Source organism: Chenopodium album, chromosome 26 (assembly GCF_948465745.1).
Source record: "Chenopodium album chromosome 26, dcCheAlbu1.1, whole genome shotgun sequence".
Classification (NCBI taxonomy): domain Eukaryota; kingdom Viridiplantae; phylum Streptophyta; class Magnoliopsida; order Caryophyllales; family Amaranthaceae; genus Chenopodium; species Chenopodium album.
In genome coordinates, this window is record NC_137859.1 from 32,491,008 (window position 1) to 32,635,186 (window position 144,179).

The window sequence follows — 144,179 nt, forward strand, 5'->3', positions numbered from 1 at the left end:
TATCATACAAGTGATTTAACCAATCATTTTCTGAACACTTGTATTTTGTCATCATTCTATTAAAAACAAAAAACAAGATACCAATAAACAAAATAATAATATACAAGTTCAAAAAAAAAACAGCAAAGTTCAAAATATATTACATACAGTTCATATATACTTGTTAAACAAAAAGAGTAAACAGATTGAAATTAAATAATTATTAATTCATATATAAACAAAGGTTCAAATCCTAAATAAATAAATTCAAATAATTAACAGTAATGTTCAAAACGAAATAAGTCATGTTAAATTCAATAAAATTAAGTCCACAAATACGTAAATATCTGAGTTCAAATTAAGACATAAGAAGTTCAAAATATAAAATAAATAGTTCAAAGAAAATTAAAGAAAGCTTACCTTGGCCAGTAATGTTCAAATTCAGCAGGACTTTCACAGTACTTGAGCAAATAATCAAATACTTCTGGAAACCCTTTCAATATTCTGAGCCCTCCTATATTGGTCTTTGAATTCTCACCGAGGTGCCAAGTGCACAAACGGTGCCGAGTACTTGAAAAAATTTCTCGTATTGCTGCAGCAATTGAAGGGGCTTGATCAGTCATTAAGGTTATGGGGTGTCGACATTCTCCCATAGATCTCATAAAAGCCTCAAACAACCATACAAAACTGCTGGTCTTTTCATCAAGAACAAAACCCATTCCAAACATCACATTATTACAATGATGATTCATACCAACAAAAGGGGCACAAATCATGCCATATTTGTTGGTTCTATAGGTAGTATCGAAAACCATCAAATCACCAAAAGCTTCATAATCCCTTCGCATTCTTCCATCCCTCCAAAATACACTACAAAGCGCATGATTTCCATCAACCTCAAACTCATAATAAAAGTCACTCTCTTTGGCTTGTCTTGCAGCAAATGACTTGATCAAAGCATTACAATCACCACCTTCTAATCTGCCAGCTTTTTCAGTAGCTAAAGCATTGTAAACATCAGTAACAGTGTAGCATAGATTAGGAGATCCACCAACTTCTTTCCTCAAAGCATGAAGAGAATCCGTAACCCTAACACCACTAGCCTTCATAGTACTTATGAACTTCAAATGCTCACCTTGCATTTTCCTTTGAGACCTAAGGAGATGTCTTTTCTCAACAGGTATCATAGCATGATTGTGATCCATATTGTGTTTAACAGCAGTCCAAACACCTTTCTCATCAATAACAAAATCAATATAAGCTTCACAACAAGTACGATAATCCAACTTAGAATACTTCTTAGGCACCTTAGAAGAAGTATCCTTCAAACCAGCATTTGAACACACATAATTTCTGCCTCTCCAAACACTTGAAGTACCAACATATCGAACTTTCCCTTTCCTAATACTAAATCCATGCCGAAATGCATAATCATTGTACATTTCATATGCCTCCGCATCACTTTTGACTTGTTTCCACTGCAATTCAGACTTTTCACTTTCCTTATAAACAACTTCATACTTATAAACTGCAATAAACAAACAAAATGCATAACCAACATTATTATAGTTCAAATATAAAAGAACATAGTTCAAATAACAGAATTAGATTGTTCAAATAAAAGAATAGCATGTTCATAATTACTTGTACAATTCTATATTAAAAAATATAGAGAATCAAAGGTTCAATAAAATGAAATAAAGGTTCAAAAATAACATGACAGTGTTCATAATATAGTTAAACTACGAAAAAAACGACTAATACAAATTATAAACAAATAATATTCATAAAATTCATCAAAATATGATAAAATTAATCACAAATTAATAAATTCCAGAAGATAATTTAATTAGTCGATCAATAATGCAATGTACAAAAGCACATTAAAATTCATAAATCAGCAATCAAATTCAAAACACTTTGAACAACACATACGTATATCTAACAAATTCTGGACATAAATTGTTCAGCAAGAAATTAAAAGAGGCGAAAGTTCAAAATCAAGAATTAATGAATAAATTAATCAACAAATGATCAAAATCATCACAAATTACTAAAATACTATTGCAGAATCATATTAATCACAATCTAATAAAAAATTACAGAAGATTAAAAATAATCTCATCTCCATTATAAGTAACTTTAAAAAACCTAATTATACAATGAATTGTTCAAAAATCAAATTGAAAAAACCTAATTAACAAAAATAATCGAATTCAGAAATCTTACCTCCACTCTCAAGAATTTCAGGAACAGAAATCAAATCCATGGCAAAAACAAGATTGAAGAACAGAGCAATCAACAATGGTGAGAAAAGCACTGAATAAATCGAATCGAGAAAGTAATTTGAGAAAAAAAATTGATGAGAGAAAACTAGAGGAGAGAGAAAATCAACGAAAGAATATTTTCGAATGATATTTGAAAAGGAAAAATGGAGAAATAAGGAAGGAATTGAAAATGGAAAGAACGCTCGAAAGACGTTGCAAAATAAGGAAAGAACAGCTAGGTAAGCAGAAGCTACGTGGCAGAAGCTAATTGGTGGTGCACGTAGTTCTGTGTGCACAAGGGTGCATATTATAATTTGTGTGTAAGGAGTAGGGTTAGTGTAGTTTGAATTGGGTTAAGTGTTTGGACTTCACATGGACTCTAATATATATGTGATATATAAATAGAGGTCATGTCTATGGTTGACATAAGTCATAATTTACCCATATAGTAAATTTTGAAGCAAGCAACCAAACACCCCAACCCCTCTCTCTCACACGCCTCTCTCTCTTCCTCCCCCTTTGTCTCGCACGGTGGTGGTGGTTCGTGGCTCGTTTGTCTCCTCTTTACTCCGTTGAAGGTTGATTGAAGCGTTCAATCACGACTAACTAGCATTAGTGGGGGTTTAACTTGTGCCCGTGGACCAAGTAGAGGAATCACGCTTGGGGTTCTTTATCTCCCATTGTTCTTGCTCGATCGCACATGGAATCACGCTTCAAAGGTACAATTATATGTTCTTTATGTGTTATGCATTAGATCTTGGGATTAGGTAGTATGAATATGATTCATGTTTTTTTTTTCCGCAATTAGTATTTCTAAACACCTACACGAAATTGAACTTATATTGTTTGAATTTATTTCTAATCTAATTTTTTTTATAATCTATTTGTTCATATTTTTGTAATTAGTTTCGTCCATTAAGAAACTACATATCTGGGGCTAGACTTTGGCTTAGCTTCAATGATTTTGGCTATGGAGGCTATCTACAAGTATTTTTGTGAGTTATAGGTAACTTTTGTCGTCGCTTTGCTCGGTGAGATGGTCGGAAATGGTGGAATCGGCGATGATATGGTTTCAGCGCCATCGGCATCGCTAGCGGTGGTTCTGGCGGTGACTTTTGATTTGTTTGAGTGATTGTACAGTTTTTCATGACTATTGATAATTTTGTGTTTATTTTTGTTGATTTTGATACTCTACTTTGCATATGTAGCTTAATTACTTTTGTGAAAAAAGGGGGTCACTTTTGTGAAAATAATGGTCACTTTTGTGAAAAAGGGGTCATTTTTGTGAAAAAGGGGTCACTTTTGTGGAAAAAAAGGTCACTTTTGTGAAAATATGGGTCACTTTTGTGAAAATATGGGTCACTTTTGTAAAAAAAAAGGGTCACTTTTTTAGCAAAATGTTCGATTTACAATAAAATTATTGTAAATCGGAGGCATGCAAAAGTTTTTGATTTTTGTTTGAGGAGTGTAAGGGTAATTTTTACCTTAGGTTTTAGAGAGGCAACAAATGGGTGGAAGCCACTACCCTTGAGTAATGGTAATTGTTACCCAAACCTTTCAACTAAACACTTGGTAACGGTAATGGTTTATTTGAATTAGTTTCCAATCGAAAAACACTCCAACCAAACATGCTCTAAGGCCCTTCACTTCACCTTAAAAATATAATATTAAGTAAAAATAAGTTCAGTAAAATAAGTTCAATTCAGTAAAATTAATTTCAGTTCAGTAAAAATAAGTTCAGTTCAATAAAATTCAGTTTTTTAAAAGAAGAATTATAATAGAAAATTAGTAAAAATAATTTTATTTCAGTAAAAATAATTTCAATTCAGTAAAATAAAATTAATTTAATTAAGTTCAGTAAATATAATTTTGTTTCAGTAAAAATAAATTCAGTACAGCAAAAATAAGTCAAAGTGGACGGGGCCTTAGTGTATATTCATGAATAGTAAGGGTCAAATTAACCGGATAAGATACTAGTTTTCAAAAATAATTCTGCTAATTCGATCATAAATAATTATAGTAATTAGCATCATACATTACGCAGTGAGGTGAAATATATTTTTTTTAAAAAAAATGGAAAAAAGGCATCAATTCTCCCCAATCGACCCCACTGACCTAACGCCGACCCACAAGTAAAGTTTCATTTTTCAAAAAAAATAAATAAATAAATAAATAAAATAAAAAGGGTAAAGTTTCATTGGATAGAAGATCAGGTGACATTGGCAATAACACTTCAAATATCCTCTACTTCAAGATAACCTAAATTACTATACTTCCTCCTCTTCTTTTTTTTTTTTAATCTACATCACTTTCCTTTTATGGTTTTTTTTTTTTTTGTAAAAATTCTTAAATAAATTTGGTCTACAATAAACTTATTGTGGACCAAATTTGCTAGCACGTGTGAGTGTGTGAGGACTGAAGAAAGTAACCTTTTTCCAGATGCTATTTCACGATACTTTCCCTCTCTCTTCTTTCTATTCTCTCTCCTCTTTCCTCTCTTCTATCTCCTCAAAGTTCTGCAAAGAACTTCTCTCTCTCCTCAAAGCACGCACGGCAAAGCTAGTTATCTCCCTCTGCACTCTCCAAATTGCTTAATATCTTCTTCAATGTCATTAATAAGAGACGGTGGGTGAAACAATGTACAATGGATTATTATATTTAAAAATAGGAGTCACTATGTGTAAAAATACAATAAGTACAAAAAATGACTATATTTAACTATGGGTTTTATACTTACAATAAGAGTCACTATGTGTAAAAATACAATAACTACAAAAAATTGACTATATCATCGAAAAAGGGTAAAATAAAACTTGTTTATGTAATTTTCCACCATGCATTGAAGCTATGAAAAATCAACACAACTATCATATCATCGTTTCAATCAATAAATATAAACCCATAATTATACACTAATGAAACAGAAATTGATTAAGATTTTCAAATCGATGAAAAAAGTTAAAGCAGAATTAAATGCTCTAATTAGAGGAAAACCTAATGTTCTTACCAAAATTGATGATCCGAAACAATGGTGCTCCAATAAACACCTATCGCTAAAATTCCTTTGACAATAATTATGAGAGAGAAACCAAGGAGCAAGAATTTTGCATCGTAATTTCGTCCATCATCTTCTTTGCAGAGGAATTAGATCGAGTACAACTGGTTTTTATTATTTTTTTTATTACTGTTGTTTATGAAAGTAGAGTGAGTCTAGGCGCATAGCGCCTATGGGCGAGCTATGTAAATAGGAGGGTAAGAGAGTAATTTCCGCTGATTCAATTTTTACAGCTAAAAAAAACTGACTCTCTAGTGGTACATTATAATGTACCATTATGCATGTATAATGTACCACTAAAGTATAATTTGTCTAAATAGTATTTTTTATAGACTACTACGAGTGTAGTGGTACTTTTTACCATCTATAAGTTTCAAATTCTGGAAAAAGCTGACTCTCTAATGGTACATTATAATGTACCATTATGCATGTATAATGTACCACTAAATTATAAGTTATCTGAATAGTACTTTTTAATTGCAAAATTGTCATCCTATATACGCTGAAATCAATAGGCGCTATGCGCCAAGACTTAACCGACTATTTTGTGGGTGGACTGTTGTTGGAATGGATTGCAGCACGTGACACCATAAGGTCCAGGTTCACCCAAGATCTTTTGGTTTTTTTTGAAATTCATCACTTCTATATTTGGTAACTTTTTACTATATTTTATCATTTCTCTTTCTTATTTTAAACCCCACTCAAATTATTTTATCATTTACCTCTCTTCCATAGTTCCCACTTAAATAATAAAATTATCTTTCTTCTCTCACATACCTTCTCTTCCATGATCACTATCTTACTTAACTATAATAATTTATTCACCACTCACAATATTTTATTACTCTTCTAAAACTTTGTGCATTCTTAAATGATGCAAATAAAAAAACGAAGGAAGTATTACACTTGTACTGTATATGAGAACATTTAACATTGCATTTCAATTATGATAAACTCAAAAAAAAAAAAAAAAAAAAAAACTATCAACATTTGCGGTTTTAATGTATAAAATTGCTATCACCTTCAGCGGTTTTTTCACGAAATTTACTTAAGCTTACAAAAAAAAAGTATTATTATTATTTTGGGAAGTGAAGCCCAAAAGTCCCTTATACATATAACTAGCTTTCGCCCCTTCCGAATTTTAGAATGCATTTAATCTAATACAAATAAATTTATGATTAATGTCACAGAATGTAGATTTCAGATACTATAGATTTAGGTTCCGTTTACTTCACCTTATTTTTGCTAAACTGAAATTATTTTCACTTAAACAAAATTATATTTGCTGAACTTAATTTTTTTTTATTGAACATAAATTTATTTTATTGAACTTAAATTATTTTTGCTGAACTGAAATTATTTTTATAGATTTCTATTATAATTCTTTTTGTAAGAAAACCGAGGGCCTGTTTATACTTAAATTAGTATTTACTTAACTGAGCTGAACTGAACAGAACTGAACTGATTGGAGCTGAACTGAACTGATTGGAATTGAACTGAGCTAAAATGAATATTTTATGAGAGAGAGAAATTAGGAGCTGAACTGAACTAAATTGATTGGAGCTGAACAGAACTAAACTAAACTGATTAGAGCTGAACTGAACTGAAATTAAGTAAATGTGAACAGGCCCAGAATTTTACTGTACTGAACTTGTTTTAATAAACTGAAATTAATTTAATTTAATTGAGCTGAACTTATTTTACTTAATATTATTTTTATAAGGTGGAGTGAACAGAGCCTTAATTAAAATATGGTTTTCCTATCAGCCCCGTCTTTTTCCTTAAAAATAATCTAAATTGATAAAAATGGTCTAATAAATTTAATGACTTGAGATTTTAAAATAATAACCTAATTGACAAAAGACTTAAGCATATGACCAACAACAAGTTTTGTGTGTGGTCGGCCACACGGTGTGGCCAGCTAACACATAAGTAACCCTTGACCAAATAAACCATCATTGACCTAGTATCCTGATTCTCTTAATTAATAACCCCTGACCTAGTAACCCTTTAAGTAACCCCTAAGTAACCCCTCTGACCTAGTAACCCCTGGCCGGACTAGTAACCCCTTAAGTAACCCATGACCAAGTAACCCTTTAAGTAATCCCTGACAAAATAACCCCTCTAACCTAGTAACCCCCGACTAAGTAACCTCTCTGACCTAGTGATCCCTGACCGAACTAGTAACCCTTGGCCAAGTCATATGACTTTTAATTTATGATATATTTTGATATTAAAAAAAAAAAGATTAGATCAACGATAAACCCTAGCTAGAATATGAAATTGATATGATGATTACATAAGAAACAACTTACCTCGGAAGCTACTGAAATCGGATAGAAGTATCAGAAGGCGCTTCAATGGAGAATGTGAAGAGCGCTTCTAGAATAAATTATATTCAACACCATAAAATCAATGATAATTTAACACCAATCTTGTGATAATTTGATAGTCATTAAGTTAAACAAACCAAATTGTATACAAGTAGTTTTTTTTTTTTTTTGTATACAAGTAGTCTATTAACTATTACTAAAACAGAAGTTGCTGACATCATCATTTTTCATGCCTCGTTTTCTTAATAAAAATTTTCCGCCTAAATGCAATGATGATGTCATCTTTCTTCTTTTTTTATTCCAACTTTTTTGAAATTTAAATATTGGAAGCTTCTACATTACAACTAAAATCTATCAATTTATCGTAGGAAATTGAAACAATTTTAAATAGCACACTAATAAATGACCTCCTACATTGAACTATGAATTAAACAATGTTGAACCGATACTATATCATAATTTTGATTAAAATAAAAAATTTTAAAATTACAAAATATACGTAATTCTTATTTATATTAATGTATAATAGCGATTTATTTTTAAAATGTAAAAATTAAAATAAGGTTTTATATATACCGTGCATCGCACGGGTTCTAACCTAATTGATATACTATATATAAGCAACAATACAAAAATTACTTATCTCTTGATGCGTGAACCAAATTAACAGTAGCCGTGTCGTGGCGAACCACTGACCTAAAAGACGATTCCGCGCTACCTCCCAGTGCAGTAGACTAGCGATGAATATGTGCACTCACAAACCCGACAGGAATTTAGAACACTTGCCCAGAAGACAGAAAGAATAAGAACTCGTGTCTAGTATTTTTTTAGAGAAGAGAAAGGTAAGAATGTTTTGTATTTTTTGCTGAAGATGAACCGAGTATTTATAGAGTGGAGGAGAGAAACGACCAGCTGAAGAGAAGGAAACGACCAGCATGAATCAAGGAAAACGGCTAGCATGAATCAAGGAAAACGGCTAGCAAAAATAAGGGAAACGGCTGTAACAATTAGTCCGGGCCCACAGCCCACCCACGCCTACGCATCACATTCCCCATGTCCCGAGCCCGACCCGGCTCGCGCGCGCGTGCGTGTGTGGTATAACACCCCACCTCCCGCTCACTCCACTAAGTAGTGCTAAATCACTACAATATTAAAGCAAGACAAGACACTCTTCCCCAACCAATGTGGGACTTTTCCCTTTCATTTGTGTTTCTTTTTCTCTTGTTTTCTTCGAACACTCTTGTTTTATATCAAGAACTTCCAACAGTTTTTAACACTAAGTGCAAAATTGCAATCCTTTTCAAGTTTTATTCATCTACTCAATTATAACTAGACTAATTTACACAAATTCAACCAACAAGTTAATTAATTAAAAAAATTGCAGTTTAAAAGCTTACTTCAGATTAAATTGCAGGACATGGGTTGAACTGTGGTCGGACCTTCAGCTGTAGGGTGGCTGAAAAGACTTCAGAGAACAGTTGTTGTTCGCTTGTTATTTGCTTTTTTCTTTATATTTTTAAGAGAAGTAGTAAACATGGGTTAAATATAATACAATGTACTAAGGCTTTGTTTTTTTTTTTTTTTTGAAAAATACTAAGGCTTTGTTTAATTCACCTTATTTTTACTTATTTCAGAAAAAATAAGTTCAGATGAGATCATCGTTTTATGTGCAGTTTTTTATCCCAAATATCTTTAATTTCGTAACGAAAAAAATTATGAAAACATCATATTAATAAAATACACATTATTACGAATCTAACCAGACCCCACTTGATATATTTTTTTCGTATAGAAAGATTTAAGTAGAACAGATCAGACCAGACCAAACCAAACCAAATCAGATCAGATAAGTTCAGATAAGCAAAAATAAAGTGAACCAAACACTCCCTAAGTATCAGTATTGTAGACACCCAAATGTGTCTCCCCAAAACCAAACCTAGCGATGAATACCTTTCACGTCATTTGATTATCGAACGAAGTGAAAGTGTGAAAAGTCTAGTGATGCGGTTATTTTTATTTAAATATCTCTTTCTTTCTGTTTATTGAATTTTTTTCCGTACTCTATTTATGGAAATAGCCAGCCCAATTTAGTTTGGTCCATGATAAGGGTCCAATAATGGTGTAGTTCGATTGGGCACGCAAAAGAGTTTTCCAACGATATATTATAAGCCAAATTCCGATGAATAATGAGAAAGTTATGATCAAAATACTAAATTGGGCCTGAAATGAATTTTATATGCGGCCCAGTGATCTAGAGGAGGGTTTATTAATTATTATTCCTAAAGTTTTTAGGATTGACTTTAGTCTTTTAGAATAATCTAGAAGGTTCTTTTAAATTCTACAGGAATTAGGATTGATAAGTATATTTTAAAGAGTTTTATTTGGAATAGAATAAGTGTTTTATGTAATCTGATCTTAAAATTGTTTAACGTGAAGTCTAATTACTTAATTATATTAGGAAAAAGATTCCGTACAAACCGCGTTTATCTTTTAATTAGCGCCAAATGACAGAGTCTGTCGCCTGGCGCTGGACGCTGGTCCCCGTCGCCCGGCGCTAGTCCATGTCGTCTGGTGACAGGAGGTATTTTATTCCGAATGGAACTTGATGTCTTTTCTATCGGTTTCCATACTGTTTTCCTATAAATAGGGTCCTAGACCTCCGTTTTCAAATCACTCAGAATTCTCTAATTCTTTCTCTTCTCTCTTTAAGCAATATAACTTTTCCTTCCTCCCTCTAGCTTTTCTAAACCATCTTTTACAAAACACCATACCGCATACATTAGTTCTAGACACACCTAGCCAAGTTTGAAGTTGTCTTCGCCCTACACGTGAAAGGTTGATACTTTCTGAGGCTTTGGACCCTAAATCCAATTTCTAAACTCTTTTCAATTCTTTAATATAATTTTTCGATTTTTATATTTTATTGAAATTTACTAATGCGTGTATTTTGTTATTAGTGACGTGGGGTGAACTAGGTCGTTGGACTAATCCTCCCTAAGCCAAACAAAATTTATAAACACTCAACAAACCTAAATACAAGTATAGAGGTAAGTCAAGGGTCGAACCCAAAGGAACGGTAATGTGTAAGTGCTTTCAATTATGTGCCTAAGCTAGGTCGAAGTCTAAGGATAAAAGGAGATACTAACAACTACTAAGAAAAAGAAACCAAACAAATAAAGTGCTAGGGATTAGGATTCACATATAATAGCAATGAACATAGCAAATTGGGATAGGAAGTTGACTAAGTCAAGCAATGTGAGGGAAGATCAACCATGCAACCAATAGAGCATATCAAGCTATTATGCTAGAGGTCTAACTAGCGTCAACTACGATAAACTCTAGCTAGGAAACATCACAAGACACCTCAATCGTGTAAATGCAAGCCACAAATTAATTGTTCGTATCAATGTGAACTTACAATGCAATCTAGTGCGAATAACTAGGGTGATCAAGCCTAAATCAAACACACACATGCACATAATCAATTAATCAATTTAATCACATCATCAACTCCATCAATTTCCCCCAATCTACATCAATCCATCACATCATCATAAGCTTCATCCTATCCCTAGCCAAACAACTACTCTAACAACATCATCAAATCAACAAATAATTAAAGAAATCAAGAATCAACAATCTAAGAAGAACAATCACACTAATCAAAGATCAATCATCAAAATCCAATCAAAATCAAACAAACCAAACATCAATATTAAACAAAACAATAAATGAGATAGAGTTTAGAAATGTTCATTGATAATAGAGAAGATCTCCATTACAATTGTCACCATTGAATCTTCAATCTCTCAATCACCATTGAAATTCCTCACTTTCTGTCTCTAAAATCTACTCCTAAAAACTAGAGAGAGAAGCTCTCAACTAAGCTAAGAATATGATCAAAATCTTCTATGAAAAGTTGCTACAAAAATCGGGTTTAAAAAGATATATATAGAGGCGCAAAATCACCAAAAACCGAGCATAAGGGCCGCGCCACCCCTAGGTGTGCCCGCACCACCCCTAGGTGCGGCCGCGCCTCCCTGGGTTCCTTCGAGAATCTCGCGGCTTCGTGCGTTCGCTATTGTCGCATGACTTATGATGGTGATGAACACTAGGAGTGGCAGTAGCTAAGGCTTTAGAGTGGTGGATACACCACTTCTTAATGGTAGCACGACATGCGAGCGCAAGAGCCAAGACTTGGAATTTCCACTTCCTTGCATCCTGAGCTTTCCAAATGCCATGAGCTTGCTCCAAAAGCTTCCTCCACCTTAGTGGATCACCAAAATCAAGACCCGAACCTCGTACAATACCTACAACCACGAAAATAGAGCAAATAAAGGAGAAAAGGCTAGGAAACCAACGAAATACACAAAAGCTACAAAATAAGAGAGGAAAGGTAAAACTAAGCAACAAAGCATAAAACTAAGAATTTATGAAGCATGAAAGCCAAAGAAAGAGGATAAAAACAACCTAAATGCTCATCAAATGGGTGCCATTTATGACACCCATCAATTAGAAAGAGGTACGAGACATCAAAGTAAGTAATTTCATTACTTATCTATTATTTCAATGTAGAAAGCATGTTAAGATTATTTTAATTCCTAGTATCATGTCAAGATGTTGTTATTGCTTTCTACTTTTCTAGTATCATGTTTCGGGTGTTTTCTATTCTTTCTAATATCATGTTAGTACCATGTTAGGGTTAAAACTTTGATCTTTAATGTTTAGTGACAAGCTAGGATTTGTTATAAATCTTGTTAGTATCATGCCTAGAATCTTGCTATTATTATTAAGCTTTATTAATATGATGATTATGATGATTGTTATAGTTATATATAATTTATTGATATTATGTTGCTTGATATTATTATTGTTATTGCTTGATCACGCCTTTTATGCAAGTTTAAAGGGAATTTGTACTTGAAATCACGCTTAATAAGATAATTAATAATTTGGTTTAAGCTAATATGCTTTTAATTCTAGTGATTGCCAATAATAGTTTTGTTTGTGCATTAATATTCAACCAGCATAGATTAAATAGGTTTAGGGCTAATCTAATGATTGCATGTTAGTTAGAAAGCGCACATGAATATGAGAAGAATAAAGTAGAGGCCTATTTTTAGGGCGGGTTCAATTTCTTTCAGGTTGGATTCGTACATTCATCCCCGAATATCCAGTCATGGTTCCAGACCACTATAGAGTTAGCGATCTCATGGATTGTGAAGGGGTGTAACATTCACCCTGTGAACGGTTTTAAAGTTTCTAAAACTTGTTGGCGACTCTTTTGCTCTAGCTTTCTTCCCTTTGGACGCCACTATGCATGCTTTATTGTATGATCACAGTGGGGTTCAAGTTTGGGATGCTTGAAATTATTCCCTACAAATATATGTTCAGCAGTCTAGTGGTTGAGGTCTTAATTAACTTTTTACACAAAGGTCAATATTTGCCCCGCCCTGCCCCATTGATATCCATAGGTTTGTGACACATTTAATTACACGAGTTTATTTGATACAACACGACACATGTAATTAAAGAAATCGGGTTAGCGTTATCTTGGGGTAATAACTTTATTTTCATAGAAAGTAATGAGCTAGCTGCTCGTATGAAATCTAACTATTTTTTTTGTCATTTAAGTAAGGGAATATAATAACTAACCGATTTTTTTTGTCATATAGATCTCTAGGATCTTTCTCTAAGTGTATATTCACGAGTAGTAATAGGTAAATTAACATTAACATGATAAGATACTAGTTTTCAATAAGGCTAAGCAAAATTATCCGAAAAACCGAAAACTCGAACATGGAAGGTTGTTGAGCACCTAGAATATTATGTTTCTTCATGGTTCAATAAAGAAATATACTTAAAGGCATATGAATATTTTCTTGAGCCATTAAATGGTCCCCAAGAGTGGCCATAATCTCCTTATGCCCAAATATAGGCACCAGTGGTGAAAAAACTACAGAACGAACCAACTACAAAGAAATAGCCTTCTTTTGGTGAGATTTTAGGGTGCAAGTTGTCTAAGAAGGGTGAAGTGCATAAATGCACAAATTGTGGACACCCTAGTCACAACAAAAGGATGTGCCCTTTGCCACTACAAGACACTTTCACTACTGCACGAAAGGCCACATAAGTCCACACAAATTGGAGAGTCAAGTGAGCCAACAACACACGAATCTTCTAAGAAACAACAAAAAACAATGACTACAAACATATCCAAAGGAAAAAGTGGCAGATAACAGCAGTCAGGTGAATCTACCAATGCATAACAGGGAATGAGAGTTTACACATACGCAAATGGCTACAACAGTCAAGCAATAGTAAGTCACTTATTCATAAAATTAAGTTATAAACCATAATTATATTCATAAATTATTGTTCATACATCTTTTTCATTGCTTGCATTTCATCGATCAAAGTTAGACTGATTCCTATCATCGGTCAAATATCACAAACTGAGCAACTACATTAAGGTAATACAATTTTTACAAGCAAAATATATATAACCAATCTGTAAAATGTTGTCATCTTCTTGTTCTACACCTCTGCCTCCTCAAGGAATTCATTTCTCTTTAGATCATCTCATGTTTCAGTTCCCATTAATGATCTTGATCAATTCATTCCTAGAAGTGGAAGCCATTAGATTGTTTATAATTCCTACATGTGATGAACCTTTTAAAAGAATTTTTAATAGTTTTGGAAATCCTTTTTACCACTATATGGTTGCACCTAGGGGTGGCAATATTAATTCGAGTCAGTAGGTCAAGTTCGGGTCAAATTTTGGGTTGAGATTGTGCTTAATGTAGGAGTTTATTAGGTACTTTAATGCGGAATTTCACGAATCATATTCATTCGCACCTAAACAGGATCTACAAGCATAACACATAACAAAATACATACCTTTGACGCATGATTTCCACAAGCGATTGACTGTTGATTAGGGAGATAATAGAGCCCCAAGTGTTGCTCCTCTACTTTGTCCACGGGATAGGATTGAACCTCCACTACTACTAGGTAGTTGGACACGAACACTTCGAACCACCTTCTACGGAGAGGGGAGGAGAAAACCGAGCCACGAACAACCACGACCACCACCGTGCACCACATGCACCACCTGCGTGTGCGGACGTGAGGGAAGAGGGGAGAGTATGTGCGTGAGTCTAGGGTTTGGTTGCTAGCAAATCTATTCTCAATTGACAGCTAATTATGTTGTTTATCAAACCCTAGGCAAGGCCTCTATTTATACATCATATGTATAATTAGAGTCCAAACCAAGCCCACAATACTCTTCCTTTCATCCCACATGGTCGGTCACTCCATGAGGCCCAATAATGGGCTTCTTTCTATTGTTCAATCCAGCACCCTTTTGTGTGACCTTATAGGATCCATTCTATTTGGCTTTGGACTATTTGACTAGCCTAAAAATCATTGATTACGTCTAGCAACAGATAATGACGACCCAAAAGAACAAACTTAATTATCTCCATAACTTGATCTAATAATATATATCTAGTAATTGCACTTGACGAAGACATAAATCCTTCACTTAGAAACTAACAAAAATAGTTTAAAACTTCAAATCGGGTCGAATTCGGGTTCGGGTTTCTCTCGATAACTTTGGGTCGGGTTCGGGTCGGGTCAGGGTTTGCCCGCCCTAGTTGCGCCCTCACATAATATAATTAACTAATACATTTGTTGTGCAATTTTTTTTTCCAGATCTCAAGTGCAGATGAAAGAATTGGAGAATGAGATGGCTCTGCTTAAGAATTTTTGTTGTAAAGAAAAATTATGCAACAACTATTTTTTGGAATGGTTGAAAACGAATTCCTTTTAGCAGTTAAACACCAAGGACCTAATTAAGTTTTGATTGTGTTTAATGCACGGAAGGATTCACTTTTTTTAGAAGGACCTTTTGGGCTAATTCAGATGAGTTAAATGACCTAAGTTTTAACTTTAGGATGTTAAAGGGAAAAAAAATGTGCAAGGTGATGAAAAATTGGGCTTCCTCCGTCCCTCAATTACATTCCTAGTTTTAGCATTTATTCTTCACATAATTGAGAGAAGTAGGAATGTAATCTAGGAACGGAGGGCGTAAATGTTAAGCCCCGTATTTATGCTATACTCCACAATTATTTATAACCTGAGAGTGAGGGATAATTCAAGTGGTTAGAGCATCCCTTCCAATGTTAGGAGATTTTAGGATCGATTCTCACTTCGCCTTTATGGCTCTCTAAACACCAACAAAGAAAAAAAAGTCAATTGTTTAAAATCTAAGGTGTTTGGTTGACAACAAAAAACATGGGAAGTAGAAATTTCTAGGAATTAATATTCTCTTGTGTTGTTTGGTTGACAAATTCATGGAAAGTAGAAATTCCTAGGAAGTTCCACTTCCCACAAAATGGAGGAAGTTAATTGCCTAGGAGGACCTAGGTAAGTGGACCTTCCCTTCCCATGTTTAACCAAACACAATTGGGCATTTCTTAGGAACCAGGGCGTACCCGTGCTAAAGCACGGGATATATTAATGGTATGTTTTATTATTTTTTATTACTCCCTCCGTCCCCAAATGATAGTCCCTTATGGCCTATTTTTAGTCCCAAATTGATAGTCCCATTTGCTTTTTTCAAGTACCATTAATATCAATTTTTTATCAAAATTTCCTCCAATTACAACAATATTTGTGCAAATTTAACTTTCCCACGTAAATTTTGTTTTTCAATGTACTTTTATTACTTTCTCTCTCTACTATTTTACATACCCAATGTAAATTTATCTTTTCAATATAATTTTACTACTTTTATTTAAGTTTCTTAATTCCCGTGATTTTTGTCCATAAGGGACTATCATTTGGGGACGGAGGGAGTACTATAATGTTATTTATTTATATCTGTAAATATAATAGTGGAAGTTATTGAATTTGCTTAGTGGAAGTTATGATGCAATTTTTTTTAAGTAAAGTTAAAAGAATTTGAGGATTAATAGTTTGGAGGGATGTGGTTAAAAATTGGAAAAATGACTCTTAAATTATAATATAGATAGATTTTAATTACATGGGAATATAAACTTCCAAAGGAATTTGCATTAACAAGCCTTAAAATCACTCATAAGATTAAGACGAGAACCGAAGTAATTTCCTTAAAAAAATGTATAAAAAAATAAAATAAAAACCGAGCTTCCTCGTTCTTCATTTCTGCCCCTTTCTCTCTCCTCTTTGCCCCCCCAATTTCTCTCTCTCTTCCTCACTCTCACTTCAATCTCTCCACCTTTTCTCTCCAATTCATGTTTCTTCGTCTTTGATGGATCTCCAATTTCATCCTTGAAGCTCGATTTTTGGGTTAGATTTTGAATTTTAGATTTTAGGGTTAGGGTTAGGGTTCATTTCTCTGTAATAACCATTTCTGTTCTTTATCGTTTTTTCTTTTTGTTTTGTTAGATTGGAATTCGATCTAATTGTAATTTTTGATTTTTGTATTGTTTAATTTTGATAATAATTCGGTATTGTACTTTGTAATAAAGAGGATTTGATTATACATAGTTTAGGGTTAGGGTTTTGATTTCAATTCGTGATTTTATTGTCTTTGTATCATATACTGTAAATGGAGATGGAGAGTTCTCGAAGACCTCCGTTTGATAGATCGAATTTGATTTCGAAAAAGCCAAGATTAGCTGAAGACCCAACTCTCAGCGGCCGGCAATTTCAACAACCGTTGCAAAGATCGGCGATTGGTTCGGGTTCAGGTGCGACTCGATTTAGAGCGAATTCGGGCGATAGAGAATCCGATGATTCGGGTCGTGGGTCTTTACAGCAATTACAGCAGCATCAGGAGCTGGTTAATCAGTACAAGACAGCTTTAGCTGAGCTAACCTTTAATTCGAAGCCGATTATTACGAACTTGACGATTATTGCAGGGGAGAATTTGCAGGTTGCCAAAGCCATTGCGGCCACCATTTGTTCTAACATTCTTGAGGTGAATTTGAAATTCGGCTTAATATGAATGGTTTAGTTGCTTTAGTTACTTTGTATTTGTAATAGTGTTAATTTGCAGCATTGATAGGTAGGTTAATTCAGTTGTACAGCGCAGGCAATCATGATGAGCCATACGTTTTCTTTATCCATTCCTTGCCGATTTAATTTGATTGAATCATTGTAAAAAGAAAAGATCAGATTAATGAATTGGAAGTGTTTCTGGATCATATAGGTGCCATTCAACCTTAGTACAATGTAGTTACAAGTTGCTGTTTTAGATTTCTGAAAATTATTTATGCCTCTGTCGTACTTTTGACTGCATAAAGATGGTTTCGAGGCTTCAAAGAATGTTCTTCATGCGCGAATTTGGATGTTAGAACAATGTTGGGATTGTGAGTGTGAAACTAGCTAACAAATAAATATATATGTTAATGTCATAGATTGAATCTACGAGGAGACACCTTGTCTATGTTCCCAATAGTGATATTTACCCTGCAACTAACAGGCAACATCAAGTTTCTGTCTTTCAAGCTATGTAACAAGCTGAACGCAAAACTGAACTTTGTTTTATAGCAAATTTGACTTTGTTGCCTACACCATGAAATGTGTTCAACATGAGTTCAAGACAGTTATATTATTTGTCTATGTTAGGCAAGAGACTGAAAGTCAGTAACTCCAACAAAGTAATCTTGGGTTGTACACTGTATAGATGTCCTTGTTTGACAAGATTACAAGGATTCTACTCTTACTGATGATGTTGATGGTGTTGTTGAGGATGATACCTCTGTCTGATTTAAAAACTGCTGTATAAGTTTACAAAGCTACAAGACTTGTCATTTCTATCCCACCGCATTGGGTGTTTGTATTTGATTTATGTTCACAGGCATTTCTTTCATCTTTTCAGGACTGACAGTGCTTAATGAATGTCTGCATGAATTTTTAGCAAAATTTATTTATTGTCGTGCTGCTTCCCTTGAAAACTGTGGTATCTGCATATTGAATTTCTGAATACCTTGAAGTGTATTATAGTTAGTCTTGGTTATGTAGAATGTAATTATGATTACTCTTGATGATGCATTATGATAGTAGCATAAATGATCTGGACATCAAGGTATATGAAGTTTTAGCTCGATATCAAGGATGTCTAGATAGTTTGGATGTATTTGGAAGGACCAGTGCTGTTGTTTTATTTTGTAAGATGCTCTTATATATACATGTGTAAGACATATTGGAATATTGTAGAGTTAGGAGGTAGTTGAACTGTAGTGAGTTTTATGATGCTCTATCATTGGTAAAGAAGTTGCTTAGGAGTGGTAACACATGCGTTTTTGGATTCTTAAGACATGAACTGTCTCATTGAGTAATGGGGTTACAGGTACTTTGGGAATTTGTGAGCATTTATTTTTTTTTTAAAACTTGTGGACTGTTGTAAATTGGTACTCAAGTAGTCAAGTGCTTACTGTCTTTCAAGATGACTTTATAGCCTGCTCTTTAATTGTCATCTTTTAAAATTTTTTTAGGATTTTCATCTTCATGAGATTTGATTTTTTTAATGTAATGTTTGAATCTGCAGGTTCCTACAGAACAGAAGTTGCCCTCACTTTATCTACTGGACAGTATTGTGAAGAACATTGGTAGAGATTACATCAAGTATTTTGCAGTAAAGTTACCTGAGGTTAGAATATGAATAATTTCTCTGATGGTCATTGCTTCAAGCTTTATAAACCCCCCCCCCCCCCCCCGGTGCCTGACCCAAATTGTTGCGGAAATTCTGGGTTCGATTAGTTGCATGTGTTAATTATGTCTTTTCTTTTGCATCTGGTAAAAGGGCGTGACAACGGAAATTGTGAATCTTTTGTGATTTGAGATGTAGTGATGTGCACCCACCTGACTACCCTGTTGTGCAAGTTTAGAGAACAAAAAAAACCCTGTTGTGCACCCACCTGACTACCCCAAGCCTCGTACTTGTCTTATGTATGCTAGATTGCTAGGCAATGTGACAAGGCACTTGATTGTGTCGACTGTTAGTTATGCTTTGGCTCAAGCAACAAGTTAATAAGAGTGATATTCAGGTTCACTGGGATAGTTATGGACTGAGAAAGTGATGTAAGCAGGATAGTTTTGGCTCTAGCAACAAGTTAATAGGAGTGATAAGGGAAAGGATGTGAGAGAATATTCATTCAGAAAATGCTTGTAATTTCCTTTCTACTTTTATGGTTGTACTGGTGATGTAATTGCACCATTAGTACAATTCTTCCTCTGCTTCTTCTATATATTTTTTTTCTTGTTCTTAATTTCCCGCACTAAAACTCATAAATCACAACATTCAATAACATCCGCTTGTCTCGCCCTTCTTCAATCTTATAAAACACTTGTTTTTGGAGTGATAAGAATGTTGTGTGCTCTTAAGAATGTGTTTTTAAGAATTCTCCCCCTCCTCCCCTTGGGCTATCAGCAGGCCAGCTGCCTTTCTCATAGTGTAGTAGTATCACCAGATAAATTGCCTTCCTCCTAAAGAAATTACTGAATGTCCCTTATATTATGTTTATTTTTTTCTTGCTATTTATATTTCTCCCCCTGGATTATCTAGGTGTTTTGCAAGGCATACAGGCATGTGGATCCTTCAATACATGCTGGTATGAGGCATCTTTTTGGGACTTGGAAAGGTGTTTTCCCTCCCCAGCCACTGCAGATTATTGAAAAAGAACTCGGATTCTCTACTGCTGTCAATGGTGCATCATCTGGAACTACCACATCCAAGTCCGATTCACAGTCTCAGCGTCAGCCACATAGTATTCATGTGAATCCAAAGTATTTGGAAGCGAGACAGCGTCTTCAACAGTCTAGTAAGGTAAGATCTGTGGCTGGTTCTGACCTTAACATTCTCGTATTGTGGTATGTGCCTTATTCTGAAGGAAAAAATATATCTTGGTTTCAGTTGAATGTGGTATATAGGCTTTAAATAGCTGCGTGCAAATTGAATTTTGATGGTTCTTTCTCTCTGAGATATGTTTAGATCTCATTCTGTGAATTGGAGGGTATAGTTTGTTCTAATTGCTGAAACTATTGCCAATAAGTACTTGCATGATCATCATTAAGCCTGTTAAACATGACTCTGGAAGTTAAACGATATAATAGATGAGCTACAAAATGCTACTTTTGGTCTCAACCGCAGATTCTATGTTAATAATGTACAAATTATGCCATTATTTCATACTTTGTATAGGATAATTATCTACCTTAAATTTAGGCTATATTGCTCATGCGGGCTTATACTTGTGCATGAAATTGAACATGTTATTGATGTCTATTAATTGCAGTGTTTCGAATATTTGGAAGAATTGATTTGGAAACTCTTTAAAAGGGCGGAGACTGGAAAGTGTAGTGATTTTATAATAACTTGAATTTCCTAGCCATTTAAAATTGGATTATGTTAATATTTAATTACATGGACTAAACCCAATTCCAATTCCAAAAGTGATTGCTAGTTGTATCTTTACTAGGAGTTGTGCCATATTTGGATGTTACAATCAAGTCCATGTTTCAGAAATACTCATTTGCTTTTGGTTTCTTTCTTCCACTTGTCATGTGGGATATTGACATCATTATTATATTTAAAATGCCTTCATGACAAAAGTAGGTAGCTTTGGGCATTAATCACAATTAAAAGGTTAACGCTTGAATCATGGTCTTTTTAACACAGTATACAGAGGGAAAAACTGCATGGTATGATCATCTTTGTTGAGTATTAGTTTCATATCTTACTCTTGCTGTGTCATTTGTATGGCTGTCGTTCAAGCTCTTGATCTGATAGGGAGATGCTACCGCTTAAATGGCTGGCAACTTTAGAAACGTTTTTTGTTTTATTAAAAAATTATAATTATAATGTGGTTATGATTTTAAAAGTATAAAAATCTGGTGCTGACTTCTTATCAACTTTTCAACTTGGGTAGATGAAAGGAACAGATATTGGTCTCACAGAGGTTGGATCTTCTGAGGATGCAGAGAGACCAGAGAAAACTGCTGCTGGAGGAACTGAAAGGCCGTGGATGGATCCTGTAATGAAAATGCATGTATGGTTACTGCTTATTGTCTCATTTCTATTAGACATCCAACTGTAATTACTATTCTCAATTTTAAATGTTTACCTAATATTTTTTCCTCTCTTTTGAATTGTTTCATTCTCCTTAGAATGTGCGTCCTCAAAGAGAATCGTTGAGAGAACCAAGTCTTCCAAAGCAGGGAGGTGCAGTATATGGAGATTATGATATTACATCTGATCTTTCAAGACCTTTGAGCACATCTGGTGGTAAACCTAGTGAGAGGATTGTCGGACAGAGATGGACTGGTGCCGGCAGAGAGGGGGAAGAATCTATTTCTGGTGAAAGGAATGGGTATGATATTAAGCATGGGATTCCAAAGTATGCAGCTGGCAGACCAGCAAGTAGTGGTATACCTTCAGTGCTGAAACAGCCAAGAATAGCGGCTGAGATGTCTGGGAGCTGGAAAAACTCTGAAGAAGAGGAGTTCATGTGGGATGATTTGGGCACCAAGGTGGATCCTGGTGCTGCAAGCATCACAAAGAAAGAAATTTGGTCTGACGATCCTGAGAAAGTGGTAAGATGCACAATAATTTATAATCACAGTATCTGCGATATCATTTTTCCTTGCAGAAAGAGATTTATGTTTGACTATGGAAATTGACTAGAGGCCAGAATAAACGCATGGATGTTAAGATTCTGTAATGTTTCTTTGATGAATAAACATATTTCTTGTTAATGTAGTATTTCAGGTTATTTTATGCTTTTTGATGTGTTAACGCTGCATGTGGGTGATGAATACTGTTGCTGGATGCAATGATCCTATGTCTCCCCAAGCAGTGGGTCTGCTAAAAGACCTCAAGTTTTTCCAAAAAAACAAAACCTTCTGAGTTCTATCTTTTATTTTGCCTGTAAAGTCCTAGATTATAGTTTGACCTTGTGATTTCGTAGATCTTTTTTGCAAATTTGTGTTGTATCTTTCCATTCCAACAAGCATGCCCATCTGATGTTATTGATAATTTAGCTGTATTTCTTAGTTGTTTCTTGTGTTACATGTTATATCTTATTTTGTAAGACTGTATGCATTGATTTGATTGACTAAATGTGGATCACAATCTTCAGGAATTGAATAGGCACCTTCCTAAATGGAAGAGCCCGGTTGAAGTCGGATCCAACTTTGAGAGAGAACTTTCTTCTGATAGTCTTTCCTCTGAACAGAAAGATCAAGTGCCTCTTGGACATCCAAGGTTATCCCACTGGAAGATGCAGGAACCTCACCAGGCTGATAGTTCAAGTCCTTTGTTGCAGCAAATGAGCTCTCACTCTGTAAATGGTCCTAACTCTGCTGGAGTCTCTAGTTTGGGTTTCTCTTCAGCTTCTGCAGGATCTATGGGGCGTCAACCATCTCCAGGCCAATCTATGATAAGCCAGCGTCCACCTTCTCCTTCATTATCTAAAAGGGATCCTCGTCAAAGTCTCATTGATAAAGATCATATGAGATCTTCCTTAGTTCGATCTGATCCTAGAGTAGCAGGGAAGTTAAATGCAGGGGTTCGTGATAAAACTTTTCAGGGCTCTATGCTTAATCGGCAAAAGTTGCAAGCTGCTCTGCAGAAACCACCTTCTCCTACACCTTCTTTTCAACAAAGGCATGTCTCATCTTCTGAGCAGCAGCCCAATTCAAAGTCCGAGCTTTCTGATATTGTCCAGAAAGCTCAGCAGCTGCTTAGTTCATCCTCAGTGAAGAAAGGTACCTCATCAGATAGTTTGAATCCTATTGCTGGTAATATGCAAGGGCAGTCGAACGTGAGTAGTTTATTGGCTGCTGTGATGAATAGTGGTTTACTTTCTGGACAGATGGGGGTTCAACCTCCTTCAACTACTGCTCTCACCTCACAATCAGCTTTCATTTGTACAAAGGATGATACGTCTTCAAGTCTTCATGATTCAACCGCTATTGTCTCCCGAAGTAAAATAGAAATGCCTCCGCTGGTGGCTGCTGTTCCTCCATCTCTTATGAGCAGTTCATTGGCACAAACATCAAATGCAGCAGCTGTCAAGTCAAACCCACTTTCAATATTGAGCACATTGATATCGAAGGGGTTGATATCTGCACCAAAAACTGATGCAGCTGCTGCCGCAGTTTCCGTGAAATCTGATTCCCAGATTCAAGCACAAAGCCCAATTATTGCTTCTGTAACTACTGTTACAGCGCCATCCATTTCCAAAGTTTCTGATACTCTACCTAAACCATCTAATGAAAAGGCTCCTTTGCTGCCCGATGAAAAGGCATCTGATGCAGTTCAAAGCAATAAAGAAGAAAAAGATCTTATAGGATTTGAATTCAAACCTCGTGTGCTTCGGGATTTGCATCCTGCTGTAATTGACAGACTTTGTGATGACCTCCCACACAAGTGCACTGCATGTGGTCTTCGATTTAAACTGCAAGAAAGGCTTGCTAGACATTCAGAGTGGCACGCTTTTAAAAATTCGATACCAAATTCCATGAATAAGCCATCCAGGAGATGGTATTCAAAGCCTGCGGACTGGATTGCCGGGAAGGCTGGATTTCCATTTGGTTATAATTCCACTTGTATCATGGAGGGGTCCAGCAGGATGAGAGAGGAGACCGAGAAAATGGTTCCTGCAGATGAAAGTCAATGTGTGTGTCTTTTATGTGGTGAACTGTTTGAAGATTACTACAGTCAAGAGAGGGATGAATGGATGTTCAAGGGAGCAGTTTACTTGTCTACCCCATCTGGAAGCACTGAGGAAGGAGGATCTTGTAGTGAGAGCGATTTGCAAAATTTGATTGTTCATGCCAACTGTATGTCAGGTGATTTAGGTCGTGACTTGGGATCTATCAGGGGTATTAAAGTGGTAAATTCTCGACCTTAAAATTTAATTTGGCTGACTTTTACTTATTTAAATTTGACATCTAATTTATAGTCTATTAAGATTAGTTCTTAGCATTCTTCCCTGACAAGGCTTACTTATCCTTTATTTTTATTTGGTTGATCTTGGATCATTTGTATTTTGTTGTCTTGCATTGATCTTGCTTCTCAGCTACTCCCTCTGCCTCCCTTTTGTTTGTCTCATATTTCTCTTTGGGGCGTCTCTTTGGGATTGCTCCATTGCCTTTTTCTGGAAAGTTGGGGATGGAGGATTGGAGGGAGGATATTGTTTGGATACTTCATTGGCATAATTGTGCCGAGCATTTTAAGTTTAGTGGCAAGCATCTATTTGTTTGTTTTCAAGAGTCTGAGTTATTTGTAAACATATCATCCAATAAGGGAGCCTTGCCTGCAAGGGGGGGGGGGGGGGGAAATATTATAAGGCTGTACCTTTATTGTACATTTGTACTACTTCGTATTAAACTCTCTTTTGATCTAATTGGATATACATAATCTGCAGGAAAAGGGTACATAGTTAGCTGAGGCATTCATCCATACAGTAACCACAGTATGTCCCTCTCAGCTGAGGAAGAGGGTGGCCGTAATTTTTTCAGGAAGCTGGTGCCAAAGGCACAGGTAAAGCTTTGCACAATGCATCTTCTTTCTCCATTATTGCAGCTGAATCAATGTGATGGGCTATTGGGCTGTGAGAGCTTCTACTGGATAAATCTGATTTTGGTTTTGATAGTTATTATAGTTCCATGAAAGTAAATATGGAACTGATGGGGACGTATCTCGTCCATTTGGATCAAACTTCTCACCTTGGATATTTTGGCATGGTTGAAGTGATATTGCTACCTTTATCACACTCAGTGGCCACTGTCCATTATGTCCAGTACTAGCAAAATTATTAGAAGGCAGCCCATTTCAACCTGTCACCGGAGTTCATACCTGATAGACTGATACATTGTCTTGGTCTTACATGAGCTAAATTTGCCCGCAAACGTTTCCAGCTTAACCCCTTTACATCCTTAGTTTTATTTTTTCTTTGTGGCTTAATTTGAAATTTTGGTTTTTTAGTAACAGGACGAATTTTTTTTCCCTTTTTTTTTTTGGAGGGGCGAGTGATGGAAGGGGGGGTTGTTTTGGCGTATACATGGAAGCATAAAATGTGTGCTTTTTGCTGAGGAGATTCTCTAAAATAATGTTTTTTTTTTTTTTTTTTTTTTTTTTTTTTTTTTTTTTTTTTTTTTTTGTAAAGCCTGTACTCCGAGTCATTTTTGCAGAACTATGTAACGTTCACAAGAATTGCCCACTCCCCTCCAAAGAGGGGGAAAAAAGAGAGAAAACAGCGAAGAAGAAAAAAGCAGAGGGTTAGCTAATATCCTTTAATTGATGCATGTTTTTTTTTTTTGAGGAAATGTCAGGTTTATTTTATTGCTTTAGTTTTGAACACTATTTCTTGTGTTGCTTGTGTTTTATCAGTGGTGTGCCTGCTAATAGAGCGGGTTTAAAAAAGCACCTTATTAACCACCCCCTCCTTCCCCAAATCAATCTCTTTAATCAATCTTGTTAGTATAACTGTATAAGGTTTATTTGTGCACAGTACTATAAATTGATTTGTAACCTATTAAGTTTTGCTATTTTATTTATTTATTTATTTTTAATTTTCATTTTTAATCAACTAAATTCACATTTTTTATTTTTTATGTTTACCTTTTATTAAACAATTGAACTATACTATTGTATTAGTTACCAACGTAAAATTGTATGCAAAAGATAAATGAAACTTTTATTTGAAAATGGAGAGCTTGTAACGCGGTGCCTCTACAAAGGGGTCATTTGTCATATGGGCACCGACATTCCAAGATAACCCATACTGCATAATTTATTTATTAATAGCTATTTAGATGCCATTGCAACTTCTAGCTTGCCAAGAATTGACAAAGCTATGTATGATATTAAATTTTATTTATTTTTTGGTTATGGAAAATAGCCATGAAGTTAAAATTGCCACTAAATAGAGTCTATTACAACTCCAACAACGCTCACTACATGGCAGGATCACAATATTACGATAATTTCTTCCTACTATGAAATCTTGTGGTCAATTATAATATCCTCCCAAAATAGAAACGGTTCATTTGAAGGGTATTGCAGTGATATATCCGCTAAACAGAAGGGATTTCAAATCGATGATGTGGGCATATAATCTTTATACCAATGGTGAATTGAGCATCTTTTAGTGTTTGATATAATTTTTGAGGATGTCCCTAACACTAGGTTGGTGGGTTGGTCTTCTCGATATAAAAACCGAGATAGGGCTATTTCTTTCAAGCTATGGCTTTGCAACTATATCCATCTTTTCATAGATTGTATGACCTTACAAGCTTGAGGTTAGCTTAATTTGTTACTTATGAGGTTGCATTATTATCTGTTCTACGCGCTGAAGCTTAAGCTTGATTTTCATATTCTCTTGTATCCTCTTTGCAAGTCTGTTTACCTTCTCATTACACCTTCGTGATTTAGTATCCTCAAAGAACAACATTGCTTTGGAACATTCATATCTAAAGATGACTCTTGAAACATAAATTTCGGGGTTCATTATGCGCTCGCAGTCAAGGAGAGGCAGAGGTTACCCTTTGTTGAGGATATTAAGTCACATGTCTTGTTATGCTAATTGGTATTGTTAACTCCATTATCATACACTCCGCCTTTAGAAGGCAAGACATTTTAGTTTCAAACAATGAGCAAGATCAAATGAAATGATTGTCGTGTTCATTGTAATGTAAGAGCCAGTAAGATTGGTTTAAGTTTTAAACAACCAAGATCAAATCATAAAACAGTCAAGATTGCAAATGGTAATATTATTGGTAATATAGGAATATTATGATTAATGAACTGTCATATGATATATTGATGCCTTCCACTTATTGGTATATGATACTTCTTCCATATTGCATGAACTATGTATAATATACTGGTAATACTGCCTTTTCATACTAGCTAATTTGCATGAAGACATTCATTCAGTTACTATTTCATGACTATTGTATATATAAATTCCTTAATAATTAGTACTAATACATTGTTTTTTAAGGGGTGTTAAGTTTTTGGGTGTAAATGTAGTCCAAATGAGCCTCCGCAAGCAGTTTCCTTTCAGCAGTGCAATCTTCTCCTTTATTCCTGCATACTTCGATCTCATCTAACCCCATCAGCTGCACCACAATTTTAAATTAGCGACTGTCAAAGTGTCAAAATAGCTAATCACGATTACTATTTTTCACGACTGTCAAATTTTTTGACAGTCGTGAAAAATTATTATATTGACAATTGCCAAAGTAATTGAAAATAAACAAGGTTTTGAAATTCATTTTCATTAGATCAACTATGAACCTAATTAAAAAGAAAGAGGAAATGAGGGAAAGGGCTCACATTGGATGCATCCTCAATTTTTGTAGCATTATCCTTAACCTCCAATTCTTGTTTGCCTGTATGATTATTACATTTAAATATCAAAACTTGAAAATAGAATTAAAAATTTATAAGCAAAATTAAATAAATAAGCTCGCCACCAGGAATAACGTGTTAATGATGTCACTAGTTCACTACGTTACACACGTGTGTACGTACATACTAGTGTAAGTTTAACTAGGTAGAATGAGTAACTGACTATTAATCTATTATATTTAGGACGGAAAGAAAACATCTTAATAAACGAAATGAAATGGAACAGAAAAATAATAGGGGAGAAAACTCAATTTGGGAATTAATAAAGGAAATTAAAATACCTTGTTCAAGTTTAGGATATAGGACACGAGCAGATGTTACGTAGGATAGAGCAAGAAAAACAACCAAAACAAAGAAAACAAAACGTTGTGAAAAGTTCTTCATGTTTGTTTAGAGAGGAGAAATTTGAAAGAGAAAAGTTGTTTGTGTTGTGATTGAATTTGAGTTTGAGAAATTTGTTTTGCTGAGGGAGTTGTATAAATAGTGCTCTTATGAGATGACAGATGGTTGGTTCGGTTGTCACACTTGGGTCATCCAAACGATGAAAGTTGCAACGTCTATTTTTATTATTTCTGTTACATATTGGTAGTGGTACTACATTTAATAGTTTCGGCAATACTTGTACTACCTCCCATTCACGATAGATATAATGTGTTGACTTTGAGCAATATTTATCTATTAGATTTGACTATACTTTTTTATATACAAGTATTTCGTACATATATAAAAATTAATTAATGAGTGGTTTAGGCATTGTATCGAGTTGCTACTTTAATTTAATTTCGTGATTTATGTATTCAATATTTATGCTACATTTCAATAACAAACTAGTGAGTAGCCCGGCGTTGCCCCGGGTTACTACTTTTATAGTTGTGCAACTGTTAATTTTAAGAGCATCTAATAGTGTATATGTGTATGTGTCTTCAATACTTTATAGTACAATATTATCTATTGTCCAAGGTTAAAACATAATTGACAATTAGTATAGTTGGTTGAACAATAACCTATTGAGTGGATGACGTGTTATACTAAGAAATTGAGTAAGTGACGTGGCGAAATAAGGGAGTCTACGTGGCGCATAGACGTTTTTAGTAACGCCTTTTAATATATTAGTATAGATGGTGTTTGAAATGATCCTTGTAATTTGCATATTATATATACTCAGTTATTTTCATGTTTATAACATGATTGCTTATTGGCTTAGATGGTTAAATAACCATCTTTTTTAAGAGGTTGGGTATTCAAATCTCCTAATGTTTGGATATTTCTTATTTCAATAAAATAAAATAAATTTATATATAAATTTTTTTTAGATTGGCTCAATGTATATTCAAATAAATTTTTGGAGCGTGAAAAGCACTTTTTTTCTTCGTTATTACAATAAATAAAAACTTTTGACCATAATAATTACTCCATTGCATTAGAAAAAAAAATGCCCTCAAAACTTTGAATAATTTGTAAGAAATATATTGATGGTGTCGGTAATTGCATTATTTCAAAGTTTATTTTATTTAACATATATAAAATTCGAAAATATATTGATGGTGTTGGTAATTGCATTATTTCAAAGTTTACTTTATGTTACATATACAAAATTCGAAAAATTTGTACTCTATATTTTACTACATAAATTAAATATCCTGATAATCAATAAAACAATTTGTAACAGAATGTATTTAATAGGATTACTCCTCTTGAAGTTATGGTGGCTAATGCGGACCATGCAAACCTTGTTTTAATATGAACAGAAAAGTGAGACACATGACATAATTCATATTTCCTCCGTTTTCTTTTACTTGCAACACTTCCCTAAAAAGGAAATGTCACAATGCTTGCAACACACTATTAAAGGAAAGTTACTTTAGGGAAAAACAATACTATGTCCCTTATTTAAAGCACATGACCCACTAAATTACACTCCTAACAACCACTCATCCTATTTTAAAGTTTATTCTATCATGTAAACCCCACCTTTCTTAATTACCGTGCTAAAGGGTGTGTTGCATCTAAAAGAAAACGGAGGATCTATTATTGGTATTTTTCTGAGGTGTGAGGTGTCAATTCAAGTGATTGAATTAAATTTAATGATGTCGAGTTAAATTAATATACTTTTAAATCATATTAAATTATTGTGTTTATACAAGTCATATTTAAATTAAGTTTGTTTAAATTAGTTTCAAATCGAATTACTTCCTCCGTTAATGGTTATTTGCAACAAAGGGGTATTATTTGTGAGATATATAATATTCCTTTGTTGCAAATAACCATTAACGGATGAAGTAATTAGATCAGATTTTTAACATCTCTAATTTTGATGGTATTATTAGAGAAAATTGGATTTCTAGAAGGTGGTGGGGACAGAAAGTTGATAAAAGTACTTAAAAGAAGGGGCAGCAGAATTGGAGTCAAATACGGGTCCAAGCAGTCAACCGTACAACAATTTTATAGATGAACTCTGCTGACATTGATACGCCTTACCACATTCTACACGTGCTTCTTCTTCTGTCCTCTCTTCTACTTGTATACTCATCTTATTTTCTTCGTTTATACTTTATACGTAGTATGTTGATCAAGCACACATATCAAACTATCAATGCATAACTTAGGCCATGTTGTTTTGAGCTTCTGACAGAGTAGAGCAGATTTTATTATTAGTAATATTATTTTTAATCAGAGCAGAGCAGAGCAGGGCAGGGCAAAGCAGAACAGAGCAGCTTTAAAGAATGGGGCCTTACCATACTGTATTTAAATTTGATGTACTAATATTAAAATATAAATAAGATCCCGTTCTCTTCACCTTATTTTTGCTGAACTGAAATTATTTCTACTGAAATAAAATTATATTTAGTGAACTTAAATTATTTTTACTGAACTTAAATTAATTATACTAAACTGAAATTATTTTCGTTGAACTGAAATTATTTTTACTAATTTTCTATTATAATTCTTCTTTAATAAAACAGAATTTTACTGAACTGAACTTATTTTTACTGAACTGGAATTATTTTTACTGAACCGAATTTAATTTTACTGAACTGAACTTATTTTGCTGAACTGAAATTATTTTTACTTAATATTATTTTATTTAAGGTGAAGAAAACCGGGCCAAAAGTAAAAATAATAAAAAAAAGGAAATTATTAGCAATAATACATCATTTCACCAGTCTTCTAAAAATAAAACGACATTTTTTTCCAAAATAAACCTTTAACACACATTTTCAATTATAATAAAAAACCGCTAACCTGTTTTATAGGTTACATCGGACACGTGTCGCGTTATAATTAGTTACTTTTTTGAAAAAATAATTAACTTAAAAATGATTTTATTTTTAATAAAAAAGCGTACTCCCTCATCGGTTGTATCTTTTTTATTTTATTTATTTTTATTTTAATGCGTACTTTTATAATTTAACTTTATTATACTCCCTCCGTTTTTTTTATATGCATCACTTTGACAATTGCACTATTCACATACCATGGTTGACTTAATTTTTTCACCTCTCAAAAATGAATAAATATTATTATATTATATATCATTAGATTCGTGACCATTCGTCATAATGTCTAGTTTCATAATTTAATTTATTCACAATTTTTACTAATACACAATTAAAGATATTTATTGTCAAAGTAGCGTCTCGACAAATGTGCTGGTTAAATTGATGCATATAAAAAAAACAAAGGGAGTAACTTTTACTTAATCACCGGTGCCACCCAGACCCCCTGAACACCTTGTTCCCTATCCTGATTCGAGATGGGATGAGAGGTGGTTGGGTGTTGCTGCGCGATGTTCATTAGAGAGAAGTTATAAGGGGTTTTTCAAGTGAGGGGAGAGGTTACGGAGAAGGTTACAGTAGTGGTTAGGGGGAGGGCAAAGGGGGGTCTGCAGGGCGACATCGGCGCCAGGGGAGGGGGAGTGGGGGGTATGGGCGCCAGTGTCGGGGGGTAGGGGAATCAAGTTGGGCGTGGGTGGCTGGTGTAGGGGAAGGGTGGTTGTCTTTTTTTTTAAAAAAAAAAATTAAAATTTTTTTTGGACAATGTTGACACGTGTCTTGGTAACCTGTAATAATAGGGTGTTGACAAGTTACGACTGCTAGAGGCAAAGTGATATTAAAGGTGAGATTTTTTGATAATAATCCAAAGTTTGTATTACTAAAAGTAAATCGCCCAAAGATAGAATGATTAAAATGATTTATTATTATTATTATTATTATTATTATTATTATTATTATTTTTTAAGGTATTAGTGGTAGAAATTATACATCAACATAAGTAAAAGTCAAAGCATTAATTAAAATAAAATGGAGGAAGTATATATCAAGATTATTCCAACAAAATTTTACCTCGAAAGTTTTTACTAAGCTACCTTCGATCTGTGACATATTAGTTACAATTTCGGGTATTACTTATAAGATATAAATATTCCAAAGTTGCAACTAATATGTAACGAAGGTAATATACATCTATATTCTATCCAACGATAGACTTAGAAAGGTATTCAATGGCGGAAAGGGAAAACTGCACGCCACACCAATACACCATCATCATTTTAGTGGGTGGTTTATGCCTTTGTGGCCTGCTGGCCTCTTTAAAAAGTGAAAGTTTAATATAGTAAACAAAATTCCCACTCAAAGAAATGCATTATAATTTTCTTAATTAGTTTAGTCTAGCTATTAAAATCACCTCCTAAACATAAAATGCTTAAATTACACAGTGAAGTATCTTATGAGAGTTAAGATTCCCACTTTTGGCTAAAAAAAGTAATTCAAAATCTAGTAGACGTGATTTACTAGTTATCTTACCATTAAATTAAATTATTACCTTAAACTTATCATAATTAACTTTTTAAATTTGGTAGCTTGAATGCTATTTGTTAATTAGCTTGCCACTAAGTATAGCTTTACTCTTTTAGCTATGACACAGCTAAAAAGTTAATTTTGTTACTTGTATATAGTGAAATAAAGCAAATTTGGTTCCACCAAGGATTTCACTTGCTAGTTGTACAACACGTAAATATTGTGTAAACTGTATACCATTAATTATAATTTATAAATAGATAATGACCTTAAACTGAACGTCTACTGTGATGATTGTTACATTATCTTATTAAAAGATTGTTTAATGTTTCTTTTCCCGTTTTGTCAAATGGTGACTTTGTTTTGATCTTAGACTGTAGCGCTTTTTAAGAACAACACTAGTTTGTATGACTTAGAAAACACTATTGATACTCTATCTTTGTAAGGTCTTTTATCTTCGTGATCCATTCAATTAAATTAGCAAAGAGTGTGTTTTAGACTTTTAGGGCATGTTCTGATTGACTGAAGTGAACTGAACTGAATTGAAAATACGAAAATTTGCAAATTGCAGCCATTTAAAGTTCGTATTTTACAAATTGTAGCCATTTAAAAACAAAATTGCAAATTGCAGCCCAAAAGTTCGTGTAAATTATAAATTGCAGTCTGATTTAACTTTTTCATCGGTTTACATGGCAAAAAATCTTCGATTAAGGTTTTAGGGTTTATTTTAGCCCTTAGGGGTCCGAATTAAGCTCAAAATAGGCCCTTAGTGAAACATAAATTCAAATGAGTCAACTTAACCTAACTCAACTTGAGTTCAAAAATGGACATTTCAGTATGGTGTCTCATTTTGGAATTGCGAGCGGTTGTTGAGTCCTTTTTGGTATGTCAAATTCGTAAGGTTCCTCGGTCATGGGTTTCTCCGGCTCATTGGTTAGCTGGTTGTGCTCGGCGACGGCAGTTGTTGTTTTTTCAGTTTTAGTTTGTTTCTTTTTGTTGCAGTTTGTTTTTTCGTTGCTAGTTCTTTTGTCAAAAGAAAAAAAAAAAAAAAAAAAAAAAAAAAAAAAAAAAAAAAAAAAAAAACCTAACTCAACTTGTTAAGTACATTAGGGTCATTGGTGAGATTTAATTTGATTGCTTAAATTTGAGGTAGAATGGTAGACTTCTTTGGAGTATAGGGAAAGGATGACGAATTGATAAGGGCAACCCCCACTCCCAATATTCCATATTGGATCCCGAGTTTCATGCCTTTTATTATAGCTTTTAAATTATCCATAATATCGATAAAGGTAAAAGTTTCCTCTTGAAGATTTTCATACCTATTTTAATTTTTAAATTTTAAGGTGAATTTTGTCAAATTTTATAACATGGCAAATCAAATTTTCTACGAGAAACTTATATGAAGTATTATCTAATGACCCATTAGAGGGAGGTGGTGGTGTCCACCTACAAAACCTAAGTTATCTTTAGTTTTGGAAAAAAAAAACATTAGTATAAAAACCTGGCGTCTTGGCATATATGAATTCAATTAAGAGACTAAATAATCAACCGCTCGTAATAAGTTGAAGTAGAGAATATTTTTTGTGGATTGCTAAACACTGCCACAAAAAATGATCACCATTGCCAACATTTGGTGTGAATGTACAACCATGCCCTTACTACTTCACCACCCCTTATCCTCCCCGACGACCCACCACCCTGCCGACCGGCAACGACCACCACCACTCCGACCGGCAACCCACCACATCCCTCTCAATGATGACCCAGTACCCTCCCTTGGCGGCGGAAAGGAGGTGATTTTTTTTTAATTAATTTTCGGCAACCGCGAACCGGTTATCGTGCACGGTTGTCGAAAATAAAAAAACCACCACCTTCCCATCAGCGAGGGAAAGAGGTGGGGTCGTCGACTCGTCATGTCAGGGTTGTGGTGGTGGTGTGGTTGTCACCAGTCAGTGTGGTGGTGCTGGTTGTCGTCGATCAGGGTGGTGGTGGTCGTCAGTGGTCAGGTTGGTGATGGTCATCACCTGTCAGGGTGGTGGTGTCAAGGTGTTAGTGATAGATGGCAGGACGGAAGATAATGGTGAAGTACAAAGGGCATGATTGTCCATGCACGCTAAATGTTGGCGATTTTGATCATTATTGATGGCGGTATTTAACACCCCTTTTTAAACTAACTCCCAGAATGCGTGCACATAGAGCTAGTGTTGGACTATTTTAGCATATTTTTCAGGCCTAAGATGCAGTTTAACTGTTTGAGACTATTGTTACGTAAGACCCGTTTGTCAAGGTGTCCGTTGCCAAGAATATTGTTGGCCCTAAATTTGGCCCAGCTCAATCACTAAATCTAAATCCAAAACAGATCAATTTTGTTTAGCTGGGCTATATGCTGTAGGAAAAAAAAAAAAAAAAAAACCACTACTCCATTTCTTATGAAGTACCTTTTCCATTCTTATTTTATCGCAATGTTTTGCACTATTTACCCATATTTCTTCGATTAGGATCTTGTTAATTATCCCAATTTACACTTTCAACATATTTAGTTTTTTTAATTTTTATTAACGTGTAATGTAACATATTAATGATAGATATGTATATTGACAAATGTAGGTAACTCAAACGTTGTAATTAAAGAACGATGGAAGTATTTACTAGTGAGAACAAGTGGATAAGCATGACATTTATTCAATTTGCTATTAAAGATAATATTAGACAACGTGAGAGAATTTAAAAATAGTATTGGGAGCTCGTGACCATTATTGAGCACTCCCTCCTTATTTATTACTTGCTCAATTTTTTCATGTGTGGAGTTTTAGAAGAAATAGTATAAAGTAATAAAATATGAAGGAATGGGGTTGGTGGAAAAATAAATAGTTGGGATTGTAAACCATAAAAATTCAAACCTGCAATACATAATAAAAGAGGCAGAAAAATATACGGGAACAATTATTTCATTGATAATTTGTGGGTTACAACTTTCGTAGATCTCTTGATTCCTCTCTACAAAGGGCTAGGGTTTGATATTTGTTTATAGTACAGGGCCTTGTCGGTTTAATTCATACTATGTAGCCTATAATGTTTGGTAGTAGGAAGGAGATGGGGTCTTTGTTACTTGTTCCATCTGAGTCTCCTCTAAACCCTATAAACGACCTTCTTTATATAGAGTGTCGTAGAGTAAAAGATAATAATCTATGAGATTCTGAAGATAAATATCTTATATTTTTTGATATATCTTATATTTTTTGATATTATCTCCTTATTTACATATATCTGACACTTAATAATTAACAAACTTTCGGTGTCAACAGGGATGAAAGAGAACACAAAGTTTCATATTTGGCTAGCCGCACCGTACGACCAGCTACAATATAATTTTTTATTTTTTAAATTCTTCTTCTCTCTCCTCTATTAATTTTTTCTTCTCCAGTTAGCCCTTCACCAAGCTATCTCCTCTTTCTCTCTTCTCCTTTCTCAAAAAAGGGCAGCATACTTACAAAACAAACCACCTGCCATTACAAAGGAAGAATGCATATCCTCCACCAACTCCGTCGTCGTACTCTCTTCTCCTTTTTAGCCATATTTGAAGTGAAATTCGAAGCCATTGTTAATTTAATTTTAAAGGTATTTGTTCGATTTATTTTTATTTTTTAAACGATTTGGTTGTGGGTTCGGTTGGATCTATGTTTGTTTGTGGGCTTGGTGTATGGTGGTGGTGGTGGCATGGCGTATTGGGGGTGGGGCTAGCAGGGAAAGACTTATTAAGGGTCCTAGGTGGCACTGACCCCCCCAATTTTTTTTTTATTTTTTTATTTAGGTAAAGGTGTAAATTTATAGGTTAAATACAATTTTAATGTAAAAATATCATTAACTTAGCTTTGTCATAGTGGTAATGTATTAAACTATTGATTTATGCAAAAAGTCTTAGGTTCAAGCCTTTAAACAAGCATTTTTTTTTTTTTTATATATATATTTAGTGCCCCTCCACACTAAATATTCTACATCCGCCCTAGTGGCGTTTTGGGGGTGGTGATGGGTTAAGAGATACTAGGTCGGGGGTTACTTAAGGGGTTACCAGATGGGTAGGTCGGGGGTTACTTAAGGGGTTAATAGATAGGTTACTTAAGTGGGTTACTTGGGAGGTTATTTATTTAAGTGAGGTTACAGGAGGGGTTACTGGAGGGGTTACTAGGTCGGAGGGGTTACTAAGTCGGAGAGGTTACTTGAGGGGTTACTTGAGGTGTTACTAAGTCGGAAGGGGTACTTAAGGGGTTACTAAAGGGGTTACTAGATGGGTTACTTGATCCGATTAGGGGTTACTAGGTCCGGTCCGGGGTTACTAGGTTGATAGGGTTACTTTGTCATTTGCTGATTTGACACCCTACCGCATGGTGCGGCCAGCCGCACCAGAAACACACTGGAAAGAGAATATGGAAATATTAAACTATGAAAATTGGGGGCAGGTCCACTAGGAGTGAATAAATTAGTAAAATATTATAAAAGGTTTCCAAAAAAGGAAATGAAGCAAGTAATGAAATTCAGAGGGAGTAATATATAAAATAAAACAAAGTTGGGGATTTGGAAAATTCCCTTCTATCTAATGTAGGAAAAACCTTAATTTTAAATAATAAGATTTACTAACAATTGTGTGACCTTAATTATTATTGTGAATTTGAAGTTCGGCATTATATTGAACATTGTCACCCTAATTTTAATTTATTGACACTTATTACTCCATATTCATATTGACTAGTATATTAAAAATTTCATTATAAAAAAAAAATTAATTCTCTTATGACCTTTATGACTTCCCTTCAAAATAATAATAATAATAATAATAATAATAATAATAATAATAATAATAATAACATCGTGACTTTATTTTTAATGTAATAAATTTTATTTTAATTTATTAATGTCTTCTATTTTTTTTTTATTAATAAAATAACCATAGTGTCTCTTAGATTAGTGATCTATAATAAACTAATGTGAAGCATTTCTATTTAAGAGTTAGAGCCTGTTCACATTTACTTAGGGCCTATTCACATTTACTTAATTTCAGTTCAGTTCAGTTCAGCTCCAATCAGTTCAGTTCCAATTAGTTCAGTTCAGTTCAATTCAGCTCCTAATTTCCCTCTCTAATAAAATATTCATGTTAGCTCAATTCAGTTTAGTTCAGTTCAGCTCCAATCAGTTCATTTTAATTCGGTTCAACTCCAATCAGTTCAGTTCAGCTCAGTTCAGTAAATGTGAACATGCCCTTAATTTCAGTTCAATTCAATTTAGTTCAGCTCTAATCAGTTCAGTTCAGTTCAGTTCAGCTCAGCTCCAATCAGATTAGTTCAGCTCAGCTCCTAATTTCCCTTTCTCATAAAATATTCATTTCAGCTCAGTTGAGTTTAGTTCTGCTCCAATTAGTTCAGTTCAGTTCAATTCAGCTCTAATCAGTTCAGTTCAGCTCAGTTGAACAGGCCCTTACTAACCAAATAATCCCTTACTTATTGTCAAAATTTTCCCAAAGATGTGTAATTTGGTGTATTTTAATTTGTAAAAAGTTTTATTTCGTATCATGAACAATGAAATTATTCTTACATAATTTGAGAAGTGGAATTATTTATATCTAAAAACGTTGATTTTAAGAACTACATCGTAGTAGTTTTGATTTGTAAGTCAATCAACAACATGACGTCTACATTAGTATTAATAACAAGTACACAATAACAACGAGAAGTCAAAAACTGACCATCTGTGCTCGTGGGTTAAGTTTAATTTGGTATGATTCTTTGGATTTATAATATTAATGTCAACAAACTTTACTCCCACCTAAGAAAAATGTTTGTCAACCAGCATGACATACATAAAAGTACAATGTGAATCCGAGTTGAACGAAGGGGTTTTTTTTCTCCTATCCTTCACCTTGAATAAATCCTCTATCCTCGTCAAAAAAGAAAAAAAAATTAAAAGGAAAAAAAAAACTATCTTGTTTCACGAAGATAAGGGTTAAAAAAAAAAATAATAATAAATAAAATAAATAAATAAATAAATAAATAAGGGTAGCAGTAGCTCATTTGGGTAGCTTAACTAAGGTTTATTAGTTTGGAAAATTGGCTTAAAATAATACCAACTATGAATAGTGTGTGCAAAATAATACGAACTCAACTATTTGCTATTAACGGTACCACCTTTTGTACTATATGTGCAAAATAGTTTGCCATTTACCGAAAGAGTACTTCGAGGAATATTCTGTCTATTTTTATTATTATTTAATTTTATTTTAATTAATTTTTTGTTTTCTTTTCAAAATACATTATGTTAACAATTTTCTTTACAATCTAAATTTTTGTTTGGCTTTATTTTATTTTTTTAATTGTCAATATGTTTTTAAATATTTTTTTTTTCGAAATAACTTTGGTAATTTCTACTATCACACAATAGTTAGACTATTTATATGCATTATTATGCTGATATAATTGAAGGAATTATGTCTTCGATAAGTGCAATTACTAGATATATCAAGGATCACTATTATGGAGATAATAAGTTCATTCTATAGGGTCGTCAATATCTGGTGCTAGATATGATAATTGATCTTTGGGTTAGTTAAATAGCCCAAAGCCTTATAGAATGGATCCTATGAGGTCACACAACAAGGGTATTGGGTTAAACAAGTAAGAGGCCCATTAATGGGCCTCATGAGATTATGACATACCATGTAGAGTGTTGGGCTAGAGTAGTGTGTTTTGGATAAGGGTTTTGGGCTTTTGACATGGGCTCTTATTTAGAGATGAGATCAATAAATAAGATCCATGCCTAGGGTTTGTAAGTAGCAGTCATAATTCACACACAGTGAATTTTGACATCAAGGCAACCAATCCCAAAACCCTAAAAACACTCTCCTCTCTCACGGCCCTCCCCTCTCCCTTTCACGTCCGTACGTGCGGCGCCCCTCATGGTGGCTCGTGGTGTTCGTCGTGGTGGTTCATGGTTAGCTCGTGTCTCTCTTCTCCATTGAAGGTTGATTGAAGCGTTCAGTCACGACTAACTAGCATTAGTGGAGGTTTAACTTGTGCCCGTGAACCAAGTAGAGGAATCACGCTTGGGGTTCTTTATCTCCCTTTGTTCTTGCTCGATCGCACGTGGAATCACGCTTCAAAGGTACGATTATTTGTGCTTTATGTGTTATGCATTAGATCCTTGGATTAGGTACTGTATGAATATGATTCATGTTATTTCCGCTGCGTAGTACCTATAGATCCCTACAGTGGTATCAGTTAGCCTATTGCATTTACGCATATTGCCAATTTTAATTCAATTAGGAGGGAGAATAATTAATTATGGTTCAATCTTTATATTAAATGGATATTTAATTTTTGGAATATGATTAAATATGATTTAATTGCTCAATTGTTCTAGCAAAATTCGAATTAAGCCCTAGTATTTTCGAAAATTTTAATTGGAATAAAGCTCTAAAATTTTGATTTTGTGTGCTTAATTTTGATGTTTTTCGAAAATTTATGCTTCATAAATTTAATTAGTTTGATTTGATACTAAAAATATGATTTTTTGTATAATCCATAATTTGATTTAAAAGTTAAATTAAATTTGAATTAATTTTGTGAAGAACCCTAGATTTGAAATTGAATTGTGAATTTAATTTCAAAATTGAATTGGGCATAAATGTTATGTTTTAATTCAAAAGACCTAATTAAATTAATTTTGCAAAAGTTTTTTAATTAAATTAAAACTCTCAAAAAAAAAAAAAAAAAAAAAAAAAAAGGGATTCAAACTTGGGAGGGGGCAGCCGTGGCTGGGTGGTCGAACCACCGTCAGGTGGGCCACGGCGGCTGCCAGTAGGTCGGAAAGGGTGCGTGATGGTGGGCGGAGGACAGGCGGCAGCAGCGAAAGTGCAACTGTTGCACTGCCGCTTGCTGCTGCTAGTACAGCTCTGCTGGTGGCTGGGCTTCGGCCTAGCTGCCACGGCAGCCCTCGAGCGACGGCGATAAATTCAGGCGCAGAAGGTGGCTCCGGCAGGTGGTGGACTGGAAATGTTCCGGTCAGAGCCGCTGCTTGCGCCGTGGCTGGGCTTTGCTCCTGGCTGCGGTTGCGGGTTGCTGATTCCAGCTGCTGCGTTGGCTGGGCTTCCCCTGGCTGACGTGGCAGCAGATTCAATTTAAAAAAAAAATTGTTTTATTAAATTAATCTATTTTTAAATATATTTCAAAATAAAATCTGATTTTATTTTGGGATAAAATCAAATTTCAAAAATTGGTTTTTGATAATTATCCTTAATTAAGGTTGTTAATTTTGGATAGGATTTGTTAGAATATTCTGAGCATATTCCAAAAGGATAAAGATTGATTTAAATAATGTGATTATCCCATAATTATTTTTGGATATAATTGATTTAAAATTTTGTGATTGGCTAGTAATTAGGATAGAATTTCCTAACTTTGTTAGGATAATCTTTGAGGATAAATATGATTTATCTTTTAAGATTAAAATAAGATTTAATTCTATCTCATGACAAATTTAGAATATATGATATTTTATTGATGATCATGAATAATATATGATATTATCTAATTACATTAATTAAAATATGAGATATTTAGATGCCATGTTTCCTTAATTGTGAACATTCGATGTTGTAGTTTAGGAAAGCATGATGAGTGATTTATTATGTGGCAATTTTATAATATATGATGTTGTTTATTGCTATATAATGACTAGTATGGCCCAGTAGATTGCTAAATACGATCTGCGCATCGTGATGTATTTTTGTAATCTTAGTACGGTCTACGTACCGATAAAGTATTTTGTAATTTTATTTCATTTTATTTAAGTAGTAGATAGAATAGAGTAGAATTACAGGTTGCAGTTAATCCAAGAAGCCCATGAAGTATAGGCCCAAAGGAGCAAGGTGGATGCGATCCATGATGATTCAAGTGGGAGCATTTACTTTATTAGTTTTCTTAGGATTAGGGGCCATGCTATGTCTTATTAATGCATTCAGTATTTTATGCATGTTAGATTTTATTGATGTTTTGTGATGATGCGCTAGAGTTCACTATTTAATCACAACATAATAAATCTAGATCCCAGTAATATTGATGCAGCTTTTCCAATTAAAAACCCGACGAAAACCTTGATCGTTTGTGATGGGTCGGCCTCAGCAGAGCATCATAATATATCTTGGGGAAGTGGGGGTAGATCACGTTCTACACTTTTAATTGGTTATATTCAACAAGGTTACCTAAAGATCAGTTTAGAACCTTGAAGCTAAGGGTAATAATTAAACATGTGATGGTTAATTATTCAACCAAGAATTACAAGAGTTGTAATCAGTAAAGAGTTTACTCACCTTGAAAATGTAATGGTTGATGGCAGGGCCTCAGTCCGGTTAATTATTGCACGAATAAAGGATCTTGGAATCACTTAATTCAAGTTGGGATCACTTAAATTGAATAGAGTGCTTTAAAGTTACCAATTTAATTCGCTTATGGTACTTTAAATTTAATAAACATAATTGAATTTTGCGTTTACTTATAAGTAACATGTCGTTCTAATTTTATTATTATATATAATCTCCTCGATTGAAAATGAAGTTGAGAAACGTTCTCAAAAGTTTAAAAGATAATCCATAAACCTATATCCCAATTTTGCTAAGATTGTTCTAAAAGGCAAGTTTTAGAAATTCATGTCACATGTCTAAGGTTGGTTTTATTCAAAATGTTTGAGTAAAATACCAACACATCTTCATTTTGAAAAATGTTTCAAGGGATATAATGAGATGGGAGGTACAAATCCTCCAAAAGACAAGTATAGAAATCCAATAAAATCTCTTATTTTCAATATGATTGAATATGAGAAAGTGATTGGAAATCTCTATGATCAAAAGTTGATCAAATGATGGTATTCTTCATCTACTTTATATAGAGTTTAATACTTGATTAAACTCAAATATAAATAATGATACAATAGACTTAGCAGAATCATGAAAAGTGCTTAAACAAGTTAAGCAAAGTATCATTTTGAACCTAAGAGAAATGTTCTAAGTGGCTCAAACGGGAAAGGTTTAGGAATATATGAGGATTGCATTAAGAAGTTATAGGCCAAGAAATGCAAACAAGTTGCTACTTCTCAAACCTAGAACTACTTACATGCTAAAAGTTGTTATGAACAACAAGTGTTTCAAATTAAATGGACCAATTCCAATTGATTAGAAACTACCTCATATAGTTGGAAGGTAAAAGAATGGAAATGTTCCAATTCAAGAATTATATTATAGAAATTGATTTAGCATATTGCTACTTCTTGGACATATGATGTCTTGTTTAGATCACTCATTGCACAATTTGGTTGAACTAAAGGAAGAAATTAGCTAAAGGAGGAATAAATCTACAAGTTTAGAAGCAAATGTTGCTACTTCACAAGTAGAATCTACAAGTTTGGAAGCAAAAGTTGCAACTTTACAAGTAGAACCAGTATTTCACCACTAATAATTGGTTAGAATTAAATAAATGTTATTCATTCTTGTCAATATCAAAACACCATTCACTGTTAGTAATGACTAAACATCGAAGATTCAAAACGTGGAATAAATGTTATTCTATGCTTCTTTGAGTCATAATGTGTTTTGAATTGCTAAATAGGTTTAAAGTTCTATATGATAGAAATAGTTAAACCATTTCTATATATATAAGTTGTCTCTAATATGTCAATTTATTCGAATGAAAATGAAAATTGCATGCGGAAGATCCAAAGGGATGGACTTTCAATATAATTGAATTATGAATCCATTGATATATGTAATTATCATTCTAATTTGAAACTTTGACAAAGTCACCATTTAGAGAAATGATGATGAGAACTCAAGGTCGAATACATATCAATGTAAGAAACCAAAGGTTCAAAGGCTAGAGACAGACAATGAAACTTCATTTGTGATATGATCACTACTTGTGCTCAGTTGAAGCATAAAAATGAATATTTTGAAAAGTTCAAAATTTTCAATATGAAGTTCAGTATCAACTTGACAAGATAATGATTACACTACAATATGATTGTAATTGTGAAAATTTAAGTCGAGACATGTATTGGCAACACATTCAAAGTATTGAGATATGATCGTAATAATGAGAATTTAAGCCAAGACATTGATAAACATCCAAGAGTTGTGAAATCGTTTTACAACAAACTCTGAAGAAAACCTTGTGAAGTGTTTACGAAGGAAGTTATCAATCTATATAAGATATATTTTGATAATGGATGTAAATTACCTATCTTCCAACCATTGTTCAAGGGATATACTTTTAAAATAGGCTACAAAACTAAACAAACTACATACGTCAAATCAAATGTAGCAAAGGCTTCATATGTGATATGGATAAGAAAAGTTCTTATATAGTCTTTCTACAAAGTAAGGAATAAAAGTTGTATTAAAACGTTTAATGCACACTCGATTCCTATATAGAGCACGGGGTACTACTACACAACCATACTTAGCACAAAATGTTTGTTGCTCAAGTAGGTGCCCTTATGGAAATTGTTCCAAAAGGTCAAGTGGGAGTAGTATAAATCTCGAAAGAGTTCGAGAAAAGCAACAAACAAACGTGGTTCAAACCATGGTTGGTTCACCCTATGCTAAATATGCCTCCTCAAAAGGCAAGTGGGAGTATAAGAATCTTGAAAAGTTCGAGAGCCTTGAAAGAGTTCAAGAAAAGTGATTTCGAAAATCTTGAAGAAATTTGAGAAGTTATCGAATAACAGCAACAATATGAGCATGATTCACCTCATGATACAAATGACAACGCGTGGTCTCATTAAGTGTAATGGGATTAATAACCGTGTGTCGAAGGTAGTACATTCCAAGTGCACATCCTCTATTGTCGTTTCTCATTGAAAACTAAACAAAGTTGTTGTATGAGTTTCAATTGTTGCATAAAAACCCACAATGATGACTAGCATATGTAAAACTTAGCCAAAGAAATATGATTTCATATTGACTAAGAGTTCTAAAATACTCATTTTGGAACATGATGATTATGCAAGGAATAAGGATGATTTGACAAGTTATGACTCCAAGTGGTTTAAAAACCATGAATTCTTAAATAGACTCTAAGTCTGTAAGCAAGCGTATGACACTTGAATAATTTGCCTAAGTTGGGTGAAACCCATATAAGCAGAGCACACAAGAAAGAAAAATGTTTTCTAACTAAAGCAAAGACTTGTTAAGGATTCAACAAATTCTTAGTATGACTATGACTATGATGAAACCTTTACATTAGTCATGTTGCAAAAATCTATTAAAGATACTTTAGTGATTTCTACCTTATGAAATTTGGTAGATGGATTTCAAAACACTTTCTTGAAATTGTTCATGAAATAAGATTTGTATATGATACAATCAAAAGTTTGGAGATCCAATAATCCTAGGGATGCCTAAAAGATCCATAATGGATTGAAGTTAGCATCATGGAGTTAATGTTCTTAATTTTGTGAGTCAATCAAATCGTTTGATGTTCTTGTAAAATGAAGAAAAGATCTTGTATGTACAAGGTGTTTAGTGGGAGCTATGAAATCTTCTTGGTTTAGTATAAAGAGCAATTATTCATTGCTTGAAGAGTCAAGTAGTGGGTAATGCATTTTGTATGAAAATCTTGAAGAAGAAGATGAGTAGATTTGGGATTCAAGATCTATATAGATAGGTCTCGAAGGATGTTTGGTTTTTGGTTAAGAAGCTTATATTGATAAGATTCTTATAAGGTTCAACATTATATTGAAAAGAGTTTCAATCCCATGTGACATGACACGTTGATTAATGATTCAATACCTTGAGAAAGGTTGATGAAATTTTGACTTTGAGTGATGATCCTTATGCTATTCGCAAAGGATTCATCATGCATGCCATGGACTATACTCGTCTATTTGATTCACGTGTTTTAAAGAACAAGTGATGATAGATTTCAATCGAAATCCAATGTAACGTTGGAATACAAATTAGAAATTCCTAAGTTCTTTGCGAAAGGGCGAAGGAAAATTCTTAGTGTATGGAGATGAAAATGATTATAAGATTTAGAAATTGCAAAGTTCATGTTTATGAGAATGTCTCATGAACTCTACTTACTGAACCCCTTCCATGACCAAGGTATGAGAGTCATACTAAGGTTTTTGGATTGAAGCAAGTTATGTAATTTTAGTTGTGTATGTTTTGAGAAAGCATATTACAAAAGTAAATACATTAGCTTGCAGAATTATATTTATCAATTGAAACAAAGTTTCAATCTTATTTAATCGTGGTTTCAAGATTAAATAAAATGTCCAAAATAATTATGAATTGATGGGCTCACTAGGTTGATGACCTTTTGAATGAAACCCCACAGGTGAACTAAATTCATATATTATTTAAGTTCCTAGTTCGGAATCATTAAAGTGGACATAAATGATTTCTATTTGGACTAGCATGTTAAGATTGATTGGATAGCGCAGTTTCATGGGCTATAGGAGCGTAGTGATGCTCGGTCAATCACATGGATATGCATGAATGATGCATGATCGAACTATAGACCTACTTTGAAGTTCAAGTATAGAGCTTCCGGATATATTAGTGGATTCCTTTGACATGAGTGGAACACTGATTCCATTCAATGATTGTTTTAACTGTGGTACATTCAAACGTCTGGCCGTAACTGGAGATTATAAAGGATGTTTCCCGGTTACTTCATGAGTTGAGTGGGAGTTTTGGTTGCCATAAGATTGGATTGAGTCTACCTATTTAATTAGGAATGTGTCTTGGCCCCTTGAAGAGGGAGAATTCAGAAAATGCATGGCCGTGCTCAAATGAATTACATAGTAATCATTTGTTTTGTAATTCTAACTCAGATTTCAAGAAAAGATTTGTAGATTAATATGACCACGACATAAGATGCAATCATATTATCAAATCGACACACATTGACTTAAGGAATTTGAATATTGCGCACTTGTCTCAGACAAGTGGGAGATTGAAGGAATTATGTCTTCGATAAGTGCAATTACTAGATATATCAAGGATCACTATTATGGAGATAATAAGTTCATTCTATAGGGTCGTCAATATCTGGTGCTAGATATGATAATTGATCTTTGGGTTAGTTAAATAGCCCAAAGCCTTATAGAATGGATCCTATGAGGTCACACAACAAGGGTATTGGGTTAAACAAGTAAGAGGCCCATTAATGGGCCTCATGAGATTATGACATACCATGTAGAGTGTTGGGCTAGAGTAGTGTGTTTTGGATAAGGGTTTTGGGCTTTTGACATGGGCTCTTATTTAGAGATGAGATCTATAAATAAGATCCATGCCTAGGGTTTGTAAGTAGCAGTCATAATTCACACACAGTGAATTTTGACATCAAGGCAACCAATCCCAAAACCCTAAAAACACTCTCCTCTCTCACGGCCCTCCCCTCTCCCTTTCACGTCCGTACGTGCGGCGCCCCTCATGGTGGCTCGTGGTGTTCGTCGTGGTGGTTCATGGTTAGCTCGTGTCTCTCTTCTCCATTGAAGGTTGATTGAAGCGTTCAGTCACGACTAACTAGCATTAGTGGAGGTTTAACTTGTGCCCGTGAACCAAGTAGAGGAATCACGCTTGGGGTTCTTTATCTCCCTTTGTTCTTGCTCGATCGCACGTGGAATCACGCTTCAAAGGTACGATTATTTGTGCTTTATGTGTTATGCATTAGATCCTTGGATTAGGTACTGTATGAATATGATTCATGTTATTTCCGCTGCGTAGTACCTATAGATCCCTACAATAATTAGTTTCAAAAATCCAAAATTCCCCACATTCACCAACCACAATAATGTTGGGAAATTTTTGGTATTTTAAACTAATTAAATCAGAATTATAATGTATTTAAATACCCTACTTACTATTGTGTGGTATTAGAAATTACTACAGATATTTTGAAAAGAAATTAAATACATTGAGAATTCAAAAAAAAAAAAAAACCTAACAAAGAAGTATGTATTTTGACTAGAAAAACAGAAAATTAATAACAAAAGATAAGAATAATAAATATAGATTCCTCGCGATGCATTTTCGGTGACCGATGTACTATTTTCCACATGTATTATAAAGGTGGTACTGCTAGTAGCAAATAGTTGAGTTCATATTATTTTGCACACACTGTTGATAGTTGGTATTATTTTAAGCCAATTTTCCTATTAGTTTTTGATTTTCTAAAAAAGAAGATGAGAGTAAAAGATGCAATTGTTTTGGACACCCTCCTTCGACTACCATAAAACTGTAGAGAGTATTTCAACACTCAACTTTAAGCCCCACAGTGATCATGCATTTAGGCATGATGGCGTCCAAAGGGAAGAAGATAGAGATAAAAGAGTCGTCAACAAGATGTTTTGTCAGGGTGAGTTTGACTTCTGGATCGATGATATTCATGAACTCCATGACACTAGCATAGCATTGATTGTATTTCAGTCTGATTGAGAACACGGTGGAGTATGTAATTGTTCCATCTAAGAATTCAAATTTACGACGTGCTTCCAATGCCATATGAATATCGACCGCCTAATCATTGTAATTATCTCCTTTAAGGCGAGTCGAGGTGATAAAGTCTCCTGGTCTATCCTGTGAACCTAGGTAGAACGGTGAATTAGGCTCAAGTTTTGGTGGTGGTGGTGGTGGTGGTGGTGTATCTCCGACCATTGTTAAGATGTTTTATCTAGGTTAAAAAATCTAGCTCTGATACCATGACAAATAATTATGCGAAAATAATTGTTTGATTGTATTCATGCTCTTGGCCAATATATATAATGTACATAAGATAATTATGCAAAGAATATATATCTAAAATCACAACTTAACATAAATGTATCTATGCCAACTAATCAAATCTCATCATATCTTAACAAATTATTTGGTGCAGATTGAACAAAATTAAACATTTTTTTTTTTTTTAGTGAGCCACAAGGATGAAGTGAGAATCGATCCCAAGATCTTCTTGGAATAGGGAGGGAAGCTATAACCACTTGTGCTATTTCCATTCTCCTTAAACATGAGATTATTAGTTTAAGTTTTTTTTTTTGTCTTCTTTTTAAACTAAATTAAGCATTTCTAGATCTTCAAAATATTTATATGGGCACACAAGTTTCTCATCCGTTCTACATTTGCTTGGATGATGATCGTGGCAATAAAAATTTTGTAATACATTTTCTTTTTTATGTTGACATTTTTTCGGGCTTGGATTTTTTAATTGTGGTTCGCAATTCCTAACATTGACCTCAGTACATCGCCAAAGCTTTGACATATAGCCATGCAGGTCAAACCAACTATAGCCAAATTGAAATCGAAATTCCTTTTTTCCTTAATTCATACTCTATAATTTATTAATAACCACTAATTTTGAATGAAGGTTACGTTTGCCCGCCGTTTGGTGGTTTTACACAGTTAATAAGGAAAATAAAATAGAGGAAAGCAATGATTAGAATCACAAATTTTCATATGTGACCAGCCACACGGTATGGCCCAGTTGGTTATGGATAATTCGGTCGGTCAGGAGTTACTCGGTTAGGGGTTGTGTGGAACGGGGTTTCTCGGTCGGTCAGGGGTTACTCGGTAGGGGTTGTGTCATTGGGGTTACTCGGTTGGTCAAGTATTATCCGGTCAGTGTTTTGATGTGAGTCATCTTGACACACGGTGTGACAAGCGGTGATGTCACATTAGTCAAGAATTAAGATAATAAATTAATTTTGAAAGTAAGAATTTTTGAGTTGTGAGTAAGTAAATACTTTTGTAAATAAGAATAGTTATATTGGGAGTCTATTTTAATTGATAAATGGTAATTGCATGGATATTATGTATGTAAAGAGGGAAAACTACCTCCGATCCGGATCGTAATATATGCAACTTTGGGGTATCATTTGTGAGATCTAAAAAATTCCAAAGTTGTATATAATACGATCAAGAGGTAGTATGTAAAATAATAATTATTTTGATCTAGAAAATTATTGAACCGTAATCATTAATAGGTAATGCCTAAAATGACGAACGTAACCCTCCGTCAGAAACGGAGGTCGTAAATATCTATTCTTAAAGATCATTTTCAAATTATAGGTATAAATTCCCATTTATTACCATTTGTTTTATTTGGGTTTGAATTGTAAATAATTATACATTCTCCATAGTTTATCAACAATTTAAGAGTGTTGTTTTAACATCAATAACTATAACTATATATATACTAAAAGACACACCAGCAATGACACTTTTTTTTTTTTTTTTTTTTTTTTTTTTTAGGAAGAAATCTTTCTACATATAAGTAATAATAACATATGAAATATAATAGAAATTTGATTTAGCTTTCCAAAATAAAACTTATTGACAACTATTAAGTTAAGCAAAAAAAAATATATATTCTTAACATAATTTGTGACAGTAAGACATATTATGTACTACATATATATTAATTAAAAAAAGATTATATATTATTTTCTTGATTTTTTTTAATCATGTAATAGAAGCTACATGCTTAAATAATGAAATGTGAATATTAGATCAACAATTAATATTTTTGTCATTTCTTGATTTTGTCATTTTTTAAAATCAATAATTGAAAATTACCGTGCATGGCACGGGACCTAATCTAGTGTGCTTAGCACTGTCTAAACGGTTTGACAGTTCGGTTTGAAATCGGTTCGGTATTTAATCGGGTCGGTTTGGAATCGGTTTAATTGTCTCACGGGTCGGTTTTGGTTCGGTTTAAATAGTTATCGGTTCGATTCGGTTTCGTTTTATTCTTAAGCGGTTTTAATTCGGTTCGGTTTGTAAACAGTCCGGGTAGCAAACGGTTCGGTGCAGACGGGTTGCGGTTTGTTAACGGTGCGGTGTAAACCGTTTTTATCCCGGTTCAAACAGTTTCGGGTTAGAAACAGTTCGGTTCTTTTTTGGTTCAGTTTATAACTGGTTCGGTTCTTTTTCGGTTCAGTTTTTAACTGGTTCGGTTCTTTTTCGGTTCAGTTTATAACTGGTTCGGTTCTTCGATGGTTTAATTACTTTAACGTCATTCATATCGGTTCCATTTCAAGTTTACTAAATTACGGTTCGGGTCGGATTTCGGTTTCAAAAAATAAATTGTTTATCGAGTTGTTTGGATTCGGGCAGTTAAATGGTTTTGGTTTGAAATTTGATAGTACTTGCTAACCTTTTGCGTTCACAAGTTTTATATAAAGTCGCGAATCATTTCATATTTAGGCATCATATTATAAACAAATCCTCATTGATTTTATAAATACATATTATGTTCTGTTTCAAGTTTAGTCATACTGATCTTACTAGTTATATTCCCGTAAAAAAAAGTTTGTAAACGGTTCGATTTAATTATATTCCCGTCAAAAAAAAAAAAAATCCATTTAATTATATAAAAAAGTTTGTAAACGGTTCGATTTAGAAGAGGTTTGGTTCATAAACGGTTCGGTTTATAACCAGTTTGGTTTACAATCAGTTCGGTTTTTAAATGGTTCATTGCAAACGGGTAGCAGTTTGCTAACAGTTCGGTGTAAGCAGTTTTTTTCCAGTTTAAACGGTTTCGGGTTGGAACCGGTTTCGGGTTAGATACGGTTCGGTTCTTTTTCGGTTCGGTTTTCTTTCAGTTCGGTTTATATTTGGTTCGGTTTGTTAACGGGTTCGGTTCTTATACGGTTTAACATTATTTGGGTCGATTCGGTTTCGGGTTTACTAAAATACGGTTCGGGTCGGTTTTCGGTTTTAAAAAAAAATCGGTTTTTAATCGGTTCGGTTCTCATTTGGATCGGTCGGTTTCGGGCAGTTAAACGGTTTCGGTTTGAAATTTGACAGCACTAAGTGTGCTATATACTTGTGTCAATTTTCTTCTACGATTTTCTAAGTAACAAGTCTTTTTACCATATTGTTATTTCATTATATAGTTTTGCTTAGCTTGAGGAAAGTTTTATACGATTCTTCTACTAGTAATATAACCATGCTTTGGTTGTAATTTGGAATTACATTAATTTCATTACATTATGAAAAGGTAAAATACATCAATAAGTTTTATAAGAAAATGCATCTATCAGATCATTATCAACCAGCATTAATGTTTACAATCCAACAATTCATCTCAAAATCAAAATAACAATTCTTATATACAAGGAAATTTTACATTAAACCACCTTTTATAACACTTTAATTGCAAGAAACCACCTTATAAATTTTTTTTCGCAAAAACACACCTTAATCATAAAATTTTTTACAATCACACACCTTTTCCCGGAAAATACCCATTGACTTGGTTTTCAGGGGTTGACTCGACCATGAGACGCCCTAAAACCGCTAACCCTCCCTTTTCCCCAGCCACCCACTTCCAGTGGGTGGCGACCACCTCCCTCCTTCGTCGCCGACGACGCTTTAGGAGGAAGAGGAGGAGAGAGAATTTGTGGGCGGCGCTTTAGGAAAGTGGGTAGTGGTGGTGGTGGATCTTGGGTTCGGGTGGTGAGAGTGAAGGAAGTGATGGCGGTTAGGTGGAAGAGGAGGAGAGAGAATTCGTGGGTTGGGAAAAAGGGAAGGGAGCAAGAACGCCGGCGCTAGGGTAGGGAGGTGGTTGCCTTCGCCGGCAGTGGGGTGGGGAATTTGGTTGGCCGCCGGAAAAGGGAGGGTTAGTGGTTTTAGGGTGTCACGTGCGAGGCACGTGGTCGAGTCAACCCCGCAATACAAGGTCAATGGGTATTTTCCGGGAAAAGGTGTGTGATTGCAAAAAATTTTACGATTAAGGTGTGTTTTTGCGAAAAATTTTTTATAAGGTGGTTTCCTGCAATTAAAGGGTTATAAAAGGTGGTTTAATGCAAAATTTCCTATATACAACACAATCTAAAAGTATTGATATTTTATATGACCCACCAAAAATACAACTAGTAGAATAAATTAAAGTCAAAGATCTCAAACCTTACATATACTTTGTACATGTTAGTGATCAAAGATACGGCCATTCAATTACTATAGTCCTCCACTCCTCCTACCTGCCTAACACTACACTACAAAACACTAACAAAATATATATAGCAACCAAACACTAACATTCATCAATTTAAATCCTTTTAATCTATGCATCTTTTCTCAAATAAATGGCTTGTTTTTCTTCTCAATCTTCAACTTCATTTTCTCTCTTTTCATTTTAAGCACTAATTCACCAACAAAATGATGAAATTTACTCCTATAATTTACCCTTTTCTTGTTGTAATATTCACCCTTTTAGCTGAAGAATCAAAGGCAACAACTCCTCAAGAGCTACTTAAAGGGTTCACAGTAACTCCAAATCCAACAGTAAAAAATTTCCAGCCACTTTTGAGTGATTCAAGTGGTAATTTCTCACTCAGTTTTCTCCGAGTTAACCAAGATCAACTAGCTCTTGCCATAGTCCATGTCCCGTCTGGTGTGTCCTTCTGGCAGGCGAACTCGGCCGGGTTAGCTCGATGGGGGAAACCGACTCGGCTTATTTTCAATGGTAGCCTTGTAATTAGTGATCATGATTCAGGGGTATTTTGGTCCACGAGCACTGATGGTGATAGTGTTGTTCTAAGTAGTGCACCTAACTTGAGAATTTTAAAGGGCAAGTCTTCTTTTGTTTTATGGCAAAGTTTTGACTTTCCCTTTGATACCCTTGTGGAAAATCAGAATTTCACTTCTGCCATGTCATTAGTTTCCTCAAATGGGCTCTATACTATGCGTCTAGGTTCGAACTTTGTTGGTTTGTATGCCAAGTTCAAACCTACGGGTTCGGACCCGAATCAAATGTACTACCGGCGGCGTGCTTTGCAAGCTAGGGCTAGTATTGTTGAAGGGTCGGGGCCCATTTTGGTTCGGATAAGTTCAGATGGTTTTATGGGAATTTACCAAAATGGGTCCACCCCTGTTGATGTAGAAACCTTTAATAGTTATGAAAGGTCTGTCTCTGGACCTAGGCGAGTTAGGATAGAAAATGATGGGAATTTAAAAGGTTACTATTGGTCTGGGTCGAGTTGGGTTTTAGACTATCAAGCCATACCCGAGACATGTGATTTACCAAGTCCGTGTGGATTGTACGGGCTTTGTAAGCCTGGGGTTGGTTGTTCGTGCTTAGACAACCAAACCCAGGCCCAGACTGGGGAGTGTTACCCAAAGCAAGAGGTTGGGGACTTATGTGAAAGTAAAGTGATAAAGTTTCGCGAGCTAAGGAGGACAGGTGTCGAGCCCCCATACAAAGAGCTCATGGAGTATACCAAAACGACGTCGTATGAGGAGTGTGAGAAGTCATGCATGGTGAATTGCACTTGTTGGGGAGTGTTGTACAACAATGCTTCTGGTTTTTGTTACAATATGGACTACCCTATACAAACTATTTTAGAGGTAGGGCATGACAATAAGATAGGGTATTTTAAGGTGTTGGAAGGTGCTAGGAAGAAAAAGGACCAAAGATTGGGAATTGGTATTGGACTTTTATGTGGAGCTATAATTGTGCTTGGATTAGTTGTTGGGTTTGGGGGTTACAAGATATCAAAGAGGAAAAAAAGAGTAAAAAATCGAATCTTGGAGGATGAAAATGTTATTAATGCTTCCGGATCATATAAAGATTTAGGGTCCTCTAGTTTCGGATCGGTTGAATTAAGTAATAGATAATACAATTAATTGACTTTAGAATTATTGTTTTTCTTTAGTTATTTCTATTTGTAGGATAAATATTTTGCAATTTTATTTGTCAATTTGGCTTAAAAGGTTACATTTTATAGGAATTGTTTCCCTTCATTTAGGAGAAGACTTTTAGATTGGAGTACAAATTGCAATTATTCTATTTACAAATGAATCATTGAGCATTTGCACCGTTTAGGGACCTCGGAAAATATGCATTACATTTGACTTTGTAGCATGTTGAGACAATTATATACTGATTTGATTTTTCAGTCTCTTTGTGTATTATGTTTGACTTTATTTCCAATCTTTCAAACATTTCAGCCGTATCTTTAATTCCATATAATAATACAAATACCATGTGTAAATAAATATTCAATATAGGCCTGACTACTAATACTGATGGGGTTGAAATAAATTAATTAGTTGATTTTTTTAGTTCAGTTCAGTTCAATTTCTAATTTTCTTCTTCCATAAATATTTCATTTCAGCTTTATTCAGTTCAATTCACTTCAGTTCAGCTCTATTCAGTTCAGTTAAGTTATTTTTAGTAAATTGGAACAAACCCTTCTTCTACATGTGCTAGACTGCTAGAGATTACATGCATGTTTATTTGATCCATCGTGCTTATATTACATACTTCTAAGGAAATGATTTATAACTCCGAGATATATATGAATCCATGATGATAAACACAACATATACCATAAACTTGTTTATCACTTCATCCAAATAATATACGAAGTAATAGATCAAAAGATCTTGTTTATTGGAAAACGAATAAATGTACATATTGCAACATTTGGGAAAACAATGAAAGAGAGAATATCTTGACTAATTGTTTATTTATGTACAATTGGTTATACTTTTTACATGACATATAGTTTATTGCTTATATAGTTTCCTATTTAGGCTTTGTATGTTCTGGTATATCAAAAAACATTTCAACACAACAAAATAGATTTTAGCAAAGTATAACAAATGTCGGTAAAGTAGAGCTGATCACATATTAAGTAAACAAAGTAAAGTAGGATTCAGCAAAGCAGAGTAGAGCAGAATAACAGGTTGAAAGAATAGGCCTTACGTGATACAACTAGTTATAGGTGAAGATCATCGAAATCTCTTAGCACAAGAATTTTGGATCGTGACTCGTGAGGGAGCTGAAGTGGAAGTCATGTAGTAGTGGATCTTGTCGTTTTAAGAGGATCACACCAATCAATTGATATACTTGGTAATAATCATTGGTAGAGGCACTTAAAAAAGTAAAGTTAATCACCCATGCGGGTTATGACGCATGTAATGACGATATTATTTTCGTAGTCTAGCAAAGTTGGGTTGAGATCGATTATATTAAAGTAAAGTAAAGATAAATGGGTCAACCTAAAAAATGGATAGTCGTTGCCCAACTGCTCTCTTCACGTTGGTTTCAAGTAGATATTCAATTTCCACGCAACTTGTTTCAACATTTGGCCTAAAATTCTAGAAGAGAATTGAAGTTAACCTTTCATAAATTAATGTTTTGGGGTTGTATTAATGGCTAACCCACTTATATTTGGTGGCTGCTTGGTGAAAGGGATAACTCATGAATGCTAGTGTGTGAGTGTGTGGATGTTTGGAGTGTAATGAATTTGTTTTATAAGTGTTTATGAGTGATGAGTGATGAGTTTAGACCTATGAAGCAATTGTATGAAGCATATAGCTATGTTACTTCATTTGTAGATGTGACGTGTTGTGTCTGTATTCTCGAGAACAAAATAAAAAATTATTATTTTTTAGAATGGAAATTTTATTTTGACTTTTAGGAGACCAAGTAAATCTTTAATTTGTTTTCAAAAAACATCTTTACCTTAATATTTTTTAAATTTGAAAATTGGGGCTCCTACTAGTCCACCCTATGTTTCACTCATGTGTATTCCGTTTACACAACCAGGGTTAAGAAATCTATTTAAAAATAGACCTGATGGGGCTAGGTTTTTTTTAAATTATATTTGTTTTTTTTCTATTATTTGTAATTAGAATAAAACTATTAAAATTCTACATGTGGCAAAAAACCTAAGAAAACCGGTTACCAAAATAATCCAACCGCCTATGAATTGTTAGAAGAAAGATTAGAGTGGAAGGTGGGATTGTTTTGGAATAATCAAAAGGTGTGAGATTGTTTTTAGGAGATGGAAAGAATGTGGAATTATTAGTTTCCATTATTTTTAGAAGAAATTGACCTTGATTCAGTTTCTGATAATGATAAAATTTCAATTATTCTTTGAAGTTGATGTTGGTTTTCATAAGAGATACACGGATGTTTATTTTTTTTTGGGTATCTTGTGGCTAATGGGAGTTGAAAATACTGTTTGGATAAAAAAATATTCTAGATTTAGGTGGAGAACAACATGAATATAATGGTTATTGATGTTTATATTATATTGGTGAAAATATTGAGGTTAATTTTTTTTTATTTATAAGCCAAAATTGTATTTGCTTGTTGTATGCATAGAAAACAAAGGGTGGTATATTGAAGATTTTACTATTCATACTATTTTGAAATTTTCCAATGTGAAATTAATTAAGTATGATCGATAGTCGGTATAGAAGTTCTATTAGAGTTCAGTTTAGAGATTCTAAAAAGTTGTATAATAGACTTTGTAAATAATCAAAAGTTTATACACTACAAGAAAACTAGTTTTTGACAACGGCAAAAGTCGTTGCTAACTAAAGATCGTCGTTGCAAAACATATATTTTGCAACGACAATTGTCGTTGCAAGGTCGTTGCGGTTATGGGCGTCACATAAAATCGGAACGACGACTTTTTGTCGTTGTTAAAGATTTGTTTTTCACAACGACAACTTCAAAATATCATGAGACAAAGTAAAACTGAGACAAATTAAAATATCATTCAAAACCATATGTGTTTATGAATACAATGTAAGAAAAGTTTTAAAAGAATATAAATTTGTAAATGAGAGGATAAAAGAACTAAAAAAAATCCAAATAACAAAATTCTATTGTGGGCAAAATTAATTAATAAAATACAAAACGTTGCGTGAAACAAATTACATTAAAATAATTTATAATTATAAAACTATATATATATCTATGGTATATTATATTGTATATATATTTATATATAGTGATGTGTATTGATAGATTACTAAAAATTTACATATTATTTTAAAAATTTGGGAAATTATCAATAATACCCTCGTCATTTTGACTTTTAACAATGATACCCTTCATTAAACTTTCATTATCAGCGGTACCCCTATAATTTTACCTTAATTGCTACAGTAAGCATGCTGTTAAACAAACGTTAAATTTTGTCATTTGACAGGGTTAATGGGCTGATTTGATTGACAAAAATGCCCCCACTCATTAGTACCCTCCAAGCCCAACCAACACCATTTAATACTTCAAATTTGATCGTTCATCTTCTTTGAAATTGCTCCCATGTTCTTCTTTTGAGTAACCCTAAGTAATGCTAGAGTCAAGCGGGATCCTTGAAGATTTAGCTCTTGGTGGTTCACAATTGCAATTCATGCCTCTAAACCAAGTAGCTCCCCCATTCATGACGCTTGAAGATGATGAACCCCTTCCAGAAGAAGCCATTGTTGTGTAACCCTTGAAAGAACCGTAGAGGAGAAAGAAATAGAAATAAAAAATCAGAAAAGGATGAAAACAAAAAAAGGGGTAAAGGTTATATAGGAAAGATGGAGATAAAGAAGAAAAAAAAAAGGAGGGAAAACTCTTGGGATTTTTGGAGGGAGATTAAATGACAGGGGCATTTAAGTATTTTTACATTTTCCACCCCATTAAACCTGCCAAATGATTATACTTAACGTTTGTTTAACGGCATGGTTACTGTAGCAATTTAGGTAAAATTATAGGGGTGCCGCTGATAATGAAAGTTTAATGAAGGGTATCATTGATAAAAGTCAAAACGACGAGGGTATCATTGATAATTTCCCTAAAAATTTTGATTTTTAACACTACAAAATACCGAAAATGTCTTTTTACACTAGGCCTTACCATAGCACTTAGCTCAAGCCAGTTTAAGTGATTGGTTGAATACCGAGAATAGAGTTTCCTCTTGGGATTTCTCCCGGATAGGGTATTTAAAAAAAATATTCAATAATCAAACATGTAATAATTCTCCTTATAAAAGTATTGCTCAAAACATTTTGGTTGAGTAAAAATATTCAATAAATTAAACATTGACATTTATAAAATTAAACATTGACATTTTATAAAAGTATTTAATTTCTCAAACATTTACAAAAGTATTTCCCCTATAAAACATTGACATTTTCATTTATAAAAAGTATTTCTCAACCGAAAATGTTTTTTTACACTACATTGACATGTTTAAATTATAAACAAGTTTCCGTAAATTTTGGTTGTTAAGCTTTTGAGCTTGTTAAAATTGAAGACATACAATTATTGTGTAGTTATTGAGGATATATTTTGGTAGAATATATTTGTTTCTATCTTTTATATTGTTTCCTTATCTCTAGTAACCTAATTATGGTAACACTAGGAATAAGAGTTGTATATATGTTTTTGCCCCGATTAATGAAAGTCAAGCCGTGAGTTTACATAATTCTACATGGTATCGGAGCAAGGTTAAATTTTTTTTCTCTGTTTTCAGCCTTGAATTTTTCTGTGAAATTCGACGATGGGGGACACTCCTCCTCCACCGCCACCGCCACCTACAAAAATTGAAACAAACTCTCCTTTCTACCTTGGACCGCAAGATCGGCCCGGGGATTTCATTACCTCTCAACGTCTCAAATTAAATAATTTTCATGATTGGTCTCATGTCGTGCGTATAGCGTTATGTTCTCGCCGGAAGTTTGGTTTTCTTGATGGTAGTATCACCTCCTTTGAACCGCCGTGTACGAAGGATGATTGGATTACAATTCATTGTATGTTAGTTTTCTTGGCTCATGAACACAATCGATCCCGAGGTAAAATCTATGCTTTCACATTATGATGATGCTAAGAAATTGTGGGATGATTTACACGAGCGTTTTTGTCTTGTTAATGGCCCTAGAATTCAACAGTTAAAATCTGACATTAATCGTTGTGAACAAACCAAGACTATGACTGTAGCCGTGTATTATAGCAAATTGGTTGTTTTGTGGGATGAACTTGAAAAACTCGAACCCTTAATTGCTTGTAAATGTGGAAAGTGCTCGTGTAATGTGGGTAGACAACACGCTGATCGGCATGATAGTGACAGACTCCAGCAATTTTTGCTCGGGTTATACTCTGAATTTTATGCTCCCTTAAGGTCTACTCTGCTCTCGCAAGACCCGTTGCCCTCGCTGAACAGGGCGTACCAGCAGGTCTCACAAGACGAGAAAGTTCGGGGAATTTCTCGCCAACATGAAGACCCTGCCCCTGCTCTTGGTTTCGCTGTCCGTACAGGTGCAGGGAGGGGCCGTGGTGGTGTTTCTGATCGGAAGCCGCCGGTTTGTGGCAAGTGTGCAAAGGTCGGACATGAAACATCAAAGTGTTGGTCCGATAAGATATGTGGCTACTGTAAAAAGCGAGGTCATGATGAAATTAGGTGCTATGATAAACATGGGTGGCCGGAAGGTACAGCCGGCAGCCAGAGGGGGCAGCCCTCGGCTGGCCGTGGCCGTGGTGGTACAGTGAAGGCCAATGCAGTCACGGGAGGTGGCTCGGGCTCGGATGACACAAGTTCCTTTGCTTCGGGTCGTTTATTTTCTAGTGAACAATGGAAGGCGATTACGGGATTGATGGGTAACGCTACTCTTTCCGATAATCGTTTGAGTGGTAAGTTTGATGATACCTCTTGGATTATTGACACAGGAGCTACTCATCATGTCACCGGAGAAAAACATTGGCTTTTTGATACAAAAAGCTTTAAATGTCCGGTTGGTTTGCCCAATGGAGACACGGTTTCGGCTTCTCTTATTGGCTCTGTTTGTTTATCGGACAAGATTACTCTCACCGGAGTACTCTATGTTCCTAATCTGAGTTGTAATTTGATTTCTGTTTCGCAACTCAATGATGATCTTAATTGTACTGTCCAATTTAACTCTTATATTTGTGCTATACAGGACCAAACGAAGGAGCTGATTGGAACGGGAACTAGGAGGGACGGATTGTATTATTTTAGCAAAACGGACTTGGTGCATCATGTGAGTGCTCTTGCTGCAAATTCAGAGTTGGATTTGTGGCATCGTCGTATGGGTCATCCTTCCGAGAAAGTAGTTAAGTTGCTTCCTACAGTTAGTAATAAAGCCTGTTTAGATAAAGGATGTGAAGTATGTATGCGTGCTAAGCATCCTAGAGATAGTTTTCCTTTGAGTGATAATAAAGCATCTAGAATTTTTGAAAAAATTCATTGTGATTTGTGGGGTCCGTATAGACATGTTTCGTCATGCGGTGCTCGTTATTTTTTGACAATAGTTGATGATTATTCTAGAGATGTTTGGATTTATTTAATGAATGATAAAACGGAGGTTTTTCGTATGTTTTTTATGTTTGTTGCTATGGTGGAACGACAATTTTCTCAATCTATAAAAATTGTGCAAAGTGATAATGGTACGGAGTTTAATTGTTTGCGTGAATTTTTTGATGCTACGGGTATTATTTTCCAAACCTCTTGTGTGGGTACACCGCAACAAAACGGGAGGGTTGAGAGAAAACATAAACACATTTTGTCTGTTGGGAGAGCCTTGAGATTCCAGGCTAAATTACCTATTTATTTTTGGGGAGAGTGTGTTCTTGCCGCGGCTCATCTAATAAATCGTACCCCTACTCCATTGCTACAAAATAAAACTCCCTTTGAGATACTTTTTGACAAACCTCCCATGTTTGATGCCATTCGTACCTTTGGATGCTTATGTTTTGCTCATAATCAGAAAACAAATGGAGATAAGTTTGCTAGTAGAAGTCGGAAGTGTATTTTTGTGGGCTATCCTTTTGGGAAGAAAGGGTGGCGTTTGTATGATCTTGAATCTAAAGTTTTTTTTGTGTCACGAGATGTTAAATTTATTGAGGATGTTTTTCCATTTGTTACTCCGAAGGATGTTAACATTGAGCCTCATGAATTTGCGTCTCAATATGAAGTTCATGATGATTTTGTTGAATTTGAGCAATGTGATGGTAATGGGGCTAGTGTGGTGCAACATGAGGCTCGGGTGTTGGGTGATCAAGACCCTGCGGGCAGCCATGCTACGGCTGACCCACAGGGGGGGCTACGGGTGCAGCACCCTCGGCACAGCAGCCCAGCCAGCAGCTTGCGGCAGACTCCACCGCAGCCAGGCCGCGGCCAGAGGTCTGTGACCACAACCTGGCTGCGGACCAAGCTGCTGGCAGCTCTGCTGGCGTGGTTCAGCAGCCCCAAAGCCGTGTTGAACATGGCAGTGATGCAAGGGAAACAGAGCAGCCCTTGGGGCGTGGGTTTCGAGAAAAATTCCCCAATGTTCGCCATCGAGATTTTGTGACTCACTCCGTTTTTACTAACAATCCGGGTCCCTCTACTCCGTCTTCCAATACTCCTTCAGGTACTCCTTATCCTCTAGCACATTATATAAATTGTGACAAATTTTCTGTGAATTATTGTAAGTTTCTGGCAGCTATTGTTGATGGTCATGATCCGAAATCTTTTAAAGAGGCCATGAAACATGACGGTTGGAGAAAATCTATGCAAGAGGAAATACGGGCTTTGGAAAATAATGGTACATGGACCTTAGTGCACCTTCCCCCCGGTAAACGTGCACTAGGGAGTCAATGGGTGTTTAAGACAAAATATTTGTCTAATGGTGATATTGAACGACTTAAATCTCGTTTGGTTGTTTTTGGTAATCATCAGCAGGAAGGCATAGATTATGGTGAAACGTTTGCTCCAGTTGCGAAGATGACAACAGTTCGGGCTTTTCTTGCAATTGCAGCATCAAAGAATTGAGAACTTCATCAAATGGATGTGCATAATGCTTTCTTGCATGGTGATCTTGATGAGGAGGTATACATGAAACTGCCTCCTGGGTTTGAAAGTGCGGATCCTACATTAGTATGTCGCTTGGACAAGTCCTTGTACGGGTTGAAGCAGGCACCGAGGTGTTGGTTTGCAAAACTAACTACGGCTTTGAAAGGGTATGGTTTCATTCAATCTTACTCTGATTATTCCCTTTTTACGTACACTAGAGGCACCGTTCAGATTAATGTCTTAGTGTATGTAGATGATCTTATTATTTCTGGTAATCATTCCGCTGCATTAGTTGGTTTCAAGGCTTATCTCAGTGATTGTTTCAAGATGAAGGATCTAGGTCCTTTGAAATATTTTTTGGGCATCGAAGTTGCTCGTAGTGCTTCAGGTTTATTTTTGTGTCAAAGAAAATATACGTTGGACATTATTTCTGAAGCAGGTTTGTTAGGGGCAAAGCCGAGTGGTTTTCCCATGGAGCAAAATCTCAAGCTCGGTCGTGCCACAGGTGCTTTTCTTGAGGATCCGGAGGCGTATCGTAGGTTGGTTGGTCGTTTGATTTATCTAGGGGTAACTAGACCTGATCTAGCATACTCCGTTCATATTTTGTCTCAGTTTATGAAAGAGCCGCGCATTGAGCATTGGGAAGCAGCTCTTCGAGTTGTTCGTTATTTGAAAGGTACCCCGGGTCAGGGTATTTTGTTGAGTGCTACTAGTGACCTTACCTTGGAGGGTTGGTGTGATTCGGATTGGGCGGCTTGTCCTCTAACTCGTCGTTCTATCACAGGTTGGTTGGTGTTTTTAGGTCATTCTCCTATTTCTTGGAAGACTAAAAAGCAACCAACTGTTGCGACATCCTCTTGTGATGCCGAGTATAGATCTATGTTGGCGGTTACTTGTGAGCTAAAGTGGCTTAAGGGTTTGTTGCTAAGCTTGGGTGTGCATCATCCTAAGGCTATCAAGTTATTCTGCGATAGTCAATCTGCTTTGCACATTGCAAAGAATCCGGTCTTTCATGAAAGGACCAAACATATTGAAGTTGATTGTCATTTTGTGCGAGATGCAATTACAGACGGGTTGATTTCTCCTTCCTACGTTCCTACGACTACTCAGTTGGCCGACATTTTCACAAAGGCTCTTGGGAAGACACAGTTTGATAATATTTTGTCCAAGTTGGGCATTTATGATCCTAGTGCTCCAACTTGAGGGGGGGTATTGAGGATATATTTTGGTAGAATATATTTGTTTCTATCTTTTATATTGTTTCCTTATCTCTAGTAACCTAATTATGGTAACACTAGGAATAAGAGTTGTATATATGTTTTTGCCCCGATTAATGAAAGTCAAGCCATGAGTTTACATAATTCTACAGTAGTTGTATGATTTTAGATAACTATTATGTGTCCCAAGCGATATTCTAAGGTGTTACTTTTCAAAACTTTTGTATAGTGGCGAAAATTTGATGTTATGGCGTGCTAAGCTAGGTAATTGTTTGACGTTTGAAAGTTGAAACTAGAACCTTAAAAAATTTAGAAATGAAATCAATAGCTTAGGGCTTGTTTGGCATCATTTTTGGTTTTCAGTTTCCTGTTTTTTTGAAAACTAAAAACCAAAAACAGGAAACAAGAAAAAGGTGTTTCCACTTTTTTGTTGTCAGTTTTCAAAATTATCATGATTTTAATAAGTCTAAATATTTTTTGATCCATTATGTGACATATGTAACATACTTTTAAAAAACAAAAAACCAAAAAACAGAAAACCACAACGATGCCAAACGAACCCTTACCAACCAAGAATGAGTTGGGTTAAGATAAAATGTCGTCTATAATACACGGTCTTTTTTGTTTTTTTTGAAAACTTACACGGTCATTATTATTGTAAAATTGTTAGAGGTCTAACAACTTGTCTAAATCTTACAAAAAAACCTCATTGAAATGTATTAATTTTCGTTTTGAAATATTTATTGATGCTGTTATACTGGAATGGTATTTAAATTCTTACCTTTTATTTCAAGCGTCCGATGCCTTGAAAATGATTAAAAATAAAGGGAAAATATATACTCACAAAGTATATATAAATAATTAAATATAGTATATCTAAACATGATTAAAGTGCTCAAACTTAAAGGAATGCATGGGAATAGTTTATTAACAGGGTATACAAAATGAGTGTCTCTTTAAATCCAATCTAAGTCAAACTCATTAAGAGTAAGAGGGAAGGTTAAGGGAATTCACACCCCAAAAAACTTGTGAGATTTGTTCCCACGACTGACTATGAAATTATAAGGCGAAATATTTATCACTAGGTCAAGTCTTACACTATGCCACTATGGTGACATAGTCTGTATAGTTTACAATGAAAAATTATGTGCAATGATGTATTTGAAAGGAGTAATAGGGGTATGTTAAGTATAGAATCAATAACAATGTTAATACAAATACAAACAAGGCCAAGACATCTACTTGTAAAACAAACTTGAATTACTGGAGTGATAATGTAGCTTGACTCTTGCCAAAGGAAAATAGCAAGTCAATTTGCCCACATACTTATATATTGGAATTAGTGCTGTCAAATTTCAAATTGAAACCGTTTAACTGTCCGAAACAAACCGACCCAAATAAGAACCGAACTGATTAAAAACCGTTTTTTTTTTAAACCGAAAACCGACCCGAACATATGTGAATGAATTCGAAACCAAACCGATCCGAATAATGTTACACCGTATAAGAATCGAAATTGTTAATGAACCGAACCAGTTCTAAACCGAACTGAAATCAAACCAAACCGAAAAAGAACCAAACTGTTTCTAACCCGAAACCGCTTTCAACCCGAAACCGTTTGAACTAGAATAAAAACCGTTTACACCGAACCATTAACAACCCGCAACCCGTTTGCACCGAACTGTATATAAACCGAACAGTTTATAAACCAAACCGCTGGCAAACCGAATCGTTTATGAACCGGATCACTTATAAAGAATCGGCTACAAACTGCTTACTATAGAGAATATTAAAATTTAAGTAAAAAGGTGTTTTAAATGAAATTTAATTATGCACACATGTTTACTACCGATCGAGCATTAATGAACCGAACTAGTTATAAACTAAGCCGAAAAAGAACCGAACTAGTTATAAACTGAACCGAAAAAGAATCTAACTGTTTCTAACCCGAAACCGTTCCCAACCCGAAACTGTTTGAACCAGGATAAAAACCGTTTACACCGAGCCGTTAACAAACCGCAACCTGTCTGCACCAAACCGTTTACTACCCAAACTGTTTACAACCCGAACCGAATTAAAACCGCTCAAGAATAAACCAATACCGAATCGAACCAATAACTATTTAAACCGAACTGAAACCGACTGCAAAACACTTAAACCGATTTCAAACCGACCCGATTTAATACTGAACCGATTTCAAACCGAACCAAACCCGAATTTTCAAACCGTTCTAACAGTGCTAATTGGAATAACTAGTTTGCGGGACTATAAGATCCCTTGGAATTAGAAAACAATGTTTAAATCAACTATTTATTTGAGCAATCCTAGCAATCTTTTCATGTCTTTAAGGGTCTGTTCCGTTCAGCTTAATTTCAGTTCAGTTCCTAATTTCCTAGCTTCTCTCATAAACAATCCAGTTTAGCTCAGTAAAGTTCAATCCAGTTCAGATTCAGCTTAGTAAATCAGAACAAGCCCTTATACCAAAAAAATTGTCCTAAGTTCATGTCATAAGTCAACATTGTTTGATAATTGGGTGATTTAGGATTTACGAAAACATAATAAAACCTCTATGCTTCTTCCTCCAATTTCAGTTTTCCATTGTATTGGTATATCTGTTCACTTGTGTTCTTTTTCTAATGGTTTTTTGGCACATCATCTTAGGTTGCTTGCTGAACTTGTGTCAATACTTGATTTGAGACAATGGCTTAGATCTTTTCGAAGCATTATATTCATATTTATATCTAAGATAAGATCACAGAACTTGAACCCTAGAGGATAAAAATACATATATTATGGACTAGCAACTTAGCAAGCTAAGGAAAATTTATAAAGATCAATGAAGAGCTAGTCTATAGGAATAGGATAAGTATGCATTCTTGGCTCCAAGGGTTCAGATCATGTGCTTCGTGATGGAAATACGATTGCTTAGAAAATCGTACTTTTGAGTTCATATAATCATACATTCATGTATACATCAGACTCAGAAAATTTGTGCAAAAACTTACTAAGAAGTGAAGTAATTGTTGTACAAGGATCAATGTAAAGAAGACCAGCTGCGCGTAAAATACTCAGCATCTGATGTTAGTACACACCATTAATCAAACAATATATACAGTTAAATAGAATCAGTCACCAATCTGACCATTCAATCCACATCATTAACAGCAGAAGACCAACAGATCACTTATTAGTTGGATAACTTTTACTTGCTTTTAACAAATTACAGTTAGTCACATCATTGCTTCAATAACTACTTAAAAGCACCAAACAATATACAAAAAAGATCGGCAATCAATGTTACTTGGACATACATTTAATTGCATTTTTAAGTACGCGTGTCAAAACCTTGATACTACTACATGAGTATGTACACTTAGCACTTTAATACGCAGCAAAAACACAAAAAGGATTTCATATAAAAGGCCAAATGTAACATTATTACTTGAGACCGAGTAACATAGTCAGTGGTTCTACGAACTTTAGCACCTCTTCATAGATGGGCAGCTTGTAAAGCTCGTGACAAACTACCAATCTTCTTAGCTTTCTGCTTCTTTGCTTCTTAGTCAATGATTTTTCCTTCATCAGTACCCTTTGAAGCACTTGTCTCACATCCCTAATACCACACTCCTCTACACCATTCGCGGCTAAATCATCAAAGAAAGCAGCATGAACAAGCCTTAACTTCTCCAAAGCTTTAGCTAGCACCCCATTTTCCTCGCTTTCATCCCCATTCAACTGAGACCAAGACAACCGCGGAGGGGAAGCATCATGTACTTTATCCTCAGGACTAAAGTAAGAAAAGTAATTATACGGGTGTTATTTTCATCAAATTCGTCTTATAATCCTCCCACACGTCTTCATTATCATCCATTACCACTACAACTCGTTCGTGTTCCAATACAACATCCAAAAACTTCTTGTGCTTATCCAACATTACACAATCATCCCTTGAAACCACCATCCAATTATCAAAATACCTCCCATTGGGATCTAGCAATTTCGACATACTCCAAGCATAAAACTTACACCCTAGAGTGTAAATCGTCATGTCAAACATCGTGCTCGCCTCTCTAAGAAAATCACGTACATACGGCCGAAATTTAGTCCACGAACCACCAGCTTGAAACAATGTACCTAATTCCCCTGACAAATTATAATCAATTCCATATCTTTTCGTACGAACAAAATTCCTATCTTCGGGACTTAATTTGTACGTTTTTCGTGTATGAACAAGGGTATGATCCAAGTCAAGAACTAAATGAAGCTTTCTTCGTGATAATAATCTTTGTAAATTGGTATCACGAATACGATTAATTTCCTTAGCACTTAGATTTAAATCAGGGTAAATGTACCAAAAGGGTATGGTAGAAATTGTACCGGTAATTTCTTGGCCACATTTAGTGCACGTATTTCGTATAAAAACAGGATGTGAACACATTGTTGTACGATGATCATCAATTGTGTTGTAAGTTTGAATTTCTGACGCAATTTCTTGGCCTAACAATGATGATAATAATTCGAGTCGAGAATTATTAATGTCTACTTCTTCGTCTAGTTGTTGTTCCTCCATATTTGTACGATGACTCGATGAGGTGGTGCCGTAAAGGTGGGTAGCTATATCGAATCTAATCTTGGGTATCGCCACGCGACTTAATTCCGATCAATCCCTTAGGAATTGGAATTGATGTTTATGAATTGGTGTTTATGAATTGGAATTGATGGGTGATTTGTATTTTTTTGGTAGATTGGTAAAACCCTAGAAATTTTCTATTTGGCTAACAGAGTTCTATAAAAAAGTTTGAAGTGGAACTTGATCTCCAAGGAAAAGAATTCGGTTGACTTTTTCTGTTAAGAATATGAATTGGAATTGAGGACCTTATTATTTAAAGAGGACCTTGATCACCACGCAAGTCGGCAAGAGATCATTACATGGCCGCTCACTATATAATTAGATGTGGATCTAGTGATTGTCATAGATAAATAAAAGAATTTCCAAAATTGGAGAGGCAAAAAAAAAAAAGGGTGTAATCTTTAAACCTTAGCCCAATTGATTTATCATTTGGTGTCGAAAAGAATGTAGCCTTTAGCCCAAATGTCCACCCCATTAAATCCTGGATTTGCTAACGAAATATAAAAAGGACCATCACAACTATTGTACACCCAATTACGACATTCATGCACCTTATGGGTCTGTTATCTTCAAATTATTTTCAATTCACTTCAGTTCACTTCAGTTCCAATATTTCATTTCATTTCAGTTCAATTCTTAATTTCCTTCTCTCATAAATTATTCAGTTCAGTTCAGTTCAGTTCAGTTCTATTCAGTTCCAATAAGTTCAGTTCAGTTCAGTCAATCAGAACAGGCCCTTAATCCTTAAGGACATGCTTGGATTGAGGGAGATATATTATTAGGGTAATAATAGTCAAACTAAGCAAAATGAAAGTCAACATAGGGAAGGAGGAGATTGTGATGTGTGATTGTAAGGAAAGCTATGTAGTGATAGTGTTATATGAGGTGAACAAAGAGGAATTAATACCCTTATTTTGGGGGTATTAGTAGCACTAGGGGGAGGGTGGGTAACTAGCTATTAGCCTCATTATGAAGGTGATAATACCTCAATTTCTCTCTTTTCCTCATGGCACAATTACTTTATTTAATTTGTAAACACCTTAGCTCCTATAAGAACACCTCTAATTAGGGCTTGTTCTGATTTACTGAACTGAAATGAACTGAAATTAAGCTGAAGAGAATAGGCCCTTACTTGAGATTTTTCAAGTTTAACTTTTATTACCCTTACTACATTACCCTCAATCCAAGCATGCCCTAAGTGTATTTTTAGTAGACAATAAAAAAAAGTAAATAAATAAAAATTAAACTAGTATATTAGAAATAAAATTTTAAATAATAAATAATACTGTAACTTTTAACATGCAATAGTTTGAATAATACACTACCATTCAATGACTAAATTCATTATCTACCTCTAAGGAAAAGTATAGTCATGCGCAATAATATTAGACTAGATGAAGCCCATGCGATGCACGGTTTGTTAGTATGTTTTAAAAAAATATTTTTCATATTTATGTGATTAAAATTGTTATTATATTAGTTTTAAAATATTAGATAAAATTCCTAATTTCAAAAGATAATATTTTGTATTTAATTAATTTAAACATTAAAATCTCATTCGTCAATTTTGCTTACGTGGCATTTGAATTATTTAATTGTAAAAGAAATTAATACTCTCTTTAATTGGCTACAACTTAAATTTATAATCCTACATGACGCGCTAAGAAAATTAAATCCTACGTGGCTCTCTAAAAAGTTGGGGAAAAAAATCCCCTTTAAATATATATATATATATATATATATATATATATATATATATATATATATATTAGATTTGCTGTATTTATATTTTCATAATAATAAACTTTATTGAAGAAAACAAATTGAAGATATTTTTCATACGTACCAAATTACTTTATTACTTAAAAAATAAATATTAGTTAATTATGAACTGTATAATCGTTAAAACATTATGATTATCATGTATCAATCAATCAAAGAGGCCAAATTACTATAAATCATATATCAATTGACTACTATAAATTTTTTCATACATACCAAATTACTGAAATAAAAGTTAAGCAAGCATTATTACATAAACTTGTTTTTGAATTTTTTTTATACAATCATGACTATTGTCATATGAACATCGTGGCATGACCCTAGTCCAAAAAATAGTTTATCATTGAATTAATAATTAATTGAAAGTGTAGATTCTGTTTGTGGAATAGAAATTTTATTATGAATAGATCTATACTTTACCTTTGGTGGTATAGGAACGGTGGGGTGGATGATGTCATGCAATTAAAATTAATTGCATAGTCAACCACATAAAATAATCAAATTTGTCCCGAAGCTTCATCAAAAAGGGCATATATGAATTTTTCCATAAATTTCATGAATATAATAAAGAGCATTATGACTTACGCTTACGCTAGCTAACAACAATACAACATGCATGCTAGTAGTAGTTAGGTAATGGAGGTAACGATAACAAATATATATTTTAACAAAATATATACTTTGTACTAAGTAAAGAATTGCATGTCAATGTGCATGAAATTATAGAGTATAATACTCTGAATGAAAGAATATAGTTTTATAAATATTTGTTGGTATACAAACAATTCTATAGACATTGACATTAAGCGTTACAAAATTACATTTTGGCCTTGTTTGGTAAATGGCTTTTCATTGGCTTTTTGATTTCCTTTTGGCTTTTTCATTTGGTCAAACATCCAAAATTCGTGTTTGGTAAACGGCTTTTTCAGCTAGCTGAAAAGCTGGCTTTTTAGCCAAAATGAAAAAGCTACTTGGAGTAGCTTTTGGCTTTTGGCTTTCTAAGTTACTAATACATTCAACAGCCAATTTTACCAAACATGTTTACAGACTAATAAAAAGTCAAATAGCCAACAAAAAAGCCAATACAAACAGCCAGTCAAACCCGCTAATCAAAACAGCCAACAACCAATTGCCAAACAAGGTCTTTATGTATACCATACATTAGTAAGGCCAATTGATTGGCCAAACACACGATCAAACACTAAACAGGGCAAATGGTTTCGAAGTACTCATGCAATATGAAGTCTCTAAACCAAACAGACTCATCAAATGGACTAATTCTCAACTGAGCGATTTTCTTTGAAGCCTTAGTTAAAGGATTGAAGTACAAAATTTCTCCAGGAATGGATACAACAAGATTTACATGGCCAATTTCATCAACTTCATTACCATTCTCTACGACACCCAACACATTGCACTCGTAAGTTCGAGAAAATACCGATGTGTTATAAAAATTCCTTGCCATACTTGGCAAATTCGTTGCCAAAACATCCAAATCAACGAAACATTTCAAGAACCAACCCGAGTAATCATCCTCCATTTGATAGAGCATAAAGTTTGGAAGATGTCTCCTTACAACTAGGTACAAATGACCATTAGCTTGACCAAAGTACTCGCATTCAGTCGTATCAAACTGCTTTGTACGTGGTGGCTCAGGGGTGGACTTTATGCACCCTTGATCGATGTCGAAATATAGGCAGCTAGACGTTTGTTTGAGCCAGTGGATTGCACCCTTGCAAAACACCCCGTGCTTGAAGTCGATGTCAAGTTCCTCGATGAAAGGCTCTCCTAAGGCCTTCCAATAGCCAGTCTCAGAGGAATAGACTTCTATTTGGTACTTTGGTTGTAACCCGTAAAATTTCCTAACACAAACAACCTTAAGAGAGACGAGTCAAACATCTACATGAATTTAATAAAGCAACAAAATAAAATACGTTTTAGTTACACTTTGGTCAAAACAATTCTTAAGAAAATTCAAAGTATATTATATATACATAAAGAAAATAAACTTGGAGACAAAATAATATTTGAATTATTATTGTTTTCTAAACAAAAATAAATAAAATGTACATCGAATTTTAGAAAAGAATTTTAAATTTACCTTGTAGTGGCGTGACTTTTTAGGGTCGTAAGCAAAATTAAGAGCATAAGTGCCAAAGGTGAGCCAACTTATAGGCAGGGGAACTTGTTTCCTTTGTAAAGTTGTAGGATTACAAATATAGTATTTATTATCCGAAGAACAAAGTAAGAGACCATTACAAGATTGTAAGATATGTAGGTCTAAGGAATTTTGTGCTAGAACAAACTGTAATGAACTACCAACAGTTCTTTTATCAATGGATTCAACCGCGACATACTCATGGGACAGAGCTCGTGGCCTTTCGAAGTAATGAAGAAAAAAGCCCGAAAGCAATGGAGGGTTGTCACGTATGTGACTAGTAATGAAATAAGGATCAGAGGAGATCGAACACCATTGCTTCGACGTATGTCTTAGATTATCAACTGATCTCGATGGCAAACGTAGCAAGATTTGGGATGTAAGGTCGTAGTTGCTTGCAATGACTTCCCCTGCATCTGTTGTATTTGATGATTGTTTCTTAATGTTGGCCATGATTAAGCCTAATGACGAACACATCTATAAATATCTATAAATAGGCAAATAAAGGTCAAAATAGACAGTTTTATAAGGTGAATTAGTCTAATATTAATGGTCAATTTAAAAGTGTCTTAGACAAATCTGTCCACAAATTTTTGTATGGGGTGTTTATTGCTGCATATTAGTCAATTGAATATGATTCCTACATGAATCATTCAACTCTTATGCTGATTCTTAGTTCTATATTAAGGTGATATTCCCACATTGTCCATTTTAATTTGTGTTTTATAGTTTGTTTTATTGGTTGAATTTTATACCAAGTACATATTCTAGAGCCCTGTCCCAAATTTAGTCAAATAAAAAGCAATGTCTAGATACAATTAGGTACTTATAATAAAGGGGTTGTGAACTTGTGACTTGTACACTTGTCAAATTGGCCTTAAGTTTTTGCTTGCGAGTTGTGTGTACGATTTTCTTTTTATTTTGTATTCACACAAATTAGTACAAGAAAATTAGTAAGGAGTAGTAAAATTTTATAAGCTAAGGTACACAACATTAATAAACTATATACTTGTAAAAATGCTCGTTATCACTCAATTTCACCGGTGAATGAATGTTAATAATTTAAAAATAAATAAATAAATACTGTAAATTGGATCATAGACCTACGTCTTAACTATTAATCCAAGATCCCCCACACAAACAAAAACTATTGCAAATAAAAAGGAACAATATAATTAAGGGGTTATAAAATTTTAGTTACATTAAGGGTAATAGTTTGACTTAAACTACCAATGGACGTTAATGGAAATAAAATAAATAGATCCCCACAAACTAATTAAAAATTATTATTAGCAGTCGCCATTTTGTTGTCTCTTAATTAGAAATTTTTTTTAATACCTAAATGTGATCGGAGTATACCATTGGCGTATACCGATTTGTTAAAATGAAAAATATTTTTTTTGAGGTGCATACCAATTAAATTATGCCACTTTATAGTTTATAGTATTTGATTTGAAGCTGACTTGAGCAACCGGCCTTAGCACGGATGCACGCATGGGATGACCCTCGAAACATTACGGACATAATCATGCTAGGTCCACTTATTTCTATAAATATATACTTCCCTCGTTTTTTTAATAGATTAACTTGTTGAGAGAGATTTTTACATAAAACTGAATAAGGTTTGACCTTAATGCCATAGGGCAATAAAAAGAATAACTCATTACTTTATTTATGAAGTGATTTAATTTATAAACTAGTTTTGAGCCCGGACGATGCCCCGGGTTATTACATAGGGTTGATCATTAATATATATTGTAATTTATAACTCAAGTTGTTTGTAATTAAATTTATTGTTCATATTGAATTGTCATTTGTTACATAATAATATTTTGTATTCAAAAGAATACATAAAAAATAACTTAGTTTGGTGGTAAAACACTTAATTTAGATTTAGAGGCTGCGTGTTCAAATCTTTTGGAGAGCATTTTTTTTATTATAAGTGCATGACATGGCGTAATGATTAGTTTACGTGACACTTAGGAACACCTTGCCCATGACATGGCGTAATGATTAGTTGGTGACGTGGCATAATGAGGGGAGCCTACGTGACACGTGAACGTTCTTATAAACGCCTTTTAATATATTAGTATAGATTGATTTATATGAATAAGCTTCAACAATTACCTTTTGAGATTTCACACTAATAAACAATGAAGTTTTCTTGACGATCTAGTATACATGCTAATAGGAGTAATAAAGTATACACCAATTGGCAAATTGTGTCATATCACGCTGAAAAGCCTAATCAAATTTATGTTTGACAAAAATACATGAACTTTACAATGATCTTTACGTGTATTGTAAATTCATAATAATTGTGATGCCTTTAGGCATTAAAGAATGCAATCAAACGAGAAAATAATGAAATGTAACTAAAACTACTACGTAGTTTTTTTTTCTTTTCTTTTTTTTTTTTTTTTTTTTTTTTTTTTTTTTTTTTTTTTTTTTCTCTCTTTTTTTGGCCTACATTAACTTCAAAAGAACTAGACCATTAATAATGTTCAACATTTTGGAAGATCAGCTGGTGGAGGTGGTAATTTCTGGTTCTTCTTCTTTCCGTCTTGTACGATCCAAGCCATTTTCAATCCCCAACTCGTGTGTACTTCCAAGTGACAATGCATAAACCAAACCCCTATTCGCAACCATAAGTTAGTACATTTTGTAAGAATACATAAAAGTCGTGCTACTATAAGTTAATAGGACATTTTTCAAGTAGTTATTTTATTTACCTGGATTGTCTGCCCGAAATCTGATAGCAACCCAACCACCAGAAGGTACACCAACTGTATTTCTCTCCATAGGATCGACGAGATTAAACTTTGCAGGGTCTTTCTTGGAGTCAAAGTTTCCAAACCCTTGACCAACGACGAAGAAGTTGAACCCATGTAGGTGAAGAGGGTGACTCTCAGCCCCAATAATGCTAGTATCCTGCAGCACTAGCTCGACGTTTGTATCGTATGGTAAGGACATCAATTTAGTCCCTTTGCTTAGCATAATGTTGGTTGGAGGAGTACCAGTGTAGTTAAATCGAGTGGGTGGTTTTGTTGGGAAATTAGAGGAATACACCCCATTTGATTTTCTTAAGAAATGAGCTTGAAGTAAAGCAGTCGTAGGTTGTACAAAAGAGATGTTATTTATTGCCGCGCCTACCATGGTGTTGTTAGGCCCTGAGCAGTTTTGGGTCTTAGAGCAGGGGAGTAATCCAAGGCCAACTGTGAAGAAAAAATGTCTGTCAATTTTTTTCGGAACATTTGCTGGGAATCTAGAGTTTGCAAGACTTCTCAATTTGTTTGTAAATTTCGCTGCAAATGATGTGTCATTGAAGAATGGAAGCTTAGGTTTGATTAGAGGAAGTTTAGCGGTTTTAGGCTTTTGAGAAGGATCATGATGAGGAGCATACTCAAGGATAGCCACGGTTGTTGTATTGTCAAAGGTTGCTGGTCCAGTGGCATAAGGCCGGGCTGCCATAAGGAACGAGGCATTAGGATGATGATTTTTCGCTCTAAGTAATACATTCGTGGTTTGTCCAGGGGTGATTAGGATGGTGCTGGCTTTAAAGGGCTTGGTGTAGATGGCATCTGCTTCGACGACTGTAAGTGTATGGTTGGCGATGCTAAAGAAGAGTTCGTTGTTGAGTGCAGCATTGACAAGGCGGAGAAGGTAGGTCTTGCCTGGCTTCACCTTGAGCTTGAATGTATCTACAGCAGTGCTTAGTAGCGCGATTGATTAGGTATGAGGGACTACTAGAAGCCTAGAAAGTCATAGCAATTAGTTGTATGTATAGGTTAGATTATGTGTTACCTTTAGCTGAGCAATTGTATAAGGGTCCAGGAAGACCATTGATGGTGAACGCGTCCGAAAGATTAGGGGCTGATCCTGTTTTCATTGCTTGGTTAATCACTGCCTCTGTATCTGCTTTCCACCATTCCCCTGTTTATGATTTTAAAAACATTAGTTTTACACCCAAAAAAAAAATAAAAAAAAATAAAAATAAAATAATAATTTAATCAAATAATTAAGGTTTGATTAGTAAAAATCAATTTTTATTAAAAAAATAATAATAATCAAAACTTTAGTGTAAAAATTAATAAAAAGAACCATATTATGGAATTTCTAAAATTATGGTCTTACTGTTTGATGGACTCTCAAGAAATTTGGATTTAACAATTCATTTTTGTTAATTTTCTTTGTAGTATAAGGATACTTACCGAAAACGATGGGAACTTCCTTAAAGGGGTGAGGAAATGGATACGGAACGCGACGTTTTGGTAAAATGACAAGAGGACCATAAAGGGTAGCCCTAAGCCATGAAATGTGAGCATGCCAAAATAAGGTTCCTCTTTGTCCTTTGATTGTGTACTTGTAAACATAGCTTTGTCCAGGTTGAATTGGGCATTGTGTGACGTATGCTGGCCCATCAGCCCATCCGCTCCTTAGTTGTCGAATTCCATGCCTATTTTCACAAATTTTTAATTATATTCATTATTCATCCAATCTTGTGTTAAAATTTCTATATTATGAGATTAGTATAAGTTTTGAGCTTATGTTTCGTTTAACTACTTACCAGTGAATAGTAACGTTGTATTTGACATGATTAACAACCTTAATTTCAAGGCTGTCACCTTCCCTTGCAATGATTCTAGGCCCAGGGAATTGTCCATTTATTGTTACTATGCTCTTTGATTGGCATAGCCTTGTCACATTTTGCATCTTTACCTATATAAGAAAAAAAAAAAAATGCATCAATATAAAAATTCAAGCAAAACTATAGAGAAAATCTTTTAATCTTCATGGGGCCCTTGAAAAAATTCTATTTATTCACTAAGGTTGGTTTAAACATTTTTAACACTATATATATAGATAACCTCAATCTTTAGTCGAATAGAAATTTATAAGGCCAGACTGTCACGAAATAGATGTTTGGGATGTTGGAAGGTTGAAGAGATGGAAATTTATCATCATTTTTAAAAAGATTACACATAAAATGTCTCATCTTGACTTTTATTCAATGTAATCAATATAAATATTTAAAATTAAAGGACGTGTACCTTATACAATAACCCTAAGAGAAAAGAAAAAAAGACGAAGAAATCTAGGTACGTACCTCAAACTTGTAACGTCTAGTTATGCCTCGATGCTTAGCAAGAGCGAGTTGAGGGCCAAGCCACGAAACACAAACTAATAGGAAGATCATAGAGTATAAACAAGCTGATGACTGAAAAGAGCCATTGAACCCCATTTTGTTTCTTTTATTTATTTGCTAAAAAGGTTGCCTAGCTAGGCAGTCAATTAACTTTGTTTTGTAAGAGGTTTTTGTATTGAATGAGTGATGAAAATGAGAGAAAATGAAGTGCTTTATATAATGATATAACTAAGTAGCATGAACCATTAAGTTGGTTACTTTAGGAGAAAGATTAAGTAGACTTTATTAATTAAATTAGGTGATTACATGAAAACATATGCAAGTTATATAAACTGTATAGATTGAAACTTTCGACCAAATAAGCCATTAAAATCACCAGATTATTGTTGAGTTTTTAGTTTAGTAGGATGTCTAAGTCATACTGTCTTTTGATTTTGATCTTAATCTCCTAATTTTGAAAGAAATATTTTATTAATTAAAAATTTTACTAATTGCTTTTCACTTTTTGCACAATGAAGGAATGAAACTTTTGAAATAGTTGGAGTCGACTATAAAGTGACCAGTTATCTAACTTTATAATTATAAGTAGTAGTTTGTGATTAACTATATATATGACGGCTATATTCTACAAAACCCGAATATATGTTTGTTTATTTCATTAATTAAAATCTTCTAACTCATCATTTAATTTGCATTTCAACGTGTCTCACAATTGGTTATGTAAATTATAGAATAAGCAAGTATATTTGTCACGTCACATTATTTGATGAACAAGTTATATTCCGTAATAATTATTTGATGAATTTGTTCGGTAAAATTATTGTATTGAATAGTATTTTACGTTCATTTAGTATATTTAGAATAAGTTTATAACTACATTTATGGGGTAAAGGAGTTATATAAGTTCAACATTGAATAACAATTGATAACACGTAAGTAATTTAAGTGTTGTAATAAAACAATGTCTTACTACACTACAATTTTCCCTCACTAACAAGCAATATACAAGGTATTAATAACAAAAAGAAATATACCGATTCGTACAAGGTATTAGATTGATCAATTGTTAGGTGAAAGTACAAATAATACTAAGTTTTCTACTACCTCCGTTACATATTAGTTGCAACTTTTGCCAAAAAGGGGTGCTACACATTAGTTGCAACTTTCCATTTTTTCCTATTTTAGTAAGTTTTTTTAAATGAAAATACAAAAATACCCTTACTAAAGAACTTATACACACAATTAACTATCTAAATCAGATTTCATTAAATTCCTAATCTAACTTATTAACATAATATTTTCACCTAATTTAACTCATCTAACACATAAATTAACAAAACAATTCAATTCCAAAAATCATTCCACTCAATCAACTCCCTGAACACGACCTTCTCAACCTCGTCGCTGCCGCATCTAACCACCATTGTCACCGTCGCTGCTGCATCCACCACTACCGTCAACGCCGTCACTGCTCGTCACCATTTTCAAAGTCGCCGCCTACTCCAGTGTTCCTTTCTCACTTCTTCTCTCTCTTTTTTTTTTTTAAATAGTGTAGATCTGATGGTTTGAGGAGTAATTAGGCTAGTTTGGGGTTGTTTATGGATGGTTTAGTGTGATTCAAGGTGAGGAAGGGTAGTTTTGGGTTGGTTTAGGGTGAGTGTGGGTGATCTTGGGGCTGATTGAGGGTGGTGGTTTTGGGGTGATTTATGGCGAGTGTTGGTGGCTTTAGGGAGGTTTGGCTGTGAGGAGTTGGTGTCGGTGTGGTTAGAGTTCAAAGGGGGTAATTTTGGGGTTGTTCGCGCTGCGGGAATGGTTTTAAGGTTGTGAGATGGGTGGTCGGCCTGAAATGGGTGGTTTCGGGCTGAGAGGTGATGATTTTGGGGTTGCTCGGGGTAATAGGTGGTGGGCTTAGCGTTGTTCGGGATGCGTGTGGGTGGTTTCTGGGTGGTTCGGCATGAGAGCAGGTGGTTTCAGGCTGTGAAATAGGTGGTCTAAAGGTGGCTGCTGTTGAACGTTGGTTGTGGTATGGCTGCTGTTGTTGTTGGTGGTCATTTATTTAATTACCTCCACTTTCTCTCTCCTACCCTTAATTTACTATACTTTAATTCATTAATCAACCATTATGATTTTTTGTCTTAGAATCCGTGTCAAGCTCAAAGTTGCAACTAAACATGGGCACGGGTCGTGCCCGTGCCGCCGCGGGCCGTGCCTGGCCGTGCCGGGGTGGTGGCCGTGCGGTGCCGTGCCGTGCCGTGCCGGCTCCGCGGCGTGCCGTGCCTGAAATTGGCACACCCCAGCCCACGGCACGGCACGGCCCACGTGCCTAGCGGGCCGTGCCGGGCCGGGCCGCGGGCCAAACCGTGCCACTCTTTTTTTTTTTTTTTTTTTTAAAAAAAATAAATGATAAAAAAAAAAACGAATTAAAAACAACAATGCATATAATAAAAAAAAATACGAGTGCGATAATCCGAAAACACAAAAAATTGAAGAATAACTTATTTTATTATATGACGGTAGCCGGTACGAATGTACGATAATTCAATAATACAAAATTACAAAATAAGTGATGATAATTAAAAATCGTACAATAGTGTATGAATATTGAATAACTTCATTTATTATACGGAATACGAAGTTCGATAATACAAAAAGAATACAATAGTGTATAATGTAAATATGTAATCATTAATTATTATTGGTCGTCTTCGTCTTCGCCTTCGTCTTCATCTTCGTCTTCGTCTCCTAGAGGTTCAAGTTCATCCGCCAATTGAGTGGATTGAGAAGTATGAGAACAAAAAGAAGTCGACGTTCCTTCATCGTCGTCGTTTTGTGCATAAGTACGATCTTGAGAACGAGTTTCGGCATCCAACCAATCCTTGAAGCAAACACACATTTCAAGTGTTTCGGGTTTTAGTCTTGTTCTTCTATCGTCTAGAACTCTTCCCGACGCACTAAAAGCTCTTTCGGAAGCAACGGAGGAGACTTGGATAGCAAAAATATCACGAGCCATTGCCGACAAAATTGGATGTTTCACGGCTTGTGATTTCCACCAATCGAGGATGTCGAGGCCAAACTTCTCTTCATCGTCCATGCCTTTCATGAAGTCGTAACTTAAGTACATTTGCAACTCTGAAACATCGCTTTGTGTTCTCCTAGATGATGATGATTATGTACCTGAATACTTAGACATCAAGTTAGCAGCTTGTGCAAATAAACCTTTGGCCCGTTTACTTACATTTTTGGATGTTTGAGAAGGGGCAAATCGAGACACGGTTCCATATTTACTTTCATAAACTCTATATAAATTAAAAAACTCATCCGTCACCTTATTCTTAAAAGTTTCAACATCATCTTCAAAATTCATGTTACTATAATAAATATCAATTAATAAAAAGGTGCCATCATATTTTTGTCTAGGATCTAAAATAGAAGCAAAATTATAAATCATAGGAATATCGGTGTAATATTTACGCCATTTATCCTCCATGGATGGAAGATATCCACGATAACACATGTTGTGATCGGCCATAAACGGCTAGTTTTCCAACGGTAAGGCACGGGCCGTGCCGGGCCGTGCCTGGCTTCGTGCCGGGCCGTGCCTGGCCGTGCCACGTGCCGTGCCGGCGGGTCGTGCCAGCGTGCCGGCCCACGTGCCGGCCACCGTGCCACCCGCCGTGCCACGTGCCGTGCCCGTGCCGGAATCCGGATTTTTGTTCACGGCACGGCCCACGGCCCACAGGTGGGCTGCCGTGCCGCCACCCGTGGCCGTGCCGGAGTCGTGTCGGGCCCGTGCCGCCCGCGTGCCGGCACGGCCCGTGCCCACCTTTAGTTGCAACTAACTTGAAACGGAGGTAGTAAAAGTTTAGGGCTTGAATTTGTCGAGTGAAAATAATTAGAGTCAAAAATGATTAGGAGCACCACGGTCCGCTAGCCTAACTTGAAATTTGCCTGGATTTTGGCTATTTTTTGGGCCTGAATTGCAGGTTCATAGTGGCTAAACCTAGTATTTTAAGTATTTTGGTGTCTAGACAACCTAAGCTTAACTTTTTAGTTATAAATTGGCCGGTCTAAAAAAAAATAATAAAAATAAAAAGCGGCTTTGGGAACACATTTTTGGCCCTCACTTGGGCCGGCAAGAAGATTTGACTCTAAATAGACCAATACTTTGTCATTCCTTGCTCGGTTTGACCAAGCCTATGACTAGGTCTTAAGGGGAGGATCTTTCCTCTTACTTCAGAGTGGTTGCCTCGCATTTGGGCTAAAATCTTCTTTCTTTTTGTACTTTTACAAGTTTGATTTTTGGCTAAAATCTTCTTTCTTTTTTGTAATTTTACAAACTTGAAGAAATCATCAATGTATACTACTTTCTCTGTTTTCTTTTACTTGCAACACACCTTTTAGGCACGCGGTTTTAGGAGATGATTAGTGAGGGTAGACGAGCGATTTTATCAATATAATTTTTACACGAAGATTAGAATATGGTTAAGTATCATTTGTAAAAATTATAATGAATAATTTATCCGTTTACATTACATAAACCCGACCTTAAAACACGTGCCACAAGGCTGTGTTGCAAGTAAAAAGAAACGGAGGAAGTATATACTAAAGTAATCACCAAAGGGACACTTGGCATAATTTTGTGAAAATTTTTCCCTCCAAAATGCTATTTATTTATTTTCTTACAAAAATTCTATTACAAAATTAAAATTCTTTTAATAAATTTTGTTTTTATACTATATAATACGGAGTATGCTACACATAAGAATTTAAAAGATAGACGGTAATAAATTCAAATTTTAAAAAAAATTTATTACATAAGTCATTTAAGTACAATTAACTCTATTTTAATTGACTATTATTATATATCCGTGCATTGCATGGGGCCAAAAACTAGTATATATACTAAAATACACACCAAGAATGACGCGTGTCATCTTATACAAAAATAATTAATTAATCTTACACTTGTTTAGTTACTTAAAAGAAAAGAAAAAAAAAAGATTTGACATATATTTAAAACAAATATTTATGTAGCTTTAAAAAAGCATTCTTGATAATTTTCTACATCATTACATATATAATATATCTTTCGTAATATTTTGTTTTGACCAAAATTTGTCAACTATATTTTTTTTATTTTATTTTGTTTATAAAAACTGATTATAGTGGTAGTTTAATAATGGTTATTGAAAATTATGGATCGTGGCACAACAACTAACCTAGTTACCTTTAAAATACACTTTGGTGATACAGCATCCTTTTTTACAAAAAAAATTAAAAATTAAAAATTAAAAATTAAAGCACAAAACTACCTTTCCTGACTTTTTTGTTGCGAAAATGTGCATCCCAATTTTTATTTTATTGTTTAGGTTCGAAGCAATTTAAAATTTAACTTTTAGTTTCAAACTAGTTTTTAGCTCGGACGATGCTCCAGGTCATTCTATGAAAATTGAAAATGATGAGCTTTTATAATATGTTTAAATGACTAAAATCAAAACTTACATTAGTTGACCTTTCTCAATAATGATGTAACACGTTTTTTTTTGAAAGAATTATGAAGTCCTTAACATTAGCTTAAAAAAGTATATTTAAAATAACAATAGGTTTTATGTATGAGTAAAAAAAACAAGAAATGAGATTAAGTTTGTTGTTACAGATTGTTGTGAAATTTACATGTATAAAATTAACATTAAACCTTCAAGTTTACTAGTATGCATGCCACATATGCGATGGACAACTTAGGGCATGTTCATATTTACTTAATTTCAGTTCAGTTCAGCTCCAATCAATTCAGTTCAGTTCAGTTCAGCTCTTAATTTCCCTCTCTCATAAAATATTCATTTCAGCTCAGTTCAGTTCAGTTCAGTTCAGCTCCAATCAGTTCAGTTCAGTTCAGTTCAGCTCCAATCAGTTCAGTTCAGCTCAGTTCAGTAAATATGAACAGGCCCTTATAAGTCAAAATATTAGTTTTTCTCAAATTTAATTTCTTAATAGTTATGGCATTGCCTTATCAATACGAGTAAAAGTCCATGATTGGTTTGTACACCCGGGTGTACCATGCGCATGGTACACTCAGATTAAAGTGGAAAGAACATATCTTATAAATGTAAAGAACATCATTAAATTATAAAAGAACACATCATTGAAATGTATAAAACATAGTAAGTTTTGAAAAAACAATTTTTTTAAAAAAAAGGTAATAGATAGTTACTAATTGATTACCACACATTTAATGTCAAATAATATTATTTCAATAATATTGAGTTTTTAGAATTTTTCTATCTTTGATTATTTTCTACCAAAAATAATTCAAGATTTCATTTTCAAATTTCAAAAATTCAAAACTTAGAATTTCATTTTCAATATACTTTATTTTAATTTTTTTGTAAATATGTACAAAAATTAATCAAATTTTTTCACCATTACCAAAACAACATAAGGAATAAAACAAGAGAGCACAATGATTAAAAAAAAAACATTATACCCAAAATTATATAAGGTTCAAAGAAAATGCATATTAATATAGAAGAACATATTATCTAAGTTAAAAGAACATGATTTGTATTATTGAAACCTAGCAAAGAACATTTTTAATCTACATTATTAAAATACACTCTTTAAAATGCAAAGAACATATAGTTCATATACAAAGAACATATTGATCAGATTTAAAGAACATAATCCATTCCAATAATAATTAAAAAAAAAAAAGAATATGTATCCAAGAAATGATAAAAAGAACATTTATCATAATACGGTGAACATCATCTTCAACCTCAAAAAATAGCACGAAACAGGGAAATTTTTTTTTTTTTTAAAAAATATGCTTTTTCTAACCAACTAATTAATCAATTAGTACATCAAGAGATTATATTGGAAAGATAAAACCGACTCTATTATAACATTGAATCACTTTGAAATTCAAAATTTAATCTCTATATAAATTCTATTTCTCTCTCTTAACAAAAAAAAATGAAATTCTATTCACTGAAAGTATTTTATTAATATATAAAATGTAAATAATAAATCAATTTCAGGAATAAAGGAATATAAATAACAAATCAATCCCTTAAATCAAGAAGGGAACCGTTTTTTTTTTTTTTTTTTTTTTTTTGTTTTTTTTTTTTTGCTCATGTACTTTAATTTGTATGCAATGTTCTTTCCGCCTTTTTCTAATAACCTTTGTAATGACCGGGAGTACCATGCTCAAGGGTACACCCCATGGTGCACCCGGGTGTATGGTGAAATTTTCAGTAAAAGTTTGTAGAGTAACATAGTATGGAGTACATTTTACTCCTATATATATTTCTCCGTCACCCATCTAATTTTTTTTATTCGTCCCGTTTAGATAGGATGAATATGAGATATCTCTTCTGCAAATTTTCCTCTTTCATATGACTAAATTAATTGTATAATAATAATATATTTCATGACATGAATATTGTAAATTGAGGTAAATGAACTTTTTAATCATTTTCGATGCATAAAAATAATTCATTCATTTTAGAATATTTGCTATACTTTTCAATAATCAAAACTTGACAACCACCTCCATTAGGCCACCACCACCCTACTCATTAAAAAATATTACCTTATTCTTTAACTTCTAATTAAGCTCGCATATAAATTTCAAAATGCAAGTTATTTTAAATTTTCCGTTCCAATGAAATACGCATAAACTTATTCATAACCCGTGTTAAATATTTCAATTTTTTAAAAAAAACTCACTTGACTTAATTAATTAATATTTAAATAGCAATGGCATAGTATAGTTTCTAAATACGAACTCTTTATATTTTTAATTTATACTCAACGTGCACAATGCACGCGTCATAGTTAGTCATGTCCGAAAAGTTTTTTTCAATTTAGCCTTATACCATAACTTTAGTGGTTGGAAGGATGAATGAGAAAAATTATATAAACAAATATTTTTAGGGGTATAAATGTATATAAGCACATGGTTTTTTAAGAGTTTAAAAGTATAGGCAATTAACATTAATGAGGGCAAATAAGTAAATAAACATTTTAGAAGGTATAATTGTCCGAACACTATTCATAAGAGTTCACTCAAACTTTTTAAAAGGTAGGGAACACAACTAACAATATTAAGGTTACAGTTCTGCATTGAAATAAAGGCTACAACAAAAATAGAAAAAAGTTTTAAAATAGAGGAAATAATACTTTAATGATAAATATAATATATACTCCATCTGTTCCCAGAAGTTCAACTCATATAGTGTAGATTCGATGTTAATTGGTGTGTGAGTGTATAAAAAGGTATATAAATAAAATAAGAAAGAGTGTGTAAGAATAGTGTATTTATTGAGTAGAACTTGGGGTTCTTTCTTTTTTTTATATATATATTTGAAAACAAAACTTTTTTTTTTTGAAACAAATATTCCATATATTCAAAGCCTAATATTGCTATTTTGCTAAAAATTAAGCGAATCACTTGTAGGATAATTTAGTTTTTGAAAACAGAACTTAGGTTAAAAGAAGTAAGATACATTTTGATTGCATATGTTGGCCTGGTTCCAAATTATTTATTAGTTATGTTAGCAATTAGTCTTAAACTAAATTATTCTACAAGTGATTCGCTCAATTTTTAGCAAAATAGCAATATTAGGCTTCGAATATATGGAATATTTAGTTTTCTTATGTCACTTTATTCTATTTATGCAAACTATTTATACTTTGACTTGATGCCATTTGTAAATTACTAATGGAGTGATTATTGAAAAGAAATTATGAGTTATTTGTGGTATCAGAGTACAATTATACTGTAAAAATTAATATGTAAGATTTACTATAGTCGTAGGTATAGTATGGTAGTATATATTTTTGTTAACAATAACTTCAATACTTAATAGAAAATTATGAAGATCTTATATAAAGATCTTGGATAAAATTAACAAGAATCATTACATTTAAATTGGTAAATAATATACATATAGAGATTTATTCTATACATAAGACAAGCGAATGAATAAGAGAGTTTTGTCATCCTCATATTGATTTGATTGCTTGTCTTATAGTATAGTATAGCTAGATAGATGCTAAGACAACAAAATGCTTGTATGTGGACTTGTTTAGTCATCTCATAATTTTTTCACACTCTATTTTGATGAGGACAATTTAAGAAAAGTATGAAGGAGATGCATACAATTAATGATATGATCAAATGAAGATTAGGCACATTCTAGTGAACATTATGTATATTCACATTAAAATTATTTCCATGCATTTCAATTTTAAAAGTAATAATGTTTGCAAATCAAAGAATTAATTGGAATTGAGTGATGTATTTCCTCTTTTTGTTGAAACGAATTAAAAAATAAAGGAGCAAGTTTAATCTAGCTTGTTTTTCTAACATTTGCATATGTGTGATCTATATTGTACAATGTACTATTATTTAAATAAACATCAATATTATATTTTCTTTCTTCTTCTTGATTTATAAGTGAGATCTTTTTTATAATTCTAAGTTCCTAATAACAATGGATATTCTATTAGAATTTATATATATTGAGCTAGAAAAAAAAATGTTATTGAAATAAATGTATTGGAGCCTAAAAACAAAATATATCATTTAAATTATAGAAAAAGTAAATGTGAATATCTATGTTGTCAAACACAGAGCTTAAAGATTCAAAGTAATATGACAAATCAAATGCTAAAAACATCCAAGATCAAGCATCACCACAAATACAATTAATGCAATAGTCATTCTACTCCTAACATATAATTCAATAGGTTAATGAGGAAAAGTAATCCTTACATAGTACCAATAATCTTTCCCGATTTATCAATGGCTTCCCTAATCACAATCAAGCCTACTTCCGTGGAATCATATTAATTAAAGACTTTGAGCACATTACTCTAACTTCCTAATCATCCATTCAACTACTCTCGTGATGAACTTCAAACCCTTAATTGATTTATTCAAACCCGTCAAAACCCAACTCCCGTTGCGATTAAAACAATGGTTAATAATAATACTAATTATCCCTAATCTAGTATTGGCATGAGCACAATCAATTAAGCATATCAATTGCAATTATCATTAGAGAATTTAAAGAATTAAATCATGCATTAATCATATTCGGATTCCGCTAGATCTTGGAATAAGGAAACTACTCACACATATTAATTAAAGCAATAACAAGAATTAAAGAAAACATAATTAATAATAAAAGGAATTAAAGAAGATAAGAAAATACCAAATCTTAAATTATGAAAGATAAATGAAGAATCTTAAATGCATAACCTTAAATTACAATGAAAATAAAGTCTAGAGAGAAAACTAGGGTTCTAAGATGATTGATTACAAAATTATAATGCTAAAGAGTATAATAAGGTTAAAAGATAGTATAGAATAAGGAAAGAAACCGGATTAAACCGACCAAATTCGTCCAGGCATGGGCGTGTCACACAGGATATGCCCGTGCCTAAAGTCAAAATAATTTGTTCTTCAATTCCCAGCAAGACCTGGGCATGTCAAATTCTGACATGGGCGTGTCTCGCTGGAATGTCAATCATAGTAGTAATAGCACTGATAGAGACACGGGCGTGTCCCACCTTGGCATGCTGGGCCAACTCCACTCGACGAGGCATGGGCATGCCTCAATTCCACATGGGCATGCATGCCTCTTGTAAAACATCAAATCTAACTTCCTGCCTCTTCAAAACACATTGACATGCCCATGCCCATTGTGACATGGGAATGTCTGGCTGGGATTTGGCTTCTTTTCAATTCAACATTAAACATTGGCCTTCAAAGTGAATTGCAAGCTATGATCACAATCCGCAACTTCGTAAAACCTTCAAATAGCTTCATTAAATCCTGAAATACATGAAAAACAACGAATCTACCCTTAAAAGTATCATATGATCACAACCAAACCAAATCAAGCCAAAATAAGCTATGAAGAACTAATCTAGACTCAAAAACTACCTAAATAAAAACTTGCAAAATACGACTTATCACCTATCCATTTACACATTTCTTTTTGGGAAATTCTCAATGGTACTCAACAGTTTTTTACTTTTCTCAATGGTAAACATCAAAAAATCAAATTATCTATGGTAATCATCTATTTGTCTTATTAATTTAGTGGTGACATTAATGAGATTAATCTACAAGCAAAAGCCTAACTATAGTTAATTAAAGGCAAAATGACTAATATATCCTTGAAAAATCAAATTTTTCTTTATTTTTTTAACAATTAAATTATTTTTAAAAAAAATAAAAAAAAATCAATTAACCACTTTTTCCCGGCCACCACCCACGCCCAGCGATCCCTCGGCGCTGGCCGTGCCCAAACCCTCCAGTGCCGGCGCCGATGCCGTATGAACCACCAGCCCCCCTCCTTACCGGCTTACCCCCACGAAACTTTAAACCCTTAGGGCGCTACCCCAACCCTCGAAAAACCCCAACCATCCCCAACCAACAATGGTCGATCTCCGACGAACATCCAGAAGCAAATCCGCTTCAAAACCACGCTCTCCAACGATCCAACATCGATTTCTGCCATCATCGTTGAACCGGATCTTCCTCGAAACCTAGGGCTGTTAATGGTGAAAATGATGATGACGATGGTAGCCGGGTGTTCTTTTAAGTTTTAACGGCAAATATGATGATGGTGGGTGTTCTTTAGTGGCGAAAATGATGAAGATGGTAATGACGATGATGCTGGTGGTGGGCGCCGCAAAAGATAGAGAGGACTGGTGGGATTGGGGTCGGCACCGGTGCCGGTGCCGGTGCCGGAGTCGTGGGTAGGCGGCTGGTTAAGGGAGAGGGGAAGAAGTGGGTGGGTTTTTTTTTTAAAATTAGGGTATTTTAGACATTTCCTTTTTTCCTCTCTTTTAAAACATTAACCATGATTAAAATTTCTGTAAAATACTTAACTAATGTTACCACTGAATTAGTTTTACAAATTATGGATTACCAAAGATAATTTTATATTTTAGTGTTTACCACTGAGAAAAATAAAAAAACTGGTGAGTACCATTGAGAATTTCCCTTTCAGGTCATCTAGCTCAGAATAATATGCATATAGATAAATTTTTTATAAGGTCATAACACTTAGCTGTTATTTTGTTCTTCTCATTTTGACCTATAGTCTACTTTTACATCCATTATTTCATTATAATTTAACAATGTATAAGGATTATATTTCATTAAATCTAAGCACATAAACACTTAAATTAAAATACTCGTAACACTTTATTAGACAGCCACAATAATAATATTATTATTGTTATTAACAAAAACCTACAAAGTCAATCAATTTACAAGAAATTAGTGGGAAGCCGAGATACAATCAAGGCCCCCTCCCCTCTAGTTATAGCGAATCCGATCCTAGTGAAGATGTGAGCAGCTGCACGAGCATCAATATCCTGAGTCCTAGCGAACACCTGAACCCTTTTTAGCCACGCAACAACATCCCTTTCTAATTCCCCTAATAAAGAAAAGGAGAAAGGAAGAAACCCATAGCCAATAGTCCTACAACGCGTTCCATACTTGTCCCGCTTCCACTGAGCCGCAACCGACACAACACAACCATTAACGAATTTAAACAACCCTGATAGTGTCAAAGGAGAAGATCCCATCAAGTCAACACATACATCAAGGCCTCTGTCCCAGGAATAAAGCAACGCATCTGCTGGTCAAAAAGCCCCATCATTTCCTCTAGTCAACCCAACGTAAACTTCTTCTCGAGCAAAAATCCCGGACCGGAAACAAATATGAACAAGGTTATCGCGAACAACATTATGTCGATGTTTAATACCCACCATCCCAGCACATGACACAACATGATCCCCAAAAAAATCCCCATCGAAAACTCTTGAGCAAGCAGAACACGGAGCCAAAACGGAGAACAATGGAATACCCAAAATGTTGACACAACCTCACTTACTTACCTACTAATAAAGGCTTGATTGTTTAAGTGTGTGATCAGTGCAAAGACTAGGAGAATTAAGTGTCGAGCAAAGATACCATGAGGAACAGGAAGGCCAGAAACAAAGCTATCCAAAAAGAAGAGTTCCCTCACAGGAACTGGCGCTTCATAAATGAAGACTTGAGAAGAGAAGGTTCCCTCAGGGAATAGAAGCTTCAGAGAAGAAGCATCACCAGAGAAGAGAACTTCCTTCCAAGGAACAGAAGCCTCGGAGTAGAAGCTTCATCGGAGAAACATGAAGACGAAATATATTTTTATATTTTAGGATATATGTAAGTATAAGATATTTAGTTCATTCGAAATTACTGTGTGGAATTGGTCTAAGAAGATAATATTGTGCTAGCTAATTTTTAGGAAAGTGGTTATTCTCTAACGATTATCTTTTTGAACAAAAAGAAGATTTTATTTTTATTTCTGATTTTACAAAATCTCTTCTGAAAATAAAATCTCCACGTTTTCTAAAACTTGTGGCCTACTCCCCATGTTCTTCTTCAAGTCGTGGTTTTGCACAGTGAGGAGTTCATGGTTCCTTAATTTAAGGGACATGATCTTCTTAGTGGGTATGAGTAGTGGCGTAATGGATTTGCTGCACAAAGAAGTTTTTCCAAGGCGTTAATTGCTCCATAAATAGTTCATAATTTCTGTTGGAAAAACTCACCCTTGCTCACATAAGTTTTAAGCTTTCAATTGAGTTAAGAGTCCAATTCCACATAAGTCAATTAGAGTGTTCTTAATGTTCTTATACTAGAGTTTGTATTTCTTTCTTTTGAGTTGTAATTTGGGGAATGGGGAAGTTTGAGTGAACTTCTGTATTGTGAGAAACAGAAGAGAAAGAGAATATAAAGAGCATAGAGAAGTGAGAAGAGAGAAAGAGAAGAGAAGGAGTAACAAGTTGGGTGACTTGTTCCTCGAGGCTTCAAGTTCGTTGAGGAACTTGAAGTAAGAGTCTTTAGTTTGTAATAGGATTTACTGCCCTATTCTAGTGAAGATTCTTTTCCTAAAATCCCAAGTGGTTGTGGTTTTTCTCCTTGATTAGGGCCAAGGATTTTTCCACGTAAAAATCTCTCGTGCACTTTTGTTCCTTTAGCTTACTTAGTTTTAATTCCGCAAAAAGTTTGGCTAAACTCTCATACTACAATTCAACCTCCCCTTCTTGTAGTATTCATTGAAACAACACAAAAGGTAGCAAAGAATAGAACGGTAAGCCTTACCATTCATAGTCTTACCCAAACCCCCGATATTGGGACCGCTCGCAACCAGGTAAAAGTGTGATCCCCCTGCTGGGATTTCCATTAGGCAACCTGACGCGGAGATAAGGAGAAAGTGGATGTTGCAGAAGCAGTAATTTTCGCGAAATATAAATTTGCCAATTCCTTCATGAGCTTGGGACGAGATATCTTAGTTCGTATCCCGGATTCAAAAAAGTCTCGTGAAAAGGCGCGGGGCAGCGATCTCACTAGAGTTACGCAAAAGGTCAGTCTCCACAGTCCCATTAAAAAGACTAAGGGCATCATCGAAGGCCGGTCCCGGACCAACAATACCAGAATCGCGAAGAAGCGTAGTCTGAAGACCAGTAGACTTCAAACGCGGCGCAAGGAAAGCATAGTGCCAATCATCACCCGCTGAATAAACACCAAGGGCTTTATAAGCAAAAGGCAAAGTGGCAAGACGCCATTTCCAATCACCAAAACCAGGCCCCAAAATAGTTATAATGCGCTCTAAAGAAGACCGTAGGGCCACATCAAAAGAAATTTATGCCGCTTCAAAAAGACGAGAGGGATAAGTGTTTATAGCAAAGTAGAGTTTTGAAATCCTAGTACATGCACGAAGTAGTAACAACTCACATTGGGCTTCATCAAGGTTAGCAACAACATCCATTAGCACAATAGTCTTTGGCACTCTTTGAGAAACAAGCTCACCATAGAAAGAGGAATCTGCACTAACAGGACCACCAAGCAGCTTAACACCATGCACATGACGAGTAATATCTGGAGGAAAGACACTGATGAGACGGCTACGAGGGTCTTCCGTGGGCTAGAAATCTTCTTTTTTCTCAACGTTAACATGTGCATAAATATTTTAATATGTATTTTTGTATATACACTTATATATATAATAACAAATAATCAAAGACCATTAATCCATAGTTAAAAATCATTAATCAATAGTCAAATAGTTCAGTTCAGTTCAGTTCAGCTTTAATAAGTTCAGTTCAGTTCAGTTCAGATTAGTTCAGTTTAGTAAATCAGAACAGGCCCTTAGTTAAGTCATTTTATATGAGTGTGGGTGTGGCCAACCACAATCATAATAAGAAGATACAACATTAAAAAAAACTTGTCACAATTTCAATTTTAATACGTCATTTCCAATTTGTCATCAATAATGTTAATTGTCTTTTATTAAACTCTTAAACCCTAAAAAATATTTATTTAGATATTTTTTTTTTCATTAATGATGCCAACAAATTAAAGAGTTTCCCGATTGTACTTAGTCTCAGCGGATGCATTGCGTGCATTATCTACTCTAGTGTGTTACAAAAAAAATTTGAAAATTATCAACTACATCAACATTTAAGGTGTCAATAAAAAATTTAGGCAATAGAGAAAAACTCTCTAGAGAGAGAAAGTTTAGAGTGAGAAAATCCTCACACACTTAGTTCTTTCCTTTTCTTTTTTCCCTTGTTCTTTTCCTAACATCTTACTTCTCGAACTGTTCCTCCTTTACTTTTAAAACTTAGCTAATATTTTCAAGGTTTCATCGATCTTTGTTTATAATGCCTCGTTTTGTTCCTACAACCTTTGTCTATCCACATATTATAGGTGAAGATTTCATTCCTCCTCCCCTTATCGAAGATAAATTGGACTTAGATTGGAATTGTAGTGTTATAGGTTGTTGTTAGGATAATAGAGATGATTACACCCCTGTCATGGTCCAACGTCTTGTTTCGAGATTCTGGCATTTGAGAGCTCCTGTCCGAGTTTATCCTTATGGTCGAGATTATATTTTCTTTTGCGATACTCAAGAAGATGCTGAAGAGCTCGACTCTAGGGGTTGGGTTCACTTTTTGGGGTGGTATGTTCGTGCTTCAACGGCTTCGAGGCCACTTAGTACCTCTCAATCTTAAATTGCATCTAGTGGATTTGTGGGTCCAAGTGGAAGGTCTTCCAGTTTGGTACTCTACTCCGGAGGTGGCTTCTACTATTCTATCCCATGTCGGAGAGGTAACTATGGTGGACGACTCTCATGGTCAATTTCCCATTCTAAACCCTTATGTTAAAATTCTAGTTGACTTATCGTTGCCCTTGATTCCTGGTTGTTATTTTCCTACTATAAATAATCAAATCACATGGGTTCGATTTAAATATGAGGGTACATTTAGATTTTTCAAAAAGTGCGGATTTGTCAAGCATGGAAGGAATTTTTGTGCATCGGAACAATCATCAATAAATTATCATCTAGAAGCCCGCTTTCGTCAGCTCCACGAAAGCGGTGTTCGTATGCTATATGGTCCTACTGACACTAAATTATATTCAAATGCTCTTCGATGAATTCGCCCGATTCGCTCGAATTGGACCACGGAAGTGTATTTTGGCTCTTATGATGAAGAAGACCCATTGGAGAATTCAGCCGATTCTCGACCTTCGGACTACGACAGTGGCGGGTTGGGTATTCCTTTTGCTTCTAGCGATACTCGGTCTGGTTCCATGATCCAAGACCATGCTATGGCTGATTCCTTTCTTGGTTTGTCCCCACCACCGGCTCCTGATGTCTTCCGCAGTCGTGACCATAAATTTCACCGGCGAGAATTAGGAAACAATCGTTATCTCAATGTGAACAAAACAAAGGCAAAGAAGAGGTTCTTTGCAGCTATTAAATTAGACATGAACAAAGCCTACGACAGAGTCAATTGGGAATTCCTGTTTCGATTGCTTCAAGCGTATGGTTTTTCTCCTTATTGGATCCATAAAATTATTCGTCAATGTGCCTCCACGGTTTCTTATCAGGTTCTGGTGAATGGTAATCCTCTCAAGGCTTTGCAGCCTCAATGTGGTCCTTGCCAAGGCGATGGTTTATCCTTCTATTTGTTTGTTCTATGCATGGAGGTCATGTCCGCTATGCTTTGCAAGGCGGAGCGAGCTTCTCTTTTTAAAGGAATCATCATTTCTCGAGGAGCTCCCACGATTTCTCACCTGTTCTTCGCCGATGACTTCTTATTATTCTTGCAGATTAATCTTGAAGCCTGTGATAATCTTATGGCTCTGTTCTCGGAATTCTGCTCTTTGTCTGGTCAGGTAATTAACCTTCAGAAATCCTTTATGAAGTTCAGCCTCAACACTCCGACAGACTATCGTGATTTCCTTGCTCGAAGTTTATAGATTCAATATAAACCTACTCTGGGTTCATATTTGGGTTTGCTAGTGGAGTTAGGCCGAAGTAAAGTTTTAGATTTGGTTTCCTTATTGATAAGGTGGTTCAGCGACTGACAAGTTTTGCCTCCCTGGGCCTTTCCTCTGCTGCGAAGTTGGTTATTATTAACTCGGTTTTGGTTGCCTCATTCAATCATATTCTCTCGATGTTTAAGATTCCTTCTTTGATCTATACTAAGGTGGATAATCTGTTGGCCCGTTTTTGGTGGAAGTCGGACTCTCGGTCTCGTGGGCTAGCTTTACAATCTAAAACTCTTCTACATCTTCCTAAAGGATTGGGAGGTCTTGGCATTCGTCGTTTGGATTCCTTCAATTCTGCTCTTCTGGCTCGACAATTTTGGCGTATTCATCATAACCCTCAACTTCTTGTTTCCAGGCTTCTTTTAACAAAGTATCCTTCTCTTCGTTCTTTTCAGACTAGAACGATTCCTGGCTTATCATGGGGTTGTCGCGGGTTACTGCAAGGGCTGTCAGTATTGTCTAATGGAATGGCTTGGAAAGTAGGTTCTGGTTCTCAGGTTCGTATACTTGAGGACTCTTAGGTTTTAGAGGAACCTCTCTCTTTTCGTGACAATAGTGAGATGCCTCTTCCGTCTCATGTTTCTTCTATCATTAATCCACGTTCTTATGAGTGGAATATGACCCTTGTTCATTGACTCTTTATTTCCTCTGCTACAAGCCGTATTTTGGCTTTGGAATGTCCTAGTAGGCCGATGGATGATTTTATATACTAGAAATTCTCAAGGGATGGTAATTTTACTACCAAGTCTGCTTATGCTATGCTGCTTTGCAGCCTTAATCACTCTAGTGGAGTGTCTTCCTTCCCCTCTTCATGGTGGAAGGTGTTTTGGCATTTGCCTGTCTTACCGAAGTTACAGTGTTTTTGTTGGAAATTCCTTCATAACGCCTTGCCTCTATATGGGATTCTGCAGGCGCGAGGAATTCCGGTGGACTCAACTTGTGTCCTCTGTCTTGGTAATCAGGAGACAATTGACCATTTGTTCCGTGACTGCTTTTTTGTTTCCAATCTTTAGTCTACATTTCCAACAATTCAGTCTTTTATTGTACGTCGCGATCAGCCTTTTATTAATTGGTTTGTGAACCAGGTGTTATCTTTACGGAAATCCAAGTCCTGGGAGATTTTAACGAGCTTGGTTTCCTTTCTATGGGCTATTTGGATAGCTCGTAAGTCGTAATCATAAGATCTTCCGACAAGCTGTGATTTCTCCTGCGTTTGTTCTTCACATTATGCAGGACTGGGTTTCTCGGGGTCTCACGGTTTAGGATTTTAAAGTTTCAATTCTCGCTTCCAGTGCTGGTTCATGCTCTCGACCTAGGTCTTCTTGTTCATCCTCCTGTCTTCAAGGTCCCTTGGGTTCTACATTTGATATTTGTCTGGTTTTTGATGGGGCTTTTGATGCTCATGAGAACTCTGCGGAGCAGGTTGGGTTTTTCGAGATCTAGGTTCGGATATGGTGATTGGTGTTGATTCCAGAGCGTTCCTTTCTTCCTCTGCTCTTCACTCGGAGTTACTGGCTTGTCTCTAGGCTCTTAAGGCTGCTGACCGACGTGGTTTCAGGCGTTTGTTGATCTACACAGACTGCTCGACTTTATTAACTTTTTTTCAAGATAGAGGAGGTCAGAATATTTCTTGCTTCTAGGTGATTTAGGATATTAGAGATATCATTCTTAGATTCTCAGCTTGTGAACTTCGGAAGGTTCCTCGTCAGTGGGTAGCTCCAGCTCATTGGTTGGCTATTCAGGGTCGCCATCGTCAATTTTTGTTTTGGTTCTTTTAGTTGTTTTTTAAGTTTCTTTGTTTTTTATATAGTTCGTCTTGTCAAAAAAAAAAAAATAAAAAAAAACTTTTAAGGTGTCGCAGCTCGGCTAGAACTTACGGATGACCCAATCACCAATTTACCATTGAATGAAAGGGCAGAATATGAGTAAAAGGAGTCCAAACTCCACTTTCATGTATTCTTGATCATCACTTGACAGCTTACCTATTCACTCTTATCAGACCGTTATACACTAAATTTTTGAATTTCCTTTTTTTTTTTTTTTATCATTATTTTAGTGATCAACTCCAAAAGGCTGCTATAACTTAGCCCCATCGTTTTTTTTAATAACAGTTTAGAAACATGCCAATCACTAACTTTTCGTATAAAAAAAAAAAACCTCTTAAAACTGTTTGTGTTGACTAGGTCTTGAACATTTCTGGCTTTTTTTTTCATTTTTTTTTAAAAAAAAGTTGTTAAAATATTTAATTCTGTTAATTGAATACGTGGAAGTAGTGCTGTCAAATTTCAAACCGAAACTGTTTAACTGTCCGAAACCGACCGACCCAAATGAGAACCGAACCAATTAAAAACCGATTTTTTTGAAACCGAAAACCGACCCGAACCGTATTTTAGTAAACCCGAAACCGAATCGACCCGAATAATGTTAAACCGTATAAGAACCGAACCCGTTAACAAACCGAACCAAATATAAACCGAACTGAAAGAAAACCGAACCGAAAAAGAACCGAACCGTATCTAACCCGAAACCGATTCCAACCCGAAACCGTTTAAACTGGCAAAAAAACCGCTTACACCGAACCGTTAGCAAACTGCTACCCGTTTGCACCGAACCATTTAAAAATCGAACTGTCTGTAAACCAAACCGTTTATGAACCAAACCGCTTTTAAATCGAACCGTTTACAAACTTTTTTATATAATTAAATGGATTTTTTTTTTTTGACGGGAATATAATTAAATGGATTAAATATTAGAAATCTTAGAATATTTTTTTTTTTTTTAAAATAGCAAGGCAAATCATTCATTAAGGATAATCAGTGTTCACAAACAAGAGCAAAACAAGCAGGCTCAGGCCATGCCTCAAACTATTAGCAACACTACTGCCTCTAGTCATGTATATAAATGATTAAATAAGAAGCATATAATAACCTAATTGTAAACACAATAATACATTAATACACTAACTCTTATAATCTACTTCGTAATAAACTAGTAAGATCAGTATGACTAAACTTGAAACAGAACATAATATGTATTTATAAAATCAATGAGAATTTGTTTATAATATGATGCCTAAATAGTAAATATGAAATGATTCGCGACTTTATATAAAACTTGTGAACGCAAAAGGTTAGCAAGTACTATCAAATTTCAAACCAAAACCATTTAACTGCCCGAATCCAAACAACTCGATAAACAATTTATTTTTTGAAACCGAAAACCGACCCGAATCGTAATTTAGTAAACTTGAAATGGAACCGATATGAACGTTAAAGTGGTTAAACCATCGAAGAATCGAACCAGTTATAAACTGAACCGAACCAGTTAAAAACTGAATCGAAAAAGAACCGAACCAGTTATAAACTGAACCAAAAAAGAACCGAACTGTTTCTAACTCGAAACCGTTTCCAACCCGAAACTGTTTGAACCGGGATAAAAACCGTTTACACCGCACCGTTAACAAACCGCAACCCGTCTGCACCGAACCGTTTACTACCCTGACTGTTTACAACCCGAACCGAATTAAAACCGCTTAAGAATAAATCGAAATCGAATCGAACCGATAACTATTTAAACCGAACCAAAACCGACCCGTGAGACAATTAAACCGATTCCAAACCGACCCGATTAAATACCGAACCGATTTCAAACCGAACCGAAACCGAACTGTCAAACCGTTTTGACAATGCTACGTGGAAGTGATGGAGTTATAATACGTTGGACTAATAAAATGACATAATATTGTCCTAACTCCTAAGCTCTTTACCTCTTTTTCTATTTGATCAAGTCAAACCTTCTTTTTTTTTTTTTTTTTTTTTTGGCACTCTATTTCATTAAAGTTCTTGATTAACATCCTACCCTTCCTTGTTTCGTGTACATATTTGTTTATTACAGTATTACTTAGTTAAAATTCAAATTTAGATGACTATTTTATTTGTTAAATGTTATATAAATAAGTAATTCGAACATTTAAATATATTGTGTATTTTCTATTTGACCTTTGTTTTGTGTAAATGACTATATGTGGGCTTTGGGAGAGATATGAAAATAAGTAATTTTTTTTTTAAAACATATGAAAATAAGTAAATGATTCAAGAAATAAGTGTATATTTATTACGAAAATGACACATGTATCTAAGTGCAATGTCCACACCTTGCATTGATGCAATGATGATTCATCTAAACACCAATTACTGTAGAAGATGAGTTTTAAATACTACGTTCTATAAGTTTAATATGCTATTTCGTAGTTGCTATATAGTTTTAATAATATAAAATTTGTAACTAGTCATATAGATCTCTAAAAGTCAAAATTGGAATTTTTCGTTGAGGGGAACTAGTAGATTAAACTTATACATTTGCAAGCCACCAAGTGATTAAATAATAAGTAGGATTAACTTTATGGCTCTTTTATATGTAGAACGAAGTAGTCTATATAAAGATGTCTCATGTCTCGTTAGTATCTTCTAATTAATTTATTTTATGTATCTGTATATATCTCTACTATTATCTGTCAAATTCTTATCATTAAACTTATTAACACTATACATTAGAATAGATGTGAACTATGAAGTTGTACATAGCTACTCAGTTGGGTCATGGACCAACCTAACCAAATTAAAGCACGCAAGCTCAACACAAGCACATACGGAGTACGACATAAACCAAAGCCATCTTTACAAAACCTAAAAAAGAACATTGCCAATTCAAATCAAACATTTGTACTATATGTCAGCTTATGAATAACACTATGTATTAATTTCAGTAGTTAAGGCAGGCTAGCACATGAATCTATTAATAACGAAATTGTGAAAGAGTTTTTTTTATTTTATGTACCCTTTTTACTCCATCTTTTTGTATCATTTTTATTTTTAAATAAAAATTCTTGATGTAACTGAATTAGTGAATTCTATTTAATGCAGTGGGCTGGTCAGCCTGCAAGGTTTGCTTTCCTTTCATTTTCCTCCATTGATATCCTTCCTTTTTAGCATAATTTGAAATCAAAGAATCAAAATTATAATAAATAAAAATAAATATAAAAATAAAACCCAAATCATGAAACCTTCCTATTACAAAACCTCCAATTGAAAAATTCCTTAACCCTTGTTTGTCCTCTTCTTTGCCCTCACTCAATCCCAAAACCCTGATTCTCTTCCTCCTCTTTCTTCATCCTCCAATTTCTCTCTCCTCAATTTCACAAAAGATCATTCGAAACCCAAAATTTGTTTGACCTTTTTACTAGGTTTTTGATCAATTTTTCTGGGTTTTTGATTAATTTTTCTGGGTTGTTTTTGATTGATTATAAAAATATGAGAAACATAGCAACTTGTTACAGTGAACATGCTGTAAGAGTTTCAGATTCATATTGTTCAGGACCATTAAACAAGTCTTACATCTCACCAAAATCATCACCTTCAATCCAAAATGTTGTCACCTGTACATACAAAACCCTGATTTCTAACCAAAAACGTTTGTTCGTCACAATTTCATGGTGCAGTAAAATGATTTGTCAGGGTTTTTTCATCAAAATCAGTGAAAAAATTTCAAGGGAGAATCATTACCAACAAGGGTTTCATCAAATACCCAAAATAAAGGGTACAAAATTAATAGAAGACTTTAGAGATGATCAAAATATTAGATTATTATTATATTATGTATATAATTAGGACATTTATTGTAAACCTAGTTTAGCATTTTGTATTCTCTGTATATATACTCTTTGAGGCTAATGAGAAGACCAAGGGATTATTTCCTATAGATTATTATTATATTATGTATATAATTAGGACATTTATTGTAAACCTAGTTTAGCATTTTGTATTCTCTGTATATATACTCTTTGAGGCTAATGAGAAGACCAAGGGATTATTTCCTATATGGTATCAGGCTAGGTTTTCTATTCTCTCTGTTTCTTGTCTTCTCTCAGCCGCCACTCTTCTTCTTGTCTTCTAGCTGCTTCCAATCATGGGTGAATCTCCCAAAAATCCCACTTTTCATCCTGCTCTTGCTGTCCCTCCAATCAAGAGCCTTATCCCTGTCACCTTGGAGATGAAAAGCTCCCAATACAGTACTTGGGCTGAACTTTTTCGTGTTAATGCCAGAGCATACCAAGTCATTCACCACATTCTTCCTCCCTCTGCAACAGAGTCTGACGCTTCAACTTCTCTAAAAACCACCGACCCTGCTCTATGGGCTCGTCTCGATGCCATAGTCCTTCAATGGATATACGGGACTATATCCAATGACCTTCTCAACACCATTATCGAACCTGATATCACCACCGAAGCCGCGTGGGGGAGATTGAAGGACATATTTCAAGACAATCGCACAAATCGAGCCGTGCAACTCGAATCTAAATTTTCGCAGGTTGATTTAAACAATTTTGCCAATGTGTCTGATTATTGTCAACATATTAAAATGCTCTCCGATCAATTAGCTAACGTCGGAGCCTCTGTTAGCGATCACCGTCTCGTTATCACTCTTGTCCGTGGTCTATCTAAGGCTTATGACAATGTCGCTGCTATTCTTCAGCAAACTGACCCACCTGTCTCTTTTCACAAAGCCCGATCAATGCTACTTCTTGAAGAATCTCGTCAAGCTAATCAGGCCGCAAATGAAGCCAATGCTGCTGGTTCTGCTTTAATGGCCACGGAAATCTCTAACTCTGCCCAAAATGATCTCTCATCCTCTGTTTCTCACGGGCACCGCAACCACCAGAAAAATCACGGCCGCGGCGGTGGTCGTGGTGGACACGGCCGAGGGCGCGGCGGTGGTGGCCGCAACAACAACCGAGGCCGCGGTGGCCGCGGCAATGGGCAGCAGCAACATCAACAGCAACACCACTCTTCTTGGCAGTGGAACGCTTCTCCGGGGTGGCAATACCCTCCATGGGCTGCTTGGGCCTCCCCTCCTTGGGCCGCACCACCCTGCCCATACCCAACATCTTGGTCTCGTCCTCCTGTTGGGCCACGGACTTCTCAAGGGGGCATCTTAGGCCCTAGACCTCAGCAGCAGCAACATGCCTTCACTGCCCAAGCTCCTTCCTCCGTGGGCTATGCTCCCACCGATGTCGAAGCTGCCTTGCACACTCTCTCTTTGCACCAACCTGATGACAATTGGTACATGGACACCGGCGCTTCATCTCACATGACTTCTCATCAAGGTACTCTCTCTTCTTATTTTAATTTGAGCACTCCTCACAATATTATTGTTGGAAATGGTAGTGGCATTCCGATTCGTGGTCATGGTCATGCTTCCCTCCCTCCCTTCACTTTGAATAATGTTCTTCATGCCCCTAATCTCATTAAAAATCTGATTTCTGTCCGCAAATTTACTAGTGATAATTTGGTTTCCATAGAGTTTGATCCGTTTGGTTTTTCTGTGAAGGACCTACGGACGGGGACAATTCGTATGAGATGTGATAGCTCGGGGGAGCTTTACCCATTCACTTCCACCGCCACACCACCTTCTCCACCCACCGCCCTTGCTGCCTTATCCTCCACTTTGTGGCATGATCGCCTAGGCCATCCCGGATCTTCCATTTTGAGCTCCCTCAAGAAGAACAATTTTATCCAATGTAATAGGAGTTTGAATTCTACTGTTTGTTCCTCTTGTATTTTTGGGAAACATGTGAAACTTCCATTCTACTCTTCTACTACTTGTACTACTTTACCATTTGACATTTTGCATAGTGACATTTGGACCTCTCCTAAATTAAGTAGTGTCGGCCATCATTATTATGTGTTATTTTTGGATGACTACACAAATTTTCTTTGGACTTTTCCTATTGCTCGAAAATCTCATGTGTATCCCTTATTTTTACAATTGAATGCTATTGCTCGTACTCAATTTGATCGTTATGTGAAATGTTTTCAATGTGATAATGGGGGTGAATATGACAATGATTCTTTTCGCAATTTTTGTGTGTCTAATGGAATGGTCTTCCGCTTCTCTTGTCCTCACACATCTTCCCAAAATGGAAAAGCCGAGAGGAAAATCCGTACTATCAATAATATGATACGTACCCTCCTTGCTCATGCCTCTATGCCCCCCTCCTTTTGGCACCATGCTCTCCACATGGCTACTTATCTCCACAATATTCTCCCTACCAAACTTCTTTCCTATGCCTCACCCACAAAAATTCTTTACCAAAAAGATCCCTCTTACTCTCACTTACGTGTGTTCGGTTGCCTTTGCTATCCCCTTCTTCCCTCCACCTTAATTAATAAACTTCAATCTCGTTCCACACCATGTGTGTTCTTGGGGTATCCACCTAACCATCGTGGGTACAAGTGCTATGATATCTCCACCCGAAAAATCATAATCTCGCGTCATGTAGTGTTTGATGAAACTCAATTTCCATTTGCAAAAATAAACACTCCCAAACACACTGATTACGATTTTTTGGTTGAAGGCTTACCTCCTGCCTTAGTTCATCACCTCCAAAATGTGCCCAGCCCACCTCATGAGGCCCATACCCCATCTACTCCTCCCTCCTCCACGGCCCAACCTTTGCAGGCCCAAACTCAAACTCCTACTCCCCTTATATCACCACTTCACGCTCCCCCCTCTCCTTCTGTGGGCCGCCCATCAGCTGGGCCCAATCACACTCAAACTCCCTCAAATGAAGCCCAGACTCACTCTCCTATACTCCCTCCTCCTATTTTGGGCCAGCCCACTCGCAGACAACCTCCTCCTCCCTTGTCTATTGCCACTAGGAGCTCTCATGGGATCTTTAAGCCCAAACAACTCTTTGATCTTAACTGTCAAATTTCCCCATCTCCCCTACCCCGTAATCCAAAAGATGCTCTTTCCGACCCGAATTGGAATACTGCCATGATGGAGGAGTTTAATGCTCTTATTAAAAATAAGACGTGGGAGTTAGTTCCTCGTCCCCCTAATGTCAATGTTATTCCTTGCATTTGGCTTTATAAACATAAAAAGAATGCTAATGGTGTCTTTGAGAGACACAAAGCTCGTCTTGTGGTTAATGGCAGGAATCAACAGGTTGGCATTGATTGTGATGAGACATTTAGTCCGGTGGTCAAACCGGCAACTATTCGGGCCGTTCTTAGCATTGCTATCTCCAAGTCTTGGGGCATTCATCAAATGGATGTCAAAAACGCATTCTTGAATGGAGATATTGCCGAAACAGTCTATATGCATCAACCACCCGGTCTTCGTGACAAGGACAACCCGGGTCATGTTTGCCTTCTCAAAAAGGCTCTCTACGGCCTCAAGCAAGCTCCTCGGGCGTGGTATCATCGGTTTGCATCTTTTGTATCTACTATTGGTTTCACTCATAGCAAATCGGATAACTCATTGTTTGTGTACTCTAATGGGAAAGACTTGGCCTATATTCTTCTTTATGTCGATGACATTGTCCTCACCTCTTCATCTAATGATCTTCGGTTATCTATCATGGCTCGGCTAAGTGCTGAATTTGCAATGACTGATCTCGGCCCACTTAGCTCATTTCTTGGTATCTCCGTCACTCGACATTCGGGGGGTATGTTCCTTTCTCAAAAATCTTATGCGGCCGATATCATTGCTCGTGCTCATATGTCATCTTGTAAACCTTCGGCCACTCCTGTCGATACCAAGGCTAAATTGAGCTCCTCTTCCGGCCCTCCCGTGGATGATCCCACTCTTTACCGTAGCCTAGCCGGGGCTCTTCAATACTTGACTTTTACTCGGCCGGATATCTCGTACGCTGTACAGCAAGTGTGCTTGTATATGCACGATCCTCGCCAAGAGCACATGGCTGCCATCCGTCGAATTTTGAGGTATCTTCAGGGCACTATCTCTCTCGGTCTTCATCTCTATCCTTCCTCAACCTCGGGCCTCATTGCTTACTCAGACGCGGATTGGGGGGGATGCCCCGACACGCGTCGGTCCACCTCGGGGTACTGTGTCTTCCTCGGCGACAACCTGATTTCGTGGTCTGCCAAACGGCAGCCTACTCTCTCCAAGAGCAGCGCCGAGGCTGAATATAGGGGGGTGGCTAATGTTGTTGCGGAGTCGTGTTGGTTGCGCAACTTACTTCTAGAGCTTCATTGTCCCATCAAGAAAGCCACCGTCGTTTATTGTGACAACGTTAGTGCAGTGTATCTCTCCGGCAACCCGGTTCAACACCAACGAACCAAGCATATCGAAATGGATATTCACTTTGTGCGCGAGAAAGTTGCTCTTGGTCAAGTTCGTGTACTCCATGTCCCTTCTCGCTACCAAATAGCTGATATATTCACCAAAGGTCTTCCTCAACTTCTCTTTGATGACTTTCGCAATAGTCTTAGCGTCCTCAAACCTCCCGCTTCGACTACGGGGGTGTATTAGATTATTATTATATTATGTATATAATTAGGACATTTATTGTAAACCTAGTTTAGCATTTTGTATTCTCTGTATATATACTCTTTGAGGCTAATGAGAAGACCAAGGGATTATTTCCTATACAAAAGAAGTTAAGCATTTCAGTCCATTGGGATCTCTCAGCAGCAGATTTCGATGCCGGGCCGGAGCCAATCAAAGGATTCTACATCGTCCTCTTGGTGAATTCCCAGTATGCTCTGGTCCTCGGAGACATGGATCATGACCCTATTGTAAGAGATTTGATAGATACATGGATTGTCCAGAAGCTCGCATTGGTCTCCCAATGCGAGCATTACAACGGGCAATGGAACAGTCAAATATCCTCCAAGGCGAAATTCAATGACAATGGAGATGAACATGAGATTATGATCAAATGTTGCCCGGAAGAAGACGGGCCGAGGAGCCCGGTGTTATCGGTGTATATAGATAAGAAAAGGGTAGTTAAGATTAAGAGATTACAATGGAACTTTAGAGGAAATCAGGTGATATTTGTGGATGGGTTGTTGGTTGATGTAATGTGGGATGTGTATGGGTGGTATTTTGATCAAACAGTTGGTGGGCATAATAGTAATAATGTTAGTAATAGTAAAAAAGGTGGTTGTGGTTTTATCATGTTTAGAACAAGAAGTGGGTTGGATAGTAGGCTTTGGTTAGAAGAAGAAGAGAAGAAATTGGCTGATAATAAGCTTGGTAAACCTGAATTTTCTTTGTTAATTTGTGCTACTAATAAGAATCCTAGTTAATCAATCCTCTGTTTTTTTGGGGTAGTTTTCTGATGTAAATTCTTTACAGTTTAGAATATAATGAAAAAATACTAATTTGTGTGGATTATACTGTATAATTTTATTTTTTCAAGGAAGATTTTGTGGGGATGTTGATTGGAAATTGAGCTATAGTTAGTTTTTGTTTTTTGTGCCTTTGACTTTGTTCTTTGTGTTGCTTTCTATTGCTTTTAACCTTTCCTGTATGAATGGCATTGACATAGGGGATGCATTTTCATGTATTATTACTAATTTAAATTATAATTATATAAAGTATGGAATACTGTTTTTAAAGATAAAGAAAGTAATGTTCGGAAATGTCTTTTATGGCGCGTTTGGTAAATGGTTATAAATCATAGGAATAGTAATGAATTTGTGTATTAATTTGCGAAAAAAATTGCATGTTATGTGATGTCATCTTTAAACCATCATCTTCGTTACCAAGGTGGTATTGAGTTCTCACGAAGAATTCACTTGTTTGGTTATAGAGTTCCATTACCATGGATCAATGGTAGTAAACATTTTCTTTTTTTATAAGTATACTCGTAAATTCATTACCATTCCCATAATTTATGACCGTTAGTCAAATGGATCGTTAAGATAATACGAGTACGGATTATGATACAATTTCATTTTAACTTGTTAACATTGTTGAAAGAGTAAAGAGTGACGCATTTATAATTTAAGATTAGTGGTTTTCTTCGAGATACGTCTCTGATTAATTTTTTTTTTTCCTTGGTCCTTCATTATCTTTCAAAATCTACTCTGTTTACGTTTGTGTCATGCCAAAGTTTCCATATTGAATCAAAGATCACTAAATAGATAAATAAAATTTTCTAAGGAAAAAGTAAGAAAGTGACAAAGTTGATCAAACTGATATTAATCAGTTATCACTTTTAAACTTCTTTAAGTAAAAAAAACATTGTTGTGTGGTACCCCCATGAATTAAAAGTGGATGTATATGTGGTTGGAAGAGGAATTTTTAAGGGGTTATAAAGAATTTGGTTTAGAAATCTTATAAGAGGTTGAACAATTGAGCAATGTAAAAGACCTTTTTTCCTTTTGCTGCAATCAAAGTATCAAGTAAAAAGACCATTAGTATTGTAACATAAAGTCAATCTTAATCCGTAAAAAAGTTAAAAGCATGGCAACGATGACACAACACATCATTCAAGTTAATGAATAAAAATGGTTCAGCTACTACGACGTACATGCCAACGTGGAGAATTTTGGTTGTGTATAATCAAGGATAGAGGTATTAATTCGGATGTCTAGGTCAGGTTCTATGAGAACGGGTCGGATCTATTTCAAACTTGAATATACTAAATTATTATGTTTATGCGAATCGAAATCTGAATCAAGTATTTTCGAGTCGGGTCGATCGGTTCAGATTTTGACACCACTAATCAAGGCTGCGTTTTTTATCTATGTGCACACATGGTACAAGCTCTTGATTAAAAATATAACCATGGTTGTATTATGCTGAATTACTCCCTCCATATCTTTGTAAATTGTAGGGGTGAAACTTTTTTCCTATGCACGTATTTTATTGCAAAACTTTTATCTTTAAACAAGCCACACAAGGCTATTAATTATCATTCATAGGTAAATCATGTTCAAGCAATTGTACAATACCAGTTGGAAAATTCGACTGTCAAATACGCCGCCTATCCAAAGTCCATGGCAAGCAATGAGCTAGCTCATATGCTACCTTATTCCCTTCCCCATGAATAAAACTCCAAGTAACACTCTCTACTAGACTACAAACATGATAAATATCATCCAAAACAAGGTGAAAAGTACTACGTCCCCTTTCTTGTGACTTCAATGTGTTGATTCTAGTATTCGACCAAGGCAATCGCTCTCGATAATAACCTCCTTGTAGCCAAACTCCACATAGCAAGCCACAGCCCCAACAACACCGCTTTGGCCTCCACCACTTCCGACTTCCACTTGTCCTCCATAATATCTTTAATTATGAATAAATAAAAACTATAAATTAAATATTGATGAATTGAATATTACGGAGTAATAATAAAATCATTGAGGTGATTCCAACAAGAAAACAAATACCACAAGACTATATATATATATATATATATATATATATATATATATATATATATATATATATATATATATATATATATATATATATATATATATATATATATATTCTTAGGTGTAAATCACTACATTAGTCAAAGTAGATTAGATGAATAGTAACAAATTATTATTGTATATCTCAATTGCGAGTATACTATTTGGGGTTTGCCATTTTTTACTAGTATCGCCTTTTGAGAAGAGTTTAAACTCATTCACCCGCTATTATTCGCTATTATATACCAGTATATTGGAAGTTGTAATTTTTTTTTCTTCTTTTTATTTTTTTTTATAAAAAAGAATGATTTATAATTAAAAAGTCATATTGATGTGATTATTTAAATCCAACATTTATATCCTTTCAACAAAGCTATGATCGTTGTTGTTGAACCATTCTTGTCTAATTCAACTGATTGTAATCAAATATTTTACCATTTTTTTCGATACCGCATAAATCTTTATTTATAAAATAAGTTGTATTTTAATAAACTAAAACAACTAATCTTGAACCTTAGTCTAACAAGGAAAAACCAGTACCAACAAGAGTTGGCTCAAGTGGTAAGCAACTTGATGTCGCTTAAGGGAGGTCTCGGGTTCGAGCCTCACCGTATGCAGAAACTCTTGTTGGAAGACTCACCCACCATAAGCCAGGTGTGCTACCCGAGTCACATCCGGATGTAATCGGAGCTAAGCTCCGGTGAAACAGGTGGGCATCCTAAAAAAAAAAAGGAAAAACCAGATTAAAAATAAATAAACAAATAAAAATAAATTTGCTGCCCTGTAATGAAACTGTGTTGCACATGGCATGAAATTAATAGAGCTCACAGTAGGGAAGTTTAATTCCCTTTATTTTTATTGACCTCCTTTTTTTTCCTTTTTGGAATTACGGATTAGTTATTTTGTCATAACTCATAAGCTAATACTCCATAGTAATGTGGATGGTATCGTTCCATTGAATTTGCCTGGTTAATTAATAGTATATTATTACTATAGTTTATTACTAATGACATATTATATAGCTAATTTTGACATGACATGACTCTAATGCACTCAAATTGACAAATTCGTACTCCCTCTAAATATTATGTCCAACTAATGGGGATGATTAACAAAATGTTATTGCCGTTTCAAGTTACCGTTAGGCTAGTTCATAGAGGTAGTTAACTAGTTAATGTCATGCAAATGATGCAATACATCAATAAGCACATATTAATTTTATCTTTTTCCTTTTATAGGAAACAACCCTAAGAAGGTGGGTGCAGCTTGATATAAATGTGGCGATTAAGGGAAAAGGACAACGATTGGGCTATGTTTGGCTACACTAAGGAAAAAGAAGTTGAAAGACTTGAAACAAATAGGTTAATTAAAATTGAAAATGTGTAGCTGAATTTACAAGCTTTCAAAACTGATAAGGTAGCTAAATGAATAAGGACCTATACACTTCAGCTTAATTTCAGTTCAGTTCAGTTCAGCTCAATTCAGTTCAATTCAGTTCCTAATTTTCTTCTCTCATAAACAGTTCAGTTCAATTCAGCTCTAAATTGTTTCGTACGATTTAATTTTTTGAGATGATAATCTTTTCTGGAATAAAAATAATACGAGTATAAAAGATATAAAAGCTAGCATAAGTAATTGAAAATTAAGGCTCTTGATCGAATTGTATATGTGCCAATTGTATAAGCTCAAATTTCTAAGAAAATTAATAATCCCCTCCTTTAATACAAGTTCATTTCAACATATTTTCATGTATCATCCATTGCCATATGGGGGTGCTACAAGTGGCAATGACATCACTATCTCTAATATATAAGGTAATCGAATATTATCTCGCTACAAATCACTGCCCTATCCTCACATAAAAGAAAATATATATATTAATCTAAAAATTCGAACCCGTAATCTCTCACTAGAAGACTATGTAGTTAGCATCACTTAATATATGCAAATACAAAGTGTTACATTATCATACTAATCTATAATAAGGAGAAACATTATTCAATATGTAACATTTTTTTTTTTAAGTAAAATCATTGGGGAGCTTAGGTACGTCTTCTCACAAGACCGTGACCTAAACTATCTAGGAGCAAAAAATAAAAAAATTTACTATCCAAAAAAGGATCTATATCCTGTAACATATATATACACTATATGTAATAATTTGATAAGTAATCAATTATTTTTATCACTTATCAAATTACTTTGTCCCCACCTATATTCAAGTATGCTAAATAAAATAAAAAATTAAAAAAAAAAGTATCATATTGCATGCAACGTATTGAACCAATAATTTTTGAAAAAGAAGGTACCACAATTTAAGATAAGGTTGCATTATTATGAATATATATGAGATGTTCTTTGTTGTCAAATTACATTTAAATTTATTTGAATGGAAAATGTTTACAATTGGCTACCAAATTGGTCATTATATTTGGACAATGTTGCCATTATTACATTCCCCCACTTAAGTGATGCATGGCATATATGATCTTGTGTCCCTACATGAATTGTATTGTAAATTTGTTATAATACAAAATAGTATAATATGAGTTGGTCGATTCTTTCATGGTTGTATAAGTTTGAGTTTGTAGGGTATGCACTTTCCATGTGTTTTAGATCAATACCAATAAGTACATTTAACTACCTCTTTTCCACTGAAAACATCCTTATTAATTATTGCTATAGATATTGAACACATTAAAGTACAAAGGCACATGTTATCTTGATATATTGGTATCTCTTAAATGTGTGTCCTTCACTTAGAAACATAGTCCTCTATAAGTATTAATCAAGGGCCTCTATAAGTATTAATTAAGGAGCATGTATTCATTTGGTCCAGGTTGAAAGAGAAATACAATAGGCTTGTATTCACTAGCTCTTCAATTCTTTTTCTATTTCGTTATATTTATATGTATCTTGTATCGGCTAGGTCAGGGTAAACTAACAATAAGAAAAGGATTGCATATCGTATCTTGAAGATTGAAAATAATAAGATATTTATTTATTAATCTATTAACATCGAATAAAATTTGCATAAATGAAAAAATCTTTCAAAAATAAACCTACTTGGGTCTTTAGAGACACTTATAAATCTTACAAACCCACTAGTTATTGATTTATTGTAGAAGTAGCTTAGCTTAGCTTATTAAATGAAAGGTCTAGCAATTTAATACTCCATAGTTTTGTTTTTTTTTTTTTTTTTGGGTTGAAAACAATTTAATAATAGTTATTTGTCTCAAAAAAATAAAAAATAAAAAATAAAAATTATCCTTATTGATCTATTTTTGCCACTATGTATGGCCACTGGCCAGTTGGCTTGAAGTGTAGCCTAAGATCGATAGTGAGATAGTGAGATAGTGAGATATATAGTATTAGTCTCATTTTCTAGAGGCAAATATATATTATCTATCTCTATCCTATGTTACTTTGTACACTTGTCAGTTGTCACCACATAAATTTTAGAGTAAGGCCCTGTTCTCTTACGTTGAAATTCAGTTCAGTTCAGTTCAGCTCAGCTCAGCTCAATTCAGTTCAGTTCAGTTCAGCTCCTAATTTCCTTCTCTTATAAAATTTTCATTTCAGTTCAGTTCAGTTCAGCTGAGTTCAGTCAATGAGAACAGGCCCTAAATCTGTGTAAATTAGGTTTGATTTAGGGTCTGTTCACAGTTACTGAACTGAGTTGGACTGGACTGAAATGAACTGATTGGAGCTGAACTGAATTGATTATAGCTGAACTGAACTAAACTGAACTGAATTGAGCTAAAATAAATATTTTATGAGAGAGGAAAATTAAGAGCTGAACTGAACTAAACTGAACCGATTGGAGCTGAACTGAACTGAACAGATTGGAGCTGAACTGAACTGAACTAAAATTAAGTAAATGTGAACAGGCCCTGATACGGAGTATATTGCTATTAAATTTGATGTCAAATAAAAAATAAAGAGTTTATAGCTATTCAAAAAAAAAAAAAATTATTTTTTTTTTTTTGGTAACAAAAAAAATTATCGAGTTTAAAAATGGCAAATGAATAAAATCACACCAAATAAAGAAGTATTAAATTATTTTGAGACCAATGCTTCATACTCTGTATATATTTTATGTTTAAAATGATCAAATTATTTTCAAATTATTAAGAGACAGATAGAGTAACGTAGCTCATATGCTTCTTTGTTCCTAACAGAATAGGACAGTAACGAATATTCTGACTTGAGTTACTGACCTTAGGTCGTTGTTGGCCTCAAGCAAGCAACAGGAGCATCTCTTTATGATCACAGCATCAAAGCTAGCTATGTTTGGCAAAAAAGTTGTTAACTAGAGTACTCCTGGAGTCCTGGTTGTTAAAACTTTAAAGTTGTACTTGTACAAGTTGCTACTCCATTTATTCCCTCAAAGTTTAGTGTTCGACAAATTATACTCCGTATTATTGCACAACTTTATTAATACGGAGTATTAAATACAATCTCATTCAGTCATACGTAGTACTTGTATTAAAGAAAGGATGTTCATTATTGGCTTTAGAAAAAAATTATACAAGTATCCACTTTACTTTGGTAATTGATTGAAATATCAACTTTTTAATGGAAGAACCAATCTTACCAATGATTTTTAATCTTAGGATTTATAATTTTAAATCTTGAGAGTGAGGGATAGCTCAAGTGGTTAGAGCTCCCCTCTAGGTGTCAAGTTATCATGGTATCGATTCTCATTACTCATCCTTGTGGCTCTTTAAACACTAAAAAACAAAATTAAATCTTAAAAATCATGTTTTGGCGTTATAAATAAAACTCAAAGTCAAAAGGTGAGTTTCTCACCAATTTCATTGAGCTTTGCTTGGTAAAAAATAGAGGAAAATAATGTGGTATCCTTACTTGAGTTGCTCCTAAACAACAGTCATGATTATGTATTTTGTGTAAAACACAAGCTTGATTAAACACTTTTAGGTTGGATAATTGTAGCCACTTTTATTATTATTTTATTTATATTTTTCCATTACATTTAAACGCTGACTTTCCAGTAATAAGTCAAATCACATACACCTTAACACCTACATACACATCTTTCCTTCATAATCCTGAATAATATGCAAATTGAGTTGGACATCCCACTTAACGCAAAAAATCAACCAGCAGCTGGTTGGCTTAACGGTTCATTTGGTTGAAAGCCACATCTACATGTCTATTACTTGCTTAATTATCCACTTAATCACCAAACTTAACCATCACATTTACTCAATCTCTTTCACTATCTGTTCTTCCTCTTATTATAAATCACCTCATTTTCTTTGTGTTACACCACCACTCACCTTAATCATCTTACATTTGTTTCGGTTTTTTCGATTTTCAAAGCAATTTACCTTTAGCTCATAACAAAGTTTGAGAAGCTAAAATGGGGTACATTTGGCTTCATTCATCATGTTACTTTTACACTAAACTCTTCCTACTACTTTGTACTTTCTTGGTTAGCTCTAAGCTTGTTGTGGCTAAGCATACTGGCATAACTCGACGCTACAATTTCGAGGTAAGCAAAACTGTTTTATGGGTGTACAAATTGTACTACATACGTAGTATGTAAGGACCCTAGTAGTTGTCTAACTAGGACGAAAGTAGATTTTTTTGTTACTTAGGCTCATTGTTACTTATTCTTTTATCTTGTATGTAGGTCAAGATGCAAAATGTGACGAGATTATGTCAAACAAAGAGCATTGTAACCATTAATGGGCAGTTCCCAGGGCCGAAAATTGTCACCAGGGAAGGTGATAGACTTGAAATTACTGTGGTGAACAACGTTAAGTACAATGTTACAATTCACTGGTAAGTAACATTTTTGTATGGAAAAAGAACAAATATTTGTATATTCATATAACGTATCATAAATCTAAATGTACCATTTAATATCGCGGAACAGGCATGGCATTAGACAACTAAGGAGTGGATGGGCTGATGGACCGGCTTATGTCACACAATGCCCAATTCAGACTGGTCAAAAATATGTGTATAGATTTAGAGTCACAGGCCAAAGAGGAACCTTATTTTGGCATGCTCATATTTCATGGCTTAGGGCTACTCTTTATGGCCCCATTATTATTCTACCAAAGCATGGTGTTCCTTATCCTTTCCCTCAGCCTTACAAGGAAGTTCCAATAATTTTTGGTAAATTTACATAATTTTTTTAGAAAAATTTATGTCTATTAAGTTAGTTTTAATATAATAATTGATGTTAACTTATAATAATTTTCATAAACAGGGGAATGGTGGAAAGCAGACACTGAGTTAGTGATCAACCAAGCAATGAAGACAGGATCAGCCCCTAATCTTTCGGACGCGTTCACTATCAACGGCCTTCCTGGACCCTTGTACAATTGCTCAACAAAAGGTATAAAACATACATCTAATAATCTAAACAAGACAAATTAGTACTAGTTACCCATGACTTTCTAGCAGACCTGTAATCTAATTACTACACTAATCATTCATTTTGTAGATGCATTCAAGCTGAAGGTGAAGCCGGGCAAGACTTACCTTCTTCGTCTGATCAATGCTGCACTCAATGACGAACTTTTCTTCAGCATTGCAAACCATACACTCACAGTTGTCGAAGCAGACGCCATCTACACCAAGCCATTCACAACCAACACTGTACTCATAACTCCAGGACAAACTACCAATGTCCTAGTGACTGCCAAGAACCACCATCCTAATGCATCCTTCCTCATGGCAGCGCGGCCTTATGCAACTGGACCTGCAACATTTGACAATACTACCACAGCTGCCATACTCGTGTACGTTCGTGAACCTTCTCAGAAACAAAAACACACTAAACTTCCACTACTCAAACCAAAACTCCCATTCTTTAATGACACTTCATTCGCAGCTAATTTTAACAGCAAGTTAAGAAGCCTAGCAAACTCAAACTTCCCTGCCAATGTACCTAAAAAGATTGACAGACATTTTTTCTTCACTGTTGGCCTCGGATTACTCCCCTGCCCTAAGAATCAAACCTGTCAAGGACCCAACAACACAATGATAGCAGCCGCGGTTAATAATGTTTCATTTGTACAGCCTAAAATCGCGTTACTTCAAGCCCATTTCTTCCAAACAAATGGAGTGTTTAGTACTGATTTTCCAACAAATCCACCCGTGAAATTTAACTACACTGGTACACCACCCAACAACCTTATGCTTAGCCGCGGGACTAAAACAATTGTCTTACCATATAACACGAGTGTTGAGCTAGTATTACAGGACACTAGCATAATTGGGGCTGAAAGTCACCCTCTTCACCTTCATGGTTTTAACTTCTTCGTCGTAGGTCAAGGGGTTGGTAACTTTGATTCCAAGAATGATCCTGCAAAGTTTAACCTCGTCGATCCTATTGAGAGAAACACGGTTGGTGTACCGTCTGGTGGATGGGTTGCTATCAGATTTCGTGCAGACAATCCAGGTAATGCAAATGTTCCTAGACAGTATAAGTCGTATTTTAGTGAATATAATTCATATACTTAGCTTAACTTGTAATGACATGATTATGAACAGGTGCTTGGTTTATGCACTGTCATTTGGAAGTTCACACGAGTTGGGGACTGAAGATGGCATGGATTGTACAAGATGGTAAGGAGAAGAACCAAAAATTGCCACCACCGCCTTCGGATCTCCCTAAATGTTGATGATAGTTGGAAATTCAAATTCATGTTGTTTAGGATTCTTACTTCTGTGAAGTCTAAAGAGGCTACGAAACAGAACAGAATTTTAGTACATTAGTGAGTATAAGCTTAGTATAAAACCAAAACTTTCAAGAGCAATTATGCAGCTAGAATATGTTGTAAATTCATTCTTGAATACGTTATTAATTCAATTTTGCACGATTTAAAAAGATCATAGGGTAAGTTTGTTGTCCAACTATCATCGAATAAGTTACAAAGAATTAAAGGAGTCTGCTAATGCTGGTAATTGGGCTAGTGGTGCAGATCAGCCCAATTGGTAGCAAATTCACCCAGATTGGACATGGACCTTGTAGACAGTGTAGTTGCACCCTAGTCTTTGGATACCTTGTTAATGTCCATCAAAAGTATGTAAATAATATATGGAGCCGGGCATAGATTGGGCCGTGGTAGAGGGTCTCGTGGTCAAGTGGAATGTGCTTGAAAATTGAAACAAGTGAAGAAAAAAATTGTGTTATGTCGAACTCATGCTGATCTTTCATAATCATTTGACCTAACACTACTTAAAAACTTAAACATGCATATGATTTGATCTTTCATAAACATTTATACGTGGGCCACGATGTTCGTGCCTTGGGCCTAAATTAGAAGTTTGCTTAAAGCACACATTGGGCTTCCCTTGTCGTGTGTGGTCTAGTTTGTGAGTGACCAATCAACTAACACTTTACTTGACATCGGTGCATGACTTTGTGCCATTTTTTTTGTTTTTTTTTTTTAGGTAAGGAAGACATTGACCAGACCTTAACTCATAGTTTTTTTTTTTTACAGTATTTGTAGGCAGATACTTGGGAGTAGAGGGGAGGGTAAGGAAATCCCTACCCCAAAATACCCTCACTTGGTACGATTCGAACCTCACACCTCTAAGATTTGAGGTAAGAATCTTACCAAGTAAGCTAACACTTTGTTGGTTCTGCCATCTTTAATCATGTGTTCACTATCTTCTAATAAAAAGAAAAAGGTATGGTTTCAATTATTGGGAGTATAGTCCAGTTATTTATCCTAATTGTTAGGATCAATCAACTAACTGATCAAGTTGAAAGAATAAAGATAGAAAATGGGAATAATTCCACTATTACGTGTAATCACATGCGTGGTTACGCAAAAAGCATATTCTAAGTTATGATTATTTAGCCACAATAATTAGCATGAATTAATATCGTTATGCAACAAGAAGCATGTACCAGACCACCAGGCAACAGCTGAGGCAACTTCTTCACTGACTTCATTATTCCAATTAATTATTCTAGAATCCTGCCATTTTTAAGACCTTTCAATCTTTCATCAATTTATTTATATTCAAACTATCAATTTATTGACCAATTACTAGTTTGCAGCCTTTAGTTGCATTGAGAAGTTGCCGCTTTTTCATTTAGAATAATGTTTATTTTATGAATGAAAACGATCAAAATAAGTCCACCATTATTAATATATTATCAATTATTGATGGTTTTTTTTATAAGTAGGAAAAAGAGCGTGATAATGCTAGAAAAGATGTCGTCATCGTCTTGTTATGGGAAGAGTACGTATCCCAACTTCACTCGAGATAAGTGACTCGGAATTTCTATTGTTTTTATGAGATCTATTTTCCGTTTGTTTTAAGCAAGACCCATCACATGTCTAGGACTCTCGGTTATTGGGTTAACTTAAAATTTTTTGCAACATACATTTGAATTATTTGTGCTCTAGAAAGAAGATGGATGATAAAACTAATTTGAGTAGTTTAGTCAAATTCCACAGTTGATTATAAATGACACTAACTAGGTGTGTATAAATTGTTCAAAATCGATAATTGACACCACTTAGTAATTAGCTGGTAGCTAATAGATATAGCTGGTTGTATAAAGTGCTTTGACTAAGCTAGCGAGTTGCATTGATTGATTTGATAAATACAGAGTTGTTAAGCTAGCAGCTAATAACCAATAACGTAATTCCAAAAACCTCTTACTATATGCTTTTATGAAAAGAACATTTTGAACCCATAAAGCTCTTTTTATATTGTTTTATAAACTCGATGCACAATACTCATTGTGTACTCGATAAACATAAAAGCTAATTTTATGTTATGTTCCCGATGAACATAAAAGCAAATTTTAAATAAGATAAACTTTTAAATATATGAACATAAACCTTAAAGAACATAAGAGTAAGAATAAATGAACATAGATCCTAAAAGCAACAAAAAAAATAAAACAAAAACGTGTCTAACCTCAATGTCATAAGTCAAAGAACATGTGATTCAAACCTAATAAAATTCATGCTCATTTCTATTTAAAAGTTAAATGAACGTATATCATATTGAAGAATATATAAATCAAAATATTGCATATGTAATAGTTCAAAACCAAAGTACATGTATAAATTGTTACTTTAACGAGGTGAACAATAAATCAAAACTAACATATAAATCAAAACTAACATTTTGTCGTACATATATGACTCGAATCAAGTCTATTGTAAACTACTTCTACCTAATTGCCACCACCGTACTAGTGACTCTACAGTCAATTTCAATGTGATTATTGTCATCCCTTTTATAAAGCGAAAAAACCAAACTAAAGTGTAAAAGGTGAAAGGAAGAAATAGAGGGAAAAAAAAACAGCTGAAGAAAAGCTAAAAGCACACCACTTTTGAGAGTTGAGACTTGAGACCGTGTGAGCTACAAAAAAAACCAAAAACTACAAGCTAATCCACCGTTTTCGCTTTCATTCAAATTTGGGCGTAATTTCCCAACCACCAATTTTCAATGGGCTCACTCTTGACTCTCCCACAGGATTTGGGTTCAACCCAATTTTGGTTTCTAGCTATTTTTTGGTGGCTGGCTAGCCGGAAATATCTTTTGTTAGTGGTGCACATCTAGATAAGTTGATAACCTTAAATTCTTTTAATCACCTCTTATATTTGATATTTTGTGATTTTTTTGATGGGACCTTAAAAGATGATTATATATTGTACATGAAATTTGAGGGGACAAAATTCAATCACCTAGTTTTATCCAAAAAAAAATTTGGATGTTTCACCCATTATTTTGGACCTTGTAATATAAAGCCAATTTAGATAAATCTCTCTAGATCCAAATTGTTCTAAAATTAGATGTCATGATTTTGATGCGAACCAAAATGACCTAACTAAAAAATTATCACTTTGTATGAATAAAATATGTAAATTCTTTGCTCATTTTTTGATTTGCAACATTTTTGCATTTTATATTATTTCATAAAAAAAAAAATATTAACATGTGAGATCATGTATGTTAGTTTTGTTCCATATATATTATGCTTTTCAAATATCAATATTTTATGCCCTGTAATTATTTGTTGGCCATTTGAAAAAATATACTCCCTTCGTCCCAAATTACTCGCAATGTTTTGACTTTTTACGCTATTCACACATCTCACTTTAACCATCTTTTTTAGCTATTATATGAAAGCCAATGTAATCATGTAATTATATCATTATATGTTGTTGGATCTATTTTAATGTATAGTTTCTTAGAGCTTGTTCTGATTTACTGAATTAAGCTGAACTGATTGGAGCTACATTGAACTGAACTGAACGAACTGAATAGAACTGAAATGAATTACTTATAGGAGAGGAAATTAAGAGATAAACTAAACTGAACTGAACTATACAAACTGAACTGAACATAACTGATTGGAGCTGAACTGAATAGAAACTAAGGGCATGTTCACATTTACTTAATTTCAGTTCAATTCAGTTCAGTTAAGCTCCAATCAGTTCAGTTCAGTTCCAATCAGTTCAGTTCAGCTCTTAATTTTCCTCTCACATAAAATATTCATTTCAGCTCAATTCAGTTCAGTTCAGTTTAGTTTAGTTTAGTTCAGTAAATATGAACAGACCCTAAGTTGAAGAGAACATACCCTTAATATAAACTTATTATAGCTTATATAAGTATATAATAAAAGATTTTGACGGTCAATCTTGTGCATCAACAAGCGTGTCCAGTCAAAATGTTGCAAATAAATTGGGACAGAAGAAGTATTGAAAAAATATGAAATTAAAAGTGATGTATCTAACAAACGGAAGAAGTGTATTTCATACAAGAATAAATGAGGTATGCATTCAATCACCTCTACAATAGTTTCCACCAGACTACATCTATATAAGCACAAACTTTTACATACATTGGCCACACCATGTGGCGGCAGGAGTTACTTATTTAGGGGTTACTTAGTCGGCCATGGGTTACTCAGCCGGTTAGGGGTTACTTATTCAGGGACGGTATGGTTACTCGGGGTTGGTCAAGGGTTATTCTCACACAGAAAACGCGTTGATTAACCTAGTGAGTAACCCCATACTACTGTGTAATCCTTGATCGACTGAGTAACTCCTAAATAAGTATCCTTTAAATAAGTAACCTTGACGAAAACACAATATCCGAGTAACACCATAATAATTAATAAGTAACTAGTACTGCTATACTCAAATATGTTAGTTCATAATTTATTAATAATTTAACAAATTAAAAAAATAAAACTAAATCAACTAAAAAATACTTTTAATACGAAGAAATATATAAATATGAAGTTCTTTTTAAAAGAAATAATAATATGATATCCAAAGATATATGAATGGTAAAATTAGAAGGATAATACTTTAAAAAAAATGTACATAAAATTTGGCGTACTTATTCCAAGCCAGTAAATCTTAATTATTTACTTATTTATTTATTTATTTATTTTGCTCTTAGGGTTGGAAATATGTTCAAATGTCCAATTCACCTAATTCACAAATTCTTAAATATGGCTGGCCACACGGTGTGACTAGCCATTATAGGGGTTACTTTGTTAGGCCCTGTTCACATTTACTGAATTGAGCTGGACTAAACTGATTAGAGCTGAATTGAACTGAACTAAACTGAGTTGAACTGAATATTTTATAAGATAAGGAAATTAGGAGCTGAACTGAACTGAACTGATTGGAGTTGAACTGAACTAATTGGAGCTTAACTGAACTGAACTGAATTGAACTGAAATTAAGCTGAAGTGAACAGGCCCTTAGTGTAATAGGGGTTACTTGGTTAATTAGTTTTAAAGGGGTTACTTCGTCAGCGTTATAGGGTTACTCAGTCAGTGCTATACGGGTGCTCGGTCAGTGTAATAAGAGTTACTTTGTTCTTATTTAAGTGGCCACATGGTGTGGCCGGCCATTGGCCACACACAAGACGGGCTGCACCTAATTATTATAAATCTGAAATTATTTAACTTGTAAATTAAGGGTCTGTTCACATTTACTGAACTGAGCTGAACTGAACCGATTGGAGCTGAACTGAACTAATTGGAGCTGAACTGAACTGAACTAATTGGAGCTGAATTGATCATGAACTGAAATGAATATTTTATGAGAGAGGGAAATTAAGAGCTGAACTGAACTCATTTTCCTAAAGATATTCTTGTACAAAATATATCCTAAACTTAGGAGGAGAATATTGTATGGATATTCTCTATTATTTTAAAACACCCATCTACTATTCTTTATCACAGCAAATGACTATGTTCGGTTCACATGATTTGATTTGGTCTGATATGAAATTTTCTGATTCGTCTTATTTCTAGATTTGACCAAAATTTGACTTTGTATAATAATTAGTTGAATAAAAAAATATATTAAATGAGATGTCATTAGATTCGCTTAATCCTTACTCACCATACCAACAACAATAACGTTAATCTTCCCTTATTTCACAATCTCTTCTTGTGCAATTGTTCATTCTATTTCCCAATTGAAATCATTAACCGCAATAAAATAAGAAAAGGTAAGTATTACGAGTATTCAATTTCAACCTATAAAATTTTTTGTATGTTAAATTCGATTATAATAAAAAAAAACATAAACTAAACAAGTCCCAATAAAAAATCACAAGTTCAATATTTTTAGGAAAATTAAAGCTTGAATTAGGCACCAAACCTCAATTTCTCACCTAACTCAAGTGAATCCTTTTTTTCATCAAAATTAGACTTCCTCCTAAAATAGGCAATGCAACCCCTAAACATAGAGTGTACCTCACCAACCCCATCACCCCTAAAAATAATAAAAATTAAAAAAAGTACTACGTAAAAAGTCAAAAATTGAAGTGAGAGGACACTTTGGGTAAAATATAATTAAATAATAGCCGCCTTAAAATACACATAGATTATTTCCTTGGAGAAGAATTCAAATACGGGTCAAACACAAAACGGGTCATCCACACCCAACAAACAGTTTCTTGGGAAACAATTCAAAAACGGGTCAAATAATCGGGTTAAACCGATATTCTCGAGGCATCAAAAAGCTCCCTTATATAAATCCATCTTTCTCCTTTCTTCTTCCTTCGTCTCCATTTTCTCTCTCTGTTTCAAACCTTTCTCTCTCTAAAAAACAAACTCATTTTCTCTCTCTAGAATTCTCCAGCAACCATGACTGCTTACAGAGGCAAATACGCTGGTATCTTTCTCTCTTATGTAGATCTATCAGCTTATCATTGCTTCGTTTTTTTAATTTTTTGTTTTGATTTGATGAATTTGTTTAGTTTGATTTGAAATTAGATCTGATCTGCGGTTTGTTTATGTCTGTTTTTGGATTGATTTTCATGTTTTGAGATTTTTTTCTACGATTTTTGATGTTTTCGGTTTAGATCGACGCCGGAATCCTGTTTCTGCTTGTTTAATTGCTAAATATTTATGATTTTAGCGTTATTTAATAGTCATAAATGTTAGTTGTTTAGATGTTTGTGTTTGTGCTTTGTTGTATGTGATTTGGTGCTGTTTTTAATGGAACTTCTATGAAAGTATTGATTTTTTTGCGATTTTTCAAAGTGTAATTTGCCTCAAATTGCTTAGATCTATATATCTGAATATCTACAAATTTACGCTAGTTTTTGGTTGATATAATGCTCTGGATTCATTCTCAATGATTACAATAAGTCACTTAAATGTTCTCTTAAATTTTTGTATGCGAAGCTTCTTGCAGTTTGTTGATTTTTGGTTTTGTTTTGTTTGCATTAGAGATTTGTATTTAACCTGAATATTGGTTTTGAATTCTGGAATCTTGAATTTGTGAGGTTTGAAGTTATGAAGTGTGTTCTGTGTTGATTTGGGATGATTTGAGGCCTCAATAATCAATATTGCCACTTAAATGTCTAGTGTTGTTTGAATTTTCTGAACTCTGTGGTGTTTGAGATGGAATGAGTGATTGTCTTAGTTGTTTCGAGCATTGATTATTGGTGCTGAGTTTGTGTCGTGTCGTTGTCATGTGATAAAACGTTCTACTTTTGTATCACCATGAGGAAGAAATTTGAGATATGAATAGTTGAATATGTTTCTGAGGGTCATACAATGTGATGTGATGATGCTATAGGGTGTTTAAGAGCTCATTATTCTATTGTGTTTGATTATTTAATTTTTTACATGCTTAATTATTCTACGATGTATGTCCTGCCCTCTGTTAGTCTCTTTGTTTTCGTTATTTTATTGTCTTTATTAAGTATTATATCTTTTCTCTTTGAAGACTATAAAAGAAAATGTTCAAAAGCTGAAACCTTTTTTGTTCTGTTTCAGATGAGCTCATCACCAACGCTGCCTACATTGCCACCCCCGGAAAGGGTATTCTTGCCGCTGATGAGTCAACCGGCACCATTGGAAAGCGTTTTGCCAGTATCAATGTTGAGAATGTTGAGAGCAACAGGAGAGCTCTTCGTGAGCTTCTCTTCACCACCCCTGGTGCCCTTCCATACCTTAGTGGAGTCATCCTTTTTGAGGAAACTCTTTACCAGAAGACTGCTGATGGTAATTTTTAGTTTATATATTAATACTTATTGTTAAGTTGAAATAGCTTTTGGATGCATTTTTCTTTCATTTGATAATATTGCTAACATGTATGACTTTGTTCCAGGCAAGCCCTTCGTTGATGTCATGAAGGAAGGTGGTGTCCTTCCCGGAATCAAGGTTGACAAGGGTACCGTAGAGCTTGCTGGAACCAATGGTGAGACAACCACTCAGGGTCTTGATGGTCTTGGCCAACGATGTGCTCAGTACTACGCTGCTGGTGCTCGTTTCGCTAAATGGCGTGCTGTCCTCAAGATCGGCCCAACTGAGCCATCTCCCCTTGCTATCTTGGAGAATGCTAACGGTCTTGCCAGATATGCCATCATCTGCCAGGAGAATGGATTGGTACCCATTGTTGAGCCTGAGATATTGGTTGATGGAACCCATGACATCGACAGATGTGCTGAGGTTTCTGAGCGTGTGCTTGCAGCTTGCTACAAGGCCCTTAACGACCACCATGTTCTCCTTGAGGGTACCCTCTTGAAGCCAAACATGGTTACCCCTGGATCAGAGAGTAAGAAGGTTGCCCCTGAGGTGATTGCTGAGTACACCGTCCGTACCCTGCAGAGGACTGTTCCCCCAGCTGTTCCCGGAGTCATGTTCTTGTCCGGTGGACAGAGTGAGGAGGAAGCTACCCTCAACCTCAACGCCATGAACAAGCTTCAAACCAAGAAGCCATGGACTCTATCTTTCTCATACGGACGTGCTCTTCAGCAGAGTACCCTTAAGGCATGGTCAGGCAAGGAAGAGAATGTGCCAAAGGCCCAGGAGGTCTTCCTCGCTAGGGCCAAGGCCAACTCTGAGGCTACTCTTGGTAAATACCAGGGTGGTGCCGGAGGAGCTGATGCCTCTGAGAGCCTTCACGTCAAGGACTACAAGTACTAAGCAAAGTTTTGTTCGTTGTCCTGCCATCGTTTCTGCAGTAAATTTCGAGTTTTTTTTTTTACTCCCTGTGAAGGGCGCCCTAATCTTAGAAGCGGTGTGTTGCTGTCTTTAGTGACGTATTTTTCGATTTCACTTGGTTTTTAGTTTTGATGGCTAAAAAAATAAAAAATTTATGCAGTAGATTTATCCTTGTGAAAAAAGGATCTTATTGTTTTTGAGATTGGTTAAAAGTGTCCTCACTATACAAATCAAAGTGACTTGCTTCTATTTTCGATTTTGTGCTTCCTTTCGTTTGCTGTTTTACTGTAAACTTGGTTTCCTTCCGAACTTCTGCAACTTTAGTCACTTTGAGGATGTTTGTTTATGCAGCAGCTTGGTGAACCCAGGGAGGAGTTGCGTATTTATGCCTGTACAGCTCGTGCAAATCTTGCTATCGAGTACACACCATTGGAGTACTCTGAGCAATTCTCATAGCTGAGCAATTCTCAAACTCCCAATAAGGCATATAACCCCAGTTTTCTGCATTTGCTCTTGAGTTGTCTAGTAAAGTTTATTATTTTTTTGTTAGGAGTGAATGGTTTCTGAAATATGTAAACTTACTGAATGATAAGTGTATATAATAAGCAGAGATTGGAATGGAGCTTATTCGTCACTTCATATGACCCACCCCACTGTCCACTACTGTTAAGAGTTGGTGTTTAGTGGGAGGAGAGGCAAGTGGTAAGGGTGTCATTGATAACGGGTGTGGCCGCGAGGGTATAAGGTAAAGTGGTGCCTGTCATAAGTACACTGAGAGACTATGGACTCAATTACACTTTACACATTACACCTACCTTGCTTCTATTTCCATCGTAAGGTACACTAGGTAGTGTGAACATATGGCATCAAATTTTCTTTTAATTGCAACACTATTGAGTTTCAATGCGTTTAGAGTATGGACTCAATTACACATTACACATTACATCTACCTCGCTTCTATTTCCATTGTAAGGTACACTAGGTAGCGTGAATATATGGCATCAAATTTTCTTTTAATTGCAACACTATTGAGTTTCAATGCGTTGACCGCCTATAAGCGATATTTTGAAAAATGTACATTAATACGAGTAATATTAACCAAATAACTTGATAATAAAAATTAAATTTTGTTTAGATAACAGCTACAAATGTAAACAAAATTAAACTCCATAGATTTTGCCCATTTTGGTATCACTTATAAAGACTTTAGCCAACTAAATTCAATGGTTGTAAATAGAGGTGTCAATTTGGATAATCAGATGGAGTTTGGATCGAGTCTATTCGGGTTGGGTCTGTTCGGGTCGGATATATTCGGTTCTAAATTACTCTTTTAACCCGCTTCGGCTCAGATCAGGTCACTTTAGGGTCAAGATCTGTCGAGTCTAGATCGGGTTTGGGTCGGGTCAACTTCAGATCGGTTCATATTTAGTTCGGATAAAATCGGATCGGGTTCAAAACGGGTTTGAGCGGGTTATTCTCGGGTCAAGTGACTTTGGATCGGGTTGGTTTCGATTAGATTGATTTCGGTCTATTAAGTGTGGTTTGATTACTAATGTTAATTTGGTATTCAGTCAATTCTGATCCAGATACTTTTCGTGTTTGACTGAATTTTGGTTGGGTTGACTAAATTTAATATTCAAATAAGTACATTTTTTAAATTATACTTTCTCCGTTTTCTTTTACTTGCAACACTTTCCTAAAAAGGAAATATCACAATACTTGCAATACACTATAAAAGGAAAGTTATTTTAGGGAAAAACTATACTATATCCCTTATTTAAAGCACATGGCCCACTAAATTACACTCCTAACAACTACTCATCCTATTTTAAAGTTTATTATATCATGTAAACCCCACATTTCTTAATTACCGCTCAAAAGGGTGTGTTGCATCTAAAAGAAAACGGAGGAAGTAGTAATTACTGAGTTTTCTTTATTTTGTTGTTGGGTCGATATCAAGTTATTCATGTGTCATTTTTCTGTATCGTGTCATTAAACTGTGTTGAAGTAAAAAAAAAAAAGGTAAATGATAGGTTAGGTTTAAAATTATGGTAATTTTGAAATCATGTCAAGTCAAAATTTAGTCGGATTATAATCGGGTCGGGTTATTATCAGTTTGGATAAAAACGGATCGGATTGAATCGGGTGTTTGTCGGATCAATTTCGGTTCGGATTGAGTCAGGCGGGGTCAAACCGGTTCGGTTTGAGTTCAATTTGGGTCAAAATCGGTTTGAGTTGAGTTCAAATCGGGTCAAACCGATGTTGGATTAAGTTCAAATCGGGTCAAATTCGGATTTGGATTGAGTTTAGTTCGGTTACAGGTCAGATTTGAGTGTTGAATTTCTCGCATTTAATCAGATCGTTTACAATTTAAAACGGATGGTTTTATTCAGTTCGGTTCAGTTTTAACACTTCTAGTTGTAAATATGAACTAACCTCATTCCACCAAAAAAAAAAGAAAAAAGAAATTCAAGTATTATTAATGGTAGCAAATCTAGTGGGCTGAAGATTAGCAAGTGACAACAACCCAAGATTTAGTGGTGGTACGGTTGTACGGTTGTAAGTGGTGGGTATACAAACCGCTGGGTTTCTGGGCGATGGCCCAACATTCTGAGGCTTTTGTCATATGTATGGTATTTGAAGGAGCCCTAGAAGATGAGATGCCCACCTTGCTCAATTATCATACAAATTATTATTAACCAATTGCCAATCATCAATAGGAATTCTACATGAAGGCCATCACTCCCTCTGTCCCTATTTATTTATTTATTTTTTTATTATCATTATTTTTTTGCCCCATTGTCAATATGTGGGTTGAATTTTGAAAACTTTGACCATAAAAAGATAAGTATTGTAATTGTTACGAGTATTGTATTCTGAAGTCGCCATTTATTGAAGTAGCATTCCTGAATTTCACTTATTTTATCTTATCTTATTAATCATATATGTGGCTGGCCACACCGTGTGACAAGGGTTACTTCATAATGTAATAGAGGTTACTTGATCAATATTAAAAGGGTTACTTTGTTTGTGTTATAGGATTACTCAGTTAGTGTTATGGGGGTTACTCAATCCGTATTACAGGGATTACTTGGTGAGTGTTATATTGGTTACTTTGTTATTTTATAAGTGGTCACACGGTGTGGCTAGCCACTCACAAGGTTGATATAGCTAATATATTAGCTCTTATCTTTTTTTTTTTTTTAATTTATTTATTTAAGAAATATTAGCTCTTATCTTATAAAAATAATATTAGGAGAAAACGTTGTTGTGCTTTAAGAGATATGCACATGATATAATTTACATGATTAAGAAAACTATAAGATATATTTTCCCTTAATTATTATTTTTTTTTAAAAAAAAAAAAAAAAAGAATTTCCGCTAATTATCACAATTTTGTAACACTTAGATTCCTATCATCTTATTGTATCTCATATGAATTTGTTTCTCATATGAAATTATTAACCCTCATCTTGTTAGACCGTATTGAAATCTAAACTCATGATTAACTTACAAATGGTAATTTTTTTAGTCATATCTTATTTTATTTTTGTTAGGGGTGAGTTCAAGAGTAAAACCATTATTTAGCCTTGTATGGTAAAAAAATGATTAATGAGATTTTAATTTTTTGAAAGCAATTAGATGGTTTAACCACAAAGCTAAGTCATCAACTATATTTCGTGTTTGAATATTAGACAATTGAAAAAGTTATGCAACTTTTAGTTGTATTAACAAAAGCTTTATTCGACCAATTGACTGTTGGTGTAGTGGTGATTATTGGGAATACACTTGATAGGGAGGATTCGTATTCAGTGCCCCGCAATAACAATTGGGAGAGGAATGAAACTTAACCACCCAGAACTGATCCTTAAATTTGGATTAGCCCAAAGTAAAAACCGGGTGGAACACGAAAAAAAAAAAAAAAAAAAAAAAGCCTTAAAAAAATTTTAAAAAGTAAAGCCTTAATTTAAGGGTAACGCTTCTTAGTTAGTTTTCCAAATAAATAACTGTTGGGCTAAGAATTATGTCGCATTAATCTTGTAGCTCTATATAAACTTATTTTTTCTGATACAAATTTTTTAGTGGCATAAAGATTATTGCTTGTAAATGAATAATACTCGTATTATACAGAGCATAATCCAGTCAACAAAAAGCACACATAACTATTACATACGTACATAAATGGCAAAAGGTCATCATCATTTGGGCACAACAAAAAAGGTTGCAGAAGATTAAATATAAAAAGTGGAAACAACACATACATAAATAACACTATATCTCTTTGTCATAATATAAGCAGTGAAGTAATGAATTGAAGGAGACTGATCAACAAGTGAAGAAGCAGTAGAGCAGCAATTTGATTTATGCAATCAACCAAAAAAAAAAACATAAAGTTTTGAATAAGCTTAAGAGTAAGACAAGCTGACACAGAGTTTCCAATTTAAGGCTAGTTTGAAGAGTCCAAGTTATGTTATGGGTATCAACGCAACACTCTACTCTCTCCTTCCTCAGTTACTTGTCATTTCATAACTTGCGTCACCTCACCTCTCATCTATTAACTAATTAAAATTACATTTTTATATTTTTGCTTGTATTTTTGTTTGTTCATATGTATCTAGTCATCTACCAAGCTTGAGTTTATCGTCAGGTCATTCTATATGCATCGAGGTATTGCACGGGTTCGTTTTTTTGGTTGACTAATACAGAGTACGTTATAGAGTAATTTTTTGTGGTCGATCTACTGTTTAAACTCTAAAACCTATGTTATGTACGGGTATTAATAGTCAAATATAATTTAGATCATAATAATATGCCGTATAGGCTAGATTTACGTAATACTTGACCAATATTTTACTTTCAGGATGTTAAAATGGTTATGCTATGTTATTATGTTGTTGAAAATTAAGACGTTTATTGTTTACTTCTAAACTACAATGATAAAGCTAAGTGTAGTGTATCTAAGGGTGGCAAAATTGTTTGTAGCTAATCCTTCAAATTAACTTAGATTTGATGAAAGAGTTAAATGGTTGTTAAAGCACACGAAAATACTTTCTTTTTATCATGTAAATAGCACGAAATAACATTAGTGCATTAAACGTTTGTAATTAAAAAAAAAGTATAAAACAAAAGTTTGATTAGGCTCTTTTCTTGATTAGACCAAAGCAAAAATAATGAGTTGATATAAAATGAGTCTAAAGTGCGTTTGTAAATTGTAGAAGTTCCCCAATTTCGAAACTTATCGAATGCATTGGAAGACATTTTTGATGTAACCATACATTAGAAAGTGATGATGCTCAAGAAGTCAAGAGATGTAGGCTCTTGATAGCTACTAAACTTAAGAATATTCCTATAATAAAATAGCCAAAGCGTACCATTTAGTCATTTGCCTTAAGAAGATTTCAGGTTTAGGATACTAAGCTATAATGGACAAATATAATCCTTTTAAATGCCATTTTCATTTTTGTGATTGAATGAATATGCTTTACATACCCTCTTAGGTAACTAAGGAGTACTTGATTGTGAAAATTTTTTTGCACCCGAAAAAATCCTTAGACAAAGTGAAACTAACAAATGAGCAATAATATACCCTTAGATACATTTAGGTATAGGTTTTTGTCTTTATAATAGAGCTATAGAAGTGTTCACTTGTTTGGGGTATGTAAGTTGACATAACATATGAGGTCTTTTTTCCTTCTTTATTTCTGAAGTACTCCCTCCGTCCCTAAATTACATTCCTGTTTGGAAATTTACATGGGAATTAAGGAGAGAAGAATAAGACAAATAACAATAATTAGATAATGCAATGGGAAGTACAAAGATAGAATATTTATTACTCATGACATGTCATCAATCCTTTGCAAAAAAAAAGGACCAATCACATGCTCCTAATTGAAAATTTTTAACCAATCATATTCATTGTAGTTTGGCACAAGGATTATGAGTGAGATTAGGTAAGGATGAGTGAGATTAGGTAAGGATGAGTGAGAAAGCACTAAATATAAAACAAAAAAAGAGAGTTGATTTACTAAAAAAACTTACCAAAGATAGAAAGGAGGAATGTAATTTTGGAATACCAAAAATAGAAAGGAGGAATGTAATTTAGGGACGGAGGGAGTACTTGATTGTTGTGTAAATAATTGACCCATATTAAAATTTTTGATTTCACATGGCTAAAGCTACATTTTTTTCACCTGAAATACAAATTCTTGCCTGAATTTAAGGATGATCTAAAATGTTTTGGTCTAAATCTTTTAATGTCTTGTAATTTTTACTACGAAGCACTCCATAATACCCAAAAAAAAAAAAAGAAAAAGAGAAAGTAATCTGATTCCAACAAGATTAAATTTATAAAACTAGGGGGATAAAGGTAACAAAAATACTTGCGTGGACCTGGTCCACAATAATATTATAGTGGACCCGAGGTTTATACACACGCAACTAATATTATATTGAACATAGTGACCCTTATTTTTTACATAGTAACTTTATTTTTAACATAGTTACCTTTATTAAAAAGTTGTATAACGTTTAATACTATGTGAACTTGAAGTACGACGTTATGACCCTAATTAAATATAGTGACCTTTATTATTTATATTGAACTTATAAAATATTTCGTTAAAAAAATTAGTCTCTTATAGCCTATATATTACCAAAATGACTTTTTATTTACAACATAGTGACCTTCATTTTATTATAGTGATCATTTTTTTTTGTTAATAAAAACAACCATAGTTTCTTTAATGTTAGTGGTTCACAATAAATTAGTGTGAATCAGGTCCATTTAATAATTTACATAAAGGTAATAGTACAATCAAAGTAACTAACTAACTCGACATGACTTAAAACATGGGACTTGTCTTGAACACCTAATAACATAAAATCTCTACAAAAGGAATATAATTTTATTTTTAATCACCAACCATTAAAAAAAGAACATTACTCAAATAATTACAGAATACCCTATAAAAAAAACTTAAATATACATATACACAAATAAAAAAAATGAAAAAAAAACCATGGGGATCTGTGTGTACTTAACTGTAGATGTCTCCTCATAATTCAGTTTGTGTTAAGAGAGTGAGACTCAAGTTCAAAATATTTTCTCTTTTACTTACTGACTTCCTTCCCAAGGGAGAGACTGAGACTGAAACTGATACTTATACTGAGTTTTTTGCAGTGTCATTTTCTTATTTTTCTTTTGTTTTTATTTCTTTATTTGTCAGAAAAATAACATAACATAAGCATGACATATTTTCCTATATCAGTTTGATTCACCATTAAAGTGTAAGTAAAAAAAGCTTCAGACATAACTCTAAGTTCAATAGCTTCCCTTTTACTTACTTTGCATATTAATGTTTGTTTGTTTATGATGTGCCATCATATCATATCATATCATATCATATAGTATACATATCCATGCATGCATGCATGCATTATTATATTATAGTGTAACATCATGCATTTATTCTCCCTCTTTTATTTTATTTAATAAAGTTTGCAGATAAAATAAATATCATAGAAAGAGTCGTGTACAACAAACAATAACATAAATGTTTTTTATTTTTGTTTTGTGTGTTTGAATGAATGACTTAACATAACACTTAGTTCAGATTCAGTAAAGAATCTTCTTATCCTCTTTGTGCATCAAGCCTTCATTAGCTAGCTTGTTCTAAACATTTCTGTCAAATTTTTATGATTATTATATTATTGCTCTTTTAATTTGTTAGTACTTATTATCAAATGGACCATTTGATTTGATATGTTTGTCTAGGGTTGAGATTCTAGATGATGTGTCAAGTCATGAAAATATAAATTAAATTGTAGAATGTACATACCTACCTCAATATCTTTGGGTGTTTTATTTGTTGAATTATTACTAGTGGACATAACAAACGAACCGGTTGATTCGACGAAGTGATTAGTCATCTAATTTGCTTGTAATTCGGGTTGGTTCATAGTCTATTGTCAATCAGCTTAGTGATAATTAAATAAATACAATATTTATAAGATGGTTATCATACTAGGTTGGTTTAATTTAGTTGGGATTAATTTTGTTTTTGATCGAAAATAGGTCATGTATTTTCTAATAGTTAGAGTTTGAGTGTGATAGTTTAAGTTAGATAATCAAGTATAACCCAATTTAATTCATATGATGTGGTAACTATTAATAAGTGTATTATATAAAATCCAGACTTCATCCTTTAAATATTTTGTCTTAAATTTTCTTGGAGATAAGCTTGATTATACTAAGATCTATGAATTCATAATACATAAACATCAGTGCATTCTATTTGGCAGGCCTAGAGTTCTTAATTACTTCAATTCCTTCATTTCTAAGATCTTATTCTTTCCACATTATTTAAGGACTTAGATCCCAACAGTTTGTCTTTTATATTGAAACATTATCTAAAGAGTCAATTACAAAATTTGAAAAAAATAAATAAAATACTCTAAAGAAAATAACCCTATATTGGGAATTGGACTTGTGATATCATTGTCATGTACAAAACGTTAGCAGATGTTACTATGTTCTTTTCTTAAGAAAGCATGAAGATATCTTTAGTGTCTTGGGCTTGTTTTCCTTTCATGCAATACTTGGATTTGTCTTCATCTTTTTGAGATGAAAGGACCTGTATTTTATGATTAAAGACAAATTCTAATTCAATAAACTAAGGGCCTGTTCTCATTGACTGAACTCAGCTGAACTGAACTGAACTAAATATTTTATGAGAGAAGGAAATTAGGAGCTGAACTGAACTGAACTGAATTTCAACGTATGAGAACAAATAATCTTTATTAATTCAACAAAATAAACTATTCACTTCATATGTACTACTTGTCTACTTTGAACTTGATCAATGTATAGAGTCATATATACTAGTAACGTACAAATAAGAAGTATAAAAAAGGTAAATACCATACAACTTTATATTTATACCTATTAAACAGTATATTTCATGAAAAATATTTTTTGGCAAAAAATTAGCCTCAATATCACCAACTATAGCTTGGGTGCAGAAAATAGCACAACCTTAATCGGGTTCACTTTACATCACAAACTTTTAACTTTATAAAATATGAAGAATTATATTAGTAAGAACTAAGAAGTATACAAAAAAAGTTTAATATTATACAACTTTACAACCTATTTAACAAAATATTCCATGACAATTCTTTTCATTACATTAATCTATAGTTAAAGATAATCTTCGTATAATAATCTTCATATATAGTGAAAAAAGTCAAAGGTGTCCATTATTTTGAGCCGGAGAGAGTAATTATAAAACAAACTCTGTTAATTATTCAAGAACTAAACTGAATTTAACATGTTACAAATATCCAACTTCCATATTATTTTTAAAAGGGTTGGAAGCACAATCTTGTTATCAAAATGAATTGCAAATTCCAGACTTAGGACACATTGCCATATATATATATATATATATATATATATATATATATATATATATATATATATATATATATATATATATATATATAGCAAAGGCTGCCCCGATTAATATACTCAATAAACAAGTTTCGTTTATCACGAAGGAAAAAGAAAAGTATTGGTTTTGAGATACACCGTTACTTGAAATAGCAGTTTTAAGGCTGGGATAAATCGCTACTTGAAGTAACGGTGTTACCCATTTTAAGGGTAAAATTTACACTTTTGTCCTTGTCATAAATAAATTACCCTATTCATAAAACACCATTGATTCAATTCCTCACAACCAAGGACCTTTGTTTGTCATAGAGTACCTAAGCGAGGAACAAAGAGGATTTGGACCCCAAGTGAGAGAGGTCAAGCTAAGGGCACTTCATGTACCTTAGTACACCTAACTTAAATAAACGTACAATTTTATAACTTGGACATGAACAAGCAAATTCCCATTGATTGAAGATTCATTTGTTCTTAATTAAATCATCTAAACTCGTTTTACACCCTTTATTTTAAGAGCCCAACTTAAACGACACATATGCCAATACTAAATTTTAACCAATGACATCTTTATTTTACAATAATTACATATTATAAAAAAATTCGATAATTAAATTATGCCTTGAGTCGATTGTAACAAGTATTCATATGAGTATGTTTAAATTTATATATAAAGCACCAATGTTACTCAAAGTGTTGTACGTGAGTATGTAATGCAAATTAAACCCAAAATTAGCACTTAAAATAAATCAAGGGAGCAATGGTTATATTCAGAATCAGATGTTAATTTGAAAATTATGAATTGAAAAGTAAAAATTCTTTTAATGTCTTTAATTAAAATTAACACTTACTAATTTTTTATTCAGTGCATAATAAATGTACCTAAATAAAAGGTTTTTAATCAATAATTGAAATATAACTATCTTTATGTAAAAATAATAAATCATTTTTTTATCAAAATTTCCTATTATTTCACAAAATATATAAATATAATTAGAAGAGAAGTATTATTATAAACAATTTAAAAAATAGTTTATGAATATCAGAATAGGTTATCGATACATTTATTTGTCTCATAATGTTACAATTTCATCGCTATACTCTATACAATTAGATATTTTAAAGTGAAGGCGACAGTTAATTAATTAGGAGTATTAGAAGTATGCCTAAAAGACACACAAGAATAGTGTATGCCATTTCAAGATATATTATTTGAAGATCACTATTTATGACTAATACTTGTATGAGTTCGATCTTAGTGATATAAGTAATTATTTTTAGGAGATAGCCTATCAAGTTAGAAAACATGCTTGCTCCAAAATTGCACATGAAAAAATAATTTAAAAAATAATTAAAAAGAGAAAACAAAACAGTCACATTTGTTATCTTATCATTAGTCAACATCATGTGTTGGAGAAAGCAGAACTGTTTTGCTTGTCTAAACATTCAATAGTCTTCCAGATGGAGTAACTAAATATGCAGGTCACAACTTCTATAAGATAAACACTTTACATATAAACAGAAATAGAATTAAACTAAATACTTTTTTATATTATATTTTTTTTTTAAAAAAAAAGATAAAATAAAGATCACAACCACCTTGATCTTTAATTCTACACCTTAATCATTGAGATTATTCCCTAAATCATAGCCATATTTCCGGTTTAATGATGGATATAAGATATGCACAAAATCAAACAAAAAAAGTCTAGATAAAAACCAATAATTTTCTACTAAAAATGATGACTTCTAAGTAATCATTAATAAGCATATTATAATCAAACAACATTCAAATAATATACATACACTAATTAATTAATTAATTAATAAAAGCTTAAGTTAGACTAATTACTTGCATTGCATACCCAAACTGATGATGTTTTCCTTCCAATGGTATTGCTCATATCCCATTGCCTCTCTAGCTAGCTAGCACTCTCAACTTTCCTACAAATCAAATTAGAAAATTTCATAATTTAAAAAAAAAAAAATTTAAAAAAAAAAGAAAAAAAATAATAGTCATCTTCATCTCCATTTCAAACTCTGCCTAGCTAGCTAATTATAATTAATCACTCAAAATAAAAAAAGATTAAGCACACTGATTTCCACCCTTGTTGAGCTTCAACCCATAATTAGTACTATCCCAACCAAGGCTGCCCTCGCCGTCGCCAAGAAAAAACCTCAGGCAGCTATCATTCATCACACCACCACCACCACCAGCAGCACCAACAGTACTACTACTAGCATTAACATTTACATTCACATTAGCATTAGCATTGGAGTTATGAGACGAAGGCGACGAAGATGATCCCTCATTTAGTTGAAGCCTAGGCTCATTAATCTCACAATTATTACTAAAACCTCCTAATCCCATGTGATTCATGTATAATATTCCACCACCATTATTATTACAATTACTATTATTATGATCATTATTATTATGAGAACTAGTGTTATTTTTATGATTACTAACCTCTCCATAATTCTCCTTCCTTTTCTTGTTACCATCATCCCTAATAATAATGTTGTTGTCCTTCTCTTGAAAATACTTGTTAAGACTATCCCATTTTTCCTTGCATACAATTGCACTCCTATCATACCCCAAATAAGCCATCTTTGCAGCAATGTCTTCCCACAAAACCTCCTCTGAGAACCCACATTGTTGAAACCTCGATTCCATGCTCGTTCGAAGTTGTATAAGCCTCGTGACCTCGGTCTCTACCCATTGATGATGGGTGCTATCATGTATCCCTACGCGGCAATGATGTTCATTGCCGCGATGGTGGTGGTGGTGGTGGTTACGATGATCAATTTCACTAACAACCTCTTTCTCTTTCTCCCTAGTGTTTGTCAACTTCTCTAAGGCGGTCATAAGGGCTGAGTCCCGGGCCTCGATCCAAGCCCGTTCACTAGCCCAAAACTTGTGCTCCCTCTCCATTCTTTCAGCTTCTTGCTTCCTCCATTCTTCCTCCCTTTCCATCCTCTCTCTTTCTCTACTATCCAATGTTTTCATCATCTTTTCGAGCCAAGCTTCTTGCTTTTCCATAATCTTTCTCATTTGGTAGTCAATAAACTCCTTCACTTTCGCCTTCCAACTCCGCTTCCCTCTCTTCTTTTTCTTAGATTCATCACTCTCTATCGAACCCCCTACCTCATTATCCGAGGATGAGGTCTCATAGTCCGAGGAGTTCGAGAGGCTTACACTCGTAGGCCGGTGTAGGTTCGACGATGGGACTACATTCTCCTGAGTGGTATGGAATTGAGTGACCATGTTTCCGACTATATGATGATGTGTCTCCGGAGTTGAAGTCATTGGATGATGATGCTGAGAATTATTGTGCTCACCATAGAGCGCCTCGAGTTGCCGGAAAAATCTGTAGTGTTTACCATCTTGTCTACCGGCTTTCCCTTCCTTAGTCTTCTTGTAATACTTGTACAAATTCTCGAATTTTTCCCTGCATTTCTTCCCCGTTCTTTGATATCCATGCTCCTCGGACATAATCCTACAACAATCATTCAAAAATTTAAATGATTAGTTACCCATTGTTGTATCATCATTAGCAAAATAAAGCATGATATTATAAGAATCACCTAAAAGTAACAAAAACAAATTTCCCATGGGGTCAATAATAAACCTCTATTGAGAATTAATTGTAACATTGACGACAGTGTAAGATGAACTGGATAGCAACGTGACAATTAAATCCAAATGAAGGTCGTAATATATAATCGGTGGTTAATTAAAAAGGGGGGAAATTGAAGTATTGAGCTAATAATTTTAAAATATTTTTGATGGGAATGTTTTATTTAGGTGAAATGAGTAGTATAAGTGACAGACCAAATACATACAATTATATAATATAATGATTTTGTTTTTGTAAGTACAATAAAGAATAATTTGGGGAATGTGAGAAACCCTAGTTTTGATTTTTGAGATATAAATTGACAAAAGAAAGGGGGATGAAATCAACTTAACAGCCTAGTTTACTGACTGAATTCTACTCATTACTATTATTAAATTAATTTTTGAGGACCACAATTTTATTCAAAAAAATTCTGTTTGATAAATTTTACTTGTCATTTTCATAGAAAATCAGTTCTACTAAAAACAGCAAGTAAACACTGAAAAATGAATTTAAAAAAATTTAGCAAAAATTTGGCAAATATTTAAGCTTCAAAATAAGCTTATTATTAGCTTTGCAAATATAAGTAAAATCAAATAGTACTATTGTAGAAAGTTGTTTTATTTATTTATTTATTTATTTATTTTTTTTTTTTTTATTTATTTTTTTTTATAAATATTAATTTTAGATTAAAAAAAAAGAAGAAGAGGGTTGTTACTATACCTAGCAACTTCATCCCAAAGAGGGCCTTTCTGATTAGCTTCCTTAAACTTGTGATCAAGCCGGGATCGGATCTCGAGAAGGGTTAGTGTCTCTTGTCTCGGCCACCTCGCAGCACCACCATCGCCGGCATCGAATCCACCCAAATGATTAGCAGCAGCAGTAGCAGTGGTAGTAGTAGACTCGGAATTAAAGTGTCCGGGATGATGATGATGATGAGTATTATTATTATTATGGTGCAGCATGTCTGACATGCTTCGGCCCATCACCACCATCTCGTACTGCTGATGCTGCTGCTGAGGAGTATGGTGTTGAGCAGCAGCAGCAACAGCAGTGATTGGGGGCGATAGAACCCGATGGTTGTGATGGGCCGAAAAGAGGTCGGAGGACGGAGGAAGTGATGGAGGTTGTTGTACTGGGAAAGGCGGGAATTGAGTGACCGTAGCTGCTCGGCTAATAAACTGGCGTAGATCTGATATGCCATATTGGTCTTCCATTTCCATGGATCTTTGATTTTAGTTTGTTTTTATGAGAGAGAAAAACAATAAAATTTAGAGAAATAATAAGCGAGAGTAGCGGATCGTGTCCTTCACTTGAAGGGTTATGGACCCTTGTGGTGGTGGTGGGACTTAAGAGAAAAAGGACGGTGGGACCCAAATTATTTTTTTCTATTTAATTTGTTAGTTAATATTTCATCTATTATTGTTTAGCTGATACAATTATTTAATCACGTTTACGACTAATTTGATTTTCAGTAAGTAAAATTCCGCACAAATTATTTTGATAGTTTTAATCCGTCTCAATAAGTTAAAAATACCCTGTATAATATATTTATCTTGATGTTAGTCATCTCAATATTTATCTTACACCTCGTTTGTAAATTTTGTTTTAGTAAAACTTTTTACTTGTGTCTATTTCCGATGCAAAACTGATAATTAATAACTTTAATATCAATAACTAAAACTATAACAATTTGAATATTAACAATCTACTGGTATTTATTAATTCCAGTAAGTACCACAATACTACATATTTGCTTATGTATAATTACTAATAGCCCTTTTTTTTTTTTTTTTTTTTTTTTTTTTTTTTTTTTTTTAAGTGTGTCAAAGTGACATGGCACAAATGTCAATATATAACTTTGACTTATAATATCTATAATTATCAATTACTATAAAATATAATAATTGAATATTACTCTGTAATAATCTACTTGTTGAAATGATTCCAACAAGTATCCACAATATTATACGGAGTACTATATATATACATATATACATATATATACATATACATATACATACATATACATATTCATATATATATACATATATACATATATATATATACATATATATATATATAGCTCACAAATATTAATACAAGTACTTGTTCTCTTCAGCTTAATTTAAGTTTAGTTTAGTTTAATTAGTTCAGTCCAGCTGTAATCAAATCAGTTTAGTTCAGTTTCTACTTTTCTTCTCACATAAACAATTTAGTTTAGCTCTAATTAGTTCAGCTCAGCTACAATTAGTTCAGTTCAATTTTGTTCAGTTTAGCTCAATTCAGTAAATCCAAAAGCGGAGTCAGCCCTTAATGGGCAATTCAGACATCACACATGCCCTTTATGGTGCCAAAAACTCCTAATGGGGACTTAAAAAACGGAGGGAGTGAAACGAGTATCAGTCAAAGTGGATTAGGTTAATACGAAGTAATGCATAAGTGAAAACATTTCACTTAAGAGAATACAATAGTGTTAAAAGATAATTAAACAAGATTTCACATAACTATTAGTTTTATCTTACACATAAATCACAAAAACCAATAAAAATAACATTTGTAAGTACGAATAGTGTTAAAAATTATATAGTATAAAGTGTCAAGCTGTGAACTAAATCGGAGCAATTAACTCAAAAGGAGTTTTCATTATCGTTCTGGTGTAGGAACTAAAGGAACTGTAGTTTAGGAGGAGAGAGAACATAAGGGGTGCAAAACATAGAAGAGCCAATGAGAGGTCGACAAATGGCAAGAAATAAGACGAAGAAGTGAAAATAGTGAGTAAGTGAGGTGATGACGCGTGTACAGTGCTTAGGATCCTGTCTTTTTGACCCGTACTAGTATTTTTCTTTCTTGAGTCGCTTCACACTCCCATTGTCGCCCATATTAATGATGTTCTCTAAATTCGGCATTTTCCATCTTATATCCCAATTTAAACATGATCATCATCATCATCATCATCATCATGAATTTTTTCCCTTTTGTTTATTCTCTTTAATCACTAATATTCCTTTTGGTTTCTACAAAATTTTAGCCTTATTTGCTTTGTACTTATTACTTGCTATGCTTTTTATATTTTTGTTTTTATTTCTCTCGCTTTAATTTATTCTCTTTAATGTATCCTTTAAGATAACACTCCGTTGTTATACGAGCAACATCATAAGAGTTGTAAATGATACATTTAAACCAATGGTGGAAATACTTAATGTTATAGTTACTCCACCAGTCGATATTTACACTACGGATAAGTTGATAGCAAAAGATGCAAAGAGAGGTGTTTTGAAATTACTTAAATTTTATTACCTAGTCGCTAACTTGCATTCTCGATAAAAAAATTGAGTACATAAATCGTTTTTTCGAAAATGGGTTAGACATCCAACTTGGTAGAATATCTGAGTCATCAGGTCAAGTAGTCATGGCCATGTTTTACATAAATCGAATACTCGAATGCTCGCTAATGTAGGTTAATTTCTTCACTGATTTTCTCTTTATTTTGAATTTTACACTATTTATATACTGCCTTTGACCACATGTAATTTCTTACTAGCTTATAAAAAGTATTTTAATTGTTGTTGTGTTAATATCAAATTATATATTTCAAATTAAGATATAAATTTTATTGTTTGAATGTAATAAATTGAGCTAGTAGATTGGGCCATTGATGATCGCATCTAGTTTTAGCTTTTAGGGTCAAAGTTCAACTTGATTTTTACAAATTAAGCTAGCAGAGTGGGCCATTATGTGAACAGAAATTTAATCATGATGTGTGTTTCTAGCAAAACCATCTTGCACCGCCGTTATCGACCACAGGACTTGCAACCTGACATTCGCGAGTCACATTGAGAGCTTGCCACACAACACTGCCAAAGACTTATACTCTTGCCATTGAGCCACACCAAACTCTACACCCTTGCATTCGAGCACCAAATTTAGCCATTGGGTTCCGTGTTGCATTGCATGAGTTGTCCATCCCAACCTAACCATCGGCTCTTATACCATTTGTTGGGCCAAGTCACCCACCTTGGTAGTGCGCAAACCTTCACTCCACATTAATATATATGACATTGCCTACTTTGAGTCAAACCCACACATATTTGTTCTAGACTTCTTGCCAAAAGGCTTCATACTAATGGATTGCTGTTAGAGATATGAGATATCGAAATATATATCTATACATTTTCCGATATCTCATATCTCTAACAAGCGCGCTTTCATTTATAAAGAAGTCATCCCTTATTCTTTCTATATGTAGGACTTGAATTGCCTACCTAACATAGTTGTTGGACAATTCAACAATGTCCTAAATATCTAAAAAGAATATTAGTGACTGTAATCAATCAATAATCATATATAATAAATACAAAGCTAAGCTTGGTCTAGTGGATAGGAGAGAACCTTGAGGTTAGTTGAAGGCTAGGTTCAATCCTAACTACTGACAATTTGGGGCGAGGGGATTTCCTTACCTCCCCTAATCTCCAAAATTGTCTAGCCGGTTAACCTTTGCTAAGAAATATGATGCACATGACCTTAGTCGGCCCCTACCTTGATGATTTCTTCAATCTCACATCCCTAACCCTTAATGAACTTCTCTGAATATGAATTGAGCATCTAATGAACAACTTCGACATATATTAAATGGTGATGGTCCGGTTTCCATTAAGCCTTCAAAACCTTACACTAAGGGGGTGTTTGGTATAGTAATTTTAGATGTAGGAAACGGATTCAATTAAGTATTTCCATTTCTTGTTGTTTGGTATGTGTTAAAAGTAACAAATACCGTTTGTTAAGGGTAACAAAGTCCCCCAATTTGTTACCCTTTACAAACTAGTGGAAACAAAATACATTTCCTTACTCAATCACAATCTACTCAAATTGTTTCCATTCCATTACGATACCAAACACATAGTAAAGGTAAAGTTTATCATTACCCTTTCTCCTACTTATTTGAATCCTTTCCCTTTCATTTACAATATTTATACCAAACACCCCCTAAATGTCTATATTCTTAGAATGCCAATAATTGGAAATGTACTATACATCATATGAAAACTGGCAGTTGAGGTTCTAACATGATGAGAAAACGATAGAATTCTAAGATTGCAAGTAAAAACAAAAGTTTTATGCTACTTCTTTGACACTGTGTTTATATGACACATGACCAACGACCCATGTGATAATGAACCTACATGAAGTTATAAATTAGTAATCATGCGTAAGAGGCCCTGCTAAAGATTGACCCCCCAAAAAAATTAATAGATTGACACAAAATTAAAAAAAAATAAAATAATAATAAATAAAAAAAAATTAAAAACGGTACTAATATAATAAACGTGTAGTGGTACAATACTATGCCTTGTAACTACATTTGATTAAGGTACAATCAAGCCAATGTCAAAAAATTAAATGATGCTAGCACTTATTATAAACGTGTAGTGGTACAATACAACGCCTTGTAACTATATTTGATTAATGTATAATTAAGCCGATGTCAAAAAATTAAATGATGCTAGGGCTTAGACCTAGCCGGCCTCCTTCGTTCAATTTCGTATTTAACATGTACAGCTAGCTTGTTATTAACAGCCGCAGCTGTAGTTGTACATTGTACCCTTTCTGTCTTGTGATTGCCCCACAATACTGATAAGAGTATGAGACATAAATTATGCATGGTTTCATAACTTTATGAGTTATCAATGTGTATGGAATTGCACTATGGTTTTTGTTTTGGACTAGTTGACAATATAAAGCATGGTGCAGCATACTTGAAGCTCACTAACTTGAAAAGTGCATATAAAGCTAACTTTTTGGTCCATAACTTGAACTGATTGCCGCCGAGCTCGATGAGGGTTTATTTATTTATTTATTTATTTATTTTTGTCTTGCTACTCCGTTAAAATTGTACATGTTTAAATAAATGTAACCAAATTAAACTACTTCATATTACTTTTACCCCCCTTTTTTAAGATTATATGTAGTAGTTTGATGTTATAATTGACGACATACAATTTTGAACATTAACACCTTAAATCTTTTTTTTTTTTTTTTTTTTTTTTTGACAACAGCACCTTTCATCATTCATTAATTAATAAGAATAACTTTAAAAAAACTTCAGCACTTATAGGGATTAAGGGATTAAATAATTAGTTTTAACGAAACATATATACACGTGCGAGCTAAATAACCAAAGCTATGTTTAGTTCACTTTTGTTTTTGCTTATATAATCTAATCTGTACGTATTTATTTATTTTTTCCTAATTTGATTTGTTTGTCGAATTCGACTAAACTTTATGTACGCTAATTCATAAGAAATAAATATATCAAACGAGCTCTTATAAGATTTGCATTAATGTGTATTTTTATATATGTATGTAATATTATATTCATAAATTTTTCGCTACAAAATTAAAGATATTTATTTAAAAATAATCGCACGTATAAAGATAAAGTACGGTATAAACTTAATTTTTCTTTTGAACTTATTTTTTCTGATATGATTTTAAATAATTAAGTACCAAGGTGTTTGAATAAAGTGAACTAAACATAGCCTAATGTGCTAGGTCGTCTCCAACACATGACAAGCTAAATAATGTTTATGGTTGCAAATACTTCATGTTTAAATTGTTATGATTAGTTGAAGAAAG

At 34.3% G+C, this 144,179-nt stretch overlaps 10 protein-coding genes and 1 pseudogene across 10 annotated transcripts; 6 read left to right on the forward strand and 5 right to left on the reverse strand.

The window, feature by feature from the left end:
* The first annotated feature begins 16,806 nt into the window (after window positions 1-16,806).
* Window positions 16,807-26,260, forward strand: LOC145617777 (polyadenylation and cleavage factor homolog 4-like). The gene is made up of 7 exons (XM_081672527.1): window positions 16,807-17,601; window positions 19,174-19,275; window positions 20,191-20,451; window positions 21,554-21,673; window positions 21,792-22,217; window positions 22,763-24,520; window positions 25,055-26,260. Exons 1-7 carry the CDS (start codon window positions 17,230-17,232, stop codon window positions 25,067-25,069), a joined length of 3,054 nt encoding a protein of 1,017 aa, XP_081528653.1. The 5' UTR covers window positions 16,807-17,229; the 3' UTR covers window positions 25,070-26,260.
* Window positions 26,261-27,472: 1,212 nt separating this feature from the next.
* Window positions 27,473-28,464, reverse strand: LOC145616275 (putative phytosulfokines 6). Its single transcript, XM_081670971.1, has 3 exons — window positions 28,326-28,464; window positions 27,970-28,025; window positions 27,473-27,752 (listed from the first exon to the last, which is right to left on the reverse strand). The coding sequence occupies exons 1-3, from the start codon at window positions 28,426-28,428 to the stop codon at window positions 27,630-27,632; spliced, it is 282 nt and encodes a 93-aa protein (XP_081527097.1). The 5' UTR covers window positions 28,429-28,464; the 3' UTR covers window positions 27,473-27,629.
* Window positions 28,465-52,841: 24,377 nt separating this feature from the next.
* On the forward strand, window positions 52,842-54,535 carry LOC145617877 (PAN domain-containing protein At5g03700-like). Its single transcript, XM_081672633.1, has one exon. The coding sequence runs from the start codon at window positions 53,041-53,043 to the stop codon at window positions 54,496-54,498; it is 1,458 nt and encodes a 485-aa protein (XP_081528759.1). The 5' UTR covers window positions 52,842-53,040; the 3' UTR covers window positions 54,499-54,535.
* Window positions 54,536-59,445: 4,910 nt separating this feature from the next.
* On the forward strand, window positions 59,446-62,441 carry LOC145617042 (uncharacterized). Its single transcript, XM_081671744.1, has 4 exons — window positions 59,446-60,795; window positions 61,396-61,811; window positions 61,853-62,040; window positions 62,113-62,441. Exons 1-4 carry the CDS (start codon window positions 59,446-59,448, stop codon window positions 62,439-62,441), a joined length of 2,283 nt encoding a protein of 760 aa, XP_081527870.1.
* A 4,728-nt stretch (window positions 62,442-67,169) lies between these two features.
* On the reverse strand, window positions 67,170-68,249 carry LOC145617043 (RNA polymerase II C-terminal domain phosphatase-like 4; annotated as a pseudogene).
* Window positions 68,250-71,292: 3,043 nt separating this feature from the next.
* LOC145617044 (F-box protein At5g07610-like) lies at window positions 71,293-72,702 on the reverse strand. The gene is made up of 2 exons (XM_081671745.1): window positions 72,193-72,702; window positions 71,293-71,967 (listed from the first exon to the last, which is right to left on the reverse strand). Exons 1-2 carry the CDS (start codon window positions 72,700-72,702, stop codon window positions 71,293-71,295), a joined length of 1,185 nt encoding a protein of 394 aa, XP_081527871.1.
* A 2,051-nt stretch (window positions 72,703-74,753) lies between these two features.
* On the reverse strand, window positions 74,754-77,470 carry LOC145617322 (laccase-17-like). The gene is made up of 6 exons (XM_081672015.1): window positions 77,357-77,470; window positions 76,817-76,968; window positions 76,461-76,705; window positions 76,054-76,182; window positions 74,982-75,950; window positions 74,754-74,884 (listed from the first exon to the last, which is right to left on the reverse strand). The coding sequence occupies exons 1-6, from the start codon at window positions 77,444-77,446 to the stop codon at window positions 74,754-74,756; spliced, it is 1,716 nt and encodes a 571-aa protein (XP_081528141.1). The 5' UTR covers window positions 77,447-77,470.
* Window positions 77,471-105,388: 27,918 nt separating this feature from the next.
* Window positions 105,389-105,919, forward strand: LOC145617046 (uncharacterized). The gene has a single exon (XM_081671746.1). The coding sequence runs from the start codon at window positions 105,389-105,391 to the stop codon at window positions 105,917-105,919; it is 531 nt and encodes a 176-aa protein (XP_081527872.1).
* Window positions 105,920-113,423: 7,504 nt separating this feature from the next.
* On the forward strand, window positions 113,424-115,701 carry LOC145617351 (laccase-4-like). Its single transcript, XM_081672041.1, has 6 exons — window positions 113,424-113,555; window positions 113,697-113,848; window positions 113,943-114,187; window positions 114,282-114,410; window positions 114,519-115,478; window positions 115,571-115,701. The coding sequence occupies exons 1-6, from the start codon at window positions 113,424-113,426 to the stop codon at window positions 115,699-115,701; spliced, it is 1,749 nt and encodes a 582-aa protein (XP_081528167.1).
* A 6,362-nt stretch (window positions 115,702-122,063) lies between these two features.
* Window positions 122,064-124,640, forward strand: LOC145618672 (fructose-bisphosphate aldolase, cytoplasmic isozyme). Its single transcript, XM_081673448.1, has 3 exons — window positions 122,064-122,196; window positions 123,309-123,536; window positions 123,643-124,640. Exons 1-3 carry the CDS (start codon window positions 122,169-122,171, stop codon window positions 124,458-124,460), a joined length of 1,074 nt encoding a protein of 357 aa, XP_081529574.1. The 5' UTR covers window positions 122,064-122,168; the 3' UTR covers window positions 124,461-124,640.
* Window positions 124,641-135,671: 11,031 nt separating this feature from the next.
* LOC145618555 (trihelix transcription factor PTL-like) lies at window positions 135,672-138,873 on the reverse strand. Its single transcript, XM_081673328.1, has 2 exons — window positions 138,267-138,873; window positions 135,672-137,423 (listed from the first exon to the last, which is right to left on the reverse strand). The coding sequence occupies exons 1-2, from the start codon at window positions 138,764-138,766 to the stop codon at window positions 136,010-136,012; spliced, it is 1,914 nt and encodes a 637-aa protein (XP_081529454.1). The 5' UTR covers window positions 138,767-138,873; the 3' UTR covers window positions 135,672-136,009.
* Window positions 138,874-144,179: the final 5,306 nt, after the last annotated feature.

Coding starts and splice junctions, on each gene's coding strand:
- LOC145617046 (XM_081671746.1), top strand. CDS start 105,389: ATGGATCATGACCCTATTGTAAGAGATTTGATAGATACATGGATTGTC.
- LOC145618672 (XM_081673448.1), top strand. CDS start 122,169: ATGACTGCTTACAGAGGCAAATACGCTG. Junction 122,197..123,308: donor TTACAGAGGCAAATACGCTG/GTATCTTTCTCT, acceptor GTTCTGTTTCAG/ATGAGCTCATCACCAACGCT. Junction 123,537..123,642: donor TTACCAGAAGACTGCTGATG/GTAATTTTTAGT, acceptor ACTTTGTTCCAG/GCAAGCCCTTCGTTGATGTC.
- LOC145617877 (XM_081672633.1), top strand. CDS start 53,041: ATGATGAAATTTACTCCTATAATTTACCCTTTTCTTGTTGTAATATTC.
- LOC145617777 (XM_081672527.1), top strand. CDS start 17,230: ATGGAGATGGAGAGTTCTCGAAGACCTCCGTTTGATAGATCGAATTTG. Junction 19,276..20,190: donor TTGCAGTAAAGTTACCTGAG/GTTAGAATATGA, acceptor TGGATTATCTAG/GTGTTTTGCAAGGCATACAG. Junction 21,674..21,791: donor ATCCTGTAATGAAAATGCAT/GTATGGTTACTG, acceptor CATTCTCCTTAG/AATGTGCGTCCTCAAAGAGA.
- LOC145618555 (XM_081673328.1), bottom strand. CDS start 138,766: ATGGAAATGGAAGACCAATATGGCATATCAGATCTACGCCAGTTTATT. Junction 137,424..138,266: donor CTTTGGGATGAAGTTGCTAG/GTATAGTAACAA, acceptor TGATTGTTGTAG/GATTATGTCCGAGGAGCATG.
- LOC145617044 (XM_081671745.1), bottom strand. CDS start 72,702: ATGGCCAACATTAAGAAACAATCATCAAATACAACAGATGCAGGGGAA. Junction 71,968..72,192: donor AAAAGTCACGCCACTACAAG/GTAAATTTAAAA, acceptor GTCTCTCTTAAG/GTTGTTTGTGTTAGGAAATT.
- LOC145616275 (XM_081670971.1), bottom strand. CDS start 28,428: ATGAAGAACTTTTCACAACGTTTTGTTTTCTTTGTTTTGGTTGTTTTT. Junction 28,026..28,325: donor ATATCCTAAACTTGAACAAG/GTATTTTAATTT, acceptor ATAATCATACAG/GCAAACAAGAATTGGAGGTT. Junction 27,753..27,969: donor AAATTGAGGATGCATCCAAT/GTGAGCCCTTTC, acceptor ATTGTGGTGCAG/CTGATGGGGTTAGATGAGAT.
- LOC145617351 (XM_081672041.1), top strand. CDS start 113,424: ATGGGGTACATTTGGCTTCATTCATCATGTTACTTTTACACTAAACTC. Junction 114,188..114,281: donor GGAAGTTCCAATAATTTTTG/GTAAATTTACAT, acceptor TTTCATAAACAG/GGGAATGGTGGAAAGCAGAC. Junction 114,411..114,518: donor GTACAATTGCTCAACAAAAG/GTATAAAACATA, acceptor TTCATTTTGTAG/ATGCATTCAAGCTGAAGGTG.
- LOC145617322 (XM_081672015.1), bottom strand. CDS start 77,446: ATGATCTTCCTATTAGTTTGTGTTTCGTGGCTTGGCCCTCAACTCGCT. Junction 76,706..76,816: donor TACAACGTTACTATTCACTG/GTAAGTAGTTAA, acceptor TTGTGAAAATAG/GCATGGAATTCGACAACTAA. Junction 74,885..74,981: donor ATTTCGGGCAGACAATCCAG/GTAAATAAAATA, acceptor GGTTGCGAATAG/GGGTTTGGTTTATGCATTGT.
- LOC145617042 (XM_081671744.1), top strand. CDS start 59,446: ATGAACACAATCGATCCCGAGGTAAAATCTATGCTTTCACATTATGAT. Junction 60,796..61,395: donor GTTTAGATAAAGGATGTGAA/GTATGTATGCGT, acceptor GCTCATAATCAG/AAAACAAATGGAGATAAGTT. Junction 62,041..62,112: donor GTCTTCCAATACTCCTTCAG/GTACTCCTTATC, acceptor AGTTTCTGGCAG/CTATTGTTGATGGTCATGAT.